Raw genomic sequence first — 144,179 nt, 5'->3', positions numbered from 1 at the left:
TAGAATCAAGGGGCTGTACATCTCATTAAAAAATAAATAGGGTGATAAAAATATATACGAATGAGCAGATGAGCTCAGTGCTGATGGGAGGGGAAGGGAGAGGGGGAGGAGCAGAGGGAAAGCAGGGAAAAGGGGGGCTTAACTGAGGGGAGCTGAAGGGGGGGAAGAGGGAGGGAGCAGAGAGGGAGCAGAAGGAAAAGGGGAAGCTCAGTCTGGGAAGGCCTCTTGGAGGAGGTGAGCTCTGAGTTCTAGTCCCAGCTCCCCTAAACATCTTGTGTGACCGTGGGCAAGTCACTTGTAGACTGTGAGCTTGCTGTGGGCAGGTAATGTCACCGTTTATTGTTGTATTGTATATTTTGCCACTTGTCTGCTGTGTGACCTTGGGGAAGTCATTTCACTACTCCGGGCCTCATTACCTCATCTGTAAAATGGGGGTTGAGACTGTGAGCCCCATGTGGGACAGGGACTGTGTCCAACCTGATCTGACTGTATCCGACCCAGGGTTCAGTACAGTGCCTGGCACATAGTTAAGCACTTAACAAATACCATAATTATTATTTCCCAAGTGCTTAGTACAGTGCTCCGCATACAGTAAGTGCTTAATAAATTCAACTGAAAGAAGTTCACTTCTCTGGGCCTCATTTACCTCAGTGTAAAATGGGGATTAAGACTGCGAGCCCCATGGGGGACAGGGACTGTGTCCAAACTGATTAGCTTGTATCAACCCCGGTGCTTAGAACAGTGCTTGACACATAGGAAGCGCTTAACAAATACCATAGTTATTATCATTACTGGCCCCACTGTACTCTCCTACTACAGTACAGTGCTCAGCACACAGTGGACACTCAATGAATATTCCCGATTGATTGACTGAACCACTGCCGCAGCCCCACGGCCTGAAGGAGATAAGAGGAATCTGGTAAGTGAATATTAAGGGAGAATTCTGGTATTTTTTTAAGCTCTTGCTGGATGTCAACCGCTGTACCAAGAGCTGGGAGAGATGACGGGGACAATGGCTCCCACAGTATTTTTGAGCTGGACTCCCATATACACGCTGAGAAGCAGCGTGGCTCAGTGGAAAGAGCACGGGCTTTGGAGTCAGAGGTCCTGAGTTCGAATCCCAGCTCTGCCACTTGTCAGCTGTGTGACTGTGGGCAAGTCACTTCACTTCTCTGGGCCTCAGTTACCTCATCTGTAAAATGGGGATTAAGACTGTGAGCCCCATGTGGGACAACCTGATTCCCCTATGTCCACCCCATCGCTTAGAACAGTGCTCTGCACATAGTAAGCGCTTAACAAATGCCAACATTATTATATTTGCTCATCCCAGGTCTCTGACAGGACCTGAGAGCTGCCAATCAGGGTTGAAAAGACCCAAAATGGTGCCCTTGTAGCCTCTTAGCTCTTTGAAGACTGTGGTCTACCAGTCTTCATCCCTCCGAAAATTCCTGTGCCATTTCCACCCCACACTCAAAATGCCCCCCAGACTGTAAGCTCACTGTGGGTAGGGAATGTTATATGGTAGTACAGTCTCTGCCTACTGTAAGCGCTCCATAAATACGACTGGATGAATGAAAGAATGATTGAAAGGTATCAGGTAGATATCAGGGTCCCTAGCCCACATGGGGTTCAAATTCTAAGGCGGAGAGAACCAGGTTTTAGACAGGTTTGGAAAACGAGGCACAGAGAAATGAAGTGAGTACGTAAGGTCACACAGCCGGCAAAAGGCCGAGCCGGGCTCAGAACCCAGATCCCCTGATTCCCAGTGCTGTGCTCTTGGACGTAGGTCAGGCTGCTTCCTCTCTGCAGATTCCCAAATGATGACGATGATAATAATGACGGCATTTGTTAAGCGCTTACTATGTGTCAAGCAGCGTTCGAAGCGTTGGGGTAGATAGAAGCCAAACAGGTTGGACATAGCCTCTTGAGGATTACAATCTTAATCCCCATTTTAAAGATGAGGGAATTGAACGACAGAGAAGTGAAGGCACTTACCCAAGGTCACGCAGCAGACAAGTGGAGGATCAGGATTAGAACCCATGTCCTCTTGGCTTCCATGCTCTATCCACTGAGCCATGCTGATTTTTGCAAGGCTCCCAGCAAAGAGCGAAGCATCAGGCCAACGAATCCAATCCCAATCCCTCTTTGGCTCTATAGCGTGGGGTAGGTTCAGCTACGACTGCCCATTGTGCCTCAGCATCTAAGAGGGTACCCGCCCACCTACAGAAGCCGGGAGGGGTTGCCCAAGAGCTTTTTCAGAAGCCTACTGGCAAGGGTGGGCAGGGAATGTGTCCACCATCTCTGTTATATCGTACTCTCTCGCAAAGGCTGAGGACAGTGTTCTGCAGCCAGTAAGCGTTCAATAAATACGATTAATTGATTCCAATGGAATGTATTTCATCACATGGTCTGCACAGTATCACACGTTATGTAATGCCGATTAATCCAACATGTTGTTTGGATCTGTTCATTTTATAATGCTGTAAAAAAGAAAAATCAATGATTTTCTGGCAGGGATAACTCCTCATAGGTTCATGAACACGGTTCCTCATAGTTTATGGCGAACAGCGCCCGTGATTGCCTTAAAATGTTGCTTTAAATGGTCCCTTACTAGACTAAAAACTTGTCTTGAACAGGGAATGCTTCTATCAACTCTGTTGTGCTGCACTCTCCGAAGTGCTTAGTACGGTAAGCACTCAATAAAGATGATTGATTGACTGACCTAAAGAAAAAAAAAGGAAAAGAGAAAGTCAATCAGCTTATGAGCAGATAAATTGATTTGTTTTTTATGACTTCTACCCTAAGTCAATACTTTGGCATATCCAAAGTGATATTGGTATAAAATATCATCACAATGCAGTATAAATACTTGGACAAAGAAATTTTTGTTTGACAGAAATGTTAACAAATTGAAATGATGTTGTCATGTTAGTGAATCAACATTCTAGTCTAATCAGTTTAATGCATAATGGAAGTATTAGGAAAAGTAGTTTTAAGTACACAATGGATGTAAGTCTGCAGATATGACACAAGCCACAAATTGTTACAGTTACAGTCAGGGTAGGAAAAAGCAGTTCTGCGCTTGCATAATAATAAAACTAATAATCATGATATTTATTAAGTGCTTACTATGGGCCAGGCACTGTACTAAGCCCTGGGGTAGATACAAGAAAATTGGATTGGACAAAATCCCTGTCCCACGTGGGACTCACAGCCCATCTCCATTTTATAGATGAGGTGACCGAGGCTGAGAGAAGTGAAGTGACTTGTCCAAGGTAACACAGCTGACACGTGGCAGAGTCAGGATTAGAACCCAATACCTTCTGACTCCCAACCCCGTGCTCTAACCACTCCACCGTGACACTCATGGCATAGGTTAGAGATTCCCGATACTCTGCTGTGCCACATACAATCCTCTGCATAGTTTGATAAATGTGCCACTTAGTTAACTTGATGAAGTAAAATATTAATGAATGACAAGGATGAAAGTATTCGGCCAAGGGCAGGCTTGATACCAAATAGTTTTTTTTTATCAAAAAATGTCAGTGGTGGTATCTTGGCATCACCTACCTCCTAACACAGAACCTACCATTAATGATTTTAACTAATATTTTCATGACTGAATGGAAGTTTATTGTATTGCAGGAAGTAGAGACAAGTGATTAAAGGCAAAAGAGCTAACATCACCAGGTGCTGAAAACATTAAACATAACAATACAAGAAGCGGGATTTTTGTGGGTGCAATGAGACCAGGACTATGGCTCCTGCATTGGCTTTTACCAGCCACGCAGGTATTAATGATGAATTTTACGATCAGTGGTGTCTCTGATACTAAGACAATCACATGTATATCTAATATATACATATAAAATATTAGTAAAGCAACATCTCAGCAATAGCTTCTACTAGAATATAGTTACCATATTAGAGCAGAAATATACAAGTGATGATTACAAACCTTTGGTGAATTTATACCGACTGCACTACCAGAACGATTGCAGATGGAGGGGGGGTGTTGCGGGAAATATGTGTCAATGTGGGTAACAGACGACCAGATCGCATAAGGTCATACAACAGACAAGTGCAGAGCCAAGATTAGCACCGTATTAAAGGTTGGCTGAGTACTATACAATAGAATTACTAGACAAAGTTGCAGCCCTCGACAAGATGACAGTTTGTAGCGGAGACCAAAGAAATTACAGATAGGAAAAATGACAGAATTTAAGGATTTGTACACAAGTGCTGCGGCGCTGGGGGTGGGCTGAGTAGCAAAATCCTTAAGGGCACAGACCCAAGAAGGTGAATGATCGGGGGGAGAATAGACAGAGAGGGCCTGACGGAAGAGACATAGGTGCATAGTAAGCGCTTAACAAATACCTTTATCATTATTATTATTAGCTATGACTTCATTACGGTTTGGAGGTGGGGAGAGTGGTAATTTTTCAGGTACGAAGAAGGAACGAGTTCCCTCATAAAACATTTTGTTTTTTCAAACCTGTGTCAATCCCAGGAATAAAGCATTCAGAAAGTGCAATTTGAGATGTCTTTCCCTCTTTGCTACTGTCCCAAGACAAGTTTATATTTGGGGTCTGCATCCTTCAATCATGTTTCAAGTATTCCCAGGAAGAACAACTTTGCCTCTTTCCTTCCCGAAAGACAGTGATGGTTCCCAAGCTTTATTTTGGGAAGATGTGCACTGGGGATAGATTACATTATTATCAGGGAGAACCACACATGAAGCTACTTTCTAGCAATCACTACTAATGTGATTTTATATTGTAACACTGCTAAATTATTTTATGCCATCCTGGTAATTAACAACACCCATAAAACATGAAGATATTCAAACAAATTAATTTGATTAAATATTTTGATAAAGGCATTCATTCAGGCCCGTTCTCTGCACCGACCATAATTTATTCCCATTACCAATTTCATCAGTTGATTTTTTTTTTCTAAAGCTTAGTTGTTTCTGCTTAGGGATTTATGAAGCCATTTTCTTTAAAATACCATGTCAAACCAACTATCTTAATAAAGCCGAAACCTTCCTTATTTTATGTCACGAAATATCTAATTCTAGAAACTTAAACTTAAATTTGGGGTTATTAAAATAAATTTATATCTAGGTTTCTGATGAACTGAAATTCAGACAGCAGATAAAAGATTTTTTTTTTCCCCAATCCCCATTCCCCGTGAGATACAGATTGTGTCTGACCTGATTATCTTGTATCTACCCTAGTCCTTAGTGCTGGGCTTTACACATGCTAAGTGCTCCATGAATACCACTGATGATGATTATAATACAATGTAATTACAATATATCATTATCATTGTTATAATATCATCATTATTAACCATATATTAACTGTAAGAAGTGGAATTAGATTGTAGGTACCCTTTCAGGATGGCAGCCGGAGAGTTTCCAGTACTCTATCAATCTCGGCTAAAAGAGGGAGAGTCAAGCAGAGGCCTGTCCATTCTATTCCTAGCTTGGCCAATGGCTAGTGAGTCGCAGGCCATCGGCTACAAATCAAAACTCCCCCATGCTGGGCAGCAGGTACACAGGTGAGAATCGACGGCAGAGACTCAAGTTGACTGCGCAGACGGAGACAACGATCAACCACTTATGGATTTTGACCAAGGAAACTCTCGGATCCACTGCCAGAACGATGGCAGACAGAGGTGGGGCGTTCTGGGAGAGATGTGTCTATGGAGTCATGAGGGTTGGTAATGACTCGGCAACGTAAGACAAGACAGTGGGCTCCGATCACCATTTTTGAACCATTATCTGTGTCAGTTTTACGATTTTGTAGCCATCCAAATTGTGTTTCCTTTCCATTTAAGCAGAAAAAAAACCCCAGAAATTGTAGATTTGAGGCTATATGAATTAGTACCTGCTAGACCACTTATTTGGGGGGTGATTATTGTGCTTCCCATTGTTATTGTAATAACCCTTTTCTCTGACAAACTCATTCCCACCATTCATTCGTTCAACAGTATTTATTGAGCGCTTACTATGTGCAGAGCACCGTACTAAGCGCTTGGAATGGACAAATCGGTAACAGATAGAGACAGTCCCTGCCTTTGATGGGCTTACAGGTTATTCGAGGGAGACAGGCAGACAAGAACAATGGCAATAAATAGAATCAAGGGGAAGAACATCTCATTAAAACAATAGCAAATAAATAGAATCAAGGTGATGTACATCTCATTAATAAAATAAATAGGGTGATGAAGATATATACAGTTGAGCGGACGAGTACAGTGCTGAGGGGATGGGAATCATATCCTAGATGTTTCCTCCACTGTTCGAGGAAAGTTCTTCCTCATTTGTCATTAAAATTCGGTGCTAGAAATCTTTTGCTCATAACTACAGACAGATCTTCGTGATAATAATAATAATAATAATGATAACAACTATGGTATTTAAGCTCTTACTATGTGCCAGCCACCATTCTAAGTGCTGGGGTAGATACGAGATAATTGAATTGGACACAGTCCCTGTCCCACGTGGGGCTCACAGTCTTAATCCCCATTTTACAGATGAGGGAATTGAGGCAAAGAGAAGTTAAATTGACTTGCCCAAGGTTACACAGCAAAGTGGCAGAGGCAGGATTAGAACTCATGGCCAAACAGTGGTGTTTACTGAGCGCTTACTATTTGCAGACTAAACTAAACTATTCTAAACACTAGAAAACTACAATATCAGACATACCTCTTGAGCACTTGCACCTTCCTAGAGATGACCTGGTACTAAAAGGGAGACAAAACTAAGTTTTCCTTTATATCTCTCTGGGAAGGAAGAATCTTGCCCTCCTTCAAGAATCTGGTCCTCCTTCCCCTTTGAACCAGAAAAGGGGAATCAAGATGGTGGCTCCATTCTTTTGTCTACATTGCAAATTTACTGAGGACAGGGATTAACAGTGCGGGATTGGATTAGAGAAGCAGCATGGCCTAGGGGATAGAGCACGGGCCTTGGAGTCAGAAGGCTCTAATCCCGGCTCCGCCCCTCGTCTGCTGTGTGACCTGGGGTGAGTCACTTTACTTCTCTGGGCCTCAGTTATCTCATCCGTAAAATGGAGATTTAGACTCTGAGCCCATGTGGGACAGGGACTGTGTTCAACCCAGTTTGCTTGTATCTACCCCAGCTCTTAGTACAGCACCTGGCACATTGTAACGTCTAACAAATGCCAGAGTTGTCACAATTTTGATTGGCAGGTATGAGCTGTATGCTGGCCAAGAGGCACAACAGCCCATAGACTGGGTACCAGGCTCCCTACACTCAATGGGGAGAGCCACTCTCAACCTGAGTATAACCCAATGGCGGCGATGGCAATAATTTATACCGATTAAAACAACCGGTTGTGCTAGGGAATCATATTGATTTTTTTTTTGAAGTCGGGTTGTTCACAAATTTATTGCTGGTTATTAGTATCAGTACCAAGGAAAAAAATTATTCTGCTGAAGTATTTCCTTTACCACGGAAGTCAATTTTGTTTTTGTTTTGCGCTTACCATGTGAGAAGCATGGTAGAGAAGCAGCATGGCTCAGTGGAAAGAACACGGGCTGGGGAGTCCGAGATCATGGGTTCAAATCCCGGCTCTGTTGCTTGTCAGCTGTGTGACTAAGTCACTTAACTTCTGTGTGCCTCAGTTCCCTCATCCGTAAAATGGGCATTAAGACTGTGAGCCCCACGTGGGACAACCTGATGACCTTGTATCCTCCCCAGCGCTTAGAACAGTGCTTTGCACATAGTAAGTGCTTCAAGAATGCCATCGTTAGCATTATTATTATGTGCCAGACACTGTTCTAAGAGCTGGGGTAGATACAGAGTAATCCGGTTGGACACAGTCCCTGTCCCACAGTGGGCTCACTGTCTTAATCCCCATTTTACAGATGAGGTCACCGAGGCGCAGAGAAGTTAAGTGACTTGCCCAAGGTCATTCAACAGACAAGTGGCAGAGCCAGGATTAGAATAATAATGTTGGTATTTGTTAACCGCTTACTATGTACAGAGCACTGTTCTAAGCGCTGGGGTAGATACAGGCTAATCAGGTTGTCCCACGTGAGGCTCACAGTCTTAATCCTCATTTTCCAGATGAGGGAACTGAGGCACCGAGAAGTTAAGTGACTTGCCCACAGTCACACAGCTGACACGTGGCAGAGTGGGGATTCGAACCCATGACCTCTGACTCCCAAGTCCGTGCTCTCTCCACTACGCCATGCCGCTTCTCATGCGGTTTCCTCCTGCGACCCTACATATCCACCTGTCTTCTGCAAACCCCACCCAGTTCTCCCTATCCACCTGTCTATTCCTCATAATAGGTTGGCCACAGTTCCTATCCCACATGAGGCTCACAGTCTCAATCCCCATTTTACTGTGAGGGAACTGAGGCTCAGAGAAGTAAAGAGATTTGCCCAAGGTCACACAGCAGACAAGTGGAAAACCCATGACTTTCTGAATCTCAGGCCCGTGCTCTATCCAGTACTAATAATAATAATGATGGCATTTGTTAAGCACTTACTACGTGCGAAGCACTGTTCTAAGCGCTGGGGAGGATACAAAGGTGATCGGGTGTCCCACAGACTTTGAGGCTCACGGTCTTAATCCCCATTTTACAGTCGAGGTAACTGAGGCAGAGAGAAGTTAAATGACTTGCCCGAAGTCACACAGCCGACAAGCAGCAGAGCTGGGATTTGAACCCATGACCTCTGACTCCCCAGCCCGCGTTCTTTCCACTGAGCCACGCTGTTTTTCAGAACCACCCTCCCTCACCTCCCCTTAGCTTCCCCGTCCTCCCTCCATCAGCTCTCCCTGGCCCAGCCCAGCCCCTGCCATCTGCCCTCCCACTGTTTTGCTTTTCTGTCCTTCCTCGTTTAAAAAAAATTGAATTCAACCACAGCCTCCACTGCTGGCAGCCCCTTTCCTTCGGGCTCATCCTTCACGTCACCCCATTCGCTCCACTAGGCCACGCTGCTTCTCTGAATTCTGTTTCCTAGACGGGACACCGGCCAAAAACGCAGCGATAGACGAGGATGAATCAAGATCAAATCACGTCATCTGGCAGAGTGGCCGACGGTGGGGTGGCAGAAAGGTATTTGACTTGAGAACAGACCGAAGGTCTAGAGAACTGTTCCATCTCTGCTGAAGCTTTGAGACCCAGCTCTTCCAGGTGTTGCGTCCAACACGCTGATCGGCTCTTGCTGTGACGCTTACGAGCTATAATCAGCCTCGCGAGGCAAGAGAGGATCACAAAGTCAGTCCGTCTCCTAACACAGAACCTGTTCTCATTCCTACACAGCTACTCTGGGTGGGACACATGAAGAAAATGAATGACTTTAGGACATTTGAACTGCCCTTTCTGGGGGAACTGTCAGATAATAATAATAATAAAGATGGCATTCGTTAAGCACTCACTCTGTGCCAGACACTGTACTGAAGACTGGGGTGGATACAAGTAAATAATAATAATAACGTTGGTATTTGTTAAGCGCTTACTAGGTGCCGAGCACTGTTCTAAGCGCCGGGGGAGAGGTTAGACATAGTCTCTGTCCCATGGGGGGGCTCACAGTCTCGATCCCAATTTTACAAATGAGGTAACTGAAGCCCAAAGAAGTGAAGTGACTCGCCCAAGGTCACACAACAGACAAGTGGAGGAGCCCGGTGTGACCTTCTGACTCCCAGGCCCGTCTCAATCCACTAGGCCATGCTGCTTCCCCAGCCAACCAAGCAAAAGCAAGAAAAAATTTAAATCAATCAATGGTATTTGTTGAGCACTTACTGCGCTCAGAGCACTGTACTAAGAGGTAGGGAGGAGTACAGTATAACAGAGTTGGTAGATCAAGTGGAAGGAAAATGGGATTTTTTAAGCACTTACTATGTGTCAAACACTGGTCTAAGCACTAGGGTAGATATAAACTAATAAAGTTGGACACAGTCCCTGTCCCATATGGGGTTCACAGTCTTAATCCCCATTTCATAGATGAGGTATAGATGAGGCCCAGAGAAGTGAAGTGACTTGCCTAAGGTCACACAGCAGATAAGCGGTGTAGCTGGGATTAGAACCCACGTCCTTCTGACTCCCAAATCCATGCTCTATCCACTAGGCCACGCTGCTTCTCCAAGAAAGGAAAGATCTTAAGAATGCAGAAAAATAAGTCATTAGATAATAATGCTGGTATTTGTTAAGCGCTTACTATGTGCAAAGCACCGTTCTAAGCGCTGGGGGGGTACAGGTTGTTCCACGTGGAGCGCACAGTCTTAATCCCCATTTTACAGATGAGGGAACTGAGGCCCAGAGAAGTTAAGTGACCTGCCCAAAGTCACACAGCTGACAAGCGGCAGAGCCGGGATTCGAACCCATGACCTCTGACTCCCAAGCCCGGGCTCTTTCCACTGAGCCACACAGGGCATAGCTGGGTGACAATCTGGGGAGACAAACCAGGTGGACCTATAAATTGGGAACCGGGGTAGGGTAGCTGTAATCAAGAAGGATTCTGCTTTTGGAGCAGAAGTTTCAGAAGGCCTGGGAGACAAGGAAGTGAAGAGAAAATAATGGAAGACCCTGAAATCAACACATCCGCTAAGCCCAGGAAGGTCACCCTATCCGGATGATATGCTTGAGTCTGTATGTCCAACCTAGATCCCTTCAGCCCCACAAGAAATAAGTCAATTTCACTGTCCAGAAGGATGTACATACATATTTTTTCTATTGCATCATGCAGGGAAAATTCCACCTCTGCTTACTAGAGTTAAAAAGATATTCAATGATAATGACAATAATAATTTAAGCAATGCTAAGCATTGGGGTAAATGCAAGATCACCAGGTCCCACATGAAGCTTACATTGTCAGGAGGAGGGAGAAACAGGTTTGGAATAGCTATTTTACAGCTGGGGGAGCCGAGGCCCGGATAAGTTAAATGACTTTCCCAAGGTCACATAGCAGGCTCGTGGCAGAGTCAGGATTAGAACTCGGGTCCTCTGACTCTCAGGCTTGTGCTCTTTCCACTAGGCCACGCTGCTTCTGAACTAGGGAAATTTATTCACTCTTGTTGCAAGAAACAGGGCTGTCTAGCACACTTCGGTGCCTCTACTGATTTTCAACTGACATTACTAAGAGTTACTTTTGTGCCATCAGGGAGAATAGATTCCTTAATTATCAACCACTGAAGTGTGGCTGCATTCTGAATACTGGGCTGGCGCTTGTTTCAGTGTGAATAATCAATGATCTGAAAACATTTCAAATAAACTGAAGTCTAAAGGGAAATGTGTTTACTCAAGTAATGTCAAATTTCATGACGTACAAGTTCACTTGCTGAAATTATTATAATTAATATTTTCATTATTGAATCATGATTACAAGTGCATATTTGATTTATATAAGGGAGGGACATCTATCTATCTGCATATTAATGAACGTAGCCCAATAAAACGTTGCAGGGCTTCCTACCCTGGCTTATTAAATTTGCTTGCCAACCTTTGATTTTTCCACAGATTTATTAGATATTTTAAAGAGGTAGTATTGATAGCTTAGATAGATAGATAACATCTCTTTACTGCACAAAACTTGTTGGAAAAATTGAAATTAAAGCTAATCACTTAAAAATATGAATATACAGCATGGGAGTTCTTTCTCAAAACCTATCCCCAGTGGCTAACAGTTCCTGAAATGAACCCCCTTCAAGACAGAGGGGCCAAAAGAATCGTTATCATCATCATCGATGGTATTTATTGAGCGCTTACTGTGTGCAGAGCACTGAACTAAGAGCTCTGGAGAGTGCAATGCAAAAGAGTTGAAAAACACCTTCCCTGCCCACAATAAGATTACAAACTAGAGAAGGAAACAGACATTAATATGAATAAATAATAATAATGATAATAATAATGGTATTTGTCAAGGGCTTACTATGTGTCAAGCACTATTTTAATGGTTGGGGTAGTTATTAGTTAATCAGATTGGACACTGTTCCTGTCCCACGAGGGGTTCACAGTCTTAATCCCCATTTTACAGCTGAGGGAACTGAGGCACAAAGAAATGAAGGGACTTGCCCAAAGTCACATAGGGGGGGGGAGCCAGGATTAGAATCCAGGTCCTTCTGACTCCCAGGCCCTTACTCTCTACACTAGATCATGCTGCTTCCCATATTAAATATATTAAAGAATTTTTACTGTATCATTTTTAGATTTGTACATAAGTGTTGTGGGAACTGAGGCCGGGTGGGGAAGGATGATCTATATTGCTACACTCTCCCTTTTACTTCACTGCACCCCAAAGGAAGCCTCTCCATCAGTTAATCCATTTCAAAGTCTTATTAGTAATGATGATGATAATAATATTGGCATTTGTTAAGCGCTTACTATGTGCAGAGCATCGTTCTAAGCGCTTGGGTAGATACAGGGTCATCAGGTTGCCCCACGTGAGGCTCACAGTCTTAATCCCCATTTTATAGATGAGGGAACCGAGGCATAGAGAAGTGAAGTGACTTGCCCACAGTCACACAGATGACAAGTGACAGAGCAGGGATTCGAACCCATGACCTATTAAAGGCCCAACTCCTCCAAGGGGCCTTCCCTGACTAAGCCCTCCTTTCCTTATCTCCCACTCCCTTCTGCATCGCCCTGACTTGCTCCCTTTATTCATTCCCCAATCCCAGCCCCATAGCATTTAAGTACATATTGTAATTTATTTATTTACATTAATTTCTGTCTCCCCTTCTAGATTGTTAGCTCGCTGTGGGCAAGAAATGTGCCTGTTGATAGTGATACTGTACTCTCTAGAGCGCTTAGTACCGTGCTCTGCACAGAGTAACCATTCGGTAAATATGATTAAATAATAATGTTGGTATTTGTTAAGCGCTTACTATACAGAATCATTCAGTCCACGATTCCCTACTCCTCAAGAACTCTAATGGTTACCCATCCACCTCCACATAGCAATAATAATAACGTTGGCATTTGTTAAGCGCTTACTATGTGCAGAGCACTGTTCTAAGCGCTGGGGTAGATACAGAGTCATCAGGTTGTCCCACGAGAGGCTCACAATCTTAATCCCCATTTTACAGATGAGGTAACGGAGGCCCAGAGAAGCGAAGTGACTTGCCCACAGTCACCCAGCTGACGAGTGGCAGAGCCGGGATTCGAACCCATGACTTCTGACTCCCAAGCCCGGGCTCTTTCCATTGAGCCATGCTCCTTCTCTGAGCTGCGCTGCTTCTCTTTGAATGAACGAATGAAAGTGATCAGACTCTATACAAGTAACCTGACTCTTATCTGTAGCTTTGAAATATCACAATTAGACTTCAGGCAGTGTGGTCTAATGAGAAGAGTCCAGAACTAGGAGCTGTGTGATGTTGGGCAACTCACTTAACTTCTCTGTGCCTCAGTTACGTCATCTGTAAAATGAGGATCTCATTAATTAAATCATTCATTCAGTCGCATTTACTGAGCGCTCACTGTGTGCCGAAAACTGTACTAAGCGCTTGGAAAGTACAATACAGCAGTAGAGACAACCCCTGCCCACACCAGGCTTACAGTCTAAAGGTGGGGAGACAGACATCAAAACAAGTAAACAGTCATCAACATAAATAAATAGAATTATGGATACATACATATACACATAAGTGCTGTGGGATGGGGGGGAAGAGTAGCGGGAGCAAGTCGAAAGGACGCAGAAGGGAGAGGGAGCTGAGGAAAAGGAGGAGGCTTAGTATGGGAAGGCCTCTTGGAGGAGGTGTGCAAACTTCAGTAAGGCTTTGAAGCAGGGGAAGAGTGATTGTTTGGCAGATTTGAGGAGGGAGGGCGTTCCAGGCCAGAGGTAGGACGTGGGCCAGGGGTCAGCGGTGAGATAGGCGAGATGGAAACCCAGAAGTTAGCACCCGAGGTGCGGATTGTGAGGGCTGAGAAGTAGAAGGAGAGAAGGGAGGTGAGGTAGGAGGGGGCAAGGGGATGGACAGCTTTAAAGTCAATAGTGAGGAGTTTTTGCTCGATATGGAGGTTGATAGGCGACCACTGGAGATTTTTGAGGAGGAGGGTGACATACCCTGAACGTGTCTGTAGAAAGATAATCCCAGCAGCAGAGTGAAGTATGGACTGAAGTGGGGAGAGGCAGGAGGTTGGGAAGTAGGAAAGGAGGCCGATACAGTCATCCAGTCAGGATAGGATGAGTGATTGTACTACTGTAGTAGAGGTTTGGATGGAGAGGAAAAGGCAGATCTGTGAGCCCCATATGGGACAGGGGCGGTGTCCAACCTGATTACCTTGAATCTACCCCAGCACATAGAACAGTGCTTGGCACATAGAGCTTAACAGATGCCGTAATTAATTAATCAATTAAGAGTCAGATAATGAATCGTCTCGTCTTATACCGTCTAGTCGATTCCGACCCATAACGAGACCACGGACCCACCTCTCCCAGAACGTCCCGCTCTCCATCTTGCCGTCGTTCCGGTAGTGGATCCAAGATTTTCTTGGTAAAAACGCGGAAGTGGTCGACCGTTGCCTCCTTCCACGCAGTGAACTCGAGTCTCGGCCCTCGACTCTCTCCCGTGCTGCTGCTGCCCAGCACGGGGGAGTGTTGACTTGTAGCAGATTGACTGCCACTCGCTAGCCACTGGCCAAGCTACGAATGGAATTGGTAGAACTCTGCCTGACTCTCCCTCCGATAGGCAAGACTTGGTAGAGTACCGGAAACTCTCCAGGTGTGACCCTGAGAGGAAAATTAATTAATTAGGACTCAGATTAATTAAGAGTCAGATGCTACTTCAAGTTCCACCACTGGTCTGGTGTGTGACCTCGGGCAAGTTGCTTAAATAAATCATTCGTATTAATTGATCGCTTACAGTGCACAGGGCATTGTACTAAATGCTTGGGAGAGATCAACACAAATTCATGGGACCTCAGCTTACCTGTCTATAAAATGGGAGTGGGGTACCTGCTTGCTCTCCCTACGTAATAGATTATGAGCTCTATACTGGGCAAGGATTGAGTCCGCTTTGATGATCTTGTTTTCACCCCAGTTTTTAGTTATATTGTTTTGGAACACGGTAAGTGCTTTATAAGTGTCATCATTTAATCATAGGACAGCTCAATATAATATATTATATATGTAATATGTAATACATCCAATTGGTAGACGTTTTAGAATTTTATTATAAATATTCAATAACTGCATCTTAATTACAGTAATGTGAACTTTAGTCATCTGAAAATGTTTGTGTAAACATTTACCTGGTCTTAGAACACAATTCCGGTTTTGTATGGGATTTGTTCAGTGCTACGTGCTGGGCACTGTACTAAACACTAGGGTAGATACAAGATGATCAGGTTGGACACAGCCCCACATGGGGCTCATAGTCCAGGTAGGAGGGAGGAGGACTTAACCCCCATTTTACAGAGGAGGTAACTGAGTCCCAGAGAAGGCAAGTGATTTGCCCAAGGTCACACGGCAGGCAAGTGGCTGACCCAAGACTAGAACCCAAGTCCTCTGACTTCCAGATCAGTGTTCCTTCCACTAGGCCATGCTGCTTCCTAGTTAACTTTTGTTATTAATGGTAATGGAAGTTAAACATAGCAGATATGATCCAGAGATTACCCCCAATTCATTTTAGGCAATTCATAAAATTCACGGTTACCATTTCTGAGACTCTCCTGAAACCCATTCCGAGGAATATTAAAATCGGGGTTGCCGTAAGTGTAATCATATTGAGGATGAAGACCAGTCGTCCTGTATTTAGAACTACTAAAAGAAGATAGGGAATTAGGTACCCCAATCAGAATCCAATCAATATTTCTATGGTGACTCCAGTGACCACAGCTGAACCAAACTTCCAAACCAAAGTCAGCCTTCAATTAGTGACACAAATGGGAAAAGATCACAACAAAAAATACTCCAGTCAAGGTTAATAAAAACAATAATAATATTGGTATTTGTTAAGCGCTTACTATGTGCAGAGCACTGTTCTAAGCGCTGGGGGAGACACAGGGCAATCAGGTCGTCCCACATAAAGCTCACAGTTAATCGCCATTTTACAGATGACGTAACTGAGGCACAGACAAGTGAAGTGACTTGCCCACAGTCACACAGCTGACAAGTGGCAGAGCCGGGAGTCGAACCCTTGACCTCTGACTCCCAAGCCCAGGCTCTTTCCACTGAGCCACGCTGCTTCCCTACGTGGTTTACGTGGTAATATTTAAAGGCACCATGGTTTAAGACTATCAGGTCCCAGATGAAGATTAGATTAACAGAAGTCACGTAGCTAAGGTAGGTCCCTGCCTAAAAGCTTTGTTTGGGAAAAAAGATTGAGAAACAAATCTAAAGAAATCCACAAATTAAAATAAAACTAGGTCCCAGGTATAGTCTAGGGAGAGAGAACTGCATTTACTCCGATGATTTTTCTCCTGGCCGTATCTCAGGGAAGCAGGCACACATTGCTTCTCAGCTAACTGGAGAAGCAGTGTGGCATAGTGGAGAGAGCGCAGGCCTGGGAATCAGAAAGACCTGGGTTCAAATCCTGGATCCACCACCTGTCAGCTGGGTGAGCTTGGGCAATCACTTTACTTCTCTTCATCTCAGTCATCTCATTGGTAAAATGGGGATCAGTAGCATGGCGTAGTGGCTAGAGCATGGGCCTAGGAGTCAGAAGGACATGGGTTCTAATCCTAGCTCTGTCCCTTGTCTGCTCTGTGACCTTGGGTAAGTCACTTCACTTGTCTCCTCAGTTACCTCAACTACAAAATGGAAATTGAGACTTTGAGCCCCATGTGGGACAGGGATTGCGTCTAACCTGATTTGCGGGTATCCACCCCCGCGCTTACTACACTGCCTGGCACATAGTAAGCGCTTAATAAATACCGTAATGATTAAGGGTTCACTATGCACCAAGCACTGTGCTAAGAAAGGTGTAAGGCAATTATATTGAATGTTGTACCTGCCCCACAGAGGGCTCACAGTCTAAAGAGGGAAAACAGTTAGTTTATCCCATTTCCCAGGTGAGGAAACGGATGGCGAGAAAGATGGAGTGCAGAAAACAGATTAAATTCAATTTGGTTCATTTTCCAACTTAATAGAAACTCTAGTTTTGTTTTGTTTTTTAATTTTCTTACCCCTGTAGTACAGAGCGTTGAAACTGTTAGATGAATGGGTTTTAAAACTAACTATGGACTTCAAGTGTTGATGTTAATTCTGTTGCAGACTACCTCAGGTTTTGAGGCTGGGAGTCAGAAACCTAGGTTCTAATCCCAGCTGCTCCGCCAGCCTGCTGTGTAACCTCACACAAATCACTTAAATTCTTTCTGTCTCCGTTTCTTAAATCTGTAAAAGTGGGGAGAAGATCTCTCTTGCCCCTTTCACCTTTGACTATGAACCCCATCAAGCATTACATTTATTGTGTTTTACTGTGTGCAGAGCAGAAGCAGTGTGGCCTAGTGGACAAAGCACAGACCCGGGAGTCAGAAGGACCTGGGTTCTAGTTTTAGCTCCCTCAGTGTCTGCTGTGTGACCTTGGGTAAGTCACTTCACTTATCTGTTAGCTCATCTATAAAATGGGGATTAAGACTGTGAACTCCATGTGAGACAGGAACTGTGTTCAACTCAATTTGCTCGTAGCCACGCCAACATTTATTATTATTATTATAACAAAATAACAGAGTTGGTAGATTTGTTTCCTCCCACAAGGAGCTTTCAGTCTAGAAGACTCCAAGTGGGAAAGGGCTGTCTCTAATCTGATTGTCTTGTAAATGCCACGGTGCACTTTTTTATGGTATTTGTTAAGCACTTACCATGTCTCAGCAACTATACTAAGTGCAGCAAGTTAATCAGGTTGTACACAGTCCATGCTTCACAAGGGGCTTGCAGCTTTAATCCCCATTTTACAGATGAGGTAACTGAGGCACAGGGAAGTGAATGGCCTGGGTCACCCAGCAGATAAATGGTGGAATTGGGATTAGAACCCAGGTCCTCTGACTCCCAAGTCCGTGCCCTTTCCATTAGACCACACTACTTCAGTGCTCATAATAAGTCCTCAACAAATACAACAATCATTATTATTACCATTATTATTACTGAGAACAGATTAGCTTCACCTTCCACTCTCTAGCATAGGGGTGGGTGGACAAGCAAGAACCCAGGATCTGGATGTCATCAGTCAGTCGGTCAGTCGTATTTATTGAGCACTTACCGTGTGCAGATCCCTGTACTAAGCGCCTGGTAGAGTACAGTGTAACAATAAACAGACACATTCCCTTCCCATAGCGACCTTACAGTCTGGAGGCGGAGACAGACATTAGTAAAAATAAATAAATTGCAGATATGGACGTGTACTGTGGGGTTGGGTGAGGGGGCTGAATAAAGGGAGCAAGTCAGGGTGCCTTCGATAACGCTTCGGTGGGGAATTGTCTGTCGGATACGGGGAGGGAGGGCGCTCCAGGCCAGAGACGGGACTTGGGTGAGAGGTCGACAGTGAGCTAGATGAGATCAAGTCACTTGGGAGGCTCAAACTCTGCGAGAAACGCTTCCCTCCACAGTCTCGTGGGACCTGAGCCACTGTGGGTACACTTGGCAATCAATCATTCAAGTGCTAATATAGGGCTCAGCACACGGTAAGCGCTCAGTAAACAGAACAGATTAAGGGACCTACTACTGTGTGCAGAGGCCTGTAATAAGCACTTGGGAAAGTACAATAGAAAGTCAGCCTGATCCTTGCCTTCCAAAAGCTTACAATCTAGCAGGTAAGGCAGACAATAAAATAAATTCCACGTGGAAGGAAGCCCTCCGTCAGTCGACCAGTATTTGTGTGGCTACTACACACAGAGCCCTGTATTAAGCCCTTGGGAGAGTCTAGTAGGATTACTAGATGTTATCCTCACCCTCAAGAAATTTACAATCTTCAGGTGAGACTGACAATAAAATGTATTACAGATAGGAGGATTATTAAGACATGTATGTAATTGCTATGTGGGGGGTCGGTACCCAAGTGTTTCGATTGCCAACATGATTCCAAGCACTTAGTACAGTGCTCTGCACATAGTAAGCGCTCAATAAATACTACTGATGACACGAATGATGACACGAAGTCTATTCAATTAATTCTGTCATTCCTTCGGTCATTCAATCGTATTTCTTGAGCACTTACTGTGTGCAGAGCACTGTACTAAATGCTTGGAAGAATACAATATACCAATACACGGACACATTCCCTGCCCACAACAAGCTTAGAATCTAGAGAGGGAGACAGGCAGGCTCTGCCACTTGTCAGCTGTGTGACCTGGGGCAAGTCACCTCGTTTCTCTTTGCCTCAGTTACCTCATCTGTAAAATGGGGGGTAAGACCATAAGCCCCTTGTGGGACAACCTGACTACCTTGTATTATTATTATTAATAATATTTTTATTATTATATTATATATAATATATTATATATCATTTTTATTATTAATATAAATAAATTAATTACAGGTAATAATAATAACGTTGGCATTTGTTAAGCACTGACTCTCTGCCAAGCACTGTTCTAAGTGCTGGAGTAGATGCAAGGTAATCAGGTTGTCCCACAAAGGGATCACAGTCTGAGTCCCCATTTTACAGATGAGGTAACTGAGGCACAGAAAAGTGAAATGACTTGCCCAAGGTCACACAGCTGACAAGTGGCAGAGGCGGGATTAGAACCCACATCCTCAGACTCCCAAGCCACTACCCTTTCCACCAAACCACGCTGCTTCTCCATTATGTGCATAAGTGCTATCAGTGCTATCAGTCAATCAAAGAAGTGCTGAAATGGCAATTGGCAGAAGAAGGGAAGAGAAGCAGTGTGATCTAGTGGACAGAGCAGGGGCTGGGAATCAGAAGGACCTGGGTTCTAATCTTGCGCTGCCACTTGTCTGCTGTGTGACCTTGGGCAAGTCATTTCACTTTTCTGTGCCTCAGTTCCCTCATCTGTAAAATGGGGACTCAGACTGTGATCCCTTTGTGGGACAGGGGCTGCGTCCGAACTGATTAGCTTGTCCCTACCCCAGTGCTCAGTACAGTGCCTGGCATATAGTGAGCCCTTAACAAATGTCACAAGTATTATTATTATTGTGCTGGAGAGAGATTGCTCAGGGAAGGCTTCCTGGAGGTGAGTAATTGCCCCCCTCTTGCTTCAACCACCAGCACTGTTTCACCAGAGCTGTTACAAGAAACCAAATTGATTGCTCTGACTTTTACCTCCTTTCCTTCATCTGTTAATGAACTCTGAAATGACCAAAAGGCAGGCAACTGCAAGAAGAGAGAGCCAAGGGCCTGGATAGTCCATCAGCTGGATAATTGGCCTCTGAAAATCTCACACATTCACAATATCAGTTTTGAAATGCAAGCTAAGAAGCTGTCAAGAAAGAAACAGTCCCCAAATTATTTTCAGAATCTGTTTACTGAATAAAACACAAGCCTTCCATATATTTTTTTCCCTAATGAATGAAGTATACTCAGGAAAAACGGCACGGCCCAGTGGAAAGAGCACGGGCCTGAGAGACAGAGGATGAGGCTCTAATCCCAGGTCCTCCGCTCATCTGCTGTGTGAACTTGGGCAAGTCACTTAACTTCTATGAGACTCAGTTCCCTCATCTGCAAAAGGGAGATTCAAATACCTGTTCTCCCTCTAACTTACTCTGTGAGCCCTATGTGGGACCAGGTTATCCTGTACCTACCCCAGGGCTTAGTACAATACTAGGCCCAGAATATGTGCTTAACAAATGTCACAGTTATTACCATTATCCTAATTTGAAGGCTATTGGAATAGAGCACCTAAATACAGGTCTTGTCTTATGCCGTCGAGTCATCTCCGGCCCATAGCGACACCACAGACACATCTCTCCCAAAAAGTCCCACCTCCATCTGCAATCGTTCCGAGAAGGGGATGCAGAGAGTTTTCCTGGTAAAAATCCAGAAGTAATTGACCATTGCTCTTTCTGCTCTGTCAACCTGAATCTCCGCCCTCGACTGTCTCCCGTGTCACTGCAGACCAGCACAGGTGAGTTCTGGGACCTACAGCTTCTTTTAAAAAAAAGATTCCAACTCCACAAACCCAAACTAATTTGGACATCAAAATGAGGAAGGTAACCTTTCAGAATTTAGGTCCTTGTGAATTGTTCTAGTTCACTGCTAGGCAAGTTTAATTAAAATACCATTTTCAACCAATCAGGGTCCAGTGATCGAATGCATGAAACTGGCAATGGCACCATGCCTAGTACTTTCTATTAGGTTATACTGCCCACTGGGTTTAACAAGAAAAAAAACGATGTTTTCAGAAACGATCAACAGTGTGGATAAGCACCAAGTCGGAATATTCCATCCGACACTCAGGAGTTGCCATCAAATATAATGAAGAAAAGATCCTTCATCGTTTACATTGCGGTAATCGAGAACGGACTTGAACTTTCAGAGGAAAAGGAGGGTTTTAATATCTGAACGGTAACCAAACCCCAGAGCTTTCCAATCACCGGAGTTTATCATGTCCATTCACTACATTTGCCCATATTTGCATAGGGTTATGTAAGGATTTCTACAATTTTCAATTACGGGTTATGCAATATCATCTTATCTGGCTATTAAAACAAATACGCATTTAGTTTTACGATAAATCTCAGAGTAGGAGTAAGAGTATAGGAAACTAAAGAGAGAGAGTAAAATACCTTCTGTTTCCTGCTTCAAGCATTGTCTCTGTTTTTGGTTTTTTGTTTGTTGTTTTTTTGAAGTGAATAACCAGGCACTGTATTTCATAATTTATGTTTTGTTAAAAGTTGGAAGAAGAGATGTCCCAGGCTCCCTTGACCCTCTCCCTCCTCCCCACTGATGAAGGACTGGAGGTGGGGAGGATTTCAGAGTTGCTCTCCGAGCTCCTGCCCCCGTCCTTGCCTTCTTTCCCTGGCCCTCTCTGAGGGCCGAGGGCAACGCTTGAAAGAGTCAGGCTGCAGAGAGAGCTGGGCCCAAGCTCCCGGAATGTCACCTTTCAGAATTTAGGTCCTCGATTTAGTTCATGGCTAGGCAAGTTCAATCAAAGCTCCATTTTCAACGAACCAGGGTCAAGTCGTTGAATCCTTGAAACTGGCGATAGTACCTTGCAGGATACTCTCGAGCAGGTGATACTTCCCACTGCATTTATCCAGAGAAAGGAAAAGTGGCCTGGAGGAGGTAAGGGAGGGAGGGGGCAGCCAGGAGCAGACGCCCGCCAGGGAGGGGACAGGCAGGGACAGACCCCCGGATGGACAGACTGACGGACAAAGACAGGTGGACAGACCTGGAGATCCACGGCGAACAGAGGGAGCGCCCTGACCCCCAACCCCTGACCCTTGACCCCCCCCCCCCCCCCCCGGGGCCTGGGACTGCTGCTGAACATGCTGCTGGGAAAAGGAGGGGAAGGAAGGAGGAGGAGGAGGAGGGGAAGGAAGGAGAGAAGGAAGGGGAAAAGTAGGGAAAGGAAGGAGGGGAAGAAAGAGAGGAAAAAAGGAGGAGAAGGAAGGAGGGAGAGAAGGAGGAGAAGAAGAAGGGGAAGAAGGAGCGGAAAAGGAGGAGAAGGAAGGAGGGAAAGAAGGAGGGGAAGGAAGGAGGAGGAGGAGGGGAAGAAGGAGGAGAAGAAAGAGGAGGGGAAGAAGGAGGGGAAGAAAGAGGAGAAGAAAGAGGAGGGGAAGAAGGAGGGGAAGGAAGGAGGAGAAGGAGGGGAAGAAGGAGGAGAAGAAAGAGGAGGGGAAGAAGGAGGAGGGGAAGAAGGAGGGAAAGAGGAAGGGAGGGAGGAGAAGAACGAGGAGGGGAAGGAGAGAAAGGAAGGAGGGAAAGAAGGAGGGGGGAAAGGAGGAGAAGGAAGGAGGGGAAGAAGGAGGGGAAGGAAGGAGGAGAGGAGGGTCCTCACTCTGCCGCTTGGCGCTGCTATTGGGTGCTCAGGCGGGAGCCGGCCGCTGCCCACAGAATCAGAGCAAGAAAACAAGGAGCGTCCGTCGGTTGTTGCCGGCCCCCCGCTCCCTCCGGGCCCCCGCTCGCTCCCTCCGGGCCCCCGGCGCTCTCTCCCCTGCTCCCGTAAGCGCTGCGGGATCCAACTAGCTCTACCCAACCTCTAGGCGCCTCTCACCTCGCTCGCTTTATCTCCCTCTTGGTCTCTCCATCCTCCTCGCACTTTCTCTCTGCCTCTTTCCATCCCTTCTCATATCATCTCTGCCTCTCTCCATCTCCTCACTTTATCTCTGCCGCTCTCCATCTCCTTACTTTATCTCTGCCTCTCTCCATCTCCTCACTTTATCTCTGCCGCTCTCCATCTCCTTACTTTATCTCTGCCTCTCTCCATCTCCCTTCACTTTTTCTCTGCCCCTCTCCATCCCTCTCACTTTATCTCCGCCTCTCTCCATCTCCTCACTTTATCTCCGCCTCTCTCCATCTCCTCACTTTTTCTCCGCCTCTCTCCATCTCCTCACTTTTTCTCTGCCTCCCTCCGTCTCCTCACTTTATCTCTGCCTCTCTCCATCCTCCCTCACTTTCTCTCTCTCTCTCCATCATCCCTCACTTTATCTCTGCTTCTCTCCATCATCCCTCACTTTATCTCTGCTTCTCTCCATCCACCCACTTTATCTGTGTCTCTCTCCATCCTCCCTCACTTGATCTCTGCTTCTCTCCATCCACCCACTTTATCTCTGCCTCTCTCCATCCTCCCTCACTTTATCTCTATCTCTCTCCATCACCCCTCACTTTATCTCTGCTTCTCTGTATCCACCCACTTTATCTCTGCCTCTCTCCATCTCCTCACTTTATCTCTGCCTCTCTCCATCCTCCCTCACTTTATCTCCGCCTCCCTCCATCTCCTCACTTCATCTCTGCCTCTCTCCATCCTCCCTCACTTCATCTCTGCCCCTCTCCATCCCCCCCCCCACCTTATCTCTGCCCCTCTCCATCCCCCCCTCACCTTATCTCTGCCTCTCTCCATCTCCTTCCTATCTCATTCCTCCCTCTTTCCCCATCTCCTCTCTCCTTCTCTCTCTTTCCCCTTCCCTGTCTCTCTCTCTCTCTCTCTCTCTCTCTCTCTCCCTCTTCGCCCCCCTCCTCGCTCCTGCCATGGGGATGACTCTGGATCAGTGAGAGTTATTTCTCCCGGGAGCGCTCCAGGAGAGCCAAACCACCCCTGTTGCAGGCAATGGCTTAGGGGAGCTGGAGGAGGAAGGCGGCCAGACGGGAAGGGTGAGAGAGGCCGGAGGAGGAGGAGGAGAAGGAAAAGAGGAGGAGGAAGAGAAGGAAAAGAGGAGGAGAGAGGCCGGTGGCTCCAGTTTCCAAAGGATGAGTTTCCAGCAGGAAGACGGGGTGAACAGCCTGTGTCAGAAGGCTCTGCACATCGTCACGGAGCTGTGTTTCGCCGGCCAGGTGGAGTGGGAGAAATGTTCCGGGATCTTTCCCCGGGACAGAGGCAACCAGGGCGGAGGCAACACAGGTAACCGACCGGGACGGGGCGGCGCCTGGGGGGGGGGGGGGGGGTCCTGGGTTCTAATCCCGCCCCCGCCACTTCTCTGCCGCGGGACCTCGGACCGGTCGTTTCGCGTCTCTGGGCTTCAGGGGACTCATCTGGAAAACGGGGATGGAGACTGGGAGCCCCCCCCCCCCCCGGGGGACGGGGACGGTGGCCGACCCCATTTGCTTGCCTCCGCCCCGGCGTTTAGTACAGCGCCCGGAGCGTGGTAAGCGCTCAACACGAACCGTCTCTTTCCCCTCCCCACTCTCTCCCCGGCCACTTCATTCATTCGGTCGGATTCACCGAGCTCTTACCGTGTGCGGAGCGCTGTACTGAGCGCTTGGGACAGCACACCGACGAACGGGGACATTCCCTCTCCCCGCATCGCCTGACTGTGAGGTCGTCGTGGGCAGGGATCGTCTCTCTTTATTGCCGTTCTGTAATAATAATAACAGTAATCGTGATATTCGTTAAGCGCCTCCTCTGTGCCAGGCACTGTACTGAGCGCCGGGGTGGATGAGGCAAATCGAGTTGGGCGCAGTCCCTGTCCCACAGGGGGCTCTCGATCTCCATCCCCATTTTACAGATGCGGTAGCTGAGGCCCAGAGAAGTGAAGTGGCTTGTCCAAGGATACGCAGCAAAGGGGCAGAGCCGGGATTAGAACCCACGACCTGATGACTGTCAGACCCGTGCTGTACTTCCCCAAGCGCTTAGTCCAGTGCTCCGCACACAGTAAGCGCTCCATAAATACGACTGAAGGAAGGAAGGAAGGAAGGAATTCCCTTACCCACAAAGTGGTCTGAGGTCCTGGGCTGCTCTCCCCCGGCGGGGAGGGGTCTCCCCCAGCCTCCTCCTCCTCCCCGACCCCTCGCCAAAGTCCCTCCCGCCCCCCGGTCACTTCTTCCTTCGACTTCCCGGCCCTCTCCATCTGCCCGTGGTCTCCTGCCAACTCTCCCTCCTCCTTCATCGTAAATAATGCTGGGATCTATCAAGGGCTGACTCTGTGCCAGGCACTGTACTAAGCGCTGGGGTGGCCCCAAGCCAATCAGGTGGCCCACCAGTCCCTGTCCCCCGTGGGGCTCCCATCCTCCATCTCTGTTTGACAGAGGAGGGGGCTGAGGCCCAGGGAAGGGAAGTGACTCGCCCAGGGTCACACGGCAGAGAAGGGACGGAGGTAGGACTAGAACGCAGCTCCTGCGGATCTTCCGCTCCAGGTCTGGCGGCGGCCTGTGCTCTCCCTCCAGGATCGGTTTGCAAAGTTAGAGCTCTTGCTTTTTTGGCTTCTGGGATGAGGGGGGCTGGGGAAGGGGGATGGGCCCTGCTATCTCCCCAAGCCCGCCTCTGCAGCTGCAAACAGCCTCTCATCCCCCTCCCTGCTTCCCCCACCCCAGGAGGGCTGGATCTGCCCAGAACCCGGAGGGCGGCTCGGGCAATCGTATTTATCAATAATAATCCTGGTATTCGTTAAGCGCTTACTGTGTGCCAGGCACTGTACTAAGCCCTGGGGTGTCTACAAGCAAATCAGGTCGGACGCATCCCCATTTTCCAGATGAGGAAAAAGAGGCACGGAGAAGTGAAGTGACTTGTCCAAGGGCACAGGGCAGGCCAGTGGGGGAGCCGGGATAGGAACACACAGTCTTCTGATTTAAGCACTTACTCTGTGCAAGGGAAGGTACAGCATAACAATAAACAGGGGCAATCCCTGCCCACAACAGGCGCTCACAGTCTGGAGTGAGCGGGGAGGCAGATATCAATATAAACAAATAAAATGACAGCTATATATGTAAGAGCGATGGGGCTGGGGGCGGGAGGTGGTGGGGAGCAAAAGGAGCGAGTCAGGGTGACAGAGAAGGGAGTGGGAGATGAGAAAAAGTGGGGCTTAGGGAAGGCTTCTTGGAGGAAATGGGTTTTCAATAAGGCTCTGAAGGGGGGAGAGTTCAGTCGTATTTATTGAGCACTTAAACTGTGTGCAGAACATTGGACTAAGTGCTCGGGACAATACAACAGAGTAGCAGTGTGCCTTAGTGGATAGAGCACAAGCAGTCAGATCTGGCAGTCAGAAGGTCATGGTTTCCAATCCCAGCTCCACCACTTGTCTGCTGTGTGACCTTGGGAAAGACACTTTACTTCTCTGGACCTCAGTCTCCTCATCTGTAAAATGGGAATTGAGACTGAGAGCCCCACATGGGACAGGGACTGAGTCCAACCTGTTTGCTTGCATCCACTCCAGTGCCAAGTACAGTGCCTGGCACCTAGGAAGCGCTTAACAAATACCATTATTATTATCATTATCATTACAACAATATACAGGCACCTTTTCTGCGCACAACGGATGGACCCCCCCAAAGGCAGGCAGAGAACTTACCCTTGGCCCCCTTCTCTTCCCATCCTTCTGCACAGACACATTCTCCGAGATACTCCCGCTGTCAGCTTGTCCCCTAAACAGCCATGGTACAGTGCTTAAGCGCTTAGTACAGTGCTTTGCAGGTAGTAAATGCTCAATAAATACAATTGAATGAATCAATAAGTGAATGGGCCGGGCCCCAGTTGGCCAAGGGAGAGAAGGAGAGCAAGGAGAGGGAAGGAAAAAAGCTATTTTCCATTTCCAAGAAGCTGTGACTTTGGTTACTTTGGGTAAAACGAAATGGAAGTTGCCATTTTTTAAGTGTCACCCAAACTTGGGATCATGAAGACCATGGGGAGAAAGTACAATAAGCAAATCCTTTCCACAGACTTAGAGGCTCAGTTGGTTATTTTTATAATTGTGGCATTTGTTAAGCCCAGCACTAAGAACTGGGGTAGATACAAAATAATCAGGTTGGACACCATCCCTGGCCCACATGGCGTTCATCATCTAATGAACAGGTATTTAATCCCTGTTTTGCAAATGAAAAAAAAGAGACCCAAAGAAGTTGTGATACATCCAAGTTCACAAATAGGAGGCAGGATTAGAACCCAGGGCCTCTGACTTCCAAGACCACGTTCTAACCTGATTTGTTTATATGCATTCGATCGTATTTATTGAGGGCTTACTTTGTGCAGAGCACTGTCCACTCCAGTGCTTAGTACGGTGCACGGCGCATAGTAATCGCTTAACAAATACCACAATTTCCTCCTACCCTCTTCTGCATCACCCTGACTTGTTCCCTTTGCTCTTCCCCCCACCCAGCCCCAGGACACTTATATATACATCTGTCATTTTCTTTATTTGCACTGATGTCAGTTTCCCCCACTCTAGACTGAAAGCTCACTGTGGGCAGGGAATGTGTCCGATTATTGTGGCATCGTACTCTCCCAAGCACTTAGTCCGGTGCTCTGCACACAGTAAGCGCTCAACAACTGTGCTTGAATGAATGAGTGAATGCTGCTCAATCACACTGAATGATGTCCATTTGCTGCGGTCAGATGCTTACCAAATTGAAGGTACTTTATGAATGGTTATATTGAAATCAAACTCTGCTTATACTTCCTTCACTTCGCCCCAAAGGGTTGCACTGAATACACAAAGAATGGTGGGCATACGCAGTAGGTGAATAATCAACTAGTAATAAATGGCCCTACAGACGTGTTTGTGGTAGATTCTAAAGTTACTATAAACGATGTACTGCTTTCTCCGCTCTTGTCGGACCATTACCCTCCCCACCCTCTAAGAACTTTTAAAATCACATCTCCCCCGAGATGCTTTCTACTAAACCCTCATTTCCCCTACTCCCTCTCCCTTCTGCATCGCCTGTGCAATGGATCTGTACCCTTTAAGGACTTGATATTCCCCCCGCCCTCAGCTCTGCAATACTTCTGTACATTTTTTTTTAATCATTCATTTTCATGTCTCTCTCCCCCTCTTGACTGTTAGCTTCTGGTAGGGCATGTCTACCAACTCTGTTGTAATGTTGGTATTTGTTAAGCGCTTACTATGTGCCGAGCACTGTTCTAAGCGCTGGGGTAGACATAGGGGAATCAGGTTGTCCCACGTGGGGCTCACAGTCTTAATCCCCATTTTACAGATGAGGGAACTGAGGCACAGAGAAGTTAAGTGACTTGCCCACAGTCACACAGCCGACAAGTGGCAGAGCTGGGATTCGAACTCATGAGCCCTGACTCGAAAGCCCATGCTCTTTCCACTGAGCCACGCTGCTTCTCTAAATATTGTTGTATTGTACTCTGTATTGTATCTCTGTTGTATTGTACTCTTTGGTGCTGTGCACACAGTAAGCACTCGATAAATATCATCGAATCGTCTCCCCATCCTATTCCCCCTCCTACTGCCATTTCGTGACTTTCCCATCACCTAATGACTTGGGTCGTCAAACCTACCTCCATCACCTCTAGCGCTTACAGGACCCATCTTTAGAGTCTTTGGCTTCTCCCTATTTGTAATTTGTTTTAGTGCCTATCTCTTTTGCTCTAATGTAAGCTTCTTGAGTGCAAGGGCTGTGGGTCTATTAACTATATCGCACTCTCCTAAGTTCTTACTTTAATAATAATAATGTTGGTATTTGTTAAGCGCTTACTATGTGCAGAGCACTGTTCTAAGTGCTGGGGTAGATACAGGGTAATCAGGTTGCCCCACGTGAGGCTCACAGTTAAACCCCATTTTACAGATGAGAGAACTGAGGCCCAGAGAAGTGAAGTGACTTGCCCACAGTCACACAGCTGACAAGTGGCAGAGCTGGGATTCGAACCCATGAATTCTGACTCCCAAGCCCGGACTCTTTCCACTGAGCCACGCTGTACTTTAGTGCTTTACGTGGAATAAGTGGTCAATAAACGCTATTGATTGATTACTTGACAAATGTTAGAACTTACCCCCACTAGAATGAAGATTGTAGGTGGCAAAAATGAGTCGCCGAGAGCTTCTATTATTCCATGCTGAGGAATGACAACCTATTTTCAGAATTCCTTTTTTTGAACCGGTCAGAATTTGGGCAAAGCTAAGTATGAGTTCCTTGCAATCAGATTTTCCTTCTTGAATGGAAAGGTTTGTAAAATTGGATCCAAGATGGGGACAGTTCTTCATAAGATTATAACATCACATCCCAAATTCACAACTTCATTCAGTGAACCTGACAGCCCATTTGCAAAACAGTAGAATTTCTTCCCTCTATTCTTTTCCGTCTCTTAAAACTTCCTTACATTACCCAGAGACTCTTAGTCGATCAATCAATAAATGATATTTTGGAGTAGTTGGTGCTGAGCACTGCAGTGAGTCTAATTCATTGATAAAAGACTTATAGCATCCTAATGGCCTCATTTAGGATACAGCAAACATTGAAATTCTACTTCCGGAAAATGAAATAAAACCATCTTTTCCTTTTTTTTTTTTTTTACTGAAGAGAAGAATTAAATTACTTCATATACAGACAAAAAGGTCTGTTTCTCAGTGGGCAGACACAGTGCATCTGGTTTTCATTCGTGGTGAATTTCCCTCCTCAGTAGCAAACCTTTGAAAATAGAAGGGTCTTTCAAGGCAGTAGAGGACTGGTCAGATCCTTTTACATCAGTGAGAACTCTTGTGGGTGCTTTCGTATTGGAGGGTTAGGTTATTCACATAAACGACGTACCCAGTTTTTGTGTAATAGCTGTCTTGCGATTTCTGGCTGGACATCACTGTTTTTAAGAATTTGTGATCAATTTATTGTTTGGACCGTTTGGACTGTTGAGTGAGAATCTGTTCTTGCTAGGACAGTAGTGTTTCAGAGCTAATAAAGGAGAGGGGGCTTCAAAAGTTTTCAATAGGTTAATAAGGGTTGGTGAGACAGGACCACTTTTGAAAAAGCCCTGTTGAAAACCGAGGATGTAGAAAATTGAAAACCAAATTAAATTCGTATACCACAAATTCAGTAGTACATGAGTGCTAAAAATTAGTGAAGTTACAATAAATCAATCAATTAAATTTATGTGAATGTTCGTTCAGTCAGTCATTTATTGAGCACTTACTGAGTGCACAGCACTGTACTAAGCACTTGGGAGAGTACAATAAAATAGAGTTGGTGATTATGACCCCGCCCACAAGGACAAGAAAGGTTTAATGTTAAAAAGGACATTATATCCTCTGTCATATCACTTTCTAGAATAGCAGTTGTTAATCAATTCATAATGTAATAGCCCAAATGACTAAGGGTATCAGAATTTGATTATTTACAATATCCTTCTTAGTCAACAATTTTGGCTATTACCTTTTGAAATAACCAATTGTAAACAGAATTAGAGCTTTTATTAATAACGATTATGATAATAATAATGATTGTATTTGTTAAGGACTTACTATGTGCCAAGCACTGTTCTAAGCGCTGGGGTAGACACAAGGTAATCAGGTTGTCCCGCTCTGGGCTCACTGTCTTAATCCCCATTTTACAGATGAGGTCACTGAGGCTCAGAGAAGTGACGTGACTTGCCCAAAGTCGCACAGCTGACAAATGGTGGAGCTGGGATTAGAACCCATGACCTCTGACCCCCAAGCCAGTGCTCTTTCCACTGAGCCACGCTGCTTCTCTGGTTCATGCTGGTTCTCTGCCATGCTGGTTCATGACAGTCCAAGAAGGAAAACAAAAAATTATGTTTTAAAGTCATATGCCAGCTTCTGGAACTGATTTTTCACTACTTGTAAATGATTTCAAATTCCACTTCTTGGAAGTTAGGTAAGTAGTTAAATATTAATTCTTTCATTACACTAAATGGCTAATACAATTACAGTGAACTGAAAGGGTTTGTTGGTGGCCAAATGGCCATTAACACTTTAAGTACATTAGACCGTCAGTAGATTATGCTGCTTCAAAATTCCCTGCCTCCCTCCTGGGGGAATCACTTCCATACTGAGAACATCCAGCCCCACATTAGTTAAATAGGTTGAAGTGTAGGTCTATCGGGCCTCCGATCCCTCTCCCACATCCTGTCTCTAGCCTGGAATTCTCTTCCCCTGCATTTCAGACCGACCACCACTCTTCCCACCTTCAAAGCCGTATTAAAATTACATCTCCTCCAAGAGGCCTTCCACAACTAAGTACTCATTTATTTCCGCCTCTCCCTCTCCCTTCTGAGTCATTTTGCACTTGGATTTTTACCCTTTATTCACCCCACCCTCAGCCCCACAGGCCTTATGTCCATATCTGTAATGTATTTATTAATGTCGGTCTCCCCTTCTAGATTATAAACTCTTTGTGGGCAAGGAACACATCTACTGATATTGTCATATTGTACGCTCCAAAATGCTTAGTTCAGTGATCCGCACAGAGTAAACACTTGGTAAATGCCATCAGTTTTTTTCTTAGAGTATTTGTTAAACACTTATTATGTACCAGGCACCGTTTTAAGGGCTGGGGTAGATATAAGAGAATCAGATCGGACGCAGTCCTCGTCCCACATGGGGCTCACAGTCTTTATCCCCATTTTCCAGAGGAAACTGAGGCACAGAGAAGCGAAGTGACCCACCCAAGGTTACACAGCAGACAAATGGTGGAACCGGGCCCAGAACGCAGATCCTTCTGATGCCCTGTCCCCCACTCCACCCACCGGGCCATTGATTGACTGATAGATTGGAGCTTCAGTTCAACTACACATTTTAATTAGGAAATTCTGTTGAAATGTGATTCTTTCCAGGTCACACAGTAAGACCTAAGTTTAAAGTTCTCTGTAGCTGCTCGAGACTGTGATGGGAGGCCCCGCTTAGATGCTGAAGGTTAGTCTCATAGAGAGGTGTTAATAGCAATTAAGATATTTGTTAAGCACTTATTATGTAGTATGTGCCATAATAACAATTAGGGCATTGGTTAAGCACTTAACCAATGTATTATGTGCCTAGCACTGTACTCAGCGTTGAGGTGGATACAAGCAAATCGGGTTGGTTGCAGACCCTGTCCCACGTGGGGCTCACAGTCTCAATCTCCATTTTACAGATGAGGTGACTGAGGCATAGAGAAGTGAAGTGACTTGCTCAAGGTCACACAGCAGACATGTGGCGGAGCCAGGATCAGAACCCATTACCTCTTGGCTCCCAGGCATGTGCTCTATCCACTACGTGATGTTAACAGTGGGCACAGCACAGAAAAGATATATGATCCTCTGCCAGACACTCATGACGGACAGCACCTGCTCACCCCCCAGCCATTAAAGATGCTGGCCATCGTTCAGTCAGTCATATTTATTGAGCGCTTACTGTGTGCAGGACACTGTATTAAGCACTTGGAAGAGTGCAATATAACAATATAAAAGACACATTCCCCACCCAAGGCGAGCTTACAGTTTAGGGGGGAGATAGACATTAATATAATTAAATAAATTACACGAATGTACAGAGCTACAGACTTATTTGAATCTGTCAGACAGCTGTGTGAGAGAAATGAAATCCACAAGCTGCTATCCCGGTCGCTGACTGAAATCTGTCTCAGAGCTCCATCTTTCTCCTCCAAGAGGCCTGACCTATGCCCCTCCTTTCCTCTTCTCCCACTCTCTTTTGCATCACCCTGACTTGCTCCTTTTGCTCTTCCCCCGTCCCAGCTTCACAGCACTTATGTACATTATCCGTCATTCTTTTTTTTTCTATTGTTGCCTGTCTCCCAGCCTCTAGACCGTAAGCACGTTGGAGGCAGGGAATGTGCCTGTTTATCGTTGCGTCGTACACTTCCTATCATTTAGTATTCATTCATTTATTCAGTCGTATTTATTGAACACTTACTGTGTGCAGAGCACTGATGATGATGATGATGATGATGTTGGTATTTGTTAAGCGCTTACTATGTGCCGAGCACTGTTCTAAGCGCTGGGGTGGACACAGGGGAATCAGGTCGTCCCATGTGGGGCTCACAGTCTTCATCCCCATTTTACAGATGAGGTAACTGAGGCACCGAGAAGTGAAGTGACCTGCCCAAAGTCACCCAGCTGACAAGTGGCCGAGCCGGGATTCGAACCCATGACCTCTGACTCCAAAGCCCGTGCTCTTTCCACTGAGCCACACTGCTTCTCTAGCACTGTTCTAAGCACTTGGAAACTACCATTCAGCAATAAAGAGAAACAATCCCTGCCCACACTGGGTTTATAGTCTGGAAGAGGGGAGACAGACATCAAAACAAGTAAACAGGCGTCAATATAAATACATAGATTTATAGATATGTACACATTTATTACACAAGTGCTCTCAGGAGAGGAGAGGGAAGTAGAGCAAAGGGAGAAAGTTGGAGTGGTGCGGAGGGGTGGGGGAGCTGAGGAGAAGAGGGGATTAGTCTGGGAAGGCCTCTTGGAGGAGGTGAGCCTTCTTGAAAGGGGGAAGAGAGATAGTTTGGCAGATGTAAGGAGGGAGGGCATTCCAGGTCAGAGGTAGGACGTGGGCCAGGGGTCTACGGCGGGACAGGCGAGAACGAGGCCCAGTGAGGAGGTTAACGGTGGTAGAGGAGCGGAGTGTGCGGGTTGCGCTGGAGGAGGAGAGAAGGGAGGTGAGGTAGGAGGGGGCAAGGCGATGGACAACTTTGAAGCCGAGTGAGGGGTTTTTGTTTGATACGAAGATTGATTGGCAACCACTGGAGATTTTTGAGGAGGGGGGTGACATGCCCAGAACATTTCTGTAGAGAGAGAATCCGGACAGCAGAGTGAAATATAGACTGAAGTGGGGAGAGACAGGAGGTTGAAAGGTCAGAAAGGCGGCTGATGCAGTAATGCAGCTGGGGTAGGATGAGTGACTGTACAGTGCTCTGCACACACTAAGCGCTCAATAAATATGACTGAGTGCCACTGTTTTTATGAGATGTTCTTCCCCTTGACTCTATTTATCGCCATTGTTCTCGTCTGTCCGTCTCCCCCGATTAGACCGTGAGCCCGTCAAAGGGCAGGGACTGTCTCTATCTGTTGCCGATTTGTACATTCCAAGCGCTTAGTACAGTGCTCTACACAGAGTAAGCGCTCAATAAATACTATTGAATGAATGAATGAATGAGTGAATGAATAAATGAATCTCTCTTGGTATTCTATCAAGAGGATCCGTAGGTGGACCTGCCTGTAGGTGGACCTTTCGCTGAAAGGCCACTGAACAATCAATCGATCATATTTATTGAGCGTTTACCGTGTGCCGATCCCAGTACTAAGCATTTGGGAGAGTTCAATATAACAGAGTTGGTAGACATTCCTAGCCCACAGCGAGCTTACAGTCTAGCGTGGCTTAGTTTAAAAAGCAAAGATCTGTTAGTCGGGGGACCTGGGATCGAACCCCAGCTCATTCACTTCCCTGCTGTGTGACCTTGGGCAAATCACTTAACTTCTCTGTGCCTCGGGTGCCTCATCTGCAAAATGAAGAATAAGAGCCTGTTCTCTCCCTCTTAACTGTGAGTTCCATTTGGGACAGAGACTGTGTCCCAACCTGATCATCTTATATATACCCCAGTGCTTAGCACAGTGCTTGGCTCGTAGTAAAGTGCTAACGAGTACCATTAAAATAAATAAAACTCAAAGAACAGCTCCCTTTGTCTTGCCCTTAAGGTCTTACCAGGAAATCAAGTTCCCTCAATTTTCTAAACTCCCCAAATCCTCACCAGGCCAAACTTGAACACTCTGTCATGCCCCTCTCGCCCTCCTGCTTGTAGGGGACCCAAAGACAGGAAAAAAGTTTCCCATTCAAGAGAGTTTTTTCTCTCTCATTCCGCCAGACCAGTGAGCTATGGTGAGTTCGCAGCAGCCCAGGGAGTGAAAGTCTCAAGGGGAATCTTATTCCGTAACCTCTGTGGCTTAGTGGAAAGAGCACGGACCTGGGAGTCAGAGGATGTGGGTTCTAATCCCGGCTCCGCCACTTGTCTGCTATGTGACCTTGGGCAAGCCACTTAACCTCTCTGCGCCTCAGTTACCTCATCTGTAAAAATGGGGAGTAAGCCTGTGAGTCCCATGTGGGACAACCTGATTACCTTGTAATTACCCCCGTGCTTAACACATAATGAGTGTGTAACAGATACCATAATAACAATTATTATCTTCCTAAAAAAACCTCCCACTTATCCCTCCTTTCCTTCCCCAACCCTGTTCTATTAATTAGCCCACCTGGGAAAAGTGAACCATAGCCTCGGGAGAACAACCTAATACTCATGGTCTTCAACCTTAGTCTGCTTTGGTTCCAATCAATCTATTAATAGTGTTTAATGGTATTTATCGAGTGCATATCATATGCAGAGAACTGTAGTAAGAGCTCAGGAAGCAGCATGGCGCAGTGGAAAGAGCACGGGCTTTGGAGTCAGGGCTCATGAGTTCCAATCCCAGCTCTGCCACTTGTCAGCTGTGTGACTGTGGGCAAGTCACTTAACTTTTCTGTGCCTCAGTTCCCTCATCTGTAAAATGGGGATTAAGACTGTGCGCCCCACGTGGGACAACCTGATTCCCCTGTGTCTACCCCAGCGCTTAGAACAGTGCTCCGCACACAGTAAGCGCTTAACAAATACCAACATTATTATCATTATCAGGAAAATGCCATATAACAGAGTTGGTAGAAACGATCCCTGTCGGTCAATTGCATTTATTGAGTGCTTACTGTGTCCCGAGCACTGTTCTAAGCACTTGGGAAAGTACGATGTAACAATTTAAGAGACATTTTCCCTACCCACAGAGAGGGGGGAGATAAGCATTAAGATAAATAAATAAATGACAGAAATGTACATGAGTGCTGTGAGGCTAGGAGTGGGAATGAATAAAGGGAGCAAGTCAGAGCGATGCAGAAGGGAATGAGAGAAGAGGAAAGGGGGGGCTTAGTCAGGGAAGGCCTCGTGGAGGAGATGGGCCTTCAGAAGAGCTTTGAAGAGGGGGAGAGGAATTGCCCGTCGGATATGAAGAGGAAGAGCATTCCAGGCCAGAGGCAGGACCTCGGCAAGAGTTCGGTGCTGAGATGGACAGGATCGAGGTACATCGAGAAGGTTATCGTTAGAGAGGCAGAGTGTGCGGGCTGGGTTGCGGTAGAAGAGTAGTGAGGTGAGAGATGGGAGGGGACACGGTGGCTGAGCGCTTTAAAGCCGACGGTAAGGAGTTTCTCTTTGTTGTGGAGGTGGGTGGACAGCCATTGGAGGTTCTTGAGGAGAGGGGATCATTATTATTATTTTATGTACTAGAAATCCTTCTGTGAAAGATGCATTTGAATATGTTATCCAGTGATGGGATGTGAAAGAGGCAAAGGGGAGTCAGGTTCTAATGCCGCCTCCACCACTTGTCTGCTGTGTGGTCCTGGGCTAGTCGCTTCACTTCTCTGGGCCTCATTTATCACCTCTCTGAAACGGGGATTAAATCCTCCCTTCTATCGAGACTGGGAGTCAGGAGGACCTGGGTTTTAATGCCAGGTCTGCCTCTTGTCCGCTGTGAGACGTCGGGCAAGTCACTTCGCTTCTCTGTGCCTCAGTTATCTCATCTCTAAAATGGGGACTACATCCTCCCTCCTATTTAGACTGGGAGTCATAAGGACCTGGGTTCTAATTCCGGCTCCATCGCTTGCATTCTGGATGACCTTGGACAAGTCACTTTACTTCTCTGGGCCTCAGTTCCCTCATCTGTAAAATGGGAATTAAAACGGTAAGGCCAATGTGGTACAATGAGAAGCAGCATGGCTCAGCAAAAAGAGCACGGGCTTGGGAGTCAGAGGTCATGGGTTCGAATCCCGGCTCTGCCACTTGGCAGCTGTGTGACTGTGGGCAAGTCACTTAACTTCTCTGTGCCTCAGTCACCCCATCTGTAAAATGGGGATTAAGACTGTGAGCCTCACGTGGGACAACCTGATTACCCTGTACCCTGTACCCTATAGCCCCGCACTTAAAACAGTGCTCTGCACAGAATAAGCACTCAACAAATACCAACATTATTATCATCATTACAGGGACTATGTCCAACCTGATTATCTTGTTTCTACCCCAGCGTATAGTGCAATGTCTGGCATATAGTAAATGCTTAACAAATACCCTAAAAACACACAATAAAAAACCACCAAATTCCCAAGACGTATTTCCCTCCCCTACACTACAGAAGCCATACCAAATTTGAAAATAAAGTAGGGAAAGAGACAGGGTCCAAGCAATCAGTCGGGAGAAAAGGAAGCATAAAGTAAGGGATACAAACACCCAATAAGACCAGAGGATGAAGCATTGAAAGAGAGGATGGAAACTGAGTCATCTCCTCAAAACAATTTTGTCATGGTATGATTGTCAACCACCGGGAGACATAAATTATGAAATTAATTCCACCTATCGATGGGCTAGATTCTACCAATATGGAGGGGACACCCTGCTTACACACTTGCACAGCGGACCCTTGAGGAATTGCCAGAGGATCTCCGTGGCTCAGTGGAAAGAGCACGGGCTTTGGAGTCAGAGGTCATGGGTTCGAATCCCTGCTCTGCCACTTGTCAGCTGTGTGACTGTGGGCAAGTCACTTCACTTCTCTGTGCCTCCGTTACCTCATCTGTAAAATGGGGATGAAGACTGTGAGCCCCACGTGGGACGACCCGATTCCCCTGTGTCTACCCCAGCGCTTAGAACAGTGCTCTGCACATAGTAAGCGCTTAACAAATACCAACATTATTATTATCTTCAAGAAAGGTGAAATATTAGGTTGTGTCAATGAGGGAGGTATTTCAGGACTCTCCACTGCTGGTAAGATCCTACCTAGATACTCCAGATCAGATCAACTCCTGAATAATATTGATATCCGGTTGTTCCCAGAATTCCAATGGGACTTCAAACCACAGCATTGTAGAGTGGCCATGGTCTTTTCAGCGTGGCTTAGTGGAAGGAGCCCGGGCTTGGGAGTCAGAGGTAGTGGGTTCTAATTCCGGCTCCGCCGCTTGTCAGCTGGATGACTTGGGGCAAATCGCTTCACTTCTCTGGGCCTCAGTTCCCTCATCTGTAAAATGGGGATTAAGACTGTGAGCCCCACATGGGACAACCCGATGACCTTGTGTCTCCCCCAGCACTTAGAACAGTGCTTGGCACATAGTAAGTGCTTAACAAATACCACGACCTCCGCTCCAAACAAAAACTCCTCACTCTAGGCTTCGAGGCTCTCCATCACCTTGCCCCTTCCTACCTCTCCTCCCTTCTCTCTTTCTACCGCCCACCCCGCACGCTCCGCTCCTCCGCCGCCCACCTCCTCGACGTCCCTCGGTCTCGCCCGTCCCGCCGTCGACCCCCGGGTCACGTCCTCCCGCGGTCCCGGAACGCCCTCCCTCCTCACCTCCGCCAAACTGATTCTCTTCCCCTCTTCAAAACCCTACTTAAAAATCACCTCCTCCAAGAGGCGTTCCCAGACTGAGCTCCTCTTCCCCCTCTACTCCCTCTGCCATCCCCCCTTTACCTCTCCGCAGCTTAAGCCTCATTTTCCCCTTTTCCCTCTGCTCCTCCACCTCTCCCTTCCCATCCCCACAGCACCGTACTCGTCCGCTCGACTGTATATATTTTCGTTACCCTATTTATTTTGTTAATGAATTGTACATCGCCTCGATTCTATTTAGTTGCCATCGGTTTTTACGAGATGTTCTTCCCCTCGACACTGTTTATTGCCATTGTTCTCGTCTGTCCGTCTCCCCCGATTAGACTGTGAGCCCGTCAAACGGCAGAGACCGTCTCTATCTGTTGCCGACTTGTTCATCCCAAGCGCTTAGTACAGTGCTCTGCACATAGTAAGCGCTCAATAAATACTATTGAATGAATGAATGAATTATTATTTTGTGGCTTAGATATAGAAGGGCAGAGTAGAGCACCAAGGCCTCTATGCATTTTTTGGAAACCTTAACTGAAACATTTAATGCTATCAGTAGATTTGAGTTCTGGAAGCAAACATGGCTGCTTTGAAATGTCGAGCGAATCAATCAGTCTATCATTTGTATTTATTGAGGCCTTACTGTGTGCAGAACACTACACTAAGCACATAGTAATGATAATAATAAACAATTATGATACTTAAGCACTTACTAATAATAATGTTGGTATTTGTTAAGCACTTACTATGTGCAGAGCACTGTTCTCAGCGCTGGGGTAGATACAGGGTAATCAAGTTGTCCCACGTGAGGCTCACAGTTAATCCCCATTTTACAGATGAGGGAACTGCGGCCCAGAGAAGTTAAGTGACTTGCCCACAGTCACACAGCTGACAAGTGGCAGAGACGGGATTCAAACCCATGACCTCTGACTCCCAAGCCCGGGCTCTTTCCACTGAGCCACGCCTACTATGTTTGAAGCACTGTTCTAAGCCCTGGGGTAGATACAGATTAATTAGGTTAGGCACAGCCCCTGTTCCACATGAAGCACACAGTTTAAGGAGGAGGGAGTAGGATTTAATCTCTGTTATACAAGTGGGATAACTGAGACACAGAGAAGTTTAGTGATTTGCCCAAAGTCACACAGCAGACGTGTGACAAAGCCAGGATTAGAACCCAGGCCCTCTGACTCCCAGCCTGTGCTCTTCCTGTAGGCCATGCTGCTTCACTTTTCATTCATTCAATAGTATTTATTGAGCGCTTACTATTTGTAGAGCACTGTACTAAGCGCTTGGGATGAACAAGTCGGCAACAGATAGAGACAGTCCCTGCCGTTTGACGGGCTTACGGTCTAATCGGGGGAGACGGACAGACGAGAACAATGGCAATAAATAGAGTCGAGGGGAAGAACATCTCGTAGAAACAATGGCAACTAAATAGAATCAAGGCGATGTACAGTTCATTAACAAAATAAATAGGGTAACGGAAATATATACAGTCGAGCGGACGAGTACGGTGCTGTGGGGATGGGAAGGGAGAGGTGGAGGAGCAGAGGGAAAAGGGGAAAAGAGGGTTTAGCTGCGGAGAGGTAAAGGGGGGGTGGCAGAGGGAATAGAGGGAGAAGAGGAGCTCAGTCTGGGAAGGCCTCTTGGAGGAGGTGAGTTTTAAGTAGGGTTTTGAAGAGGGGAAGAGAATCAGTTTGGCGGAGGTGAGGAGGGAGGGCGTTCCGGGACCGCGGGAGGACGCGGCCCGGGGGCCGACGGTGGGACGGGCGAGACCGAGGGACGGCGAGGAGGTGGGCGGTGGAGGAGCGGAGCGTGCGGGGTGGGCGGTAGAAAGAGAGAAGGGAGGAGAGGTAGGAAGGGGCGAGGTGATGGAGAGCCTCGAAGCCTAGAGTGAGGAGTTTTTGTTTGGAGCGGAGGTCGATGGGCAACCACTGGAGTTGTTTAAGAAGGGGAGTGACAGGCCCAGATCGTTTCTGCAGGAAGATGAGCCGGGCGGCGGAGTGAAGAATAGACCGGAGCGGGGCGAGAGAGGAGGAAGGGAGGTCAGAGAGAAGGCTGACACAGTAGTCTAGCCGGGATATAACGAGAGCCCGTAGCGGTAAGGTAGCCGTCTGGGTGGAGAGGAAAGGGCGGATCTCGGCGATATCGTAGAGGTGAAACCGGCAGGTCTCGGTAACGGATCGGATGTGTGGGGTGAACGAGAGAGACGAGTCAAGGATGACACCGAGATCGCGGGCCCGAGAGACGGGAAGGATGGTCGTGCCATCCACGGTGATAGAGAAGTCTGGGAGAGGACTGGGTTCGGGAGGGAAGATGAGGAGCTCAGTCTCGCTCGTGTTGAGTTTTAGGTGGCGGGCCGACATCCAGGTGGAGACGTCCCGGAGGCGGGAGGAGATGCGAGCCCGAAGGGAGGGGGAGAGGACGGGGGCGGAGATGTAGATCTGCGTATCATCTGCGTAGAGATGGTAGTCAGAGCCGTGAGAGCGGATGAGTTCACCGAGGGAGTGAGTGTAAATGGAGAACGGAAGAGGGCCGAGAACTGACCCTTGAGGAACTCCAACAGTTAAAGGATGGGAGGGGGAGGAGGCTCCAGCGAAGGAGACCGAGAATGACCGGCCAGAGAGGTACGAGGAGAACCGGGAGAGGACATAGTCCGTGAAGCCGAGGTGAAATAAAGTATGGAGGAGGAGGGGACGGTCGACAGTGTCAAAGGCAGCGGAGAGGTCGAGGAGGATCAGAATGGAGTAGGAGCCATTGGATTTGGCAAGAAGGAGGTCACGGGTGACCTTAGAGAGAGCAGTCTCGGTAGAGTGGAGGGGACGGAAGCCAGATTGGAGGGGGTCTAGGAGAGAATGGGAGAGTTCACATTTGGGAGAGTACAATAGAACAGAGTGGGTAGAAACGTTCCCTGTCCCCAAGGAGCTTACCCTCTAGAGTGGGAGGCAGACATTAATATAAATGAAAAAATGGCAAATACAGACATTAATATAAATGAAAAAATGGCAAATACATGCATAAAGGCCATGAGATTCTGAGACTTCTTCCCATCTGGATTATTGCATCGGCCCTTTTGCTGACCTCCCACCTTCCTGTCTCTCCCTACTCCATACTTCACTCTACTGCCCAGATCATTTTTCCACAAAAACATTCAGGGCATGAGCCCCCACTCCTCAAAAAATTCCATCCTCCTCCACGTCAAACAAAAACTCCTCACCGTTGCCTTTAAAGCAGTCAATCATCTTGCCCCATCCTATCTCACCTCGCTACTTTCCTACTACAACCCAGCCCTCACACCAATCTGGTGCACTGCTATTAAGGAAGCAGCGTGGCTCAGTGGAAAGAGCCCGGGCTTTGGAGTCAGAGGTCATGGGTTCGAATCCCTGCTCTGCCACTTGTCAGCTGTGTGACTGTGGGCAAGTCACTTAAATTCTCTGTGCCTCAGTTCCCTCATCTGTAAAATGGGGATGAAGACTGTGAGCCTCACGTGGGACAACCTGATTCCCCTGTATCTACCCCAGCGCTTAGAACAGTGCTCGGCACATAGTAAGCGCTTAACAAATACCAACATTATTAGAGAAGCAGCGTGGCTCAGTGGAAACAGCACGGGCTTCGAAGTCAGAGGTCATGGGTTCGAATCCCTGGTCTGCCACTTGTCAGCTGCGTGACCGTGGGCAAGTCACTTAACTTCTCTGTGCCTCAGTGACCTCATCTGTAAAATGGGGATTAAGACTGTGAGCCTCACGTAGGACAACCTGATGACCCTCTATCTCCCCCAGCGCTTAAAACAGTGCTCTGCACATAGTAAGCACTTAACAAATACCAACATTATTATTATTATTATCAAGACAGAAGTGACTCTTTTTGAGAAAAAACCCATAATAAATGAGAGAAAAGGCGGCAAAATAGATTACGGCTCCAGGCATTAAAAGTATCAAAAGTGACAACGCAACAAGAGATGGCCTTTTTGCGCGTCCAATGGGAAGAGGTCTGAGGGAGGGGACACTGTCTTTTTTCACCCGCATACAGGTGAATGTCACCAAGAGTGGCACCTTCTTCTAATTATGAATGACATCTATAGATAACGGTCCGCAAAGATCATTCATTCGGTCATTCCATCATATTTATTGATCACTTAATGTGTGCAGTCCACTGTGATAAGCTCTTGGAAACTAAAATGCAGCAATAAAGAGAGACAATCCCTGCCCACAAAGGGCTCACAGCCTAGATAGGGAGAACACCAGTACTGGCCAAGTCTTATCTTCTTACATTCAGAAACTGACAGATGCAAAATTACCGGCTAACCTCTCAATTAAAAATTGGCATTTCGATGTGTGACCCTGGGCAAGTCGCTTAACTTCTCTGTGCCTAAATTTCATCGACTGCAAAATGAGGATTAAATATCTGTCTCCCTCCTATTTAGACTGTGAGTCCTGTGTGGGTCGGGAACTGTGTCCAACCCGATTGATTTGTATCTACCCCAGTTCTTAGAACAATCCTTGATACATAGTAAGCTCTTAACAAACACCGCAACTATCATCTTTCATTTAGAAGTCAGTTACTTCTATGATAATAATGATATCTGTTACGCGTTTACCATCAGCCAAGCACTGTACTTTGCACTGGGGTGGACACCAGCAAATCGGGTTGGATACAGTCCCTGTCCCATGTGGGGTTCACAGTCTCAGTCCCCATTTTACAGAAGAGGTAACTAAGGCACAGCAAAGTAAAGTGACTTACCCAAGGTCACACAACAGACAAGTGATGGCCCCAGGATTAAAACCCAGGTCCTGCTGACTTCCAGGCCTGTGCTCTACCCACTTGGCCACACAGCTTCTCACCTGATGTCAACCCCTTGCTCACCCCTTCCCTCTTGCCCAGGCCTCCATCCCCCTACATACTGTGGTATTTGTTAAGCACTTACTATGTGCCAGGCACCGTACTAAGTACTGGGGTGGATACAAGCAAATCAGGTTGGATGCAGTCCCTGTCCCACAAGGGGCTCACAGTCTCAATCCCCATTTTACAGATGAGGTAACTGAGGCACAGAGAAGTAAAGTGGCTTGCCCAAGGCCACCCAGCAGACAGGTGGCAGAGCTGGAACTGGACCTTCCGACTCCCAGGCCTCTGCTCTATCCACTCAGCCATGCTACTACCCAATGATCCTTCTGCAGAATATCTCTTCATCTCCAAAACCTCCCCTCCCGCAAACCCCCAGGAAAGGCCTTCCACCCCCTCGGCTTCTGCCTCAGCTTTCTTCCCCCCTTCTCCATCTCACTTCCTCCTGTAATTGTCCAGGTCCTGCTGGGGGAGAGGTGGAGAAAGCGGTTGATCTCCAGAAGAGGTGAAGGAGTCTCTTGCAGAATCTCCCTACTCCTCTCTTTCCTGGACTGAAGCAGTAATAATAATAATAATAATAATAATAATAATAATGTTGGTATTGGTACAGATCGGCTGAGCCACCTTAGGCAAGTTGCGTTGGACAATTACCCCTCTAGACTGTAAGCTCGTTATGGGCAGGGAATGTGTCTGCTGATTGTGTTGGATTGTATTCTCCCAAGTATTTCGTAGACTGCTGTGCACATATGTGCCCAATAAATATCAGTGATTAATCCCAGCTCTGCCACTTGTCAGCTGTGTGACTGTGGGCAAGTCACTTAACTTCTCTGTGCTTCAGTTCCCTCATCTGTAAAATGGGGATTAAGACTGTGAGCCTCATGCGGGACAACCTGATTACCTCGAATACCCCAGCGCTTAGAACAGTGCTCTGCACATAGTAAGCGCTTAACAAATACCAACATTATTATTATTAACTTCTCTTTGCCTCAGTTTCCTCATCTGGAAAAAGGGGATTCAATACCTGTTCACCTTCCCTCTTAGACTGTGAGTCCCATGTCGGACAGGGGATGGATCTGACCTAATTATTTTGAAGCTCACTGTGGTCAGGGAATGTGTCTGCTTATTGCTATATTGTATTCTCCCGAGTGCTTAGTACAGTGCTCTGTACACAGTAAATGCTCAGTAAAGAATGAGCAAATGAATAAATGAATCTAACTCAGGGCTTAGTCAGTGCTTGGGACAGAGTACGTACCTCTCCGCAGCTTAACCCTCTTTTCCCCCCATTTCCCTCTGCTCCTCCCCGTCTCCCTTCCCATCAGCACTGTACTCGTCCGTTAAACTGTATATATTTTCATCACCCTATTTATTTTGCTAATGAAATGTACATCGCCTCGATTCTATTTAGTTGCCATTGTTTTTACGAGATGTTCTTCCCCTCGACTCTATTCATCGCCATCGTTCTCGTCTGTCCGTCTCCCCCGATCAGACCGTGAGCCCGTCAAACGGCAGGGACCGTCTCTATCCGTTGCCGACTTGTTCATTCCAAGCGCTTAGTACAGTGCTCTGCACATAGTAAGCGCTCAGTAAATACTATTGAATGAATGAATTAATACATACCACAATTATCATTATTATTTTCACTGGATAGATTCTGGAATTACCTGACATACAACCTTAACATTTCTCAATGTATTAAATTTGAATTATAAGAATTAAAGTGGTTTATAATGTTGGCTTGTAAACTGTCCAGGAGAGAAAAATGAAATGGATTCATCTTCATATATGAAGTAGATTATTAACCTGATCGATTTTGAAATGGCTTCTCGAAGTATTGCATGGTCATAATCCACTTGAAGGAAGGATTGTGTCAGCCCTTCAAGGAATGACGGTGTCAAATACGAATACAACCTCTTTCATTCAGGTGAATGCTGAAATGTTTTAGAAATCACATTCTGTGTATCCTAAACTCAGTCCTTGAGTATTGCTCAGTAGTTTGGTTCATTCTAGCAGTGTGGCCTCGTGTAAAGAGTACAGGCCAGTGTGTCAGGGGACCTGGGTTCTAATCCCGGCTCCACCATTTACCTATTGTGTGACCTTGGGCAAGTCACTTAACTTCTCTGTGCCTCAGTTCCCTCATCTGTAAAAATGGGGATTCAATATCCACATCGGACCTGATTTTCTTCCCTCTAGACTGTAGCTCAATGTGGGTAGGGAACATGTCTACCAACTCTGTTTTATTGTACTCTCCCAAGTGCCTAGTATAGTGCCCTGCCCACAGGTAACACTCAGTAAGTATGACTGACTATTAAAGTCGATGAAAAACATTTCTATGTTTTCAGAAACTTCAATTCTTCCACACCTTGGAATTACTCAAATTTAGGCAGGGTAGACATCATAACTTCTTTTGTCTGCATTTGTTGCCTTGTCTGGTGGTCAAAAGGTGCCAACTTATAGTTATCAGTAATTCAAAATACTTGATGACTTGCCCAAGGTCACCCAGCAGGCAAGAGATAGAACCAGGATTAGAACTCAGGTCCTCTGATTCACAGATCTGTCTTTTCGGTAGCCCAGGCTACAGTTCCATGGGATATTTAAATAAATAGGATTGCTATTTACAATATAAATCCATGGCTGGCACTAAATTACTCCTTTAAAAAGATTGATCATAAAATTCTGGCTGATTTTGGTAACAGCAGGATGTCCAGTATTGGGTGAGAAACCAATTCTCCATTTACAGCTTTATTCATATGTAAAAATTAGTTCTGATTTACATTCTGACTTAAGATACAGTTTTCAGGAATCAATTAGGTAATAAATCTGAGGACTGCTGGTAAACAAATAGAAAACAGGAAGTAATACAATGTTCGTATATTTAATTATACTAACATTTAATCTATTTATCACTGTAGCACGCACCATGCGATTTACAAGAAAGAAGCAACCAAAATACGGTATAATTCCCATTTCTCCTGAATTTCGCTTAGGCTCAAAGGTGGATTTTTAGTCGAACCATTTCTGCCTAACCAAAAATCTGAATTGCAACAGCTGCTATCATTAACCTACAATTTCAAACAATGCCTTAACTTCATCTTATGATTTCATGATACCTAGCACAACTTCTGCTCGGATTCTGGAGCCAAACATTTTTGAAAATGAAGTAGGTTATTTTTAACTGCCTCATTTAAGTAGCATCGAGCCTCAGGCAGTAGGTGAAAAATCTTTGCTTTAGCACTGGCTAAATTCTCTTGGAACAATGAGAAGCAGTAGCGTTTAGTAGAGGGGTATAAAGCACTCCCTCTATCAATCAATCTGTCAATCAATTGCATTGATTGAGTGCTTACTGGGTGCAGAGCGCTTGGGAGAGTACAGTAGATCAAAGTCAGTACCATGTATGGCATATCCGGGCTCTAAGCGTGGCTCAGTGGAATGAGCCCGGGCTTGGGAGTCAGAGGTCACGAATTCGAATCCCGGCTCCGCCACTTGTCAGCTGTGTGACTGTGGGCAAGTCACTTCACTTCTCTGTGCCTCAGTTCCCTCATCTGTAAAATGGGGATGAAGACTGTGAGCCTCATATGGGACAACCTGATTACCCTGTATCTACCCCAGCGCTTAGAAGAGTGCTCTGCACATAGTAAGCGCTTAACAAATACCAACATTATTAATCTGTGGTTGAGGAGCTCACCTCCTCCAGGAGGCCTTCCCAGACTGAGCCCCCCTTTCCTTCTGCTCCTCCTCCCCTCCCCATTCACCCCCTCTCGCCCTCTGCTCTTCCCCCTCCCCTCAGCACTGTGCATATTTGCATTTGCTATTTATTTCCCTATTTATTTTGTTAATGAGGTGTATATCTCTATGATTCTGTTTTCTTGATGATGTTGCCTTGTTTTGTTCTCCTTTGCTTTGCTGTCTGTCTCCCCCATTTAGACTGTGAGCGCATCACTGAGCAGGGGTTGTCTCTATCAGTTGCCGAATTGTCCATTCCGAGCACTTAGTAGCTCGAAGCGGCGTGGCTCAGTAGAAAGAGCCCAGGTTTGTGAGTCAGAGGTCATGGGTTCTAATCTCTGCTCTGCCACTTGTCAGCTGAGTGACGGTGAGCAAGTCACAACTTCTCTGGGCCTCAGTTACCTCATCTGTAAAATGGGGATTAACTGTGAGCCTCAAGTGGGACAACCTGATTACCCCGTATCTACCCCAGCACTTAGAACAGCGCTCTGCACATAGTAAGCGCTTAACAAATACCAACATTATTATTAGTAGTAGTACGGTGCTCTGCACATAGTAAGTGCTCAATAAATACTATTGAATGAATGAATGAATGGCTGTGGTGTGGGAAATAATAATGGTATCTGTTAAGCACTTACTATGTGCCAAGCACTGTACTAAGCACTGGGGTGGATATAAACAAGTCAGGATGGACATAGTCCCTGTCCCAAAGGGGACTCACAGTCTCAATCCCCACCTTACAGATGAGGTTAATGAGGCACCGATAAGCGAAATGACTTGATCAAGGTCACCCAGCAGATAAGTGGCAGAGCCGGGATCAGAACCCATGACCTTCTGACACCCAGGCCCATGATCTATCTGCTTCACGATGTTGCTTCTCTGGGGGAACACAGAGTCGCCACAACCGTCTACATATATTACTCTATCATTAAGCAGATGTGACTATACTACTGAGTGGTCACCACACACTAATAATAATTATAATGTATTTGTTGAGCATTTACTATGTTCCTATTACTGTATTAAGCCCTGGGGTAGATACCAGAAAATCAGGTTGGACCCAGCCCCTGTCCCACACAGGACTCATACTTAGAGGGTGAGAAAACAGACATCGAATCCCCATTTGACAGATGAGGAAACCGAGGCCCAGAGGAGTTAAGTGACTTGCCCAAGGCCACACAGCATGCAAGCGGCAACGTGGCTTAGTGGAAAGAGCACGGGCATGGGAGTCAGGATGTGGGTTCTAATCCCGGCTCTATTACTTGTCTGTTGTGTGACCTTGGGCAAGCCACTTCTCTGTGCCTCAGTTACCTTATCTGTAAAATGGGGATTAAGACTGTGAGCCCCACGTGGGCCAACCCGATGAATTTATTCTAAGTGACCCCAGTGCTTAGAACAGTGCTTGACATATAGTAAGCATTTAACAAATACCATAATAATTATTATTATTATTAAGTGGCAGGGCTGGGATTAGGAACCTGGTCTTCTGACACCAGGCCCAAGCTCTTTCCACTAGGCCACACTGCTTCTCACTGGAGGCCCAGAATTTAATAATGCTGGCCCTGCCTGGTTGCTGGGGAAAGCTTGGGAGGTGCTGAATATATCAGGCACCGTGGAGACGTGGGCCCAGTGTGAACATTTCTATACCTGGGAGAAGAGTTCAGGGAGGCTGAACAGGCCCATCTTCCAGAGATCCTTCAGAACTATCCCACCCCCTGAGACAAGGGCAAATCTAGGCTGGATCTGAGCTTCCCCCAATTCACCAAGGCCCCCTGAGCATCTGAAGAGCACATATACTGGACACATAAAGGGATTTCTGCGATAGAACTCCTTGGGTAGCAGAATCACCATCACCCCCTCCCCATGGTGCTGTCTGAACATGCCATTCACGGGGATGATGTGTAAATCATCCCTTTTTCCAATGTGGAGAATGGTTTATATCTCTTTTGAACTGCATCCTTTGCTATGAGCAGAAGAATCATCTTTAGATCAAAGGCGAGGCAGATAGCAGCCTTCCCTGCTGTTAGGAGATTACAATGTTCATTAACTCCAGGCATTTTATTGCCATTGTTCTCGTCTGTCTGTCTCCCTCATTAGACTGTAAGCCCGTCAAACGGCAGGGACTGTCTCTATCTGTTGCCGACTTGTTCATTCCAAGCGCTTAGTACAGTGCTCTGCACATAGTAAGCCCTCAATAAATACTATTGAATGAATGAATAAATCCTGCACTCGAGAGGATTTTCACCTTCCCCCTAAATCGATCAATCAATTGTATTTATTGAGCGCTTAGTGTGCGCAGAGCACCGTATTGAACGCTTGGGAAAGTAACCGAGTGGATGGATGTTCCCTGCCCACAAGGAGCTGACAGTCTAGAGGAAGTTCTCAGACCCGCATTAAAAAGCTGAGACCTGTTGAGAGTAACTCCTAAAGGGTCTACACGCTTCTCAATCACTCAATCCTATTTATTGAGCGTTTACCTTGTATCTATCCCAGTGCTTAGAACAGTGCTTGGCACATAGTAAGTGGGTAAGTCACTTAACTTCTCGGTGCCTCAGTTACCTCATCTGTAAAATGGAGATTAAATGTGAGCCTCACGTGGGACAACCCGATTACCCTGTATCTACCGCAGTGCTTAGAATAGTGCTCTGCACATAATAAGCGCTTAACAAATACCAACATCATTAACAAATACCATAATAATTATTATTATCATTACTCTGTGAAGAGCGCTGTACTAAGCGCTTGGGAGAGTACTGTCTAAAAATAAACAGACACATTCCACCATCCACAAAGAATTTAGAGGGGCAGGATAGGGTCCTTTCCCTTTTCTCTTTTGATTTCCATTTTGAAGACCAATATTTTAATCCAATTAACATGTTCTATCAGAAATCTCAATGACGACTGTGAAGAGTAATGACACTCACTTCTAATCGGATTTTCAAATATCTCCCTAAAGATCTTTAGCCGTCTGATGAAAATCCAGCTCTCATTTCAATTAAGAATCCTTTCAAGTGAAAAGCTGCTTGATCCGCTTGGTTAAAAGGCCGTTAGGGGATGAATCGTGGTCTGATGACGCTTCGTAAAGGAATGTAAACATGCAGAAGCCTCAAAAATGGCCTACGTTGCCCAAATAGGCTAGCAACAGCATCCCTTTTCCAATGTGGAGAGTGGTTTATATCTCTTTTGAACTGCATCCTCTGCGATGAGCAGAAGAATCATCTTTAGATCAAAGGCGAGGCAGATAGCAGCCTTCCCTGCTGTTAGGAGATTACAATGTTCATTAAACTCCAGGCAACCTGCCAAATGCTATTTGGCCCAAAATTGTACCTCCTTTGTTGCATGTGCACAAGCAAAAAAAAAAAAAAAAAAGTTTTCTGTGACTGAAGTTTAGCAAAAAATATTCATCTGTGCTATTTGCTAAGCGTTGACTGTGTGCGGAGCACTTTACTAAGGGCTGGGGAGAGTACGGTCAAGTAAGTAGACACAATCTCTGTCTGGAAGGATTTACAATCTGGGGGGGAAGCAGACATTGAAACAAATTAGAGGGAAGGGAAGCAACAAATTATTAGGATTTGTGCATAAGTGAAGAAGTGCGGCTTGGTGGAAAGAGCATGGGTTTAGGAGTCAGAGGACGTGGGTTCTAATCCACGTTCCGCCACTTCATTCATTCATTCAATAGTATTTATTGAGCACTTACTATGTGCAGAGCACTGTACTAAGCGCTTGGAATGGACAAATCGGCAACAGATAGAGACAGTCCCTGCCCTTTGACGGGCTTGCAGTCTAATGGGGGGAGACGGACAGACGAGAACAATGGCAATGAATAGAGTCAAGGGGAAGAACATCTCATAAAAACAATGGCAAATAAATAGAATCAGGGTGATGTACATCTCATTAAACAAAATAAATAGGGTGATGAAGATATATACAGTCGAGCGGACGAGGACAGTGCTGAGGGGTGGGATGAGAGAAGGGGAGGAGGAGAGGGAAAGGGGGGAGAAGAAGGTTTAGCTGCGGAGAGGTGAAGGGGGTGGGTAGAGGGAGCAGAAGAAACAAGGGGGGAGCTCAATCTGGGAAGGCCTCTTGGAGGAGGTGAGCTCTAAGTAGGGATTTGAAGAGGGGAAGAGAATTAGATTGTCAGAGGTGAGGAGGGAGGGCGTTCCGGGACTGCGGGAGGACGTGACCCAGGGGTCGACGGCGGGATAGGCGAGACCGGGGGACGGTGAGGAGGTGGGCGGCGGAGGAGCGGAGCGTGCGGGGTGGGAGGTAGAAAGGGAGAAGGGAGGAGAGGTAGGAGGGGACAAGGGGATGGAGAGCCTTGAAGCCTAGACTGAGGAGTTTTTGTTTGGAGTGGAGGTTGATAGGCAACCACTGGAGGTTTTTAAGAAGGGGAGTGACAGGCCCAGAGCGTTGCCTCTGTGTGACCTTGAGCAAGCCACTAAACTTCTCTATCTCTGTTACCTCATCTGTAAAATGAGGATTAAGACTGTGAGCCCCACGTGGGACAATCTGATTACCTTATATCTACTCCAGCGCTTAGAACAGTGCTTGGCACATAGTAAGTGCTTAACAAATACCATAATTATTATATTAAGTGCTATAGGGGTGGGCCGAGTATCACGTATGAACATTCCAGAAAGAGCAAAGGGTTTACGACTTTAACTTCTATGTTCACAGTACGTTTCCCTAGCTCGTAGGACAGTGTGCTGCACACAGTAGGTGCACGGCAAATCTATCAATCCATTGGCTTAGTGGAAAGAGCCCGGGTTTGGGAGTCAGAGGTAGTGGGTTCTAATCCCGGCTCCGCCAGTTGTCAGCTGTGGGACTTCGAGCAAGTCATTTCACTTCTCTGTGTCTCCTCATCTGTAAAATGGGGATTAAGACATTAATCTTAATGGACTGTGAGCCCCAAGTGGGACAACCTGACTACCTTGTATCTACCTCAGCCCTTAGAACAGCGCTTGACACATAGTAAGCACTTAACAAATACCATCGGTGTTATTATTACAGCGCTTAGAACAGTGCTTAGCTCTTAAAACGGTGCTTGGAACATAGTAAACACTTAAATACCATCATTATTAGTAGTAGTAGTATTGTTATTAATAATAATAATGATAGTAATGATAATTGTGGTATTTGTTAAGCACTTCCTGTGCCAGGCATTGTGCTAAGCACTGGGGTAGATATAAGCTGATCAGGTTGGACACAGTCCCACATGGGGCTCAGAGACTTAATTTCCATTTTACAGAATAGGAAATTGAGGCACAGAAAAGTGAAATGACCTGCCCAGGTCATACAGCAGAAAAGTGGCAGAACCAGGATGAGAATCCAGGTCTCTCTGACTCCCTGGCGCTTGCTTCTTCTACTAGGGCATGCTGAGCACTTACTATATGCAGAGCACTGTACTAAGCGCTTGGGGGAGCAAAATACAACTGAGTCAGCAGAACCGGTCCCTGACCATAACAATCCTATAGTCTAGAGGGGGAGACTATAGACTCCCCCTCTATAATATGACATTCATATGAATAAATATTAGTATTAATTATTTATTGAGCACGTGTGTGCAGAGCACCGTATTAAACGCTTAGGAGAATAACAGAGTGGATCGACGTTCCCTGCCCACAAGGAGCTGACAGTCTAGAGTAAGTTCTCAAACGCACATTAAAAAGCTGAGACCTGCTGAGAGTAACTCCTAAGGGTCTACGCACTTCTCCATCACTCAATCCTATTCATTGAGCGCTTATGACATTAATATGAATAAATAATTTATACTGCATAATTTAAAGGTAAGTGCTGTGGGGTTGGGGGCGGGGAGAATATCAAATGTCCAAAGGTCACAGATCGAAACACGTAGACCACAAAGAATGGAGAGCGAACTGGGGAAAAGAGGGCTTAAGCAGGGAAGGCTTCTTGGAGGAGGCATGAAATTGGAAATGCTCTGAAGCTTGGGAGAAATGTTTACTTGATTTGATGTCTGTTCCCCCCTTCTGACTGTGAGCCCATTGTTGGGTAGGGATTATCTCTATTTGTTGCTGAATTGTACTTTCCAAGCGCTTAGTATAGTGCTCGGCACACAGTGTGAGCTCAGTAAATACGACTGAATGAATGATATGTGTTAGGCATTTACTACGTGCCAGGCACTGTAGTAAGCGCTGGATCAAACAGAGGGCAGCCAGGAGAGTGGTACACAGAAGGGGCAAGGTATATGGTTGATGATGATAATAAAAGCAATCCCTGCACTTTACCATCTCCTACGAACAATTAGAACACATCTCTTTGGACCTAGAAAGGAGTGAAAACATTCCCAATGACTTGGAAACGATATTATTGCAAAGGCTTTCCGCTCTGCACTCCGAGCTTCCTCCTCCCATTTCTACGAGTGAATTTTTGTCCCCGTTGTGGTTATTTGCAGACATCTCAGTCAGTCTGCTAGCGGTGGTCGTCAGCTTTTGTGGGCTGGCCCTGCTGGTGGTCTCGCTGTTCGTCTTCTGGAAGCTGTGCTGGCCATGCTGGAGAAGCAAGCCCCTGGCCTCCATCGGCGGAGCCTTCCCACAGACCACCTCTGGCGCGCCCACGGAAGTCTTCGAGGCCGACGAGAAGAAGGAGGTGAAAGAGAACGGGAAGCCCCCTCCGAAAGCCGTCGAGGCCGCGATGAAAATTAGCCACACTTCCCCGGATATCCCGGCGGAAGTCCAGACGGCTTTGAAGGAACACCTGATTAAACACGCCCGTGTGCAAAGACAGACCACTGAGCCAACGTCTTCATCACGGTAAGGAAAATTCGAATACAGAGCTTCTCTTTTTCTCAGAATCCTGTGGGAAATGCTTAGTAGGATGGTAAAAATCTACTTGTCCTGTAGGACAAATTATTCTAGAATTAATCAACAGAACCAGTTGACTATTCATAATAATGATAAAAATAATGATGGGATTTGTTAAACGCTTACTTTGTGTCAAGCACTTTTCTAAGCACTGGGGTGAATACATGCTAATCAGGTTGGACACAGTCCCTGTCCCACATGGGGCTCACAGTCTTAATCCCCATTTTACAGAAGAGGTAACTGAGGCCCAGGAAAGTTAGGTGCCTTGGCCAAGGTCAAACAGCAGGCAAGTGGAGGAGCCAGGATTAGAACCTAGGTCCTTCTTACCCCCAAGCCCGTGCTCTATCCACTAGGTCATGACTCATCCCCTCTGTGTGCAGAGCATTTGTTCTAAATACTTATGAGAATATAATAAATGTAGCAAACAAAATCCTTGCACCTTAAAAACTAAGAATCCAGCAGTGGAGACAGTCACTAAAATAAATAACCAGTAGGAGGAAGCAAACTAACTTAAATATATGTACATGCTAAGCTTGTTGTGAGCAGGAGTATCCCAAGAGCTTAGTACAGTCCTCTGCACTCAGTAAGCACTCAACAAATACGACTGATTGATTGACTGACTGATCGATATGGGTGTGGAAAGTGAGTACCACCTGAGTACAATCACTCATCCTATCCTGACTGGATTACTGCTTCAGCCTCCTTTCTGATCTCCCAACCTCCTGCTTCTCCCCACTTCATTCCATACTTCACTCCACTGCCTGGATTATTTTTCTACCGAAACGTTCTGGGCATGTCACTCCCCTCCTCAAACATCTCCAGTGGCTGCCTATCAACCTCCATATCAAAAACAAAAACTCATCCCTGTTGGCTTTAAAGCTGTCCATCACCTTGTCCCCTCCTACCTCACCTCCCTTCTCTCCTACTCCCCAGCCCGCACACTCCGCTTCTCTGCCGCTAACCTTCTCACTGGGCCTCCGTCTCTCCTGTCTCATCATTGACCCCTGGCCCACGTCCCACCTCTGTCCTGGAACACCCTCTCTCCTTAAATCCACCAAACGATCACTCCTCCCCCCCTTCAAAGCCCTACAGATGCACACCTCCTCCAAGAGGTCTTCCCAGACTAAGCCCCCTTTTCCTCAGCACCCCCTCCCTTTTGCGTCACCACGACTCCCTCCCTTTGCTCTTCCCCCTCCCTCCCCGCCCAGAGAACTTATGTATATATCTATAATTCAATTTATTTATATTGATGCCTGTTTACTTGTTTTGATGTCCGCCAGACTGTAAGCTTGTTGTGGGCAGGGGTTGTTTCTCTTTATTGCTGTATTGCACTTTACAAGCGCTTAGTACAGTGCTCTGCACACAGTAAACGCTCAATGAATATGACTGAATGAAGTAAGAATCCAAGTACTGGGTGATGTGATGCCAAAATCCCAAATCCTGCAGTGGCCATAGGAATGATGAAGGTTGGGCAGATGAGAGATTAATTAGGGAAGGTCTCCTGGAGAAAATGTGATTTGAGAAGAACTTGGAAGATGGGGAAAGCAGTGTTCTCTTGGATATGAAGAGGGAGGGAGTTATAGGCAGAAAGAAGAGTGTCAACAAGGTGTCAGGCAGTTCACTCAGTCAGTTAATCACATTTATTGAGCGCTTAACTGTCTGAAGAGCACTGTACTAAGTGCTTGGGAGAGTACAGTACCACAGATTTGGTAGACACTTTCCTTGCTCACCAGGAGCTTACAGAGTTTTGGAATATAAGAAAACTAGTCAATCCTTGATGGTTCCATAGAAGATTTCCCATTTTGTAGGCTAGAAGCTGTAGATTTCCAAGTTCCCATGAGTGGCAAACTTGTTTTTCCTCTAGCCTGGTTGTAACTGCAGCCACAGTCCTGATCAATGGCTCTTTCTAATAATAATAATCATGGTATTTGTTAAGCGCTATGTTCCAGGGTTGGACACAGACCCTGCCCCACATGGGGCTCACAGTCCCAATCCCCATTTTACAGATGGGGGAACTGAGACCCAGAGGAGCGAAGTAACTTGCCCAGTATAACACAGCAGACAAGTGGCATGGTTGGGATTAGAACACCTCCAGTGGTTGCCTATCAACCTCCGCTCCAAACAAAACCTCCTCACTCTGGGCTTCAAGGCTCTCCATCACCTTGCCCCTTCCTACCTCTCCTCCCTTCTTTCTTTCCACTGCCCACCCCGCACGCTCCGCTCTTCTGCCACCCACCTCCTCACCGTCCCTCGGTCTCGCCTATCCCGCCGTCGACCCCTGGGGCCACGTCCTCCCGGAGTCCCAGAATGCCCTCCCTCCTCACCTCCGACAATCTAATTCTCTTCCCCTCTTCAAATCCCTACTTAAAAAGCTCACCTCCTCCAAGAGGCCTTCCCAGACTGAGCTCCCCCCTTTTTTCCCTCTGCTCCCTCTACCCCCCCTTCACCTCTCCACAGCTAAACCCTCTTTTCCCCCCCATTTCCCTCTCCTCCTCCACTTCTCCCGTTCCACCCCCTCGGCACCGTACTCTTCCGCTCAACTGTATATATCTTCATCACCCTATTTATTTTGTTTATTTTGTTTAATGAGATGTACATCACCCTGATTCTATTTAGTTGCCATTGTTTTTATGAGATGTTCTTCCCCTTGACTCTATTTATTGCCATTGTTCTTGTCTGCCCATCTCCCCCGATTAGACTGTAAGCCCGTCGAAGGGCAGGGACTGTCTATCTGTTGCCAACTTGTACATTCCAAGCGCTTGGTACAGTTCTCTGCACATAGTAAGCGCTCAATAAATACTAATGAATGAATGAACTCATGACCTTCTGACTCCCAGGCCCGTGCTCTATCCACTATCAATCAGTAGTATTTCTTGAGCATTTACTTGGTGTAGAGCAATGTACTAAGCACTTGGGAGAATACGATACAAAATCATTAATTAAAACTATATCTGCCCTCAAGGAGCGTACAGTCTGGGGGGGACGACAGATCTTAAAATGAATTACAAAGAGAGGAAACAGCAGAGTATAAGCATATTAATTGTGGTATTTAATCATGACATTTGTTAAGCACTTATTACGTGTCCATCGGTGTACTAGATGCTCGGGTAGATACAAGGTAATCAGGTCGCTCACTGCGCTCGCATGGGAGAGAGAACAGATATTTGAATCCCAGTCTTGTAGATGAGAGGACAAGCGCAGAGAAGCTATGTGACTTGCTTAAGATCCCAAGGCAGGTAAGTCTTAAGGCAGGTTTAGAACACAGGGCCTCTGAATCCCAGCCCCAGAAGTGTCATGGGACTGGGGTAGGGTTGGTATCCAAGGGCTTAAGGGTTCATTCATTCATTCAATCTGTTTACCGAACACTTACTGTGTGCAAAACAGTGTACTAAGCACTTGGGAGAGTACAATAGAACAAAAAAAGACATATTCCGCACCCGTGATGATCTTACAGTTAAGAGGATGAAGCGGGGTGGGGAAATAATCTAAATGCTAATTTTGATTTCAGTAAGGGGAAATGGGGAGAGAGAAGCAGTGTGGTTTAGTGGAAAGAGCATGGGCTTGGGATTCGGGGGTTGTGTGTTCTAATCCTGACTCTACCACTTTTCAGCTGTGTGATTTTGGACAAGTCACAACTTCTCTATGTCTAAATTACCTCATCTGCAAATGGGGATTAAGACTATAGACTCTATATATACTTGAGTCTATTTATTGCTATTGTTCTTGTCCGTCTCCCCCGATTAGACTGTAAACCCGTCATAGGGCAGGGACTGTCTCTATCTGTTACCGATTTGTTCATTCCAAGCACTTGGTACAGTGCTCTGCACATAGTAAGCGCTCAATAAATACTATTGAATGAATGAAGACTGTGACCTCATGAGGGAACTGTGACCCCATGAGGGACAACCTGATCACCTTGTAAATACCCCAGAGCTTAGAACAGTGCTTGGCACATAGTAAGCGCTTAACAAACACCATCATCATTATTATTATTATTATCTGAACAGGGAGGGAGTTCCAGGCCAGAGGGAGGACATAGGGAAGAGTTCTGAGGCGAGATCAAGCTACTGTGAGCAGATTGGTGTTAGAGGAGCAAAGTGTGTGGGCTGGGTTGTAATAGGAGAGTAGCAAGGTGAGGTAGGAGAGGGCAAGCTGATTGAGTGCCTTAAAGCATGGTTTAGTGCATAAAGCATGGACTTGGGAGTCAGAAGGTCATGGATTCTAATCCTGCCTCCTGTCTGCTGTGTGACCTTGGGCAAGCCACTTCACTTCTCTGGGCCTCAGTTACCTCATCTGTAAAATGGAGATTGAGAATGGGAGCCCCACATGGGACAGGGATTGGTCCAACCCGATTTTCTTGGCTCCACACCAACACTTAGTACAGTATCTGGCACGCAGTAAGCGCTTAACAAATACCTCAATTATCGTTATTAGCATTAAAGCCGACAGTGAGGAGTTTCTGACTGATGCGGAGGTGAAAGGGCAGCCGCTACATGTTCTCAAGGAGTGGGGAAACATGATCAGTGCAATCACCTATCAAGGCTTACAAATATATCCCATGTTGCCCTGTACCATTCCTGTAACATTTGTTGTTTGAGGATTTCTCGGCCACTGTTTCCTTCCTGGTGGTGGCCCGAAGACCGCCAGAACTGATTGTACCTTGCTATGGGAGCCTTAAATCCATCCTGAAAACAATCAATCATACTTACTGAGCACTTACTATATTCAGAGCACTGTAGTCAGCACTTGGGAGAGCACAATATAACAGAGTTAGTAGGCAAGATTTCTGCCTACAAGGAACTTTATACATGCCAACTCCAAGAGGGCACTAGGAACGATAACCCCTATTAATTTTTTTTTAAACAAAGATATTTGTTAAGCACTTATTATGTACCGCTCAATCCTTCAGTTGTATTTATTGAGCACTTACTGTGAGCAAACATTGACCTAAGCATTTGGGAGAGTATAATATAACATTAAACAGACACATTCCCTGCCCACAATAAGCTTACAATCTAGAGGACTTTCTGTTCTAAGCCCTAGGCTAGGTACTAGGTAATGAGGTTGGACACTGCCCATGTTCCACATGGGGCTCACAGTCTTAATCCCTATTTTACAGATGAGGTAACTGAGGCTCAGAGACGTTGAGTGACTTTCCTAGTGTCACAAAGCAGACATGTGGTAATGCAGGGATAAGAACTCAGGTCCTTCTAACTCCCAGACCTGTGTTCTATCCCTAAGATCGTGCTGGATCTCACTTGTCAGCTGGGTGACTTTGGGCGAGTCACTTAACTTCTCTGTGCCTCAGTTATCTCATCTGTAAAATGGGGATTAAAACTGTGAGCCCCAAGTGGGACAACCTGATCATCCTGTATCTCCCCCAGCACTTAGAACAGTGCTCTGCACATAGTAAGCACTTAACAAATACCAACATTATTATTAGCTCACTTATCCTGAGAGTTACCATTAGGTTTGAAAGGCCCCAAGATGGTGACTCTGTAGGCCCTGTAGGCTGTAGGTTTGTTGTGGGCAGGGAACGTGCCTGTTCATTGTTACATTGTACCCCCCAAGTACTTAGTACAGTGCTCTGCACACAGTAAGCGCTCAATAAATACGATTGAGTTAATGAATGGCCCATTAGCCCTTTGGATCTTTTCTCATCTCCAAGTACCTACCTAAAATCTTGGTTCTCCCTTAGCTCTAGAAAGAAAAAATTGGCATCTATGCCTCAAAATCATTCAATCAGTCAATGATATTTATTGAGCACTGTGTGCAGAGCACTGTACTATGTCCTTGGGAGTGATATCTTATTATGCATAAGCAAAACCTGGCAAAGCTCATGTGTTTTCAGTGAACAACAACCACAAGATTTTTAAGCATAGATTAGGCTACTGTATCCTAACTTCTTCCATCTGTTCGTCTTTCTATTTAGCTGTCAGCTGGACTAGCTAGATATTCTAGAAATGTGTATTCGTGCCTCTTGGTATTACATTACACTGTAAAACCATCTATGAGTTGAGTGGTTGTATATCCTGAAGCAGATATTGTCAATAAATGCAATTTCAAAGCAAATTCATGCCCCTACTTTGTCATACGAAGACCTAGTATGAAGAGGATGGGGACCAGGGTCCCAATCCCACCTCCAGCACTTGCTGATTTGTGACTTTGGGCAAACCGCTTAACTTCTCTGTGCCTCAGTTTCCTCATATGTAAAATGGGGATTCAATTCCTGTTCTCCCATGCACTTAGATTGGGAGCCCTAGGTGGGACAGGGACTGTGTCTGACCTGATTATTTTGTATCAACCCTGTGCTTAGTACAGTGCTTGGCATATAAGCACTTAATGCCACAATTATTGCTATATTTTGATTCATATTAGGCATACAGTTTTAAATGCCCTGGAAACACTCTTAGAGGAGAGAATTCTTATTTACAAGGAGCTCATTATCATTATTATTATTATTATGATTATTATTATTATGGTATTTGTTAAGTGCTTACTTTGTGTTCTTTTATTGTTGGGTATTATTTGGACCTAGAGTGCATCAAAAAATTATCCTTCATTCTTCCAATAAAAATGATTTTTCATTCCACTATGTATTCCTCAAATTAATATCAATTAATCCTTACTATTGACATCAAGGCTCTCCATCAACTCTCTCCTATTCACATTTTTGCTTTCACACATTCTCTCTAACTGACATTCTACATTACTCCCAATTAAACCTTCTAATTTTACTTTGTGCTTGATTCCCACTTCCAAACTCTCCTTCACAATGAGAAGCACAGCCTGAAACTCCCTCCCTTTCGAAGTCTGCATGGTGCCAGTTCTCCACATCCTTAAATCCTTCCTAACATTTCATAGTCTCCTAAAAGGCTTCCCTAGTAAATTCCCAAACCTCAAATTGGTCAATCACACCTACCAATCAGTCAATGGTATTTGCTCAGTGCTTACGCACTGTGCGCAGAACACTCTACTAAACAAGCTCTTTGGTAAACAGAATCCCTGCCCTCAAGGAGCTTAGTTTCCTATCTAAAAACATTTCAACAGGGGAGAAAGCAACAGAAATATTTATAATTGACTACAATTAGAGTAGTCAGCCACCTCTCAGGGTCACACTTGGGGGAGTTTCCAGTCCTCTACAAGTCTCGACTACTCGAGGGAGAGTCACGCAGAGGCCTGTCCATTCCATTCCTAGCTTGGCCAGTGGCTAGTGAGTGGAAGGCCACCTGCTACAAGTCTCCCAAGCAACAGCGGCACGGGAGAGAGGCAAGGGCGGAGACTCAAGTTGACCGCGTGGAAAAAGGCAATGGTAAACCACTTCTGTATTTTGACCAAGACAACTCTATGGATCCACTACCAGAACCATTGCAGATGGAGGTGGGGTGTTCTGGGAGAGATGTGTCCATGTGCTCGCTATGGGCCAGAGACGACTCGACAGCATAAAACAAGACTAGAGTGATCAACATAAATAGTTGATTGTAGAAGTAATAATAATAATAATTATGTTGGTATTTGTTACACGCTTACTATGTGCAGAGCACTGTTCTAAGCGCTGGGGTAGACACAGGGGAATCAGGTTGTCCCACGTGGGGCTCACAGTCTTAATCCCCATTTTACAGATGAGGTAACTGAGGCCCAGAGAAGTTAAGTGACTTGCCCACAGTCACACAGCTGACAAGTGGCAGAGCCAGGATTCGAGCCCATGACCTCTGACTCCAAAGCCCATGCTCTTTCCACTGAGCCATGAACATACATTCAAAATTGCGGAGAATGGGCACACGTAAGTTCATAAGGGCTACAGTTGGCTTTATACATCTTGGGGAAGTAGAAAATTGATCAGGGAAGGCTTTTGGAGGAAGTATGATTTTAGAAGGGCTTTGAATTTGGGGATAGTTAATAATGTTGGTATTAAGCGCTTACTATATGCAGAGCACTGTTCTAAGTGCCGGGGTGGATATAGGGTAATCAGGTTGTCCCACGTGGGGCTCACAGTCTTAATCCCCATTTTACAGATGAGCTAACTGAGGCACAGAGAAGTTAAGTGACTTGCCCCCAGTCACACAGCTGACAAGCAGGGGAGCCGGAATTTCAACCCTTAACCTCTGACTCCCAAGCCCAGGCTCTTTCCACCAAGCCACACACTGCTTCTCTAATATTATCACAGCAGTGGCAGTTTAGATGGAATGGAAGGGGCAGATCTGAGAGAGGACATATTGGAAAACCAGCAGGATTTGGGAGTTGAAATGCGTGCAGGAGTTGAAGATGACTCGGGAGTTGTGGGGTAGGCACAACCAGAGTTTAAGATTCAAGGCAAATCGCCCGAAGGGTAGAAAGAAGATTAACTTATTCATTCAGTCTTATTTATTGAGTGCTTACTGTGTTCAGAGCACTGTACTAAGCACTTGGGGAGTACATCAGTGACAGGTATGGGTAAGAGATGGATCTTATAAAGATAGGGAGACATTTGCATTTTGGAAAGTGGTAAGGAGCCGTCGGAGAGTGAGAGGCTGAAAATAGCAGTGAGGAAAATGAATAATAGGAGCAAGTGGCTTTAAAGAGGCGAGAGGGATGGGGTCAGAGGAGCAGGTAGAGGAAGTAGAATTATAGAGCAAGGGCAGATCTCATCTGAAGAAACAAAAAGAGTGCAGGGACTCTGCCTTACCCCTAAGTACTTTTCCAAGTGCTCAGTAGACAGTAAAAAACATTTCTTTATCGACTGATTGATTGACTGACTATCCTAAGGAGAGAGGCTTGGGTACCAAGGTCCAAATAATAACAATAATAATAATAGTATTTTAAGCACTTACTATGTGCCAGGCACTGTACTAAGTGTGGTTTAGTGGATTGAATATGGTCTTGGGAGTCAGAAGGACCTAGGTTCTAGGTTCAACTCTGCAACATGCTCCTCTGTGTGACATTGGACAAGTCATTTACTTTTCTGTGCCTCAGTTACCTCATCTGTAAAAAATGGGGATTAAGACTGTGAGCCCAGTATGGGACAGCGACTGTGTCCAACCTGATTAACTTGTATCTTTCTCAGTGCTTAGAACAGTGTTTGTCATAGAGTAAACACTTAGCAAGTACCATCAATATAATGATTATTATTATTATACAAGCTAATAAGGTTGGAAACCATCCCTGTCCCACATGGGGCTCAGAGTCTTAATCCGCATGTTACATAGGAGGTCACTGTGGCATAGAGAAGTTAAGTGACTGACCCAAGGTCACACACAGAGCAGACAAGTGGCAGAGTCAGGATTAGAACCCAGGTCCTTCTGACTCCCAGGCCTCAGCTTTATCCACAAGGCTACCCTGCTCCTTGCAAAAGAGGCAAGAAACAATGTTTTCTTTAAGTTTTCTAACGTCCTTTTCCTTTTTTTGATGGTACTTGTGAAGCACTTACTATGTGTCAGACACGGTACTAAGTGCTTGGGTAGATACAAACTAATCAGGTTATACACAGCCCATGTCCCACATGGGATTCAGTCATTTTTCAGATGAGGTAACTGAGGCACAGAGAAGTTAAGTGAATTGCCTGAGGTCACAAGTAAACGAGCTGGGATTAGAACCCAGGTCCTTCTGACTCCGTGAACGTTAAGTGCTCCATAAGGGCCCTGCCTGTAAAGTCAGTGTTCAGTGGGTGCTAATTGAGGATGGTGGTGATTATCGAATCAATTTAAGCGAGGAAATTACCTTAGTTACAGAAGCATTTGGCCTCAAATATCAATTTGCAGTATTTACTGACCATTTATTGGGCAATACCTGTTCACTAATTCAGTCATATTTACTGAGCGCTTACTGTGTGCAGAGCATTGTACTAAGCACTCGGGAGAGTGAAATACAACAATAAACAGACACAGTCCCTGTCCACAATGAGCTGAGCCCCATGAGGGGTCTGATGATCCTGCATCTATCCCAGCGCTTAGTACAGTGCTTGGCACATAGTAAGTACTTAAATGCCACAATTATTATTAATAGAATTTACTGTGTACTGAGCACTAAACTAAGTGCTAGGGAGAGTAATACAACAGACTTGGTAGACACATTCCCTGCCCATTACAAGCTTACAGTTTAGTCACTTAACTTCTCTGGGCCTCAGTTACCTCATCTGAAAATTGGGAATTAAAAGTGTGAGCCCCATGTCGGACAACCTGATTACCCTGTATCTACCCCAGTGCTTAGACCAGTACTTGGCACATAGTAAGTGCTTAACAAATACCATTATTAGTATTAATAATTAGGCATTAATAGCGTTAATAATCATTAAAGATTCTCTAGACTGTAAACTCATTATGGACAGAGATCATGTCTACCTACTCTGTTAGGTTACACTCTCCCAAGCACTTTTCATTCATTCATTCAATAGTATTTATTGAGCGCTTACTATGTGCAGAGCACTGTACTAAGCGCTTGGAATGTACAAATCGGCAACAGATAGAGACGGTCCCTGCCCATTGACGGGGTTACAGTCTAATCGGGGGAGACAGATGGACAAAAACAATAGCAATGAATAGAATCAAGGGGATGTACATCTCATTAAAACAATAGCAATAAATAGAATCAAGGTGATGGAACTTGCAAATATGAATAATGTCAATAATCAATCAATCATGATATTAATGGATGCTTACTATGTGAACTGTACTAGGTGCTTGGGAGAGTTCAATAGCCTGAGAAGACACAGTCCCTGTCCTCAAGGAGCTCATCATCTAGGCAGTGGAGACAGACAGTAAAATAAATTACACATTAGAGAAGCTACTCAGTAATAATCATAATGTTGGTATTTGTCAAGTGCTTACTATGTGCAGAGCACTGTTCTAAGCGCTGGGGTAGATACAGGGTCATCAGGTTGTCCCACGGGGGGCTCACAGTCTTAATCCCCATTTTACGGATGAGGTAATTGAGGCACAGAGAAGTGAAGTGACTTGCTCACAGCCACAGAGCTGACAAGTGGCAGATCCGGGATTCGAACCCATGACCTCTGACACCCTAGCCCACGCTCTTTCCACTGAGCCACGCTGCTTCTCTCATAATCAGTATAAAGTTTATACTCAGTATAAAGTTATGTACATAAGTGCTGGGGTAGTGGAGTGAGAATATAAATGCTTAGTGGGTAGGATTAAGATCCTTATCTCTTTTTTCAGATATGCTGTAGATCTTGGTATAGATATGCTGTAGATTCATTTATTCATTTCTTTAGATTAATGTCTCCCCTCGCCTCTCTAGATCGTGGGAAGCGGACATGCCTACCGACTATTGTACTGTTCTCTCCCAGAGAGACTCACTGTGGACAAAGAATGTGTCTGCTATATTGTTGTGTGTACTAAATGCTTGGGAGGGTACCATAATAATAATAATAATAATGTTGGTATTCAAGTGCTTACTGTATGCCGAGCACTGTTCTGTGCGCTGAGGTAGATACAGAGTAAATCAGGTTGTTCCAGGCTCATAGTCTTAATCCCCATTTTAAAGATGAGATAACTGAGGAAGTTGAGTGATTTTCCCATTATTGTACCCTCCCAAGCATTTAATACAGTGTTCTGCCCGCAGTAAGCACTCAATAAATATGAAGACTGTAAGCCCGTCGTTGGGTAGGAATAGTCTCTATCTATTGCCAAATTGTACTTTCCAAGCGCTTAGTACAGTGCTCTGCACCCAGTAAGCGCTCAATAAATACAATTGAATGAATGAATGAATGGACTGACTGATTTAGTTCATTCATTCATTCAATCGTCTTTATTGAGCGCTTAATATGTGCAGAGCACTGTACTAAGCACTTAGAATGAACAAGTCGGCAACAGATAGAGACAGTCCCTGCCATTTGATGGGCTCACGGTCTAATCGGGGGAGATGGGCAGACGAGAACGATGGCAATAAATAGAGTCGAGGGGAAGAACATCTCGTAAAAACAATGGCAACTAAACAGAATCAAGGCGATGTACATTTCATTAACAAAATAAATAGGGTGACGAAAATATATACAGTTGAGCGGACGAGTAGAGTGTCGAGGGGATGGGAAGGGAGAGGGGGAGGAGCAGAGAGAAATGGGGGGAAAAGAGGGTTAAGTTGCGGAGAGGTGAAGGTAGAGGGAGTAGAGGGAGAAGGGGAGCTCAGTCTGGGAAGGCCTCTCGGAGGAGGTGAGTTTTAAGTAGGGTTTTGAAGAGGGAAAGAAAATCGGTCTGGCGGAGGTGAGGAGGGAGGGCGTTCCGGGACCGCGGGAGGACGTGACCCGGGGGTCGACGGCGGGACGGGCGAGACCGAGGGACGGCGAGGAGGTGGGCGGCGGAGAAGCGGAGCGTGCGGGGTGGGCGGTAGAAAGAGAGAAGGGAGGAGAGGTACGGAGGGGCAAGGGGATGGAGAGCCTCGAAGCCTAGAGTGAGGAGTTTTTGTTTGGAGCTGAGGTCGATAGGCAACCACTGGAGGTGTTTAAGAAGGGGAGTGACATGCCCAGATCGTTTCTGCAGGAAGATGAGCCGGGCGGCGGAGTGAAGAATAGACCGGAGCGGGGCGAGAGAGGACGAAGGGAGATCGGATAGAAGGCCGACACAGTAGTCTAGCTGGGATATAACGAGAGCCCATAGCGGTAAGGTAGCCTTTGAGTGGGGAGGAAAGGGCGGATCTTGGCGATATTGTAAAGGTGAAACCGGCAGGTCTTGGTGACAGATGGATGTGTGGGGTGAACGAGAGAGACGAGTCAAAGATGACACCGAGATCGCGGGCCCGAGAGACGGGAAGGACGGTCGTGCCGTCCACGGTGATAGGGAAGTCTGGGAGAGGACCGGGCTCGGGAGGGAAGATGAGGAGCTCGGTCTTGCTCATGTTGAGTTTTAGGTGGCGGGCCGACATCCAGGTGGAGACGTCCCGGAGGCGGGAAGAGATGCGAGTCCGAAGGGAGGGGGAGAAGACAGGGGCAGAGATGTAGATCTGCGTGTCATCTGCGTAGAGATGTTAGTCAAAGCCGTGAGAGCGAATGAGTTCACCGAGGGAGTGAGTGTAGATGGAGAACAGAAGAGGGCCGAGAACTGACCCTTGAGGAACTCCTACAGTTAGAGGATGGGAGGGGGAGGAGGAGCCCGCGAAGGAGACCGAGAATGACCGGCCAGAGAGATGAAAGGAGAACCGGGAGAGGACGGAGTCCGTGAAGCAGAGGTGAGATAAGGTGTGGAGGAGGAGGGGATGGTCGACGGTGTCAAAGGCAGCAGAGAGGTCGAGGAGGATCAGGATGGAGTAGGAGCCATTGGATTTGGCAAGAAGGAGGTCACGGGTGACCTTAGAGAGAGCAGTCTCGGTAGAGTGGAGGGGACGGAAGCCAGATCGGAGGTGGTCTGGGAGAGAATGGAGTTAAGGAATTCTAAGCAGCGATTGTAGTACAGTGCCCTGCAGACAGAAAGATCTAGATAGGATTGATCCTGTAAAATCTACAAGTTATTTTCTAGATTTAATGCAATCCGTTCTAAATTCAAGAGATTAGTGTCCAGAATTTTTATCTGTGGCATGTACACAACCACAAGGTAGAAGTCAGAAGAGGCAAACAAAAGCGAGTGGGAAGAAGTTGGTCCACGTGTATTTCCAGAAATGAGTACAATGACCAGTTTTCAATATTTCCATTAAATGGGTAAAAATAAATGGAGCAGTAAGATTGCAGAAATATTAAGCCAGCCAAATTTAAAGCAAATTATGTGGACCTAATGAAAGTAGGTAATTGAGAGCTATGACAGATCCTGTTTCATATTACTCTTGTTGAAAAGCATAAATGCCTGTTTATCTAAACTTTATTGGCCAAAGACAGAATTCCCAACTATAGCGGTTCAAAAAACAAGTGTTCAACCTACTTAAGCACTTTAAGTGCTTAAAACTGAGGCGGCCTCTACATTTACCGGCTATGAGAGTGTGAAGAATGTATTTCAAATATTTTCAAATGATGCGTCTGATGTAATGACAGGCTGGGCCATTAAATGGAGACAAATCTGGGAAGAAAAGTCATTTTTCCTTGTTCCCTGAACTCTGAGTCCCAAGGAACCTGAAATTTTGCTCCTTTAGCCACAGCCCCCTACCGATTTGGTTTTTATTTTTTCTGTATTTTTTTTTCATCATTCCTGATGTGTCTGTCTCCGGCCCTTTCTCTCCAGCTATATACTCTTAGATTGTGAAACCCCTAAGGGGGAGGGACCATGTCTAATTCCCACCTGCATGTTTTCTCCCAATGCTTAACGCAGTGCTCTGAACACAGTAAGCACTTAATAAATTATATCCATACTATGACTACTAGTATTCATTCATTCAATCATATTTCTTGAGCACTTACTGTTTGCAGAGCACTGTACTAAGCACTCGGGAGAGTACAATATAACGATAAACAGACACATTCGCCGCCCGCAATGAGCCTACAGCCAAGAGGGGGAGACAGACATTAATATAAATAAATGAACGACAGATATGTACGCAAGTGCTGTAGGGCTGGGAGGGGAAGATGATAATAATGATAGTATTTGTTAAGCGCTTACTATGTGCCAAGCACTGTTCTAAGCGCTGGACACTGTTCTGAGAAGATCATATTACTACCATCGCTACATTTGCCCATTCTGCAGCTCGATGAAACGGTATTCTAGGCAGCCACGTTAACTCTGGGAATAGGGATTAAGAATTTTTAGGGAAATAGCAAGCATGGGTGTCAATTAATCATTATTTATTGAGCACTGTGTGCAGAGCACTATCATAAGCGTTTGGGAGAGTACAACAAAGTTGGTAGACGTGTTCCCTGCCCACAACGAGCTACAGTCTAGAGGGGGAGACTGACATGAACATATATAAATTGCAGATCTATACATAACGGCCGTGGGGGTGATGAGGGGTGAGAGCAAGTCAGCGGGGAGATTTTGGTTCTAAAATAAAGCTGCCAAAATATCCAATAACTGGGAAACTTCCTTCCCTTTGGTTGATATTGTTACATGAGAGAGTAATAGCCATTTACCCTCATCCTCCCGAAAAAAAAGAAATATGTTGTCATGGCAACAGTAAAGCATTGTAATAATTAAAGTCTCAAATGACTTGCTAAACTATGTCTTGGAATATGCATTAGGCACACTCTGTAATTAGGACACTGACTTACCAGAACAGAATTGCCTCTGTGCTTTCATTCCTATCAGAAAATATCTTACAGCTGTGTGATTATTTCTCAAATCAATGATCGATTTTCCATTGGAAGGTATCAGCTGTTTTATTACACTGACATTTATACTGAAGGGTATGTTCCAAAATCAACTATGATGTGAGCTGAGCTCTTAGAAGGTTATTCATGCTTAGATGGAAATGTTGGCCCACAACTTAATTCCTAATATCTACATTCTAACAGAGACTATTTGGGCTGTATGTGAGAAGCAGCCTGGTCTAGTGGAGATAAGCACAGGTTTGGGAGTCAGAGGGATCTGGGTTCTAATGCTGGCTCTGGCTCTTGTCTATTGTGAGAGCTGGAGCAAGTCACTTGACTGCTCCGGGCCTCAGTTACCTCATCTGTAAAATGGGGATTAAGACTTTGAGCCCCATGTGGGGCATGGACTTTATTCAACCTGATTAGTCTGTGCCTATCCCAGTTCTTAGAACAGTGCTGGACACATAGCGAGTGCTTAACAAATACCATTATTATTATTACTATATGGTTAACTGCTAGAAACTATTCAAAATATGCATGGTGAGTGAAAGTAAAAGAGGTGCTTCTGGGTTTTGTCTACACCGTGACTCGTTCCACCTTCCATCTTTCATCCCCAGTCCATCTTATTGAGTCAATTTGGATATTAAGACACACCTGAGGAATTAAGCTTGCCTATTAATTTTACAGTGCCTGGAGGAATTAAATACTAATTCTATTGCACTTTCCCAAGTGCTCTGTGCAGTGTTCTGCACAAAGTACGTACTCAGTAATAATAATAACGTTGGTATTTGTTAAGTGTTACTATGTGCCGAGCACTGTTCCAAGTACTGGGGTAGATATAGGATTATCAGGTTGTCCCATGTGAGGCTCACAGTCTTAATCCCCATTTGACAGATGACGTAACTGAGGCACTGAGAAGTCAAGTGAGTTACCCAAAGTCACACAACTGACAGGTGGCAGAGCCGGGATTAGAACCCATGACCTCTGACTCCTAAGCCCGTGCTCTTTCCACTGAGCCACATTGCTTCTCTAGTGAATATGATTGATTGAGGGACTGATAAACCATCCAGATGAAAACTGTCCAGGAGGTGGAAGGAAATACAGAGCAGGTATGTTGCCGCGCCTGGAGATATCGATTTGGAAGTCATCCACTTGACAGAGCTGAAACTATTTAAAAGGGTGACCTCCCTGAGATAGGTTGGGTAAAACAGAGGACCCAGAAGAGGCAGTGAAGTATGAAGCAGTATGGCATAGTGGATAGAGCACGGGCTTGGAAGTCACAAGGTCATGGGTTCTAATCCCGGCTCCACCACTTGTCTGCTGTGTGACCTAGGACAAGTCACTTCACTTCTCTGTGCCTCAGTTACCTCATCTGGAAAATGGAGATTAAGACGGCGAGCCCCACGTGGGACAGGGACTGTGTCCAACTCGATCTGCTTGTATCCACCCCAGCGCTTAGTATAGTGCCTGGCACCTAGAAAGCTCTCAACAAATACCATCATTATTGTTATTAAGAATGAATTGAAGAGTTCAGAAACAGGAGGCAGGGAGGTCTGCAAGGAGCCTGATGCAGTAACTAAAGTGGGATAAGACAAGTCCGTAAGATTAACACGGTAGCAGTTTGAATGGAAAGGACAGGGTGGAATTCAGTGATATTGTGACGGCTGAACCAAAAGGATTTGGTAACAGATTGAATTTGTGGTTCGAATGGGTTCTCATTCAACTCTCTAGTGCCGGTCATTTTTCTGCTCGTTCTGATCATTTTAGTCGCACATTTCCTCCTGCCTTCAAGACATCTCTACTCGGTTGTCCCTCTGACACCTCAAACCTAACATGTCGAGAACAGACCTCCTCATTTTTCCCCACCCAAAGCTTGTCCTCCCCATGACTTTTCCCTCATTTTAGACGGCACAACTATCCTCCCTGTCTCACTAGTCCATAACCTTGGTCTTCTTCGACTCGCCTCTCTCATTCAACCCACATATTCAATCTCTCACCAAATCCTGTAGATTTAACCTTCACATCACTAAATTCTGAGCTTTCCTCTCCATCAGAACCACTACCACGTTGATCCAAACATTGATTACCGCATCAGCCTCCTTGCTGACCTCCCTGCCTCCTGTCTCTCCCTACTCCAGTCCATGCTTCATTCCGCTGTCCGGATCATTTTTCTAGAAAACAGTTCAGTCCATATTTCCCCACTTCTCAAGAACCTTTGGTGGTTGTCCATTCACCTCCATATCAAATGGAAACTCCTATAAAGTACTCAATCACCTTCCCCTCTCCGACCTTTCCTCACTGCTTTCCTATTACAAGCCAGCCTGCACACGTTGCTCCTCTAATGCCTACCTACTCACTGTACTTGGATCTCACTTACCTCACCACCACCGTCTCATCCATTAGACCGTAAGCCCGTCAAAGGGCAGGGACCGTCTCTATCTGTTGCCGATTTGTGCATTACAAGCACTTAGTACAGTGCTCTGCACATAGTAAGCGCTCAATAAATACTATTGAATGAATGAATGAATCCACATCCTGCCTCTGGCCTGGAACGCCCTCCTTCACAACCGACAGCCAATCACTCTCTGCACTTTAATAATGTTGGTATTTGTTAAGCGCTTACTATGTGCCGAGCACTGTTCTAAGCGCTGGGTTAGACACAGGGGAATCAGGTTGTCCCACGTGGGGCTCACAGTCTTAATCCCCATTTTACAGATGAGGTAACTGAGGCACAGAGAAGTTAAGTGACTTGCCCAAAGTCACACAGCTGACAAGTGGCCGAGCCGGGATTCGAACCCATAACCTCTGACTCCAAAGCCCAGACTCTTTCCACTGAGCCACGCTGCTTCTCTTCTCTTCACTTTCAAAGCCATATTAAAAGAACGTCTCCTCCAAGAGTCCCTCCCTGACTAAACCCTTATTTCCTCATCTCCCACTCCCTTCTGTATTGTCCTTGCACTTGAATTTGCTCCCTTATTCACCCCTCTCTCACTTAGGTATGTATCCGTAATTTATTTATCCATAATAATGTTTGTCTCCCCTTCTAGACAGTAAGTTCACTGTGAGCAGGGAACATTTCCACCAACTCTGTTATATCATACTCTCCCAAGCACTTAGTAATAATAATAATGTTGGCATTTGTTAAGCGCTTCCTATGTGCAGAGCACTGTTCTATGCACTGGGATAGACACAGGGGAATCAGGATGTCCCACGTGGGGCTCACAGTCTTCATCCCCATTTTACAGATGAGGGAACTGAGGCCCAGAGAAGTGAAGTGACTTGCCCACAGTCACCCAGCTGACAAGTGACAGAGCTGGGATTCGAACTCATGATCCCTGACTCCAAAGCCCGGGCTCTGTCCACTGAGCCACGAGCGGGGATAAAATGCTCTTCACAGAATGAGTGCTCAATAAATACAACTGTTCATTCCATGTTTCCCCATTCCTCAAGAACCTCCAGTGGTCGCCCATCCACCTATGCATCAAACAGAAACTCCTTACCAACGGCTTTAAACCAATCACCTTGCCCGCTCCTACATCACCTCTCTACTCTCCTACTATCACCCTGCCCGCACACTTCACTCCTCAAATGCCAACCCACTCACTGTACCTCAATCTCATCGGTCTTGCTGCTGGCACCTCGCCCGCTTCCTGACTTGGGCCTGGAACTCCCTCCTGCTTCATAACAGGCCATCACTCCTCCCATCTTCAAAGGCTTATTAAAATTACATCTCCTCCAAGAGGGTTTCCACCACTAAGTAATAATAATAATAATAATGTTGGTATTTGTTAAGCGCTTACTATGTGCCGAGCACTGTTCTAAGCGCTGGGGGAGACACGGGGGAATCAGGTTGTCCCACGTGGGGCTCACAGTCTCAATCCCCATTTTACAGATGAGGTAACTGAGGCACCGAGAAGTGAAGTGACTTGCCCAAAGTCACACGGCTGACAAGTGGCCGAGCCGGGATTCGAACCCATGACCGCTGACTCCAAAGCCCGTGCTCTTTCCCCTGAGCCACGCTGCTTCTCTACTCATTTCCCCTACTCCCTCTCCTTTAGGAGTCACTTTTGCCCTTGGATTTTTATCCTTTATTCACCCCACCCTCGCAGCAATTATGTACCTATCCATAATTCATTTTAGTGTCTTTCTCCCTCTCTAGACTGCAAGCTCCTTGTGGGCAGAGAACATGTCTACTAAGTCTGTTTTCTTGTACTCTGCTTAGTAAACTGTGCTTAGTACAGTGTTCCGCACAGAGTAAGCACTGAATAAATACAAATGATTTATTTTGAACTTTTTTGTTCCTATTGTGTATAGATAGTATCTTCATCTGCCTGCCTCCACTGTTAGATTATAAATTCCTTGAAGTCAGGGACCGAGTCCTCTTGTTTTATTGTACCAATAATGATAATAATGATGATTTTGGTACTTGTTAAATGCTTACTGTGTGCCGAGCCCTGTTCGAAGTGCTGGGGTTTATCAGGTAGGACATAGTCCTTGTCCCATATGGGGCTCACAGTCTAAGTAGGAGGGAGTATGATTAATCCCCATTTTAGAGATGAGGAAACTGAGGCACAGAAAAGTAAAGAGATTTGCCCAACATCACACAGCAGAGTTGTGACAGAACCAGGATTAAAACCCAGCTCCTCTGACTTCCAGGTCCGTGCTCTTTCCACTAGGCCACTTTGCTTCTCTGCATGTTGCTCTCAAGTGCCAAGTAACAGTGCTCTTTACAAAATAGTTGCAATTAATTACCTACTATGTGCTGAACCCTGTAATAATAATAATGTTGATATTTCTTAAGCACTTACTAGGTGCCAAGCACTGTTCTAAGCACTGGGGGTAAATACAGGGTAATCAGGTTGTCCCACGTGAGGCTCACAGTCTTAATCCCCATTTTACAGATGAGGGAACTGAGGCACCGAGAAGTGAAGTGACTTGCCCAAAGTCACACAGCTGACAGGTGGCGGAGCCGAGATTAGAACCCATGACCTCTGACTCCTAAGCCTGTGCTCTTTCCACTTAGCCAGGCAGCTTCACTTCAGTACTAGGAGGGTTTATAGTAATGGTAAAAGTTGCATGGTGTAAGTGGATAGAGCCCGGGCCTGGGAGTCAGAAGGTCAAGGGTTCTTATCCTGGCTCCACCACTTGTCTGCCGTATGACTTTGGGCAAGTCACTTCACTTCTCTGGGCCTCAGTTCCCTCATCGGTAAAATGGGGATGGAGACTGAGAGCCCCTCAGGGGACAGGTACTGTGTCCAATCCAATGTGCTTGCCTCCACCCCGGCACTTAATTCATAGCCCGGCACATAGTAAGTGCTTAACAAATACCATGTTTATTATTATCATTACTGTTATATATTGAGCATCCACTTGGTGCTGTTCTCTGTAGTGTGTGGGAAGTACAGAATAATGAAATGACCTATTTCCTGCCCAAAGGGAACTTTCACTTTTCATATGAGTACAATAGAATTAAAAGATACAATCCCTGCTCTCAAGGAACTCTCAAGAAAACTCTCAAGCTCTCAAGAAACTGCCCTCTCAAAGGTCACCAGTGACCTCCTTCTTGCCAAATCCAATGGCTTCTACTCTATCCTGATACTCCTCGACCTCTCAGCTGCCTTTTACACTGTCAACCATCCTCTTCTCAACAAGTTTTCCAACCTTGGCTTCACGGACTCTGTCCTCTCCTGGTTCTCCTCTTATCTCTCTGGCCGTTCATTCTCAGTCTCCTTCGTGGGCTCCACCTCCCCCTCCTCCCCTAACTGTAGGGGTTCCTGAAGGATCAGTTTTTGGCCCACTTCTGTTCTCCATTTCCACTCAGTCCCTTGGTGAACTCATTCGCTCCAACAGCTTCAACTCTCATCTCTACGCGGATGACACCCAAATCTACATCTCCGCCTCTGTTCTCTCCCCCTCCCTTCAGGCTCGTATCTCCTCCTGCCTCCGGGACATCTCTACCTGGATGTCCGCCCGCCACCTAAAACTCAACATGTCCAAAACTGAGCTCCTTATCTTCCCTCCCAAGCCCCGTCCTCTTCCTGACTTCCCTATCACTCTGGACGGTACGACCATCCTTCCCGTCTCCAAGCCCGCAACCTTGGTGTCATCCTTGACTCGGCTCTCTCATTCACCCACACATCCAATCCGTCACCGAGGCCTGCCAGTCTCACCTTTATAATATTGCCAAGATCCGCCCTTTCCTCTCCACTCAAACCGCTACCTTGTTGGTACAATCTCTCATCGTATCCCGACTGGATTACTGCATCAGCCTCCTTTCTGATCTCCCAACCTCCTGTCTCTCCCCGCTTCAGTCTATATTTCACTCTGCTGCCTGGATTATATTTCTACAGAAATGCTCTGGGCATGTCACCCCCCCTCCTCCAAAATATCCAGTAGTGGCCTATCAACCTCCGTATCAAACAAAAACTCCTCACTGTTGGCTTCAAAGCTCTTCATCCCCTTCCCCCCTCCTACCTCACCTCTCTTTTCTCCTTCTCCAGCCCAACCCGCACACTCCACTCCTCTGGTGCTGCTAATCTCCTCACTGTGGCGCATTCTCGCCTGCCCCGCCGCCGACCCCTGGCCCACATCCTAACTCTAGCCTGGAACGCTCTCCCTCCTCAAATCCACCAAACTAGCTCTCTTCCCCCCTTCAAAGCCCTCCTGAGAGCTCACCTCCTCCAGGAGGCTTTCCCAGACTGAGCCCCCCTTTTCCTCTGCTCCTCCTCCCCATCTCCCCTACTCCCTCCCTCTGCTTCACCCCCTTCCCCACCCCACAGCACTTGTGCATATTTGTATGTATTTATTCTATTTCTTTTATTAGTGTATATATCTATAATTCTATTTATTCTGATGCTATTGATGCCTGTCTACTTCTTCTGTTTTGTTGTCTGTCTCCCCCTTCTAGACTGTGAGCCCACTGTTGGGTTAGGATTGTCTATCTGTTGCTGAATTGTATTTTCCAAGCGCTTAATACAATGCCCTGCACACAGTAAGTGCTCAATAAATATGACAATGAATGAAAGGAACTTACCATCCAATAGGTTCTGATTATGACCCTTCATGATCAATCCATCAGTAGTACCTTGTTGTGGGCAGGGAATGTGTCCACCAGTGACTCTATATTGTGTACTCTCCCAAGTGCCTAGTTTAGTATAATAATAATTCTGGTATTTGTTAAGTGCTTACTATGTGCCGGGCACTGTATTATACACTGGGGTGGATACAGGAAATTGGGTAGGACGCAGTCGCCGTTCCACATGCCCATTTACCTGATGAGATAACTGAGGCACAGAGAAGTGCAGTGACTTGTCCAAGGCCACGGAGCAGACAAGTGACAGAACCGGGATGAGAACCCATGACCTACCCTAGCCAGTACTTTAGCCGCTGTGCCATGCTGCTTCCCATGTATTCCTAAATATTCCTTAATATATCCCTCTAGTGCCCTCACATCTCTCCTCATTTCAGGATCGTTAGGATGGTAGCCAGAAGGATGGCTATCTCAGACTAGATTGGAAGCTCCTTGTGGGCCGGGATCCGGTCTACCAATTCTACTGTACTGTATTACCTCAAGTGCTCCTCTTGACTGTGAGCTTGCTTTGGGCAGGGAATGTGTCTGTGGTATTGTGAGAGAAGCAGCGTGGCTCAGTGGAAAGAGCACGGGCTTTGGAGTCAGAGGTCATGAGTTCGAATCCCAGCTCTGCCACTTGTCAGCTGGGTGACTGTGGGCAAGTCACTTCACTTCTCTGTGCCTCAGTTACCTCATCTGTAAAATGGGGATGAAAACTGTGAGCCCCACGTGGGACATCCTGATTCCCCTGCGTCTACCCCAGCGCTTAGAACAGTGCTCTGCACATAGTAAGCGCTTAACAAATACCAACATTATCATTATTATTACACTGTACTCTCCCAAGCACTTATTAGCGGGTTCATCACACAGCGCTCAATAAATGCAATCGACTACATGCTTAGTACAGCGTTCCGCATAGAGTAAGCACTCAATAAACACTATAGATTGATTATGGTAGGCCAGCCGTAATTCTCTACATCAGAAGCGAGTCCTGGAAGGATGTCCTGGGTTTAATTCCTGAAGATGCTAGGACACATGGCTACATATGTCAGTTTGTCCCCCCACCCAAGTTGCTGGGATTACAACTCCCAGAATCTCATCTGGAAAAGTTACTTGTGGGTGGACCCCCACCCCCGTTCTTGATCTGAGCTCTCTTTGAAAGCTTTGACCCAGGGATGCTCTAATTAGGTCAGAGTTTACTGGTTCACACAGGGCTGTCTGTCCCAGGATCATTTTGCCTTTTTCAAGAACAGCATGACATCTCTGCTACATTCAGCTTCGGTTCCCTGTGGCCAGTTTTGCCATTTTCTGCTTTATGTGTATTTGTTCAGTTTTTTTTTTTCCCTCTTCTGATATTTAGGGTTTGGGTTTTTGGGGGGATTTGCTTTTTTTTGTTCTTAAGCCCATTACCTTGTACTTTTCCCTCTTAGGCCATGCCTCAAATTTATCAAGATCATTTCTGTTTTATTCCTGTCATGTGAAAGGAGTTAGCATCCCCAAATTTCATTATGACTCCAAATTTAATGAAAAGAAGCTCAATTCCTTCGAACCGGACATTGATAAAAATCAATGAATCAGTTTGTTGAGAATTACATGCATGAGAAGCAGCATGGCACAGTGGATAGAGCACAGGCCTGGGAGTCAGAAGAACCTGGGTTCTAATCCTGGGTCCACCACTTGTCTGTTGTGTGACCTTGGGTAAGTCACTTCACGTCTCTGGGCCTCTCAGTTCCCTCATCTCTAAAATGGGGCACTTGAGCACTTACTGTGTGCAGAGCACTGTATTAAGCACAATTCAGCAACAAAGAGAGACAATCTTCTTTGGGTACCAATATATTAACTTTTCCTCATCACTCTAGTTTTTTTCCTAAGCATGAAGTTCCCATTGATCTTCCCAAATTCTAAATTTGGGTATTAATTAACTTCCCTGTGAGCAAGGTAGGAAGTGAACCTATTAAGTAAATAACTAAGAATCCTAATAGCCTCATCACTTAACACTGCCTTATCATCCCCATTTGGCACATGAGGGAATCAAGGCCGAGAGAGAGCGTGGCTAAGTATCCAGATGTCTCAGTATAAGTAACTTGACAAAAATTAAGTCACTACAGGCCCTACATTTGAACATCATCAAGATAGTAACTACCAATATCTCTCTCAAGACTTAACGGAGGGAAAGAAAAGGGCAGGATAAGAACAAGAGGGTGAATTTGGAGTTAAAGAATATTCCCTAGGGGCCTAGAGTATCCTGCCTGAGTTGGAATGGAGAAGAAATGGGGAAAAGAGCAAAGAGTAGAACAAGGACAGGAGGCTTATATGTTCTTCCAGGAAGGTAGAAAATTCCTGACAATATTAAAAGGGCACAGGGGGGTGGGGTGAAAGGGAATAGAGGAAAGAATTAATGACATTATTGCATCGGCCTCCTCACTCATTCCCCTGTCTCTCCCCACTCTAGTCTATATTTTACTCTGATGCCTGGATCATTTTCCTAAAAAAAAAGTTCGTTTCACATCTCACCACTCCTCAGGAACCTCGAGCAGTTGCCCATCCACCTCCACATGGAACAGAAACTCCTTACCACAGACTTTAAAGCACTCATTCAACTTTCCTCCTCCTTCCTTACCGCACTGCTTTCCTACAACCACCCAGTTCTGCATATTTTTGCTCCTCTAACATCAACTTACTCACTGTATCCCGATCACGTCTGTCTCACCGCTGTCTCCTGGCACACGTCCTCCCTCTGACCTGGAACTCTCTCTCCCTCTCTGTATGACAGACCACACACTCTCCACCTTCAAAGACTTATTAAAAGTCCATCTCCTCCAAGAGGCCTTCCCCCACTAAGCCCTCTTTTGCCTTACTCCATCTCCCTTCTGTGCCGCCTACGCATTTGGATCTCTACCATTTAGGCACTTGATATTCACCCCACCCTCAGCCCCGCAGCACTTACGTACATATCCATAAATTATTTATTCATATCAGTGACTAGACTGTAAGATCCTTGTGAGCAGGGAACCTGTCTACCAACTTTGTTGTATTGTACTCTCCCAAGTGTTTAGTACAGTGCTCTGCACAGAGTAAGTGCTCCATAAATACATTGATTGACTCAATGATCGATCTCTCCACCAACCTCTAGCTCACGTCTTGCCTCTGATCTGGAACGCACTCCCTCTTCATCTCTGACAGAGGATCACTCTCTCCACCTTAGAAGTCATATTAAAAGCACAACTCCTTCAAGAGGCCCTCCCTGACTAATCCCTCATTTCCTCTTCTCCCACTCCCTTCTACGTTGCCCTTGCTCTTGGATTTATACCATTTATTCACCCCTCCCTCAGCCCCACAACATTAATGTAGGTATCTGTAATTTATTTACATTAAAGTCTGTCTCCTCCTCTAGACTGTAAACTCACTGTATGAAGAGATCACTGTACTTGGCTCTTGGAAGAGTACATACAAGAGGTGGTAAATACGTTCTCTACCCTCAACAAGCATGACATCTAGAGAGTAAATTGATTGAATATCATTGATTAAATACCATTGATTGACATTGTCAGCACTACTATGAAGAAATCAGATACAGCCTATCTTTGGAACACTTTCACATTAGCACAGTAATAATTCTACTAAGGCTAGGTTTGATATCTGTTAAGAATTTACGCTGTGATACGCACTGAACTGAACACCGGGGGAGATATGACACCATCAGATCCGACATGATCCCTGCCCCCCATGGCCTTCACTGTCTTCACTTCCCTCTACCATCCCACCCACACATTCCTCTCCTCTAACCCCCACGTACTCGCTGTACGACAATCTCATCTATCCCACCACTGACTCCTCATCCACATCTTCACCCGACTCTTCACCTACATCGTCTTTTGAGTTGAGAACTTCCTCCACTCTTCCCCCATTCAAAACCCTCCTAAACTCACACCTTTATCTCTAAATCCTCATTTCCCTCACCTGCCCCTCCCAAAGCATTCTAAGTGGTACCCTTCAAGCAATCACCCTACCCTAATTACCTCAGTGCTTAATCTACATATTCTTATTCTCTCCTAGCTATAATTTATCTTAATATCTGTCTCCCCTCTAGAATGTAAGCTCCCTGTGAATTAGGGATTGAACCTAGAATTAGAGAAGTAGGTTAGAGAAGCAGTATAGTGAAAAGAGCACGGGCTTGGGAGTCAGAGGTCGGGGGTTCTAATCCCTGCTCAGCCACTTATCAGCTGTTTGACTTTGGGCAAGTCACTTGACTTCTCTGTACCTCAGTTACCTCATCTGTGAAATGGGGATTAAGACTGTGAACCCCAAGTGGGACAACCCGATTACCCTCTATCTTCCCCAGCGCTTAGAACAGTAAGCACATAGTAAGCGCTTAACAAATGCCATCATCATTTTTATTATTATTACCCACCAACACCATTATATTGCACTCCCCAGGTTTTTAATAGAGCACTCTGCATATTGAAAATGCTCAACATATTTCATTCATTTATTCAATAGTATTTATTGAGCGCTTATTATGTGTAGAGCACTGTACTAAGTGCTTGGAATTTACAATTTGGCACTGATCTACTGATTTCCTATTCAATTTAGTTTAAATAGGCCTGAATGAAAAGACAAACTTCAGGTGAAACAACATATTAGGTCATAGCCTTTTCAACGTTTTCTAGTTTTTCCCAGACACTTCTTACATTTCCAATTAGGCAAATCAATCAATCAGTGGCATTTATTTAGCACTTACAGTGTGCTGGTTTTATTTCCCATTTTGCTCTATACTGTTGGCAGCTGTTTCAAAGAGGTTGCCCTTTTCTTGGTGGTTGAAGTGAATCAAATATATTTTGGGTCATGTAGGGACTTTTGGAATAAATCATTTTGTTCGTGGCTTTAATTTGTTAGGAATAGTTTCCCATGAAGTGGCTCTGCTTAGAAATTCTCCCTTGCTTTTTCATTAGTCAGAAGAGGAATAGAAAATTGGAAGGGGAAGGTAGAAGAAAATGGATTTTTTTATAGGTCACAGCCACAGGTGATAGGCAGATGACTGTGAAGAAAAATCATGTTTGTTATAGCCTAGTCTGATTTCTCAGATCCAGAAGGGACAGCAATCATCAAAACCTGAGAAGCAGCATAGCCTAGTGGGAAAAACCCAGGCCTAGGAGCCAGAGGACCTGGGTTCTAATCCCAGATCCACCACTTTGCCTGCTATGTGACCTTGGGCAAGGCACTTAACTTCTATGTACCTCGGGTTCCACAATTGTAAAATGGGAATACCTGTTCTCCCTCCTACTCGACTGTGAACCCCATATGGGGCAGCCCTATATCTGGCCTGATTAACTGGAAATAATAATGATAGTATTTAAGCCCTTACTATGTGCCAAGCGTATCTACTCCAGCGTTCAGAAGTTCAGAACCGTGCTTGTCACATAGTAAGTGCTTAACAAATTCTATTAAATAAAAAAATCAAAGGAAAGATCCTCATGCCAGTCAAGCACCCAAATAATATGATCATACTGAGAGGGGAGGCAGCATAGTCCAAGGAGAATAAGGGTGGACTGGGAACTAAGAGACCTAGGTTCAAGGGCTAATTCTAACACTAGCATCATCATAATAATAATAATAATGATATTTGTTAAGCACTTACTTTGTGCCAGGCACTGTACTAAGTGCTGGAATAGATACAAGCAAATCAGGTTGGATATAATCCCTGTCCCACATAGGGCTCACAGTCTTATTCCCCATTTCACAGATGAGGTAAGTGAGGAACGGAGAAGTTGAGTGAGTTACGGAAGGCCGCACGGCAGACACGTGGTGGAGTCGGCATTAGTACCCAGGACTTTCTGATTCCCAGGCCCGTACTCTATCCATTATGCCATGAGCATACAGTGTGACCTTGGGAAATATCCTTAATTTCCCCAGGCCTCACATTTCTTTTCTTTAAAATGGAGCTAAGAACTACATCCAATCTCATAACCTTGTATATTCTAGCTTAGAGAGTAAGGGCACAGGTGTTTTACAGGTTTTTCGAGGCCAGACCACCATCCTGACCACTTCCACCATCACCATCCCCATCACTACATCTACTCCACCACCATCACCATCTCCATCTCCAGCCCTGATCTCTCACCCTCTCTGCACTCTCACACTTCCTTCTGCCTTCAAGCCACCGCTACTTGGATGTCCTCCCATCTAAACATGTCTAAAAGAGAACGCCTTATCTTCCCACCAAACCCTGTCCTCCCCCTGACTTTCTTATCACTGTAGACAGCATCACCACCCTTCCTGTCTCACAAGCCCGTAACCTCGACTGTAAGCCCGTCAAGCGGCAGGGACCGTCTCTATCTGTTGCCGACTTGTTCATTCCAAGCGCTTAGTACAGTGCTCTGCACATAGTAAGCGCTCAATAAATACTATTGAATGAATCCTTTACTCCTCTCTTTCATTCAACCCACATATTCAATCCAACTCCAATTCCTTTAGGTTCCACCTTCACAACATCACTAAAATCTGCCCCTTCCTCTCCATGCCAACTGCTATATTAATCCCAGCACTTATCCTATCCTTCCTTGATTACTATATCAGACTCCTTGCTGACCTCCCTGCCTCCTGTCTCTCCCCACTCTGGTCCATAGTTCACTCGGGATCCTTTCCTGCAAAAATGTTTAGACCATGTGTCCCTACTCCTCAGAGAACTCCACATCAAACAAAAATTCCTCACCATTGACTTTAAAGCAATCACCTTGCCCCCTCCTACCCCACCGCACTACTCTCCTACAATAACCATACCCTCACACTTCATGCTCTGTTGCTAAACTTCTCGCTGTACCTTCAGCTCGTCTATCTCGCCACCGACCTTCCGCCCACATCCTGCCTCTGTCCTGGAATACCCTCCCTCCTCATATCCAAGAGACAATTGCTCTCTCCCCTTCAAAGCCTTACTGAAGGCCCATCTCCTCCAAGAGACTTCCCTAACTAAACCCTCTTCTCCTCTTCTCCCTCTCCCTTCCGTGTCACCCTGACTTGCTCCCTTTATTCATTCCCTCTCACAGTCCGACAGCACCCGTGTACATATTTGTAATTGACTTATTTATATATATGTCTGTCTCCCCCTCTAGACTGTAAGCTCACTGAGGTCTGGAAATGTGTCTGTTATAGTGTACTTTCCCATTTGATTAATATAGTGCTTTGCACACAGTAAGCACTAAATAAATAAGATTGAATGAACAAACACTAATAATAATAATAATTATGGTTTTGTTAAGCTCTAGCTATGTGCCTGACACTATGCTGAGCACTGAGATAGATACAAAGAAATCAGTTTGGACACAGTACATGTCCCACATGGGGCTCAAAGTCGCAATCCCCATTTTACAGATGAGGTAACTGAGGCACAGAGAAGTGAAGTGGCTTGCCCAAGGTCACGCAGCAGACAAGTGGCAGAGCCGGGACTAAATCCCAGGTTCTTCTGACTTCCAGGCCGGTGCTCTATCCACTAGCCCACACTGCTCCTGAATCGACTCCCAGTTTTCAAGCGGAATGCATCATTGTCTGAAGTTTTGGTTTACTCTAGACTGTCAGTTCATTGGGCGGCAGAAATATTCCAAGCGCTCAGTACAGTGCTCTGCACACAGTGAGCACTGGATAAATTAGACTGATTGACGCCCTTCCTTAGAACTAGATTATAAACTCATCCACTCAAGTGTAAAATCCTTGAGGGCAAAGGTATAGTGTCTACATAGTATCTCATACTGTTCCAAATGTTTTGTACAGGGTTCTGCACATAGTACGTGCTCAAAACATACCACTGATTATTTGATTTCTTCTTCCTCCCTGCTGTTGGTTTTCAAATGGTAATAATGTTGGTATTTGTTCAGCGCTTACTATGTGCAGAGCACTGTTCTAAGCGCTGGGGTAGATACAGGGTAATCAGGTTGTCCCACGTGAGGCTCACAGTTAATCCCCATTTTACAGAAGAGGTAACTGAAGCACAGAGAAGTGAAGTGACTTGCCCACAGTCACACAGCTGAAGTGGCAGAGCCAAGAGTCGAACCCATGATCTCTGACTCCGAAGCCCAGGCTCTTTCCACTGAGCCACGCTGCAGGTGTTTGGATATCCTGCTTCATCCGTTCTCATCACGTGCCCCACCCGGCATAACAGTGTTGAGATGAGCAAAGATTCTGGGCTAGGAAACTGATTCAGTGTCAGAACTTGTAATCCTGTCTTGCCACATGCCACAGGATTAGAACCCATTACCTTCTGTTTCCCAAGCCTATGCTCTATCCACTACACCATGCTGCTTCTCTACCAGGGTCATCGGGAATATTCTCCGAGGGGAGTGGCTTCTCACTTTGGAAATGGAACTGAGCTCTCCTGGGAGCAAAATGAAGGAAAATGACTCCATTGGAAATAGCAACTAACTAGGATACAGCTCCTCTCATGAGATTTACCTTAAAGTATTCCATGTAGGAATGGATTTCTCTCTACCCATGCCACTCCTGGAGTAAAAAAAAGAAAGTTGGTGGGAGTTAATTTGACTCTTAGCTAATTCTGTGGATGATGTTAGCCCGAACCCCTTTTCTCAGCTTTTTCCTCCAGCAGCACTCCAGACGACACATGGACTAATAATAATAATAATAATGTTGGTATTTGGTAAGCGCTTACTATGTGCAGGGCACTCTTCTAAGTGCTGGGGGAGATACAGGGGAATCAGGTCGTCCCACGTGAGGCTCACAGTTAATCCCCATTTTACAGATGAGGGAACTGAGGCACAGAGAAGTGAAGTGACTTGCCCACAGTCACACAGCTGACAAGTGGCAGAGCCGGGAGTCGAAATCATGACCTCTGACTCCGAAGCCCGGGCTCTTTCCACTGAGCCACGCTGCTTCCCCAACTAACCACCGGGCCTAGTAAGGAGACCTCCAGCTTGGCCCCATCGAATTATGTTTCAGCCTTCGGTACAGTGCTCAGGACACAGTAATCGCTCACTAAATGTTGCTGATCGATTGAGTGGATCCATTACCTTGCACCCCTTGTGTGCTTTTTGTTCTGTGGCATGTGTAAAGTCCTTCCTATGTGCCAGACACTACTAAGCCATGGAGTGATCACAAGTAAATTAAATTGGACACAGTCCCTGTCCCCCGTGGGGCTCCCAGTCAACAGGAGAGGGATCAAAGCAATTGAATCCCCATTTAACAGATGAGGAAAACTGAGGCACAGAGATTTGGAGTGACTTGCCCAAGGTCCTGGCCGAGCCAGGATTAACAACCAGATCCACTGACTCCCAGGCCTATCCATGAGGCCACTTGAGATTTACTGGAATTATTTAGCATATGTATGGGCACATTCTACATAAAATATACAATCCTCTTATCCTATCTCATATATTTAGTCCTAATTTCTAAATCTTGTTTTATTTTTGGTTGTTGGTGTGTGTGTGTGTGTGTGTATTTGTTTGTATACAGGCACAATTCGTTCAGAAGGCATCTGCCGAGACAGATGCAAGTATCCAGTGTTGATTTCAGCATGGGAACAGAACCAGTGTTACAGAGAGGCGAGACGACCACCAGCATTGGGAGAATAAAACCAGAGCTCTACAAACAAAAGTCAGTCGACTCTGAGGGAAACAGGAAAGAAGACATCAAAACTTGCGGGAAACTGAACTTCACTCTCCAATACGACTACGAAAATGAACTCCTTGTGGTTAACATTGTCAAAGCCTTAGATCTCCCCGCTAAAGACTTCACAGGGACATCAGATCCCTACGTGAAGATATATCTTCTTCCAGACAGGAAAAAGAAGTTTCAGACTCGTGTGCACAGAAAGACCCTAAACCCTCTCTTCGAAGAAACCTTTCAGTTTCCTGTACCCTACGATCAATTAAGCAACAGAAAACTGCATTTCAGTGTATATGATTTTGACAGATTTTCTAGACATGACATGATTGGGGAAGTTATTCTTGATAACTTTTTTGAAGTCTCCGATCTCTCCAGGGAAGCCGCAGTGTGGAAAGATATCCACTGTGCCACCACAGTAAGTAATAATGGTACCCCAATATCTGTGTTGCCATTTTATTTTCCTTTTTTCCAGTTTAGAGACCAGTTCCCTGTCCATGCAAACTGTTAATCTGGTCTCTTAGATCCTTCTGCATTTGATTTATTTTGTTTGGGAACTCACAAAATAACTGAAATACCGATTTTCTAAAGGTACGTACCGTGTCAAATCACAAGGCTCAGATGATCCTTGCGTGCATCAAGACTGGCCTTGGGAATTGAAAGCTTTTGAGATTTAGGGATGTTTAGCCCGGAGGTTAAGAAATCTCAGGAAGAAGTTTCACACCTGTATCAGATTTCCCATTTTCCTTTTCCCTGTTCATGGGAGAAGTTGACCTCTTAGACCTCAGCTTATTCAGAAGCGCTCAGGTTAATTGCCCAGTCCCGAGCCCACGCTGCCAAACAACCCTATTTCTTGGCCTAAGTGCCTGCAGAGTCCTTGAGCTGGGCTCGTACAAGTCCAGAGATCTTGCCTAGTGGAAAAAGCCTGGGCCTGCGAGTCAGAGGACCTGAGTTCTAATCTGCGTTCGGCTACCTGCCTGCTGTGTGCCCTTGGGCAAGTCACAGAATTTCTCTGTGCTTCCATTTCCTCATCTGTAAAAGAGGGATTAAAGGCCTGCTCTCCCTCCCTCATAGATTGTAAATTTCATGCAGGAAAAGGACTGTATCTAACCTGATTATCTGGTATTTACCCTAGTGCTTAGTACATATAATAATACCAATGTTGGTATTTAATAAGCGCTTACTAAGTGCAGAGCACTGTTCTAAGCGCTGGGGTAGATACAGGGTAATCAGTTGTCCCACATGAGGCTCACAGTCTTAATCCCCATTTTTACAGATGAGGTAACTGAGGCACAGAGAAGTGAAGTGACTTGCATTTTATCTGGAGTAGCAGCGTGGCTCAGTGAAAAGAGCATGGGCTTTGGAGTCAGAGGTCATGGGTTCACATCCCAGCTCTGTCACCTGTCAGCTGTGTGACTGTGGACAAGTCAGTTCACTTCTCTGTGCCTCAGTTACCTCATCTGTAAAATGGGGATGAAGACTGTGAGCCTCATGTGGGACAACTTGATTCCCCTGGGTCTACCCCAGTGCATAGAACGGTGCTCGGCACATAGTAAGCGCTTAACAAATACCAACATCACCGTTATTATTATTACAGAGTAAAGGTTTAACAAATGCCATGATTATAATGATTAGGCAATAGTGTTCACAAGCTCCCCCTCCTTAGATTGGCCTTCAACTTTTCAGCCCAAGACACCCCTTTCTCCCTGCTTTATCTCTTCTTCCCTGGAAAAGGGAGGGGCCCTTTTCTCCCAGCTGTTAATCTGTCATAGAAGCCACTGTATTTCTCCTCCTTCCCCTCAGAGCAGCTCCTGAATTCCAATTTCATTCTCTGCTTGTCTCCCATCCACCACACACCCAGAGACTAGAAACTTGTGACCAATGACTGTTTTCAATTAATACCTTCTTTATATATCTGTTGTGTATTCACTTATATTAATGTCTGTCTCTCCCTCTAGACTGTAAACTCGCTGTGGGCAGGAAATGTGTCTACCGCCTCTGTTATATTGTATAGAGAAGCAGCATGGCTTAGTAGAAAGAGCCCAGGCTTGGGAGTCAGGGGTTGTGGGTTCTAATTCCGCCTCTGCCACTTGTCAGCTGTGTGATTTGGGGCAAATCACTTAACTTCTCTGTGCTTCAGTTATCTCGTCTGTAAAATGCGGATGATGCCTGTGAGCCCCTCGCGGGACAACCTTATTACCTTCTATCTACACCAGCGCTTGGCATATAGAAAGTGCTTAACAGATACCGTCATTATTATATGAAGCAGTGTGGCTTAGTATGAAGCAGCGTGGCTTAGTGGCAAGAGCACAGGCTTCAGAGGATGTGGGTTCTAATCCCGGATCGGGCACTTGTCTTCTGTGTGACCTTGGGCAAGTCACTTCACTTCTCTGTGCCTCAGTTACTTCATCTATAAAATGGGGATTAAAAGTGTAAGCCTCACGTGGGACAACCTGATTACACTGTATCTACCCCAGTGCTTAGAACATTGCTTAGCACATAGTAAGCGCTTAACAAAGACCATCATCGTTATTATTATCACTCTCCCAAGTGTTTAGTATAGTGCTCTGCGTAAGAAAAGTGCTCAATAAACACAGTTGATTGATACACCTACGCTCCTAGCTCTTTTTACGTGCATAGTAGGTACTCGGTAAATAGTAGCAGAGAAGCAATGTGGGCTAATGGAAAAACAACAGTACTGGGATTCAGGAATCATGAGTTTTATTTATTCATTCATTCAGTCATACTTGTTGAGCATATACTGTGTGCAGAGTGCTGTTCTAGGCGCTTGGGAGAGTACAGTAAATAGCACAGCAAAAAAGGATTATTTCTGCTCTTGGAGATAAGAGGGAGCCCTTCCCTCCCTGGCTTCTTCCTGCTTCTTGGTCAGTGATACCACAGGTTGAGAGATGGAGAGAATGAGATGTGAGGACAAAATCAAGCTCAATTAAATTTCGCATCTACCCAAGTTCAGGATTTTATTTGTGGTGCCAGTTGACATTAGCCAAATTAACCAGTTTAGGGCTCTAAAACACAGGCAAGTTAGTCCCTAGATTGGGGGTGGTGGAATGCAGTCTGAATAGCTGTTCATCTCACTAAGTTCTCTACTGTTGGCCCATATATAGGAAAGGAATATTCCACTCAGCAATGAGCAAAGTTGAAGCAGGACACACTTATATTCCCATCACAACACTGGTGATGTGAAAGTGGACAGAGTGGGAATCTTGTATGCTAATGCTGTTATACTCTTCCAAGTGGTTAGTACACCGTTCTGTACTAAGTATGTTCTCAGTCTAGTGGATAGAGCATGGGCCTGGGAGTCAGAGGACCTGGGTTTTAATCACAGCTCTGCCACCTGTCTGCTGTGTGACCTTCTGTGAAGTCATTTAACTTCCCTGGGCCTCAGTTACCTCAGCTATAAAATAGGATTAAGACGGTGAGCCCCAAGTGGGAGATGGACTGGGTCCAACCTGATTACCTTGTATCTACTCCAGTTCTTAGTAAAGTGCCTGGCACATAATAAACACTTGACAAGTACCATAAAACAAACAAAAAAAGTTATATATATATATATATATATATACCCACCACATCTAGATATATATATATATACATATATATATAATTGATTGATTAAATCAAGATAGTTTCTTAGCCAGTCTCTAAGAAAATGTTCCTCAAGAAATGTAAAAATTAAAACATAATATGCCTCACTTCAAAAAGTTCTTAAAAATATAAAAATAGTTATAAATGGTAAATTCATTTTAAATTCTTATGAAGAAGTCCATTCAACCAGCTCTCCCCTACGAACCTCACCTCACTGATCTCCTACTACAGTTCTATCTGCAAACATTGCTCCTCAAACACCAGTTTACTCACCGGTCCTCGATTTTGTTTGTCTTGCTGCTGGTCCCATGCCCATGTCCTCTTTCTGGCCTGTAACTCCCTCCGCCTTCACATCCAAGATGCCTCCACTCTCTCCACTTCAAAAGCCTCCAAAAGTCACATCTCCTCTAAGAGTCTTTCCCACACTAAGCCTTCATTTCCCCTATTTCCCCTCCCACCGGCATCACCTCTGCATTTGAATCTGTACCCTGTCCCCAGTCCCACAGCATTTACCAATACTTTCCTATGAGAAGCAGTGTGGCTCAGTGGAAAGAGCCCGGGCTTGGGAGTCAGGGGTCATGGGCTCGAATCCCAGTTCTGCCACTTGTCAGTTGGGTGACTGTGGGCAAATCACTTAACTTCTCTGTGTCTCAGTTCCCTCATCTGTAAAATGGGGATTAAGACTGTGAGCCTCATGTGGGACAACCTGATTACCCTGTATACCCCAGCGCTTAGAACAGTGCTCTGCACAGAGTAAGCACTTAACAAATACCAACATTATTATTATTATTACAGTATAACAATTTACAGACACATTCCCTGCCACAAGGAGCTTAGTCCCAACACCACCACTTACCTGCTGTGGAAAGTTGGCAAGTCACTTAGTTTATCTGTGCCTCAATTTCCTCATCTGTAAAATGGAGATGAAATACCTGTTCTCTCACCTCCTTAGACTGCAAGCACCCCTTGTGGAATAGCATCTGTGTCCAATCTGATTATCTTGTATCTATTCCCCTGTTCAGCACACTCCTTGGCAAATAGCAAGCCCTTAAATGCCATCATTATTTGTTATAGTAATAATGTCAATTAATTATAAAAATAAAAATAATCACCCACCAAAATGACTGGGCACTCCCTGTAGGGAGCTCCCAGACAAAAGTCCTCATTTGGCTCCTGAGAGAGGTAGGAATTCTTCCTCCAAGGTCCTCCTTTGGAAAGCAGCATGGCTTAGTGGATAGAGCACAGGTGTAGAGCACTGAGAAACAGCGTGGCTCAGTGGAAAGAGCACGGGCTTTGGAGTCAGAGGTCACGGGTTCAAATCCTGGCTCGGCCATTTGTCAGCTGTGTGACTTTGGGCAAGTCACTTAACTTCTCGGTGCCTGAGTTACCTCATCTGTAAAATGGGGATGAAGACTGTGAGCCCCACGTGGGACAACCTGATTCCCCTGTGTCTACCCCAGCGCTTAGAACAGTGCTCGGCACATAGTAAGCGCTTAACAAATACCAACATTATTATTATTATTATTGGAAGTCAGAAGATCATGGGTTCTAATCCCAGCTCTGTCACTTGTCTGCTGTGTGGCCTTGGGCAAATCACTTCAATTCTCTGGGCCTCAGTTACCTCAACTATAAAACAGAGATTAAGACTGTGAGCCCTATGCGGGTCAGAGACTGTGTCCAATCTGATTTGCTTGTATCCACCCCAGTGCTTAGTATTATTATTACTGTATCCTAAAAGCTATAGATGTTGGATTTTAATTTACCAAGTGCTTAGAGAAAAAGCACAGGCCTGGTAGTCTGAGGAGGTGGGCTCTAATTCCAGCTCCATCACTTACCTGCTATATGATCTGGAGGAAGGCATTTAACTTCTCTGTGTCTCAGTTCCCTTATCTGCAAAATAGAGATTCCATACCTGTTCTCCTTCCTACTTGGACTCTGAGCCCCATATGGGACTGGATTATCTTTTATCTCCCCCGGAACTTAATACAGAACTAGGCACAGAGTAAAGTGCTTAAAAAAATACCACAATTACTATGATTATTACAGTGCGCTGCATACAGTTAGCATTCAGTGAATACCATTGATCCTCCAAGGCTCTCATCTCTATGGTTGTTGACCTCACTGATGCCTTCCTATTCTTCTGCCTTCTTCCCCATAGGAGTAGCCTCCCGGCTCTTTTTCCCTACTTAGACTGCCAAGTCCAAGTGGGAATAGAACTATGTTTGATCTGATTGTCTTGGATCTACCCTCGAGCTTAGTACAATGCCTAAAACATAGTTTTAAACATAAACCTAAAACATTAATGCTTAAATATCATTGTTAATTTTATTTTTCCCCTCATTCCAGCCCTCCAGAGTCCTTGTGAGAGCCTCCAACTTGATAGGAAAAGAGACTGTATTGCACATAGGTACATGGGGAATATTAGAGAATTCTTAACATCCTTGTGAGAAGGAGAGGGTTGGGACTAGCCTTGATAAGGATTCACAAACCTTCCTGAAGGTTAACAGCTGGAGCATGTCACAGGTTGATCTCACAAGAGAAGCAGCATGGTCTAATGGAAAGAACACGGTCCTGGGAGTCAGGGCACCTGGCTTCTAATCCCAGCTATGCCACTTGCCTGCTGGGTGACCTAAAGCCAGTTATTTAACTTATTTCTGCCTCAGTTTTCTAACCTGTAGAATGAGCATTAAATGTCTGTTCTACTTCGACTGTGAGCCCTATGGGTCTGAGCTGATTATCTTGTATCTACCCCAGGACTCAGTACAAGTGCCACAGTTTTATTTATTACAAACTCGCAGAGGGCTCTGATGCTATATGAGTTCTTTTACAGAGGGTTCTGATGCTATATGAGTTCTTTCCAACCCAGTACCAATCAGGTGTAAGGCTCAGAATGGTTTAAGGGATTTGATGAAGTAGATAATAATAACAATAATGATAATGGTATATGTTAAGCACTTACTCTGTGTCAAGCACTGTTCAAGGTATTCAGATTGTCCCAAATGGGGCTCAGTCTTAATCCCCATTTTACAGAGGAGGTAACTGAAGCACAGAGAAGTTGAGTGACTTGCCCAAAGTCACACAGCAGACAAGTGGTGGAGCCGGGATTAGAGCCCACGTCCTCTGACTCCCAAATCCATGATCTTTCCACTAATCTACGCTGCTTCTCTGTCTATGGAGTTCCTAGATCCAACTGAGGCCTATATATTTCAATGCATTTGGGGTTTTGTGGGATCAGGGTGCAGAGGGAGAGGGGTGGCAGATTGTAGTGGCAGAGAGAATCAAGGTACTGGTAGATTTGGAGGATGGCAAGAGAGCCCATAACTGAATCCTGGAGATGTCAATAGATGGAGCAGTAGCGGAGAGAAAGTCCATCTGGACTTGGGTCATCCAGGCTAAAAGGATCGCTGCAGCCTTTAATCAACCAGTGGTACTTAGTGAGCACTTGCTGTGTGCAGAGCACTGTACTAAACACTTGGGAAAGTACAACACAACAGAATTGGTAGACAGGTTCCTTGCCCACAGCAGTTATGGAGTCTAGAGGGGAGAGACAGATATATAAATAATTTGGAGAAGTTGCCTTGCCTAGTGGAAAGAACATAGGCCTGGGAATCAGAGGACCTAGGTTCTGATCCCAGCTCTGCCAAGTCCTTGCAGTATGACCTTGGACAAGTCACTAAACTCTGGATGCCTCAGTTCCCTCATCTGTAGAATGGGGATTCAATACTTATTCTCCCTCCTATTAAGACTATGAGTCCCATTAGAGACATGGATTGTGTCTCACCTAAATAACTTGCACCTATCCCAGAGCTTACAACAGTTTGAACACATAGGAAGGGCTTAAATACTATATAAAATGGTGTGGGGCTGAAGCTGAGGTGGATACCAGATGTGCAAAGAATTCCGATACAGCTGTGCAGACAACACAGAAGGGAGAGGGAATCAGGGAAAAGAGGGCTCAATCAGGGAAGGGCTCTTGAAGGAGACATGACCTCCAGGATATAAAATATCCTCCATAGTCTTCTCCAGGGTTATCCAGCTAAACTGCCTTCCCGGACGATTTATCTTTTAAGCAGATCTCGTTCCAGAGGACAAGCAGGTCAATTACAATCTCCCAGGAGCTCAACCCAGGACACAGGTCTTGGGTTAGTGGAGATTAATCAAGGTTGATTTATCAACTTGATTTATCAGATCCCAGCAGAACCTCCCTTGCTCAGCTCATAGCCCGGCCAGATGAGACTGGTGAGAGGGGAAGATACAACCAAAAAAATTCACAAGTTGGAAGTAATCATTTCCACAAAAGGGAAGGGAAGCTTCCCATCTTCAACTAAAGTTGAAGGGCTCGAAAGGAGAACAACCATCCATCATCCCTCACCAATTAGGCCACCTCTCTCATCTGATCTCAACCTCCTGGCTAAGCACCTTCATCTTTATGATGTACTGCAACTGGTTGTCAGAGGACACACGCGACAAATCCCAAACACCTGAGACAAAGCAGGAAATTGAATCTGTTATAGTCTGAGGTAAAAGCCCCTCTAAATCACCAACCACTCTTTAGTGGAACAACAAGGTAGGATTTTGATTCTCCTTTTTTTCCCCAGAAAAGTCGGGAGATTATTTATGACTGCTTCAGAGCTCCTGTGTGACTAAAGGGAAAATCCGACTTGTAGTCCTCAGGAAGAACTTTCCCCGATAAAGAGGGGTGGAACTGCTGATATACACTGGACTTAGAAGAAGACACGTAGCTTCGTTATGAAATTCACCTGACACATGAACTGTATTAAGGGTGCAAAGTGGGAGTAAAACACATACAATATGACATTTCCTTTTGACCTCTATTCAGAATTGAGGACATGCACATACCACTGAATCTCAATATTCCTTTGGTGGTCTGTGATCCACTTATTCCCATCTCTGACAAATATTATTATTATTATATTTGTTAAGTGCTTACTATGTGTCGGGTACTGGGCTGGACATAGGTTGATCAGGTGGGCCACAGTTCTCTCCCACTTGGGGCTCACAGTCTAAGTATGAGGTAGAATAAGCATTTAGTACAATGCTCTGCACTCAAATACAATTGATTGAATAAGCTAATTGAATACTCATTTTACAGAGGAGGAAAATGAGAGACAGAGAAGTTACTAATAATAATAATAATAGAGAAGCAGCGTGGCGTGGCCCGTGGAAAGAGCACGCGCTTGGGAGACAGAGGTTGTGGGTTGAAATTCTGGCTCCACCACTTATCAGCTGTGTGACTTTGGACAAGTCTCCTGACTTTCTTGTGCCTCAATTACCTCATCTCTAAAATGGAGAATGAGATTATGAGCCCCACGTGGGGCAACCTGATTACCTTGTATCTACCCCAGTACTTAGAACAGTGTTCGGCACATAGTAAGTGTTTAACAAATGCCATCATTATTTATTATTATCATGTTACTTATTAAGGCCTTACTATGTGCCCGGCACTGTACTAATCGCCAGGGTGGGTACAAGGAAATCATGTTGGACACAGTCCCTGTCCGGCATAGGGCTACAGTCTTAACCCCCATTTTATGGATGATGTAACTGAGACACAGAAAAGTGAAGTGACTTGCCCAGGGCCACACAGTAGACAAGTGTCAGAGTCGGAATTAGAAGCCATGACCTTCTGGCTCCCAAGCCCGTGCTCTATCCATTACGCCATGCAGCTTCTCCTAGTGAATGGCCCTAAATCGCACAGTGTGCAACTATCAAAACTGGGATTAGAACCCAGGTTCTGTGACTCCCAAACTCCTGCTCTTTCCACTAGGCCATGATATTCCTCTCAGATGGGTCAACTCCTTTAAGTGAGCCCAGATTCCTTAAAGGCCATAGGGCATATATTGGAGCTAAAGCTCAAACCTTCCCATGTCCCATCTATTTAATATCCCAGTCAAGAGTTCAACGAAAAGTTTATAGGCTTGATCCAAAAAAAGCTTTCCATTCCCTCTCCTGAGTTAGTGAAGACGTTCTTTAGGAAAGGTGACCGAAAGATTGAATAAAAATCGGGTAAGATGTTGAGCCCGGAAGTCAGAGGACCTGGGATTAGCCAATTGCCTGTTGTATAACCTTGGGCAAGTCAGTCTATGCCTCCATTACCTCAGCTGTAAATTGGGGATTAAATTCTCCTCCCTCCTACTTAGACTGTGAGCCCCATGTGGGACCAGACCTGCGTTTGCTCTGATTATCTTGGATCTACCCCAACACAGGACAGTGACTGGAATATAGTAAGTTCTTAACAAGTACCATTTTTACAAATTGAGAGATCACAGTTCAGAAACTACTTTGCTAGATTCCATGCCAACTGTAGCATGGCTCAGTGGAAAGAGCACGGGCTTGGGAGTTCGAATCCCGGCTCAGCCACTTGTCAGCTGTGTGACCGTGGGCAAGTCACTTAACTTCTCTGTGCCTCAGTTACCGCATCTGAAAAATGAGGATTAAGACTGTGAGCCTCACGTGGGACAACCTTATTACCCTATATCTACCCCAGCGCTTAGAACAGTGCTCTGCATATAGTAGGCACTTAACAAATACCAACATTATTATTATTATTATTTCCGTCCTTGTGATTGTAAATACAATACTTTCAAACAATCCTTTCTTTACCAATGGGAACCTATTTTGAGTTTGAAATCTCAGGTACACATGAACAACCCATTAGTTGTAAGCCCACGGAGGGCAGGAAGTGTGTCTTGTTCTTCATACTCTCCTAAACCCTTAGCACAATTCATCACACTCAGTATGTGCTCAATTAAACTCTTACTACTAGTTTGTAGTTCTGTCAATATTTGTTAAGTGTTTAATATGTGCCAGGCCGTGTATTAAGCTCTGGGGTGGATACAAAGAAATAGGGTTGGACACAGTCTCTGTCTCCGTCTCACAGGGGGCTCACAGTCTTAATCCCCATTTTACAGATGAGGGAACTGAGGTACAGAGAAGTTAAGTGATTTGGCCAAGGCCATGCAGCAGACAAGTGGGGGATCCAGAATTAGAACCCAGGTCCTTCGGACTTCCAGGACCGCGCTCTAGCCATGAGGCCTTGCTGCTTCTAACCTATGTGCCAAGACCAAGGGTCTGGTCAAGAAAGGCATCTCGATTCTATATCAACAATCTCAAACTGAATGCGGTACAGTGAACTCAGCGTGGCTCAGTGGAAAGAGCCCGGGCTTGGGAGTCAGAGTTCATGGGTTCGAATCCCGGCTCTGCCACTTGTCAGCTGGGTGACTGTGGGCAAGTCACTTAACTTCTTTGTGCCTCAGTTCCCTCATCCGTAAAATGGGGATTAACTGCGAGCCCCGTGTGGGACAACCTGATTACCCTGTATCTACCCCAGCTCTTAGAACAGTGCTCTGCACATAGTAAGTGCTTAACAAATACCAACATTATTAGATTAGACTGTAAGCCCATCAGAGGGCAGGGACTGTCTCTGTCTGTTGCTGATTTGTACATTCCAAGCGCTTAGTACAGTGCTCTGCACATAGTAAGCGCTCAATGAATACTATTGAATGAATGAATGAATGAACTCTGAAAAAGCTCATAAAAAATCTGTCACACCCAAACAAATCCTGGTGCAAACAGGCAGGGCACACGGACCGCTTGTAAACAACCACTGAGACGTGCTTAGTGAACCTGTGTATAACCACATGTGGACTATGGGAAGTTACTTCATGGTCAGGAAAGTGAACAATGGTAGCCAGCATAATGCTTCAGAAAATAAGACCCGTCTTTTAATAGCACTCAATTCCCAGATACCCTAATTCGATCAATCAATCAGTGATATTTATTGAGTGCTTACTCTGTGCAGAGTTGTCCTAAGCGCTTGGGAGAAGACAATAGAACAGAATTGGTAGACAGGTTCCCTACCCACAGTAATGGTAATTCATTAATTTTTATTGATGACTGTCACCCCCTCCAGACTGTAAGCTTGCTGTGTGCAGGGAATGTGTCCATTTATTGCTGAATTGTACTTTCCCAAGCATTCAGCAGCGCTCAACACAGGAAGCTCTTCACTCTCATTATAGGAAGCGCATTCAGCCGAAGAGACTGTGCTCCGGGTGTCTCTCTAATCCCACTTATTTTACTCCCCGTTGCATATCAACTAATCCATCATATTTATGTGAGCCCCTATTATGTGCAGAGCTATCAAAAGGCTTGGAAGAGTCCAACTGAGGATAAAGACAGTATCCAACGTATGAAGAGGGAGGGAGGTCCAGTCTCATAGGGCGTAGGGAAGCACTGGGGATAGAGGCAAAGGAGCATGGGAAGGTCCCTTGGGAGGAGAACAGAGTGTGAAAAATGGCAAGTTTAGAAGGGACAAAGCCTGAAAAATCCTGACCATCGTAGAGGACGGGGGTTGGGTGGTTTTCGGGATCAGGGGGTGGCACCCTTGACCTACACTGAGCCTCTTTCATTTCACTTAGCTCCGAGGTCCCGGGCTTGTGAGCCCAGTGCCTTCTTTAGTGGCCTTGCTGGCTACCTGGCTGGCAGACCACATTGGAAGAGGACCAGGAAGACTGTGTAGAAACCACACTCTAAAATCCAGCAACAGACTGAGAAGCTATTCTCCACCCCAGACCTTCCCATAATGGCCTCTCTCACCTTCATCACTCCCCATCCTCCAGAAAGTTGTTTTCCTTTCAGTGCTATCCAAGGAGGAAAAAGACCAGTGGCGCTATCTCCTCTATGCAGTCAGGTTAGACTAACTATACTAAGAATGATATTTGTTAAGTGCCTATTCTGTGCAAACAGCCAGAGTCGTTAAAGTACGATAAATCGACATGGTTCCTGCCCCACATAGGGCCCACGGTCAAAGAGGAGGAAGAACAGGAATTGAAGTGCCATTTTCAAATGAGGAAACTGAGGCTCTGAGAAGCTGAGCGAATTGCCCACAATCACAAAGAATCCAAGAGGCAGAGCAGACTTGAGAACCGAGATCTCCTAATTAAACAGGCCTGAGCTCATTCTACCGAGCCACGGTGTTTCCCCAAAGGCTACAATATATCTCAGAAGCTTTGCAAACACAATACCTTTTTATGTTCTTAAGAAAGAAAAAAAGAATGATTTTAAGGTCTTGGGTTTCTTATTTTGAGTTTGGAGAAGCTGTGGGATTTTGTGCCTAATATAGTAATTTGCTTAATATAAACCTCACTGGAACAAAATATGAAATTCTAGTTCTGTTAGAATCTCCTTAATGAGGCTCATATTCGCTCCCAATCTCAAAGCTATGAGTAAGAACTTTAAAATGGTGGCAACGTTGAGAAAAAAACCAGAGAAAAAGGGAAGCCTTTTTTCATTATTTGTCATAAAGAAGTTCCTTTCTCGAGATATTTTTGTTCTTTTCTAATTGTGCTCCTAATTATAATGAACAGTTGGTGCTGTAATAGCTTCAATGTGAGCAGTGTAGATTAATTCATGTCAACACATTTACAGTTTATGGTCTTGCAGTTGAGAAATTCTATCATAATATTTTTTATTTCCATAGTGAAGTTTATTGAAAAATGAGTTATGGAACTAGCTCGTACTTCCATAGAGACACTCCATGAATTTTACAATTGGTAACAGTACAGTTTTTACATTCAAGTAGCAGGAAAAAAGAAGGATGCATTAGGTTTAAATTTCTTTTTTGTATATTTTTCTAGATTTGTTCCGATGGGAGTGCTAAATAGTTTCATAAGGAACAGATTACCTTTCCCCTTCACTTTGCAAATTTCTTCTTGCACAGAATCTACCTGCTCTAGACTTAGATAATGATAGTAAGGACTACGGAGGAGAAACATCATCCTATCGTCCATGTGCTGTATTCGAAAAAACCTTGGAAAGAGTGGTAGTTTTACTAAGGGGTTATTTTTCAGGAGTTCAATGGTTTTGAATTGTTGGCTATATGAGTGAGAGTGATTTTAAGAAGGATATTGGGCTTACAGCATTTTATTAAGGAAGACATTAATAATAATAAAGTAATATTGGTATTTGTTAAGCGCTTACTACATGCAGAGCACTGTTCTAAGCGCTGGGGTAGATATGGGGGAATGAGGTTGTCCCACGTGAGGCTCACAGTCTTCATCCCCATTTTACAGATGAGGGAACTGAGGCACAGAGAAGTGAAGTGACTTGCCCACAGTCACACAGCTGACAAGGGGCAGAGTCGGGATTCGAACCCATGACCTCCGACTCCCAAGCCCGGGCTCTTTCCACTGAGCCACATTGGGAGCAAAGAGAAGCAGCTTAGCCTAGTGAAAAGAGCACTGGCCTGGGAGTCAGAGGACATGAGTTCTAATTCCGGCTCTGTAATTTTCCTACCGTGTGACCTTGGTGAAATCACTTTGCTTCTCTGTGCCTCAGTTTTCTCATATGTAAAATGGGCATTCACTAACTTTACTCCCTTCTATTTAGATTGTGAGCCCCGTGTGGGACAAAAGCTATATCTGATCGGATTATCCCTCTAGTCTATGAGCTCACTGTGGGCAGAGAATGTGTCTACCAACTCTGTTATATTGTAATAATAATAATAATGTTGGTATTTGTTGAGCGCTTACTATGTGCCGAGCGCCGTTCTAAGCGCTGGGGGAGATACAGGGGAATCAGGTTGTCCCATGTGAGGCTCACAGTTAATCCCCATTTTACAGATGAGGGAACTGAGGCCCAGAGAAGTTAAGTGACTCGCCCACAGTCACACAGCTGACAAGTGGCAGAGCCGGGAGTCGAACTCATGACCTCTGACTCCGAAGCCCAGGCTCTTTTCCACTAAGCCACGCTGCTTCCCCCAAGGGCTTAGTACAATGCTCTGCACAAAACAGGCACACAATAAATGTGACTGATTGATATCTCTTGGCCAAGTGGAAAGAGCACGGGCCCGGAAGTCAAAGGATCTGGATTCTAATCCAGGCTCGGTCACTTGTCTACTGTGTGGCCGTAGGAAAGTCACTTTGCTTTTCTGTGCCTCAGTTACCTCATCTGTAAAATGAGGATTAAGACTGGTGAGCCCTGTGTGGGACGAAGGGACTATGTCCAACCTAATTATCCTGTATCTACCACAGCACTTAGCACAGTGCCTGGCACATAGTACATGCTTAACAAATACTATTTTAAAAAAATTTAAGCCATCAATGGTATCGATTTAGTGCGTACTCTGTGCAGAACATTGTACTAAGCATTTGGATGAGTGATGATTCAACAGAATCTGTAGACACATTCCCTGACCACAACTAAGTTTTCAGTGTAGAAAGGAAGACACGTATTCATATAAATAAATAAATTACAGATATAAAAATAAGTGCTGTGGGGCTGAGGGTGGGGTGAATGCCAAGTGCTCAAAGGGTACTGATCCAAGAGCATAGATAGAGAAGGAGCGTGGCTTAGTGGAAAGAGCACGGGTTTGGGAGTCAGAGGTCGTGGGTTCTAATCCCGGCTCCGCCACTTGTCTGCTGTGTGACCTAAGGCAAGTCACTTAACTTCTCTGTGCCTCAGTTACCTCATCTGTAAAATGAGGATTAAAAAATGTGAGCCCCACGTGGGACAATCTGATTACCCTGTATCTACCCCAGCGCTTAGAACAGTACTCAGCACATAGTAAGCACTTAACAAATACCATAATAATAATAATACGGAAGGAAGAGGAAGCTGGCGAAAAGAAGGCTTAATTGGGGAAGGCCTCCGCAGACCTTAATAAGGCTTTGAAGGTGGAGAGAGTGGTGATCTGATGTATATGCAGAGGGAGGGAGTTCCAAGCCAGAGGGAGGATGGGGGAAAGGGGTCAGTGGTGAGATAGACGAGATCGAGGCACAGTATGCAAGCTGGTGTTAGAGGAGTGATCTGTGAAGGCTGGGCTGTAGTAGGAGATCAGTAAGGAAAGGTAGGAGGGGGTAAGCTGATTGAGTGCTTTAAAGTCGACGGTAAGGAGTCTCTTTTAGATGTGGAGGTGGACGGGCAACCGTTTGAGGTTCTTGAGGAGTGGAGAGATGTGAATTGAAATTTTTTAGAAAAACAATCCGTACAGCAGGATGAAATATAGCCCGAAGTCGGGAGAGACCCAAGGCGGGGAGTAATCAAGGGGGGATAGGATAAGCGCTTGAATCAGCATGGTAGCAATTCGGATGGAATGGGAAGGGTGGAATTGAGTGTTGTCGTGAGAGAGAACCAACAGGATTCGAGACGGAATGAATGTCTGAGCTGGATGAGAGAGAGATGTACGTCACGGACAAGGTTACGGGCTTGAGAGGCAGAGGGGATAGTGATATTGTCTATTGTGATGGGAAAAAAAGGGGGAAGACAGGGTTTGGGTGGGAAGATAAGGAGTTGTCTTTTGGACATGTTTAATTGGAGATGTCGGCAGCACCTGTTCTCCCTTAGATTGCGCATCTCATATGGAACAGAAACCGGGTCAGACCTGATTATTTTGTATCTACCCCAGCCCTTACCCAGTGATAACTGTGGTATTTGTTAAGTGTTTACCCTGTGCCAGGCACTGTACTAAGCACCGGGGTGGATACGTGCAAATCGGGTTGGACGTGGTCCCTGTCCCACATAGGGTTCTACAGATGAGGTAACTGAAGCGCAGAGAAGTCAGGTGACTTGCCCAAGGTCACACAGCAGACAAGTGGCAGAGGGGATTAAAACCCACAGCCTTCTGACTCCCAGTCCCGTGCTCTATCCGTTACACAATGCTGCTTCCTTAGTATAGCTCCTGGCACACAGTAAGTACATAATAAGTGTCATTCTTCACAAATTCCAATTATTATTATTTACTGTCTAGTACAGCTTTGGACACACAGTGTGTGTGTTTTCAAATACCACAGTTATTATTAGGAAAAGGAAGGAGAGGAGACAGAGCAGTTCTTTTTCTCACATTGCAGACATTCTGGGATCATCCAACTTAAGGTCTGTGAAGATAGTCAAGCTGATGTTCCAGACACAAATATACCATTACAATTAGCTATTTTTACAGTGGCATGGAAGGATGTTACATTCATTTTAATAAATGGGACTCTCACTAATTCAAAATAGATTTTGAATATCCTAGGCACGCAGGGCTCATTCATTCATTCAGAAATCAGGCTCTTCTTCTAATAGTGGCATACTGATATGAAGGTTGGATTCTTTAATTGCCTTCTTTTCAGGGTTTGTTTTTCAAATTCTATCGCCAGTGAAAATGGAGATGGACCCGCTGTCCTTACAATTGAATTTCTAAGATCTCCCTATCAAAGGGTTTCTACTCACATGGATAAATAGAAAAAGAGGATATATATTAGGATTTTCTTTTGAATATAATCAAGTAAGGCTGTTCCTGAACAACTAACCCACTTAAAATGTGTTAGACTTTAAAGGGAAGAAAGAACTTCCAGAAAGAGCTTCCAGAAGGATGCCTTTCTTCAAGACCTGTAAGTTTCAAAAGTGAAAAGTGTTTGGCCAGATAGCCATAGCACAGAATATGGCCATATAGTAATTCCCATGCACTTTATAATTAGAATTATAATATAATTATAATTGGAGAAGCAGCATGGCTCAGTGGAAGGAGCACGGGCTTAGGAGTCAGAGGTCATGGGTTCGAATCCCCTCTCAGCCACTTGTCAGCTGTGGACTGTGGGCAAGTCACATAACTTCTCTGGGCCTCAGTTACTTTATATGTAAAATGGGGATTAACAGTGAGCCTCACGTGGGACAACCTGATTACCCTGTATCCACCCCAGCGCTTAGAACAGTGCTCTGCACATAGTAAGCGCTTAACAGATACCAACATTATTATATAATTACACCTGCCCCAGTTTGCTAAAGTCCACATAGTTCTAGCTATCTAAAGAAAGAGATGACAGGCAGGGTCTTTAAGGTAACCAAAATACAAACTCCTTGGTGTATTGAGGATGAGCAACATCAAAGCAGTCTTTTGTTTTACTGTTGTTGGGTTTTTTTCTTTCCAAAAACCATCATGATTAGCTTGGGTGGCGACTTTTCTCTACCTTCCTTCACTCTACTGCTTTTAAAGCATGTGAAAACCAATCTCAGCTGTGGGGATTTCAAGAGCATGAACGTATTATTTCTCTTCACATTCTGTGAGAAGAGAGGTTTTGACTGTGTATACAAAGAGCTAATTGTGGGGGTACTATATATCTCAGTGGATTAAACAATCACAAATGTACACATTTTCACTTAGAGGAAGAAAAACTCAAATAATAATAATTTTCTGCATTTGTTTAGACTTTCTCATTCAGATTTAAATCACTACATGTCCAATCAGGCTGTTTTGTGGAACAAACTGAACCAAAAATGGGAATGGACAACTTAAGTTAAAAATAAATCTGCCTATTTGGAGTAATGTGGACAAATAGAGTAAAGAGAAAACACAATTCACAAGTGAACTGAGATGTTGGACTTAAATCACATCTAGGATGATTGAACACAAAATATAAGCACTTGTGAAAAGTACATTTATTCTTCTTCTTTCCAAAACAAAAACATGAATTTTATTGGAGTTAACAAACTATTTGGATTAGTGAAATAATGTTTTAAATTATGTCAAGCCCAAAGAAAGAAATGTCTTAGTAATTATCTTCCAAAAGCACTGTCACCTTATTTTTATCCTATCTTTGCCCTCACGATGACCATGTGAAGTAGGTAGAAAAGCATTCATTCATTCGTTCGTTCAGTCGTATTTATTGAGCACTCACTGTGTGCAGAGCACACAGCAGCATGAGAAGCAGCGTGGCTCAGTGGAAAGAGCCCGGGCTTGGGAGTCAGAGGTCACGGGTTCTAATCCCGGCTCCGCCGCTTGCCAGCTGTGTGAATTTGGGCAAGTGACTTTACGTCTCTGTGCCTCAGTTACCTCATCTGTAAAATGGGGATTAAAACTGTGAGCCTCACATGGCACAACCTGATCACCTTGTATCCCCACAGTGCTTGCACATAGTAAGTGCTTAACAAATACCAACATTATTATCATCATTATTATTAGAGCACTGTACTAAACGCTTGGGATGTACAATTCGGCAACAGATAGAGACAATCCCTGCCCAACAACAAGCTCACAGTCTAAAAGCAGGTATCACTAACCCCATTTAGCAGGTATGAGGAAACTGAGGTGCAGAGAGATGAAATGACTTGGCCAAGGTCACACAGCAGATTGGTGGCAGAGTTCGGATTCAACCCCGGGACGTTTAGTTTCCAGACCCACAGTGTTCCACTATGCTGTGCCACCTCCCCTTGGAGAACAGCTAGTTTCACTGAGATTCCTATTGTCGACTTCATATTAATCCTCCTCGGCCTCTCGGCTTCCTTTGACACAGCGGACCACCTCTTTCTTCTGGAAACATTATAACAACGATAATAATAATGATGTATTTGTTAAGGACTTACTATATAATAATAATAATGATAATGATAATAATGTTGGTATTTGTAAAGTGCTTACTGTGTGCAGAGCACTGTTCTAAGCGCTGGGGTAGACACAGGGGAATCAGGTGGTCCCACGTGGGGCTCACAGACTTAATCCCCATTTTACAGATGAGGGAACTGAGGTACAGAGAAGTGAAGTGACTTGCCCACAGTCCCACAGCTGACAGGTGGCAGAGCAGGGATTCGAACCCATGACCTCTGACTCCAAAGCCCATGCTTTTTCCACTGAGCCACGCTGCTTCTCATTTTATAAGCGCTTACCATGTGCAGAGAACTGTTCTAAGCGCTGGGGTAGATACAGGGTAATCAGGTTGTCCCACGTGAGGCTCACAGACTTAATCCCCATTTGACAGATGAGGTAACTGAGGCACAGAGAAGTGAAGTGACTTGCCCACAGTCACACAGCTGACAAGTGGCAGAGCCGGGATTCGAACTCATGACCTCTGACTCCCAAGCCCGGGCTCTTTCCACTGAGCCACGCTGCTTCACTAGGCTCTGCGGTAGATACAAGCAAATCAGGTTGGACACAGTCCCGGTCCCACACAGGGCTCACAGTTTTACTCTCCATCTTACAGATGAGGTAACTGAGGCTCAGAGAAGTAGAATGACTTGCCCAAGCCGACGCAGCAGACAAGTGGCAGAGGAGGGATTAAAACCCAAGTCCTCTAGACTCCCAGGCCCATGCTCTATTCACTAAGCCTCGCTGCTCCTCCTTAGTTTATCCAACCTTTGCTTTAAATTTGGTATTTTTTTCAGCGCTTACTCTGGGCAGAGCAGTGTTCTAAGCGCTGGGGGAGATACAGGGTAGTCAGGTTGTCCCTCATGAGGCTCACAGTCTTCATGCCCATTTTACAGATGAGGTAAGCTTTACTATGTCCTCTCCGGGTTCTTCTCCTATCTATCTGGCCACTCATTCTCAGTCTCTTCTTTAGGCTCCTCCACTATCTCCGACCCTCTAACTTTGGGAATCCCTCGGTGCTTAGCATTGGATCCCCTTCTCTTCTCCATCTCCACCCCCTCCCTTGGAGAACTCGTTTGCTCCCACGGCTTCAACTACCATCTCGATGCGGATGATTCACAAATCCATATCTCCAGCCCTGATCTTTCTCTTTCTCCGCATCATTGTATTTCCTCCTGCCTTGTGAACACCTCTACTTGCCCCACTGACACCTCAACATGGCTCAGTGGAAACAGCCCCAGCTGGGGAGCCAGAGGTCATGGGTTCGTATCCCACTCTGCTCCCTGTCAGCTGTGTGACTGTGGGCAAGTCGCTTTACTTCTCTGTGCCTCAGTGACCTCATCTGTAAAATGGGGATTAAGACTGTGAGCCTCACGTGGGACAACTTGATGACCCTGTATCTCCCCCAGCACTTAGAACAGTGCTCTGCACATAGTAAGCGCTTAACAAATACCAACATTATTATTATTATTATTCACATCTCCAAAACAAAACTCCTCATCTTTCTACCCAAATCCTTCCGTCCCCTTGACTTTCCCATCACTGTAGACAGCAGCCCCATCTTTCCTGTCTCACAAGCCCAGAACCTGTGAGAATCAGTGTGGCTTAGTGGAAAGAGCCCGGGCTTGGGAGTCAGGGGTCATGGGTTTTCATCCCAGCTTTGCCACTTGTCAGCTGTGTGACTTTGGGCAAATCACTTCACTTCTCTGTGCCTCGGTTCCCTCATCTGTAAAATGGGGATTGAGACTGTGAGCCCCACGTGGGACAACCTGATTACCTTGTATCTACCTTAGCGCTTAGAACAGTGCCTGGCACATAATAAGAGCTTAACAATACCATCAAAATTGTTATCCTTGACTCATCTCTCTCATTCAACCTACATATTCAATCTAGCACGAAATTCTGCCAGTCTGACCTTCACGATATCGCTAAAATTGCCCTTTCTTCCTTCCAAACTGCTACCAAATTAATCCAAGTAATTAAGCTATCCCATTTTGATCACTGTATCAGCCTTCTTGCAGACCGCCTTGCCTCTTGTCTTTTCCCACTCCAGGCTATACCTCACTGTGCTGCCCAGATCGTTTTTCTAAAAAAACACTTGGACCATGTTTCGCCACTCCTTAAGGACCACCCGGTGGTTGCCAATCCTCCTCTTCATACAACAGAAACTCCTTACCATCGGCTTTAAAGCACTTAATCATCTTGCCCCCTCCTATCTCACCCTGAGGATTTCCTACTACAACCCAACATTCTCATTTCACTTCTCTAACGACAACCTACTCACCGTACCTTGATCTTGACTACGTAGCCACTGACCCTGCACCCCATCGCCTCCCTCCCCCTTCCTAGCTGATAATCATTCTGCCCTCTTTCAAAGCTTTATTATAATAATATCTCCTCCAAGAGGCCTTCCCCGACTAAGCTCTCATTTTCCTTACTCTCTCTCCCTTCTGCATCCCCTTTGCACTTGAATTTCTATCCTTTATTTACCCAGCCCTCAGCGTCTCAGAACTTAAGTACATATCCATAATTGAATTTAATATGTATCTCCCCTCTAGACTTTGAGATCCTTGTGGGCAGAGAATGTGTCTGCCAGTTCTCAGAACTTAAGTACATATCCATAATTGAATTTAATATGTATCTCCCCTCTAGACTTTGAGATCCTTGTGGGCAGAGAATGTGTCTGCCAGTTCTGTTGTAGTGTATTCTACTCTACCAAGCACTTAGGACTGAATGCAATATATTCTAGATTGATTGATTTGATAGTTTCTCGAGCTGTAACAAAGATATTTATTGAGGGTAGAGGAATTGACATCAACTCTAGTTTAGGACCATGGGGAATTAGGTTTGCTATAATTAGACCATTTGGAATCAACCATATGTTACCGATTTTACTTTCCAAGCGCTTAGTACAGTGCTCTGCACATAGTAAGCGCTCAATAAATACCACTGAATGAATGAATGAATGTCAAGTATTTGCATGGGTTTCATTCCATTCTTATCGGATGAAGTTTTATGAAAAACAAAATCATTCAGGAAGGATGAACTTTTTTCCTCCTCTGAGGTTGAGACAGCATGTTTGACTGAGGATTGAAATGTACTGATGGCAATTAAAGACTGAAAAGTACGGATGACAATACGGGAAAAAACGATCACCATTTACTGAGGATAAATAGATTTTAGAGTCACAGACGCCCCGCAAATAAATTGCATGTGGATTGAAAGGACTTTCTCAACATTTTAATTACAGGTTTAGGAGATTTCAGTCAACCCATGGTTTATTGCCTAAAAACAATTATTATAGGGCAAAACCATATGGAAAGAGCACATTGTCCCCGTAATATTATATGAGAATTATCTTATGTAGGGAAGGATGAACATAATAGAAACACTGACCCAGTTTATAGCTATTAAGTTATTTTATGTCTATTCTCCATTAACTAGGAATCTGTCAAGGAGGTTTTGAAAGACTAGGCCTTGACAAGACGAATTACAAAGGAACTGTTAGATCATTTGGTTACGAGGTAATTGTTATATCATTTGGCTACAAAGGAATTGTTAAATCATTATGCCAATGATTTACAGTACTGAATGTACTATGAGGAGCTTTGCTTTGAGTTCATGTGGCTCAGACACCAGTTTAAATAATGCAAAATTCAAAACCACAGTCCTCATTGTAGTGTTTTTCTCAGCCTTGGGTGTGTTTTTGTGGGTTTTTTCTTTGCAAACCCTTCTTCTCATTGTCTGACATTCTACTTTTTTATGGTATTTGTTTAAGCATTTACAGTCTGCCAGGTACTGTACTAAACTCTGGGATAAATACAAGGTAGTCAGGTTGGACACAGTCTCTGTCTCACATGGGCTCACAGTCTTTATCCCCATTTGACAGATGAAGTAACTGAGGCACAGAGAATTAAGTGGCTTGCCCAGGTCACACAGCAGTTTAGTGGCAGAGTGGGATTAGAACCCAAATCCTTCTGACTCCCAGGCCTGCACTCTATCCATTGGGCCATGCTGCGCCTCTACTTCTATCATTCCTTTGGGCTTTGTATTTTTTTTTATAAGATGACTCTCCTTTTACTGTCTCTCTTTAAATCCTGTTAAAGATCAGTGAGAAATCTTAATCTGAAAGATCAGGTTTACTTGTTCTCCAAGAGGAAAGGGAAACATTGATATAGCATCAGTTTAAAATGAGAAATAGGAAAAGAAGCAACCTTCCTGGGAAAAAGGTTCAAATCGGTCAATCAATCAGTGGTATTTATTGAGAAGTTACTGTGTGGAGAGCTCTATACTAAGCACTTGTACTCTCCCAAGTGTACTCTCTATACTAAGCACTTTCGAGAGTACAATATTCTAGAATTGGTAAATATAACAATAATAATAATAATGATGGTATTTGTTAAGCACTTACTACGTGCAAAGCACTGTTCTAAGCACCAGGTGAGGGGGGGATACAAGGTGCTCAGCTTGTCCCAAGTGGTGCTCACAGTCTTAATCCCCATATTACAGATGGGGGAACTGAGGCACCGAGAAGTTAAGTGACTTGCCCAAAGTCACACAGCTGACAAGTGGTGGATCTGGGATTAGAACCCGTGACCTCTGACTCCCAAGCCCAGGCTCTATCCATGAGCCACGGTGCTTCTCAAGGAGCTTTCACACTAGTGAAGGATCTTACAATCTAGTGAAGGAGCTTACAAACATTAGTGAAGGGAGCATAAAATGTAGAGGGGGAGTGGAGATCTCACCGAGAAAATTTTGCTTTGTTTTGTTTTTCAAAAAAATTAAATTTGCTTCTAAGGGAGCTTTCCTCTGTAAAAATGATTTTCCCTGGGGAAAGGTTTCCTGTGCCCTGGATAATTACTAGTGCAAAATAGAAAAAGGACTGCATACTTCTATAAAAAAAATCCATATACTATCCACATCATATATTTTGGCATAGAGATATGTGAGAGAAGTACAGTTAATAATAATGTTGGTATTTTTTAAGCGCTTACTATGTACAGTTAAGGGCTACTATGTGCAGAGAACTGTTCTAAGCACTGGGGGAGATACAGGGTCATCAGTTTGTCCCACGTGAGGCTCACAGTCTTCATCCCCATTTTACAGTTTGAGGGAACTGAGGCCCAGAGAAGTGAAGTGACTTGCCCACAGTCACACAGCTGACGAGTGGCAGAGCCGGGAATCGAACCCATGACCTCTGACTCCCAAGCCCGGGCTCTTTCCACTGAGCCACGCTGCTTCTCTAAGACAGTCTGAGGAAGACAAGCAGTCAGGCGCGCGCACCCGCGCGTGCGTGTGTGTGTGTGTGTGTGTGTGTGTGTGTGTTTTCACTGGCAGTCACTCTGACCCACAATTTCACAGATATATTTACAATAAGTGCTTAGTACAGTGCTCTGAACACAGTAAGCGCTCATACATCCAGAACACTGAGTCAAAGCGGGAGACAAGAAGGGGAATAATTGATCTCATATGAGTTTTGCCTTTAAATTGTTCACTTTTTATAAGAATTTGCCACGTTTCAGTTGCAGTTGGAATATTGCAGGGGTCTTGGCTTGCTGCAGAAGGATGAAGTAGAGCTGGAGAAGGTAACCTCCTCGAGGGCAGGTGCATTCTCCACCTACTTTATTGGATTCTCCCGAATGCTTACCACAGTGCTCTGCACAAAGTAAGTGCCCAATAATACCCATTGGTGGACTGTGAGATTTAGAATTTTGAAAACCGATAACCATCTCGCTAGATGATACAGGAAGACCACTGGACTAGGCTTCCCGCTCCTCTCAATGCAGTACCCCATGTCATAGCATCGTGGCTCAGTGAAAAGAGCCCGGGCTTGGGAAGCGGAGGTCATGGGTTCGAATCCCGGCTCCGCCGCTTGTCAGCTGTGTGACTGTGGGCGTCAACTTCTCGGTGCCTCAGTTTCCTCATCTGTAAAATGGGGATTAACTGTGAGCCTCACGTGGGACAACCGGATTACCCTGTATCTACCCCAGCGCTTAGAACAGTGCTCTGCACATAGGTAAGCGCTTAACAAATACCAACGTTATTATTATTATTATATGATCCTGGATATCTGTGAAACCGAATTCTCTAAACCAATATCACCCACTGTTGGCAGCCAGCCTCTTAGGTTAGCCTTATCAAGAATACACAGAGGGAATTGAATAATACAGGTATTCCAAAACAGAAGACCCAATAACAGAATTCAAAACTGGTTTGCACCAGCGTTACCTTGATTTCAGTCATTTTCGGATGCTTCTTTTCTTCTTTGAGCACCGAGTTCAAGTCTCAAATTAGTGTAACGCTATTTTGGTTTCTTTATGACAGTCACACTGAACTGTTTTGCTTTTAAACATGCTACAGCGTGGTCACTGTCGAGCTTCTCTGGACTGTGCGGTGTAACCGGGGTTAGTAATTAATCGATGACATTTACCGAGGAGTTACTGTGCGCAGAATGAGGGACTACGTGCTTAGGAGAACATGATACGATAGAACTGATAGACGCACTGCCAGACAAATCATGGACTGCTGTGTTTCTAACTCCTGAGAACCATACGAATAGTAGAGGTGGGTCAGCCCCTTGATAATAATATTAGTAATTATTATTAGCGTATTTAACTGCTTACTATATACCAAGCACTGAGCTAAGTGCTGAGGTAGGTGCAAGACAATCAATTTAGTTACAAACCCTGTCCCACACGGGGCTCACAGTCTAGTAGAGAAGCAGCGTGGCTTAGTGGAAAGAGCCTGGGCTTGGGAGTCAGAGGTCATGGGTTCGAATCCAGGCTCTGCCACTTGTCAGCCGTGTGACTGTGGGCAAGTCACTTCACTTCTCTGTGCCTCAGTTCCCTCATCTGTAAAATGGGGATTAACTGTGAGCCTCACGTGGGACAACCTGCTGACCCTGTATCTACCCCAGCGCTTAGAACAGTGCTCTGCACATAGTAAGCGCTTAACAAATACCAACAGTAACATTAACATTACCCCAGCGCTAAGAACAGTGCTCGGCACATAGTGAGCGCTTAACAGACACCAACATCGTTAGTAGGAAGAAGATCAGAGAGTGAATCCCCATTTTACAAATGTGAAAACTGAGGCACAGATTATATGAAATGACTTGCCCAAGGTAACACAGCAGGGAAGTGGCAGAGCTTGGATTAGACTCCAGGTCCTCTGACTCCCAGGCCCGTGCTCTTTCCACCAGACCACGCTGCTTCCACACTGATGACTGTACTCACGAGAAATGTAGCTGTGTGACTTTGGGCAAATCTCTTCACTTCTCTGTGCCTCAGTGACCTCATCTGTAAAATGGGGATTAAAACCTAGCCCCACGTGGGACAACCTGATCACCCCCAGCACTTAGAACCGTGTTTTGTGCATAGTAAGCGCTTAACAAATACCAACATTATTAAATGTAGCAAAGGTGATCGTGGATTACTTTGCAAGTATCAGCCAGCACTATGGACGGACAGTAGACCTGAAGAAATGCAAAACTCTGTACCAACCTGAACCAGCAAAATTATGCCCAACGAAGGCTTTTCACCCTGAAATATGAATCCTATTCCTGAATTCTGCTACCTAGACAGCACACTGTTTAACACCCAGCTAGACAAAGCATTAGTAGAAACCTGGCTCAGGAAGGTCAGAATGAAAGACGGCAGCCTTTGACCACAATTTGATATCCAGTGTAATTCCAAAACAACGAATAAAAGATGCCAGCTTTCTATGCTGCTATGTGACCTGCATCTATTACGGGTGGGACGTTCAGATTCTTGAGCGATTTCATCAGCATTCCCTAGAAGGCATATTGAATGTAAAGATCGCCACTGCTGAGCTCAATCAATCAATCGTTAGAGAATCATTAGAATTATTAGAGAAGCAACATGGCGCAGTGGATAGAGCATGGGCCTGGGAGTCAGGAGGTCCTGGGTTCTAATCCCAGTTCCAGCACTTGTCTTCTGTGTGACCTCAGACAAGTCACTTAAGTTCTCTGTGCCTCATTTACCTCATCTGTAAAATTCGTGTATTTAAATCGTGTTTATTGGGAGTTTACTGTGTGCAGAGCACTGTACTAAGCACTTGGAAAGTACAATTCAGCAGTAAAGAGAGACAATCCCTGCCCACACTGGGCTTACAGTCTAGAAGGGGGAGACGGACATCAAAACAAGTAAATAAATCAATATAAATGAATACAATTACAGATATAGATATATGTACCTCAAAACAAGGGGAAGCAGCGTGGCCCAGTGGAAAGAGCCTGGGCTTCGGAATCAGAGGTCATGAGTTCGACTCCCGGCTCTGCCATTTGTCAGCTGTGTGACTGTGGGCAAGTCACTTGACTTCTCTGTGCCGCAGCTACCTCATCTGTAAAATGGGGATTAACCGTGAGCCTCATGTGGGACGACCCGATTACCCTGTATCTACCCCAGAGTTTAAAACAGTGCTCTGCACATAGTAAGCGCTTAACAAATACCAACATTATTATTATTATTAAAACAGGTAAGCAGACATTAATATAAATGAATTGAATTATAGACATATGCACAGGTGCTGTGGGGAGGGGAGGGGAGGGGAGAAAAGGGAGCAACTCGGGGTGACGGGGAGGGGGAGTTGAGGAAAAGGGGGGGCTTCATCTGGGGATTGGACTGTGAGCCCCGTGTGGGGTAGGGACTGTGTCCAACCCAATTTGCTTGTATTCACCCCAGCGCTTAGTAAAGAACCTGGCACAAAGTAAGTGCTTAATAACTACCACAATTATCATTATTGTTAGTAATAATAACATTGAGCGCTTCTCGTGTGCAGAGCATCGTACGAAGCGGTTGGGAGAGTACAATATAACAGAGTTGGTAGACGTGTTCCTGCCTACGGTGAGTCAGTGCCCTAAAAATGAAGCAAAGGTTATCGCCATAGAGTTTAGACGAGCAAGATACAGGAGTAGAATGAAAGATTCCAGGATCCTCTAGGCTGTGAACCTCTCCCTCTAGACTGCAAGCTTCTCTTGCTGCATTGCAGAAGTGAAAAGAATGGGTTGGTCTGTAGTATGCAGTTTTTAGTATGAAATCAGTAGATAAGGTAGGAGGGGAGAGCTGATCGAATGCCTCAAAGCCGACGGGAAGGAGTTTCTATCTGATGGGGAGGTGGATGGGCAACCAGTGGAGGTTTCCGAAGAGAGGGGAGACACTGACCGAGCGGTTCTTTAGCAAGTGATCCTTATGGCAGCTGAATGAAGAATGAACTGGAGAGGGGAGAGACGCGAAGCAGGGCGGTGGGTTAAGGGGTTGACGGTGTTGTCGAGGCTCGGATCGGCATAGGAGCGGTGTGGATAGTGACGAAGGGGTGGATTCTAGAGGTGTTGTGAAGATAGAATGACAGCATTTGGTGACCAACTGAATCGGCAGATTGAATGAGACTGATGAGGCGCAGATAATGTTTCGTGAGACAAGGAGGGTGGTGGTGTTATGCTCAGTGATGAGAAAGAATCTATGGGAAGATGTGTTCTGTCTTGGTGTGGGATTTGAGGTGTCAGCAGGATATTTAAGTAGAGATGACCTGAAGAAAGGAAGAAATGTAAGACTGTGGAGTAGGAGAGTGATCGGGGCTGGAGAGGTAGATGAGTGAATGATCACATAAAGATGGTAGTTGAAGTAACGAGAGGGAATGGGTTCCCCAAGGGAGTGGGTGTAGATGGAGAGGAGGAGACCCAGAACTGCAACTTTTTTTTTTTTACTAGTATTTGTTAATGTTTACTATATGCCAGGCACTGTTCTAAGCACTGGTGTAGGCAGAGAAGCAGCGTGGCTCAGTGGAAAGAGCCCGGTCATGGGTTCGAATCCCCACTCTGCCACTTGTCAGCTGTGTGACCTTGGACAAGTCACTCAACTTCTCTGGGTCTCAATTCCCTCATCTGCAAAATGGGGATTAAGACTGTGAGCCTCACGTGGGACAACCTCATGACCCTGTATCTACCGCGGCGCTTAGAACAGTGCTCGGCACATAGTAAGCGCTTAACAAATACCGACATTATTATTATAACAAGGGAATCGGGTTGGACACAATTCGCGTCCCACATGGGGCTCACAGTCTTAATCCCCATTTGGCAGAGGAGGTAACTGAAGCACAGAGAAGTTGAGTGACTTGTCCAAGGTCACACAGTAGACAATGGGTGGATTCAGAGAACTCAGGCCCTTCTGACACCCAGACCCCTGCTCTACCCACCAGGTGACACCGCATTTTGAGGGCAGACGAGGAGCCCGTGAAAGAGGCCGAGCTCCACAGCACTTATAAACATATCTGTAATTTTATTTATTTGTATTGATGTCTCCCTCCCTCCCTCTAGACTGTAAGCTCGTTAGGGGCAGCGAATGTGCCTGTTTATTGTTTTATACTCTCTCAAGTGCTTAATACAGTGCTCTGCACGCAGGAAGCTCTCAATAAATATGATTGAATGAATAAATGAATAATAATAACATTGGTATTACATTACATTGTTGGTATTACAGTGTTGGAATACAAGGTAATTGGGTTGGACACAGTCCTTGTCCCACATAGGGCTCACAGAATTAATCCCCATTTTCCAGAGGAGGTAACTGAGGCACAGAGAACTGAAGTGACTTGCCCTAAGTCACATATCAGAAGCTCATTGTGGGCAGGGAATTTGTCTGTTTATTGTTATATTGTACTCTCCCAATCACTTAGAACAGTGTTCTGCACACAGTAAGCATTCAGTAACTCTGACTGCATGAATGCATGAAAGTGTAAGAGCCAGGATTAGAAGCCAGGTCATCTGCCTCCCAAGCCCGTGCTCTATCCACTAAGCCATGCTGCTTCTCAGCTTCTCAGCAGATAGACTAGTCCGATGTGCAGCAATCGGAAAAAAGGTTTCCTCCCCATGTCTAGGGACTTTGGGAAGTTCAGAATACCCAAAGGCAGTGTCAAAAACGATGGCAAGCCCTGCATCAGCTCAGCAAAGAAATGCTTCTTTGCACACAGTGCAGAATGGGGTGGATTATTTTTTTTTTCTAAAAATATTTATGAAGCACTTACTATGTGCCAAGAACTACGCAATGCACTGGGTTAGAGCCAAGAAATCTGACAGGACACAGACCTAGTCCCCCATGGGGTTCATGTTCTAAGAAGGAGGAAGAATGGTTATTTTATCTTCATTTTACAGATGAGAAAACTGAGACATAGCGAGGTTAAGTGACTTGCCCAAGGTTACCCGGGGATAAGTAGCAGGGCCGGAACTAGGAAATATTTTCCTGATTCCCAAGCCAGGGGTCTGTCAATTTGACCATGTTTTCAGTTATCTCCACACACGTGGGCACACCATAAATGTCAGCAGCATCATTTTCAGAAATGAAGGACAGATGATGGGGTTGCCCATCAGAAATAATGTTATTAACCTTGGTCTTGAGTCCTCAGGACTTGAAAACCTGCCCAGAGGAACTGATTATAAAGCTAATGTCTTGGGCAGGACCACTCACATTCTCAAATGGTGGTATTTGTTAAACGCTTACTATGCGCAAAGCACTGTTCTAAGCGCTGGGTGATACAAGGTAATCCGGTTGTCCCACGTGGGGCTCACAGTTTTAATCCCCGTTTTCCAGATGAGGTAACTGAGGCACAGAGAAGTTAGGTGAGTTGCCCGAAGTCACACAGCTGGCAAGTGGCGGAGCCGGGATTCGAACCCATGAACTCTGACTCCCAAGCCCGCTCTCTTTCCACTGTACCACGCTGCTTCTCTGTCAGTCAGTCAATCTGATTAATTGAACACTTACTGTGTGCAGAGCACTGTACTAAGCACTTGGGAGAGTACAGTCTAACAGTAGAACAGACACATTCTCTGTCCACATAGGGCTTAGAGCCCAGAGTCGCGGAAGGACATTAATATAAATAAATTACAGATAGGTACATAAGTACTATGGGGCATATAAGTGCTGTGAGGTACATCAATCAACCAATGGTATTTATTGAGCACTTACTATGTGCAGAGCACTGTACTGAGCTCTTGGGAGAGTAGAGAAGCAGCGTGGCTCAGTGGAAAGAGCCCGGGCTTGGGAGTCAGAGGTCATGGGTTCAAATCCCAGCTCCACCGCTTGTCAGCTGTGTGACTGTAGGCAAGTCACTTAATAATAATAATGATAACGTTGGTATTTGTTAAGCGCTTGCTATGTGCCGAGCACTGTTCTAAGCGCTGGGGTAGACACAGGGGAATCAGGTTGTCCCACGTGGGGCTCACAGTCTTAATCCCCATTTTACAGATGAGGGAACTGAGGGACCGAGAAGTTAAGTGACTTGCCCAAAGTCACACAGCCGACAAGTGGCCGAGCCGGGATTCGAACCCATGACCTCTGACTCCAAAGCCCATGCTCTTGCCACTGAGCCATGCTGCTTCTCTGTGCCTCATTTACCTCATCTGTAAAATGGGGATTAAAACTGTGAGCCTCATGTGGGACAACCTGATTAACCTGTATATACCCCAGCGCTTAGAAGAGTGCTCTGCACATAGTAAGCGCTTAACAAATACCAACATTATTATTCCGATGCAACAGATTTAGCAGACATGTGGTAGACTCTTGAGGAATTCCCATCCCTAAAAGAGGAGGGACTGGTCGACTGTAAAACTGTAAGTTTCTCATGGTCAGGGATCACGTTTCCCAACTCTAGAAAAGCTAGCAGCGTGACTTAGTTGATAGATCACAGCCCTGGGAGTCAAAAGGACCTGAGTTCTAATCCTGTCATTTATTCATCCAATAGTATTTATTGAGCGCTTACTATGTGCAGAGCACTCTACTAAGCGCTTGGAATGTACAGTTCGGCCACAGATTGAGACCATCCCTGCCCAGTGACGGGCTCACCGTCTAATCGGGGGAGACGGACGGCAGAGCAAAACAGAACGAAACAGAAACAGAAGCAACACAACTTTATCATGATAAATAGAATCAAGAGGTGTTAATGAGAAACACCTCATTAACAAAATAAATAGGGTAATAAATAATATATACAAATGAGCACAGTGCTGAGGGGAAGGGAAGGGAGAGGAGGAGGAGCAGAGGGAAAGGGGGCTCAGCTGCTTCTCGTGTTCCCAAGTGCTTAGGCCAGTGCTCTGCGGACAGTAGACATTCAATAAGTAACAGTGATCGGTCAACTGAGTGTGGGTTGATGGGAAGGGATTGAATCTGAAAGGTCCTAAAGTAGTTCAGAGAAAAGGAGGGAGAAAGAACTAGGAAGAATGGAGCAAATATTCAACAATAGCAATACCGTGAACTGTCTCTGTGTCCCTGTCACCTTTCAGGTTCAGTCCTTCTACCAAAGCAAATGCTCTCTTCCATCTTTAATTCTCCTTCCATCTGAAAGAGTCTTCCTATTTACTCAGTGGAGAGTTTTAGAGCTTTCTTGGAACTTGATTGGCCATTATTCAATCAATCAGTATTATTTATTGGGCACTTGGTTCAAAGAACTGAACTAAAAACTCGCAGACTACATTAGAATTGTTTTAAAACACATGCTTATGTACCCTGTCTCCATTTTCCTTAGGCAGGGAAGATAGTGGTCATGGATCCAGACAGCTTCAGGGAAATATCATTAGACAGCTGTTTTGCAGGCACGACCTAGAGCGTCTTTCTGGATGCCGAGGTGCGGAAAGGGTCATTTCCTGAATCACAAAGTAATGAAATGGAGCTGGCAAAATCTGCAGCCTGTGCTCTGAGTCTAAATTTACCTTGGGAAATGTCTTTTGATTCTAAGAAATTTCCAATTTGTACAAGTTCTTCCAGAACAGAGCTTGATGATCTCCTGATCTGATGCAAGGCATTATTTTGGAATTGGTTCATCCTAATTGTGTTTTCCTGGTTTCATCTAGTTATGCATAGCCTGATCCTTTCAGTATGCAAATTGACTTCCTTGGACTAAATTAGCCACTAATCTCTTCAAACCACAAGGGAACTGACCCAGAATGGTTTAAACAATAAATTCAGCTCTGTCCCGATGCGTCTGAAAGAGCTCATTCTTCTCCAGAAATGCTGAACTTACTACCAGCACGTAAACTCTGACACTGGGAGAGTTAGTCTCAGTGTGCGGTTTCATAAATTCACGTAAAGTTTGGTGGGTTGCAAATACAACCACTTGAAGTCACTTTTGAGAGCAAATCCATAAGTTGACGGGAAGTGTGACAAAACATTCACTTCTTCATTTCCTCTTCAGGCTGGTTCATTTAAACAAAGCTTTTGTAATCTTTTACGCATTGGTTTTAAGTAACGGGGAATGTTCTGCAAAAATGATTTTGCACTCAACTCAGATTTAGAATTGTGTTATTCAATATTTATTTTTCTGAATCACTACCATAACAGACTAAATTCTAACCATGTTTTCCTTTGTAGGAAAGCATAGATCTGGGTGAAATCATGTTCTCCCTTTGTTACTTACCTACTGCTGGGCGTATGACATTAACAGTCATCAAGTGTAGAAACCTCAAGGCCATGGACATTACGGGCTCTTCAGGTGTGTATGGACCCTTCCAGTGGATCATGAAGTACAACAGCAAACGATAAGATGCTTTTCTTACTTTATATGTTGTTCTTTTAAAATGGTATTCATTAAGTGCTTACTATGGGCCAGGTACTGTTCTAAGTGCTGGGGTAGATCCAAGCTGATCGTGTTGGACGCAGTCCCTGCCCCAGATGGGACTCACAGTCTAAATCCCCATTTTACAGATGAGGTAGCTGAGGCACAGAGAAGTGAAATGACTTTCCCAAGGGCATACGGCAGACAAGTGGTGGATCCGGGATTAGAACCCAAGTCCTTCTGACTCTCGGGCCCGGGCTCCATCCACTAGGCCATGGCTCCCTCTCCTTGCCCATCTTAAAAAGCGTCATCGTATTGCCCGTTACAACTGTTGTGGAGAGGAAATCTTGTTGGTTTCGGGAAACTCTGAGGAAAAATTGTTCTGTGGTGCCGATTACTGGAGGCTCCTGTTCATTCTGTCTCTTTTATGGTCCCCAAAAGATCACATGGAAGACAAGTAAACAACAATGCAATTGTAGTGCAGTGTAAGACTATTTTGCATTTATATAATATCTTTCACAGAAGGCACTCAGAATGCTTTAGGGGCACTGCCTCATTAATCCTTACATTGTGCCAGGAAATCAGCTAATCAGATACTAAATTATCCCCATGTCACAAACAGAGGGGTTCAAGTGGTGTACAGGGGACAGTCACTGAATTATGTCACAGTCTGGAGGGCATATGGGCCTCCCCAAATCCTGTTACTGATCCCTAAATTTGTTTTGGTTTTGCAAGATGAGAAGGAGGGCACTGTAGAACAGAGAACAATCATTCCCTTTTGTGCACTCTGACAAGCAGCATTGCCTACTGGACAGAGCACGGGCCTGAGAGTCAGAAGGAACTGGGTTCTAATCCAGGCTTTGCCACACATCTACTGTGTGGCCTTGGGCAAGTCGCTTAACTTCTCTGTGCCTGTTACCTCATCTGGAAAAGTGACGATTAAGACCGAGAGCCCTTTGTGGGAAGGGACTGTGTCCAACCCAATTGCCTTGTATCTATCCCAGAGCTTAGTACAGGCCTGGGACATAGTAAGTACTTAACAAATACTATTATTATTGTTATTATTACCTGAGCTTCATCAGAAGTGCCTGGAGCTTCAAGAAGTGGGGAAGCCACCCAGCTTGGGTTGGGTTAGGAGTGAAAAGAAACAACCAGGAGTGAGTTTGCAGTGGGAGAGTTGCTTGTGGCCATGGTAATCAATCAATCAATCAATTATTGAGCACTTGCTGGGGGCAGAGCCCTGTATTAAGCTATTGGGGGAGGACAACACAGTTGGTAGACACATTTCTTGCCCACAAGGAGCTTACAGTCTCCAGGGAGAAAATATGGTAGATGGGTTGGGGAGAGGATGAAGATGCAAAGGTAGGTGACACGAGAGGAATCAGCCTGGAAGGAAGCCATGATACTCCAGAGAAGGAGGGATGAGGCTGACCTCAGGGAAACCATCCAGACCCTGTTGGGTGATAATAATAATGATCATTATTATTATTGTGGTATCTATTAAATGCTTACTGTGTGCCAGCCACTGTACTAAGTAAGCACTTGGGTGGATTCGAACAGATCAGGTTGGACGCAGTCCCTGTCCCAGGTGGGGCTCACGCTCTCAATCCCCATTTTACGGATGAGGTAACTGAGGCACAGAGAAGTCAAGAAATCTGCCCAAAATCGCACGGCAGACAAGTAGTGGAGCCTGGACCAAGACCATCTGACTCCCAGGCCTGTGCTCTAACCACTATGCCATGCTGTGAGGGGCCCATAAAATAATCTCAGTGTTTCCAGGAAGTTTGTGGCATTGAAACCTCACTCCTCAAGAGCCCAAAACAACAACAAGCACACTAAGTTGTATAATAAAACTTGAATGTCCTAGGATGCTTAAATTACCTGGAGAGTTCCCTCTACCAGTCTCGACTACCGGAGGGAGAGTCAGGCAGAGGCATATCCATTCCATTCCAAGCTTGGGCAGTGGATCATGAGTGGCAGGCAATCTGCTACAGGTCAAAACTCACCTGTGCTGGGCACCAGTGGCATGGGAGAGAGTCGAGGGTGAAGACTTGAGTTTACTGCGCGGACGGCTGCCATGGTAAACCACTTCCATATTTTTACCAAGAAAACTCTGTGGATCCACTACCAGAACCATTGCAGATGGAGTTGGGCCGTTCTGGGAGAGATGTGTCCCTGTGGGGTCGAAGATGACTCGACAGCATAAGACAAGACAATTAACTGCACGTTTGGTGGTTTCCGTACCACGTTGCCTTTCTGGGGGCCCTCTTAATTGATGTTCTTTTTTCTGGTGTGGAGGTATCTAGAGTTGGTTTTGACTCAACATATTGAAAAATTTTACACAATCTTGCAAAGTTCAAAACCTCTCTCCATCCTCTTTGTGACACAAAACAAGAGCGGTGTGGCCTAATGGAAAGAGGACGTGCCCGGGAGTCAAAGGACCTGAATTCTAATTATGGCTCCGCCATCTGTCTGCTGTGTGACCCTGGGCAAGTCACTTCACTTCTCTCTGCCTCAGTTACCTCATCTGTAAAATGAAGATTAGACTGTGAGCCCCATGTGGGACATGGACTGTGTCCAACCTGATTATCTTATATCTATACCGGGGCTTAGCACGATACCTGGCATATTGTAAGCACTTAATAAATACCATTAGAAAATAACAATAATTTGCTGCAAATATGTTATCACGGAAACTGTAATACAGAGAGGAAAGGACTACATTTCTCCAAATAGAGGGGTAGCACATGGAAAAAGCAAATCCTTTCTTCGTATCAATTCTAATCAATGCAAATCGATTCAAAGTAACAGCAGCGAACAGAATCAAATTTATTACTCCTAACCACTGTCACAGATTGTTCTTACTTGCCATCAGCTGGTAAGAAAACCAGCAAGAGCCATCCATCTATATTTCAAAAAAAAAATGATAATGTAGATGGTTTTAGGAAAAAATAATCATTGAGTATTCAGACTACAAATCCAACTCCAATACTCATGTTGCATGTGCGTTACTAAAACCCACTTCCTATTTTTCAGATCCCTATGTCAAAGTGTCTCTGATGTGTGAGGGTCGGAGGTTGAAAAAACGAAAAACAACCACAAAGAAAAACACTCTGAATCCCATCTATAATGAGGCTATCATTTTTGACATTCCTCCTGAGAATGTGGACCAGGTCAGCCTTTCCATCGCTGTGATGGATTACGATCGGTACGTACTCGTGGCTGCAAAAATGCCCATTGGACCACGTTTGGTTGCCATCGGTGGAACTGCATCAGGCACCTTCGGTCTGTTTAGGAACTTTGATGCTCTTTATACTATCAATTTCTGATAATGAGCCCCCAACTTTTGATTAATTTGATGGATGAGGGACAAGGCTAGAAATTGACAGTTCCATTTTTTCCAATTCTATCTTTCTTAGTCTAGAGAAACAGAAATATTTTCAAAGGGAATTTACTTAGAGAATATGATTGAGCTGAGTATAATCAAAATGCATTTAGAGAGTTCAAACCCTGGGATTTATTCTCTTAAGTGCCAAATTGGTTAGAAATCTAAACTTTGTTTTTAGAAGTTATTTATAGAAGTCTAGCGGAAAGAACATTATATGAAGAAACAGAAGACTTAGTTCAGACATAAACCCTGCCATCATCATCACTGAGCACTTAATGTGTGCAAAGCACTGTACTAAGCCATTGGGAGAGTACACTACAAAAGTTGGTAGAAACATTCCCCTGTCCCACAACAAGCTTGCAGTCTAGCTACTGAACCTTTGGTAAGTTGCTTACTCTTTGGGTGGGAAAAAAAACCTCCCTCCCCGACCTTACAACTCAAACAAGAGAATAAAATAAAATTAGGCTTGAGTTCTTAGAAAAAGAAAGTCACCATACGAAACCAAGACATTGTTATTTTCATCTAAGAAATCTACCTGTATAAATATTCAAACAAAAGTCAATAGATTTCAGCCCTGAGCTTGAAAACCATGTGGTCAGCTTTAGTTATGCACAGAAAATGTACTGAGATTATAGGTACAAAACTGACTATATTTTTCTTATGAGTCATTGAAAAACATTTGAAAAACATTTTGGAAGATTCAATAAAAGAAATGTAGAACATTGCTGCTAGATATCTAGGTTACTAAACTATCTCATTCATTCATTCATTCATTCAATAGTATTTATTGAGCGCTTACTATGTGCAGAGCACTGTACTAAGCGCTTGGGATGAACAAGTCGGCAACAGATAGAGACAGTCCCTGCCGTTTGACGGGCTTACAGTCTAATCGGGGGAGACGGACAGACGAGAACAATGGCACTAAACAGCGTCAAGGGGAAGAACATCTCGTAAAAACAATGGCAACTAAATAGAATCAAGGCGATGTACAATTCATTAACAAAATAAATAGGGTAACGAAAATATATACAGTTGCAATCTCGAGATGCAACATGACCTAGTGGATAGAGCTTGGACCTGGGTGTAAAAAGGACCTTGGTTCTAATCCCAGCTCCACCACTTATCTGCTGTGTAACCTTGGGTGAGTCACTCAACTTCTCTGTGCCTCAGTTACCTCATCTGTAAAATAGGGATTAAGACAGTGAACCTCATGTGGAACAGGGCCAGTGTCCAACCCAATTATCTTGTGTCTACCCCAGAATTTAGAAGATTGCCTGGTACATAGTAAGTGCTCAACAAATACCCCAATTATTATTAGTAGTAGTAGTATCTTTGTGCTTTTTGAGGATATTTTAGAACGCTGTTTGCCTTCGATAATGTAATCAAAAACTTTTATTTCCTCTCTCCTCAGGGTGGGACACAATGAAGTGATAGGGGTATGCAGGACAGGACTTGATGCTGAAGGCCTTGGGCGAGACCACTGGAACGAAATGCTAGCCTACCACCGAAAGCCGATAACCCATTGGCACCCTTTGGTAGAGGTAACTTCGCATTTCATACAGTCTTGTGCCTTCGTCTCATATTCTTTTCCTTCACTTTTCATTTTCCTTCAATTGATATTAAAATTCCCACTTTTAATGCTATTTGTTAAGCACTTACTACGTGCCAGGCACCGTACTAAGCACTGAGGTAGGGACAGTTCAATCAGTCTGGACACAATCCATGTCCCACATGGGGCTCTCAGTCTCAGTCTTTATCCCCATCTTACAGATGAGGTGACTGAGACATAAGGAAGTGAAGTGACTTGCCCAAGGTCACACGGAGGACAAGCAGCAGAGGGGGAATTAGAAACCAGTGTCCTTCTGACTCCCAGGCCTATGTTCTGTCCATTAGGCTGCACCGCTCTCAGATTGCATGCGTCTATCTGTTGCCGAATTGTACATTCCAAGCGTTGAGTAAAGTGTTCTGCACATAGTAAGCTCTCAATAAATACTATTGAATGAATGAATGAATGAATTCAAAATAGGGCATGATATCGCACAATATTTTGCTTTTCATCCACTGCTCCAAATGACCAAATTAATCCAATCGCTATCTCATTTAATAAAACTGAGGGCGTGTCAAAGTGAGGCAAGCATTCTCTCCGTGTCCTATTATTTCTGCTCCCCCCTCTAGACTGTAAGCTCGTTGTGGGCAGGAAACGTGTCCGTTTATTGTTCTATTGTACTCTCCCGAACGCTTAGTATAGTACTCTACACACAGTAAGGGTTCAATAAATGCGACTGAATGAATGGATGACTTTGACCTAACTCTCTGGCCTACATTCAATCAATCATTGGTATGTATAATACACTAGAGTTGGTAGACGTGATCCCTAAGGAGCCCGCAGTCTAGAGGGGGAGACAGACATTATAATAAATTGCGTATAGATATGTACATAAGTATTTTGGGAATGGGATGAAAATCACAGGGTTTGAGAGGTAATAATAATAATGATAATAATGATATTTGTTAAGTGCTTACTGTGTGCCGGGCACTGTATTGGGGATGGACAGAAGCAAATCGGGTAGGCACGGTCCCTGTCCCACATGGGGCTCACAGTCTCAATCTCCATTTTACAGATGATGTAACTGAGGCCCAGAGAAGTGAAGTGACTTGCCCCGGGTGACCCAGCAGACAAGTGGCAGAGCCGGGATTAGAACTCATGACCTTCTGACTCCCAAGCCCATGCTCTAGCCAACAGGCTGTGCTGCTTGGGTACAGAAAAACATGCACGGGGGATGCAGAAGAGAGGACCAGTAGCAGAACGAAGGGCTAACTTTTCTTTTATCTAAAGGAGCAGATAATGCTCCAGTGCTCCGATGTCAGGAAAGGGAACATTGTCTTAACTTGCAGATAAATTTGAAAAGGCTGGTGAAGAGAGAGGTACTTTGGATTAGCTCTGAGTTAAATTCCTTGGCTGGAAACTTCCTTCAATATTCCAATTGGGCATTTTTCAGGACAGCTAACCCAAGTTAGAGAAGCAGTGCGGCCAATTGGAAAGAGCATAGACCTCGACATCAGAGGAACTGGATTCTAAATCCCTGCTTGGCTACTCATCTGCAGTGTGGGACCTTGGGCCAGTCACTTCCCTTCTCCATGTCTCAGGTGCCTCATCTGTAAAATGGGGATTGAGACTGTGAACTCCATATGGGACAGAGACTGTATCTAGCCTGATTATCTTGTATGTCCTCCAGCACTTAACATGGTACCCAGCACATAATAACCACCTAATAAATAACATTTAAAAAAATAGCATCAGGAAATTAACAGCTGTCTCCAAGTTTCATCCACATACATCCCTTTCCAATATTTTTTTTTTTTAACCATCATGAACACACATTGGCTGTGTCAAGCCATCTAAACTCCCAAAGGACAAAAGGTTCCTCTAGTATAACGATGACTCTATTCAAGGATCTTAAAAAAAATTGATTGATTGTATTTATTGAGTGCTAACTCTGTATGGAGCACTGTACTAAGCGCTTGGGAGAGTAAAATAGGAGAGAATTGGTATTTGCCAACAAATATCTCAGTCTTTAGGATTTTCATTTCTTTTTTTTTTATTTTGGTGCTTCAGTGTGTTGAAGCTAAATGCAGATCAGACAGAAATGGATAAAAGGAATAACAGTCAATCAATTAACAGTATTTATTGAGTACTTACGGTACCAAGCACTTGGAAGAGTATAATACAGTTGGTAGAAACAATCCAAGCACACAAAGAATTTATAAGCTACTGTGAGAGACAAATATATATATCCAATAATTTATTTATCCTACTGTCTGACTCCCCGTCTAGACTGTAAACTCCTTATGGGCAGGGAATGTATCTACCAACTCTATTATCCTATAATCCCCCAAGCATTTAGTGTGACCTAATGGATAATTCTATTCATCTATTTTGATGCTATTGATGCCTGTCTACTTGTTTTGTTTTATTGTCTGTCTCCCCCTTCTAGGCTGTGAGTCCATTGTTGCGTAGGGAATGTCTCTATCTGTTGTCTTATTTTACTTTCCAAGCACTTAGTATAAATACAATAGATTGGATGAATGAATGAAAGAGCACAGGCCTGGGAATTAGAAGGACCAGGGTTCTAATCCTGTCTCCGCCACTAGTCTGCTGTTTATCCCTGGGCAAATCATTTCACTTCTCTGTGTCTCAGTTCCCTCATCTGTACAATGGGGATTAAGATTAAGACTGGGAATTAAGGTTGGACAGTTATAGTGCACTCTCCCAAACGCTTAGTACGCAGCGTGGCTCAGTGGAAAGAGCACAGGCTTTGGAGTCAGAGGTCATGGGTTCGAATCCCGGCTCGGCCACTTGTCAGCGGTGTGACTTTGGGCAAGTCACTTCACTTCTCAATGCCTCAGTTCCCTCATCTGTAAAATGGGGATTAAGACTGTGAGCCCCACGTGGGACAACCTGATTCCCCTGTGTCTACGCCAGCGCTTAGAACAGTGCTCTGCACATAGTAAGCGCTTAACAAATACCAGTGTTATTATTAGTACAGTGCTCTGCACCCAGTAATCACTCAATAAATAGGATTGAATGAATAAATGAAAATCAAAATCATCTGCCAGAACTAGTTCATAGGAAGAAGGCCAAATGCCTTTCTTTGTGTGCTTTATTGATTCTTCCAAAGCATCTGTTTCCTCTTTTTCATTATTATTAGTGCTCTCAAGAAACACAGAGTATAAAGATATATACAAGATGGGGTAAGTATCAAAGTGTTTAGGGGTATCAGACACAAATACATAGGTATCGTAAAAAGGAGTAGCAGGTAGATTAAAGAAGTAGATTAATTCACCTTTATCCCACCATAGAAGAAGTCGTGTGACCTATTGGAAAGAGCATGGGCCTGCGAGTCAGAGGACCTGAGTTCTAATCCCAGCTCTGTAACTTGCCTCCTGTGAGACCTTGGACAAGTCACTTAACTTCTCTGTGCCTCATTTCTCTCATCTACAGAATGGGGATTCAATACCTGTTCTCCTTCCTATTTAGACTGTGACCCTCATGTGGGACCTGTCTACCCCACTACTTACGCAATGCTTGGCACATTGTAAACGCTTAACAAATATTATTTTATTATTATTATTATTATCAGCAGCATTGTTATTATTCGTGGAATAGACATTTTCTCTTTTCTTTCTCCTTTTCTTACTTTCCTTTGGCCTTTCCCGATCAACCTCTCCTGTCTTGATGCTATGCTACTCCCCACACACTCTGAGGCGGTACCTTCCCCCAAACAGCTCATTTTGCCTCAGGAATCACAACATCACAATTTGGATTTGAGAAATAATTTCTCTCCCAGGTTGTATTGATGGGTGTCATAACATAAGTTTTGAGAATCAGGATTTGGAAATGGGAGGTAACAGATTCTTATCTGGGCAGAACCTGCCATTTTTCTTGTCTGCAGAACCTGATCAAAAAAAGAGTTTCCAGGCTAAATAGAGAGTTTTTAGGGAATTAGCTGCGGACACTGCACAAATCCGAATTACCACGGCAAAAAAAAAGGAAAAAGAGAGAGGGGAGAATGGTATGTATGCTTACCAATGCCCCTCGCATGGTCACTGACACAGAAGAAAAATATGAACAGCTTTGTCTCACCAGAAATAGACCTGCTAAAGGCAGCTAAAGGTCATTATGATGAGAATTTTTTAATTAATTTTGGTACTTATTAAGTATCTACTGCATGTTAAGCACTGCAACCAAGCATTGGGGTAGATATGAGATAATCAGGTAGGAAACAGTCCCTGTTCCACATGGGGCTCAAAGTCTAAGTAGAAAGGAGAATAGATGAGGAAAACGAGGCACAGAAAGGCTAACGTTTCTTGCCCAAGTTCTCACAGTGTTATAGCCAGAATCAGAACCCAGATTCTCTAATTCCCAGACCTGTAGTAATAATGAAGATGAAGAACGTCATCCGTCCATCATGCCGTTTCCATACCAAGTATTTCCTGAGTACTTGCAGTGCACACAATACTGAATCGGGTGCTTGGAAGAGTACACTAGAAATTGTAGACATGATCCCTGACCTCAAACAGTTTACCTTCTAGCAGGATCAGGGTCAGTGCCAGTGAAGCCGAGTTTGGATAATGTTTTCAGGAGAAGGAAATGGTCAAAACTGTCAAAGGAGTCATACAGAGTCTAAAGTAATGTACATGTAGGAAGAAAAAGAAAAAAGGGGATATTCAGTATCATTAAAACAATTTATTGAGGGCATACTCTATGCAGAGCACTGTAGTAAATATTTGGGAGAGTACAATATAACCATATAGCAGATTCCCTGCCCATGAGGAGCTTACATATCAGAAGGAGAGGCAAAAATTAATATAAATAAATAAATTACCCATATGTATGTAAACGCTTTGGGGCTGAAGATGGGGGGGGGTGGTGAATAAAGGGAGCACATCAGGGTGATGCAGAAGGGAATGGGAGAATAGGAAATAAGGGTTTAGTCAGGAAAGGCCTCTTGGAGGAGATATGCCTTCAATAAGGCTTTGAAGAGGGGAAGAGTGATGTGTAGGTGGATGGGCAACCGCTGGAGGTTCTTGAGGAGTGGGGAAACATGGACTGAATGTTTCTGTAGAAAAATGATCAAGGCAGCAGAATGAAGTATGGCCTGGAGTGAGGAGAGACAGGAGACAGGGAGGTCAGCAAGGAGGCTGTTACAGTAATCAAGGCCAGATACGCTAAGTGTTTAGATTAACATGGTAGGGGTTTGGATGGAGAGGAAAGGACGGATTTTAGTGATGTTGCGAAGGCTGAACCGACAAGAATCATTGATAGAATGAATATGTGGTTGAAGGAGAAAGAAGATCTACAGGTAACGCCAAGGGGCTTGTAAGATAAGAAAGATGGCGGTGTTGTCTACAGTGATGGAATAGTCAGAGGGAGGACAGGGTTAGGGTGCAGAGATAAGCAGTTCTCTTTCAAGCGTGTTTAATTTAAGGTAATGGCAGGACATCCAAATGGAGATGTCTTGAAGGCAGGAAGAAATGTGAGTCTGTGGAGAGGGAGAGAGATCTGGACTGGAGATGAAGATTTGGGAATCATTCACCTAGAGGTGGTGGTTGAAGCCATGGAAAAGGATGAGTTCTCTAACCGTGTGGGTGTAGATGGGGAATTAAAGGGGACCCAGAACTGAACCTTGAGGGAGTCCCACAGGTAGGGGGTGGGAGGTAGATGAGGAGCCCATGAAAGAGACTGCAAATGAGCGGCCAGTGAGAAAGGAGGAGAACCAGAAGAGGATGGTGCCAGTGAAGCCGAGTTTGGATATTGTTTTCAGGAGAGGAAATGGTCAAAAGTGTCAAATGAAGCCGAGAGGTCGAGGGGGATTAGGATGGAATAGAGGTTATTGGATTTTCCAAGAAGAAGTTGACTCGTGACCTTTGAGAAGGCAGTTTTTATGGAGTGAAGGTGATGGAAGCCAGATTGAGGGGGTCGAAGAGAGAATTGTAAGCAAGTACTTGAACAACAGAGCACGTAAGATATAAACAGAAGTGCTATAAGAGGGCATGAATTCACAAATAATTCAATAAATGGTGTTTTTTAAGTGTTTACTTTGTATAGCACATTGCACTAAGAACTTGGGAAGAAGTGCATTTCCTCCTGCCTTCAAGACATCTCTACTTGGTTGTCCTGCTGACGTCTCAAATGTCACATGTCCAAAACAGAACTCGTCTTCCCACCCAAACCCTTCCTTTCCCCTGACTTTTGCATCACTGTAGACAGCACCACTCTCCTTTCTGTCTCACAAGCCTGTAACCCTGGCATTACCCTCAAGTCATCTCTCTCCTTCAACCCGCATATTCAATCCGTCACCAACTCCTGTTGGTCCTACCTTCACAGAATGACTAAAATCCACTCTTTCCTTTCCATCCAAACTGCTACCATGTTGATTCAAACACTTATCCTATCCCACCTTGATTACTGCATCACTCTCACCCTCTCCACTCCTGAAGCCCAAAAAATAGCCTTCTTTAATAATCCCTCTCTTTCAAACCCAATACTCAATCTATTGCCAAATCCTGTTCTTTGTTTTTTTGGCTTTTTCCTCCACAGCATTTCAAGAATCTGCCCCTTCTCCAAGCTGCATCAGCCTCTTCACTGACCTCTCTGCCTCCTCTCTTTCCCCACCCCAGCCCATACCATCTGCTGCCTGGATCATTTTTCCCAAAAAACATCATAGAATCAACATCTGCCCACTCCTTAAGAACCTCCAGTAGTTGCCCCTCCACCTCTGCATCAAACCAAAACTCCTTACCATGGGTTTTAAACCATTCGATCACCTCACCCCCTCCTGTTTTACCTCACTGAGTTCATACTACAACCCAGCCTGCTCACTTGGCTCCTCTTACACCAACTTTGATCTCATCTAGCTCACCTCTGACCTTCTGCCCACAATCATTCATTCATTCAATCATATTAATTGAGTGCTTGCTGTGTGCTGAACACTGTACTAAAGTCTTGGGAGAGTACAGTATAACAATAAACATATTGATTGATTCATTCATTCAATAGTATTTATTGAGCGCTTACTATGTGCAGAGCACTGTACTAAGCGCTTGGAATGTACAAATCGGTAACAGACAGAGGCAGTCCCTGCCCTTTGACGGGCTTACAGTCTAATCGGGGGAGAAAGGCAGACAAGAACAATGGCAATAAATAGAATCGAGGGGAAGAACATCTCATTAAAACAATAGCAAATAAAGAGAATCAAGGTGATGTACATGTCATTAACAAAATAAATAGGGTAATGAAGATATATACAGTTGAGCGGACGAGTACAGTGCTGAGGGGGTGGGACGGGAGAGGGGGAGGAGCAGAGGGAAAGGGGGGAGAAGAGGGTTTAGCTGCGGAGAGGTGAAGGGGGCGGGGTAGAGGGAGCAGAGGGAAAAGGGGTGCTCAGTCTGGGAAGGCCTCTTGGAGGAGGTGAGCTTTAAGATATTGATCTCATCTATCTCACCTCTGAACCTTAGCCCACATTCATTCATTCATTCAATCATACATTTATTGAGTGCTTGCTGAGTGCTGAGCACTGAACTAAACTCTTGGGAGAGTACAGTATAACAGTAAACTTTTCTATATCAGGACTGGAAGAGTGTTAGGAGTAGAGCGTAAGGCCAAGGTTTTGGACTTCAGGAGTGGAGAGGATGGTAGTGTTTTTTTTCATTTTTCTTTGTATGATATTTGTTAAGCGCGTACTATGTGCTACCCACTGTACTAAGAACTTGGGTAGACACAAGCTAATCAGGTTGGACACTGACAGGATGTGGACTGTAATCAGAAAGCATGGAGGAGGAGATGTAAAGCTGTCCTGGAGACAACACGAACTGTGGGATTGAAGAGGAGAGAGGTCAGGGATGCTGAAATAGACTAGAGTACTTGAGGCCATAGTAACAGATGAGCTGCTCAAGGGAATGAGTGCAAAATGTGGAGAGAAGAGGACCCGGAAAAGAGAGCCTATGGGACACCCAGATTTAGTAGGGTTGGATGAGCTCGATGTGGACAGGGAACATGTCAAACAACTCTGTTGTATTGTACTCTCCCATGTGCTTAGTACATTTCTCTGCACACAGGAAGCGCTCAATAAGCAGGATTTATGGAAGGGGGAAAGCTGATGAAAGAGACCAAGGAAGAACAACTGGAGAACTAAGAAGAGAACCGCATTTGAAACTCTCCCCCGTACAAACCCTTGCTCCTATCTACAGTCCAGTTTGTTCACTTCATTCCTCTAAATATCAAATTGTCCTTCCCTCTCACTTTTCCCACCATCAGCTTCTTGCTTATGTTCTCCCTCAATTACTGATCATTTACTTTTGCCCTGAGTAATGTACAAAGTGCTTGGGAGAGTACAATAAAATTGATAGGCATGATTCTTGCCTTCAAAGAAGACTTCAAAGAACTTACGATGTAGTGGAAGTGATATGTACTTCTTATTTCATCCATAAAATGAGGATTAAGACTGTGAGCCCTATATAGGACCGGGACTGTGTCCAATCTGAATTGTTTGTATCTACTCCAGCGCTTAGAAGAGTGCCTGGAACTTAGTAAACTCTTAACAAATAATATTAGCATTATTATTACTAATAATAAGCAAGAACTTTCCTCTTGAGAGGTTTGTACACTTCCTCCTTCTCTCTAATTTACCTAATGTGCAGATCTATAATTTATTTATATTAATGACTGTCTCCCACTAGACAATGTAAGCTCCTTACGGTCAGGGACGTATCTACCAATTCTGTTGTATTGTCCTCTCTCAAGCGATCTGCATGCATTAAATGTTCAATAAACACCAATGATTGAATGATTTACCCCAGAGCGTAGTGAAATTAAGGGAAAAGATATGTGAATAGCACTCAATAAATCCAAGATACAATTATTTTTTTAATCCATGGTGTACATTGAATTGATGAGAGGATTTTTCTAGGAATTGGCTTGGGTTTGGTTACTGAAAGACATCTTAATTCACGAGTGGATTCTCACCAGTGATTTCCCTTTCCTCCCATCCCTAATCTCTGCCAGTTCCTCATATCCCATATCATTCAGTCAGTTATTCAAATTTATCGAGCGCTTACTGCATGCAAAGCACTGTACTAAGCACTTAGGAGAATACACTAGAATAATAGAACAGACATATTCCCTGCCACAATCACTCACTCCATTGTCCTAACATACCTGGGGTTTGCCTAGGGTCTAAGTAGCTAGACTAAAATAGAAGTAAGAAGTCACAGCCAGCGTAAATAAATGAATCACGTGTCATTTGTGCCAGCTCTGTCTGTTAAATGTTCTGCCTGTGAGCCACGTGGGCCTCATTGCCTCAAAACATCAAATTCCTAGCGGGCAGCTGGCATACACAGCCTGTAAGGCCTTGAGCACAATGTGGAATGACAAAATCACCACTAAGGAATAAAAGGAGCAAGTTGAAATTGCGGCTCACTTAGCAGTGTTTCATCAATGTATCGTGCTTACTCCAACTATTTTCTTCCAGTTACCTGGCCGGGCAACCAGTTTTGATAGTCAAGGATCCTGCTCGTCTCCCAAGCCACCTTCCACGCCCTAAGATCCTTCAGACGGCCTCTCCCCTGTCACCCCACGATCACGGCCTCATCGCATCCGTGGGAGGTGGGGGAGGGGGTCCGTCATCCAAGGGCGGGCCGCGTCCGTATTCAAATGAGTGATGTTTCTCCTAATCGTTTCGTCTTATACCAATATAATACTTCTCAACTTCTGGATCATTTCACCTGAGCCAAAATATTCCTTCTGTCCACAGAAGCACTCATTTGTCTGTTGGGCATTGCCTATTCTTCGACGGAGCATTTTTGATGTTGTAAATTCTTTGTAAGGCAATCAGAAGAAAACATTAAATCCACACTTGAAAATGAACACAGCTTATGCTGCTATTACTAAGGTAGCACAATTGTCATATATGTATAGTCTTTGTTTCGTACCCCGTTTGTACGGTATCGATTTTGCACTAAATTCCATATGGCGGTCGATGGAACCTTTTAGAGTTTGATGTGAAAACCCATACGAACGCATCATTTCATCAGCGATCATCTCAGTGCAGCTGTTGCGGTGGCTTGCTAAACCGTTCATTCATCTTAAAGCCAGTTTCCTTCATAAGGGTTGTTACCGTCACCATCCTAACAGCCCCTCAAGTCTGTGCTGTGGTGGGAATGAGGACGATTCTGTGCCCTGCAATCTGGGGAGCGTGAGCTGTCTTAAATCCTTCATGAAGGAGCATCAGATGGGTTTGGCAGGGTAGGGAAAATGGAGGAACGTGACGGGGTCCCATCCTACCACATGAACAGGGGGATCTGTCTCCATGCCGGTTGAGACCAGAGCAGAGAAGGACAGGGTTGCTTGAGATGCACCTGGAGGTGAGGAGGGTTGGTGATTATCATTTCAGGCAAGCCAGTCATTAGCACAACTGTCATTTCAGCTTCCCTTGAGAATAAAGAACTGCCTGGGGAGCGTGGCATTGGAGACAACTGTTGCGTAGGGACTGATTCTCCAACTGAGGCGGGCACGTTCCCACTCTGAGCGACAAGCAAAGGAGGGGATAGATGGAAGACTGCTTGGCCTCATGCTCTTCCTGAGGATACACAGTTGTATCCTGAGGGAGTTCCAGGCACGAGAGTCAGGGTCAGGAATAACCATATCAATCACACCTCTTTTCCACCCCTTCATCCCAACCTCACATATTTACATCCTTTAAAATTGGGAGATTCGAACTGAACAATAGTGGATCGATTTCAAAGCTGCTTTGAAAGGAAATTAAGGCATAATGTTCAGTAGCTAAGAAACGGAGTTTTGCGCCATTGTAGCTATCTTTTTCGTATTGTCCTCCGTAACATGAGATACATATTTGTTGCACTATATTGGACCTGATATTTAAGAAGTTTAATGATTTCACAAATAGATGTAGCATTCTCATTCCGCAACAAACAGAATCAGAGTTTGGGTTTTTCTTTTTTGTACAACTGCAAGATAATCTAGTAGTGTGATGTCATGTGTGTTTTGAAATGATGTATTGTGTATTTTCTTGGTTAGAAAATACTATCAAACACCAAAGGAATAATGGTATTACAATGTGTGCCCTTTACCTTAAAGGTAGATAAATAATGGTGATGTTGACTTCCTCATTAGGAACTAAAACTTACAAACGCATTTCTTCTTAAAAAAAGACAGTGTTGCTCATCCATATATTATAGAAACACAACGTGAACAATGCCCCTGCAATATGCAGGAAAAAGAAACTGATTAATAGACAGGCTCAACCCTACAGTCCTTGCCCATGATCAAACCAGGAATGAGAAAAGCTATGCAAATTTTTTGTAAAGAGACTGAATTCTCCTTAGAAATTAGGTCTACTTGTCACCAACTAATCTCTGGACCGTAGAAACAAGTGTCTAGGTTTAGGGACTTTACATTTCAATTTTCAGGTGAGCATTATGGATTTCCAAATTGCATATTTCGTACTCCTCCAAATACTGGCTTTCCATCGATAAAGGGGACTGAAAAAAAGCAAAACTAAGTGTGAAAGTAAAGCCGTGCTGAGAACGAGCAGTTGAACCCCCAGGTTGTAGATGAGGAGTGAATCCTGTCCACGATTTATGGCAAAGCCTGCATTTTGAAAAATGTTGAATCTTTAACTAGAAAAAAAACAAACCTTGAAATTGTACCGAATGTAACCTTTTTAGGTTTTCTTAGGTTATGCCTATAGACCACATCTCTAGTGGGTAGAAAGACTGAGGAAAATGCAAATATTTTAAAATACGAACAAGCACTTTCAACGGCAGGAATATTTTATTAAGAAGTGATTTTGAAAGTACGAAGTCCTAACTTTCCCTTTTGTAGAAACAATTTCCACTAGGCGGGAGTTTCCCTGTTAAAAGTGATAGGTTGGATACTTTGTAGAGTGTCTGGATAACCTAATACCTCTTAAAGCAAATGCTTATTTGAGTCACAGTGATTGAAGCCAAGCCTTCTGTTTTGGAAATATTTGTTAATGAAGTCGGCATTTTCAACTTTGAAAAGTCATGTTTATACTGTTGAGAAGTGCCAAAGTAGAATGTTTGTTTACAGAAACAAATGATTTACTGACAAGGCTCTGCCCCTGGCAGATACGGCCTAAAAGTAAATCAGTGGTGAACTTCAATAATGTGTGTCTTATCATGGAATCATTAGAAACATGTATTTGTGGAGACTTTTTCTTCAATTTAAAAGTTCCCATGAGGAGAAGGGAAGGGAGAGAAGATAGGAGAAGTGAAGAGAATGGTTTGTGAGTTTCCTCTGGGGTAGAGGAAGCTCTAGAGAATCTCAGCAGGATAAAGCATCTGCCATAACAGTACTGAATGATATTAATTGAGCACCCATTAAATGCAATACAGATACTGAACAGTTAAAGCGTATGACAGATATCCCGGGCACAGTCAATAGCATTTACTAGACATACTGTGTGCCGAGCACTGTACTTAGTACTTTAGCGAGTACGATAGAATTAATAGATGAGGTTCCTGCCCCCAGAGATCTTACACTCTAATGGGAGAAACAGAGAAAAATTGCAGAATGCAGACACTATCAGGGCTTAAAGTTTCTCCTGTCCTCATGGTGAGGCCTGCGGTGAGGATTCAAAATGAAACGTGTCCAACTTTTGGTTACAAGTGCCTGGGATCGATCAGGAGAAAGAGGTTTTTGAACCAGAGGAACTGTTCAGAACTGCAGTGGCCTCTTGGCTACTGGATGGAGGTTTGGTTCTGCCATGTATTCAGGAGTGATGTTCAGGTTTGTTAGTTATTGGATTCTTTTCATGAAAACGATATCATCTGGGGTATGTGGAGGGTTCAAAGCTAAGCATTAGCCTTTTCAAAGGAAAATACAAATGATTTTTGTTTTATAGTGATAAACTTTAGATTTAGCCAGAAGAAGAGGGTAATTATCTCTCTAGTGGGCAGAACCAGTATGGAATCCTTGAATGATCATAAAACCCGGGGAAAGTTTTTTTGGTTTCCTTTTTTTAAGTGACTAAGGCAAGATACCCTGTTTCTGGAGACAAACTCAAAAGCAAGAGGGCAGATGTTTAAGGTCACAGGACACTGGTGTCCTTTCTTTAGCAACTGAGTCATTAATAGTCAGAGAAGATAGGGTGATAAAGGAATTGAGACCAAAAAGAGCCTTGACTTTGTTTTTATCTTGTCAGAGAGTCAACAGCAGGGAAAAAATAAAGATTAAGAAAGGGTCAATGTGTTGAGTCACAAAGTAGTCACACATTGCCACGGTTACATAAATAGTTCATACACTTATACTGAGCATAAAAATGATTCCTTTGGGCTTCCTAAGAATCCCTAAAAGATGACTTTCCATGTTATCTCAGCTACCAAGTTCTTAGTTTTTCGCATTTCCTTTAAAGATAAATAATTCAATTGTCCCACATGTTGGAGGGTGTCTAAGTGCAGTTATAAAGGAATGATGGGCCAAAAGTGTTATAAACTAGAATATTGATAGCTTTTTAAATTGTACACCTTTGATCCATGCAATCCTGCAGAGTTAAATTTACACCCTTCAAGACAGAGGAGTATTGAATGGTATTAATTAATTCACACTAGTATGACTCTTATGAACAAGTGCCGCAGAAATGCAAAGCTAGATAATCAACTAGGAGACTTGCTACTGCAGGGAGATCACAAATGATCACTTCTGAACTCAGGTTTTTGAAGAAAGAGAACTTATTTTTAATCTACTTCATTTTCACATTTAGTTGCAATTTCCAGCCCCCGATTCGAACCCCTAAGGATCTTATTTTGAAAAAGGAATTTCTGTGTAATCATTTTCTCCCTTTGCATGTTTATAGACCCGAAAGATTTTCACTAGGGCTGGTGGTATCTGACGATAAATAAAGCTAATAAAGGTTCAGCATTGTTTTCTTGAAGGTGATTTCCCAGCATGGCCCAGTCCTCACCCCTAAAAATCGAGCCCTGATTCTGTGGGGTCCGTATGCCCAAGGGCCTTATTTAAATGTGGAATAGTCTACACCTAAAGTCGGAAGAGAAATCACAACAATCACCTAATGAAACCTTTTCCACAGAACCCACTTTTATCTCCCTTTCTATCCACCTCACCCGATTGTGAGGACCACATCAAAAAGTGTGCAGATCTCCAACTTTTTCCTAAAGAGCTTCTTTTTTGTAATTGCTAAATGAATATTTAAAGTTGCACGGTCAATCATCCTAACCTTTGGACGAAACTAAGAAATATGCAAAGGCCCGTAGCATTCGTCCCAGATTCAACTTGTGACAGCTCTAACACTGTTATAAGGGGACATAATCTCTGAGATGACAATTTATTACGGAGCCAAGGAAGAGTGATTCTAATGCAATGAAGGTTGAATAATATTAAGCAAAAATGCACAAAATGAAAGAGCTTTTTAGCAGAGATATTTAATCTTCGGAAAATAAAGATATTGAAGTGCAAGTAAAATAGGCTGAATACAGTACTTTGAAAGTCTTCTCTGTAATTAAATTCTTGGAGGAATATGCATCCCTTTTGTGTGACAAGAACTATCAAAACCTATGTGGAGCTTAATAGTTCTCTAAACGGCATAACACCGAATGGGATTCATCTGAGATCCCTAAAAAGAACGCTGGTATTTGAATGAAAATAATGATTTTATGTTTTACATGGGTAAGTGGAGCTAATTAAACTAGATGATATCTCTGAATTTTCAATGTTTCCTACATTTATTCAATCCTGTATTAATTAAAATGAGTTGGTAATATAATAGGTTGGTGGTAATTACTTGTCATCTGCCATTAATGATTAACCAGCATAACGTATGTTTGACCAATGACAGATAATTGTAACCTTTTTTGAAAATATTTTGATTTTCCTTTTAAATGCTGTCACTTTGTGGTGTTCTGTCCTCTAGGTAAAATAACAAGGAACACTGCAATACTGTAAACACAGCCAGACTATTTAGAAAGACCAGGGCAAGGAAAAGCAAATGATTCCTGAAATGTCCTCCGATGAACCTACCCTCAGGAAGAACGATTAAACTTGGCAGAGTAATTAGTTACAAGAATATGTGAGAGAGACAGAGACAGAGAGAGGGAGAGAAAGAAAGCTTACAAATTTTCTTTCACTTGAAGATTTATAAAAATAGGATAGTCACAGATACTTTTCTCTGAGATGGTTTAACTGGAGTTTCTTGCCCGACATTCCAGAACCCGGTGGTCTTGATCTTTTCCAGTCTTGCCGATTGAATCCTATCAGTTCGGAATCAATAATGAAGGTATCTCTAGCTATAAGCAATTTTCTTCTTAGCTCTGATGAATTAAGTAGTAGCCATAAATTTCTGATCAAGCAAAGGAAATACGTTTGGTCTCCGCAGTATGATATAGAAGTCAGAATTTTTTATGGGTTTCGAACCTGCTCACATTTCATTTCTGTGCTGGGCATCAGCTCAACCACTTTATCGCAGTTTCGAAAGAATTGCAATTTTGAATACCCCTCTGTGTTACATAGGTGAGTGAGAGACTTCAAGGTTAAACTCATCAGGTCTTTAAGAAATTATGCTTAAGTCAGGCCTCTGGGCACTAAACCGGACTCCCTTTCATTTGCTATGAAATCAAAAGCCCCCTCTAGGCAGGGAACGCGTCTGTTTATTGTGATTTTGTATCTCCCAAGTGCTTAGTACAGTGATCTGCACACAGTAAGCGCTCAGTAAATACGACTGAATGAATAAATGAATGAATGAAAATCAAAATCCTCTGCCAGAACTAATTCCGAAGAAGAAGAAAAAAGGCCTTTATTTTATGTGCTTTATTCATTCTTCCAAAACTTCTGTTTCCTTGTGTCACAACTAAACAAATGTGTTTTGGATAAGGTACCAGTCAACCTCAAGACACAGGCTGTGCCTAGAGAGATGGAATCCCAGAAGTCCATTGGGCACCAACACACAGGGTGTTTTCTACATTGGCCCCCAAAACCTCTACTTAGAAAGAGTGAATGATATAGCCGGAGACCAATTTCCAGAAGGATTGACTGGTTTATAAAAGCAACTAATCCTCCAGGGCTACTATTTTACAGAAAGGGGCTAATCCCACCCCCTACTTGCCCGTTCTTTTGAACTTGGAAAAGAGACACAGGCATTCAAGTGAATTTCAACCAATCAATCAATTGGGACCAAAGGGGAGAGGCATATGACATTGAGCCCTGCAAACTAAATAGTCTGTGAGCATAATAATGAGACTTCCTTTACAGAATGACAACCCACTGGGGCCTAAATCCGGATGAACTGCACATACCATTAAGATAATCATGATAATTAGACCTCAGTCTTTACTCATTGTATGGAGATGGTGCGGAATCACAAAAGTTCTTTCCAACATACCATTCTCCTAGCTATGTGACATCGACTAATTTGGATTCGAAGTAAAATTTTGACCTTTTTGGTTCCCTTTAGTCAGTGTTCATGATGTGACTTTTTCGATGCAGTTTGTGGTTTGATACTTAACCATTGTTCAAGTCAATATCTTAGGCTTCCGTATTATAGAAAAGAGGTGACAAAAAAATCTTTTGGAATTCGTGTTTCTGGCTTTTTGTATGTGCTAACCAGCCATTTGTGAGACTTGACAGCATATAATTGTATTACTTAGAGTAAATGTTTTTGCACTCACCTTTAAGAGATGTTACACATTTCAGTATTTTTACAATGTCTCCTCTAGAACGTGTGAAAATATTTGTCAGGTTCATATGAATTATGTAACAAGAAACCTCAAAGATATGTTATGAAGTGTACAGTTTGTGATAACTTTTGTAAAACAGAAAAGGAAAGCACTTGAAATATAATTTTATTCTATTTGTTTCATATGTATTTTGAACAAGAATTAAAGTGATTATAAATTGATTATTTTGTCATTCTTGGGAAAAATAGTTTAGGGCTAATAAAACTTGGGGTTTTTTTTGCTTTTCATGCCATTACATTCTTCTCTCAATCTCTTTTTTTAGTGGACCCTGAAAATGTGATCATAATACTTGGGAAGTACTATTCTAAATGTTTGGTGAATTTGGCCATTAGGAGCTTCTTCGGTTCTGGTCCAAAAATAAAATTTGACAGGAAGGGATGAGACGTGCAAGAGGCTCTGCAGGATAATAATAATAATAATAATGGTACTTGTTAAGCATTTACTATGTGCCAAGCACTGTTCCGAGTGCTGGGTTAGTTGCAAGATAATCAGATTGGACACAGTCCCTGTCCCACATGGGGCTCACAGTCTCAATCCTCATTTTACAGATGAGGGAACTGAGGCACAGACAAGCGAAGTGACTTGTCCAAGACAGCAGACAAGTGGTGGAGCTGGAATTAGAACTCATGACCTCTTGACTCAAATCACTCTCCCCCTAATCAATCCTCCCCTGCAGGCCCTCTGTCCTCAAGTCTCAGGACTAAGGCTGGTCTGTCAGCCCCGCTGGAGAGATCTATCAGCGATCAATCATGCATCAATTGTTTTTACTGAGTTCTTACTTTGCACAGAGCGCTGTACTAAGCACAGTATATGAGTCGGTAGATACGATCCATGTCCACAAGGAGCTTACAGTCTAGAGGGGGAGACAGACATTAAAATACAATACAGAAAGGAGAAATAGGAAAGTATAACGATATATAGGGTCAGGGGTGGGATGAATATCAAGGGCTTAAAGGGTACAGATCTCACTGATAGGCAACACAAAAGGGAGGTCAAGTAGGAGAAATAAGGACTTAGTCAGGGAAGGCCTCTTGGAAGTGATGTGATTTAGTAAGGTTTTAAAGATGAGGAGAGTTGTGGTTTTGTAGGATATGAAAGAGGAGGGAGTTCCAGTCCAGAGGGAGGTCACGGGTAAGGCGTCGGCAGCAAAACGGATGATATCGCCGTGGAGGGTGTACGTTGGTGTTAAAGAGAAGTATGCAGGTTGGGTTGTAGTAGGAGATCGGCGAGACAATTTAGGAGGGGGAGAGGTGATTGAGAGCCTTAAAACCAATAATGAAAGAATGTCTCATCACATTATAGGAACATAGATCGCCAATAACTGAACCAATCCACTTCAAAATTCTCAAATGGGCTCATTGAGGTCCTTTGGTAGGGAGTCATCTGCTCCAACAGCATCACTTATTGATAGAAACAGCATGGCCTAGTGGATGGAGCACGGACCTGGGAGTCAGGAGGTCCTGGGTTCTAATCAGAGTTCCACCACTTGTCCGATGCGGGATTTTAGGGAAGTCACTTCACCTTCTGTACCTTAGTTACCTCATTCTGTAAAATGGGGATTTAGACTTGAACGTCATGTGAGACAGGGACTGTGTCCAACCAGATTAGCTTGTATCTGCCCCAGTGTTTAGAACAGTGCTTGACACAGAGTAAGCGCTTAACAAATACCATCATCATTATTATTATTATTACAACATACAGTAAGCCAAGCTGCAGTCACTGAAAGAAAATAGTCACAGAAAAAGTGCCACTGACAGAAAATAGTCCCGGCTCAAAAGATGATTGATGATTGGTACTTCCGTTACGGTAACTCCGAGCTTCCACTGGCCTGGTGGAAAGAGCAAGGACCTAGGAGTCAAAGAACCTCATTTCCAAACCCGGCTCTTCCTCTGCGTGGCTCAGTGGAAAGAGCCTGGGCTTCGGAGTCAGAGGTCATGGGTTCGACTCCCGGCTCTGCCACTTGCCAGCTGTGTGACCTTGGGCAAGTCACTTCACTACTCTGGGCCTCAGTTACCTCATCTGGAAAATGGGGATTAGCTGTGAGCCTCACGTGGGACGACCTCATTCCCCTGTATCTCCCCCAGCGCTTAGAACAGTGCTCGGCATGTAGTAAGCGCTTAACAAATGCCAGCATTATGGAAGCAGCGTGGTACGGTGGAAAGAGCGCGGGTTTGGGAGTCAGAGTTCATGGGTTCGAATCCCGGCTCCACCACTTGCCAGCTGTGTGACTTTGGGCAAGTCACTTAACTTCTCTGTGCCTCCATTTACCTCATCTGTGAAATGGGGATTCAAACTGTGAGCCCCACGTGGGACAACCTGATTACCTTGTATCCCCCAGCGCTTAGAACAGTGCTTTGCACATAGTAAGCGCTTAACAAATACCACCATTCATTTATTTTTTATTCTTGTCTGCTGTGTGACCTTGGACAAGTCACTTAACTTCTTTGTGCTTCACTTTTGTAAAACAGGGGTTCAATACTTGCTTTCCCTCCTACTCAGGCTGTGAGTCCCAGAAGAGACAGGGACTGTGTCTGACCTGATGATCTTGCATCTACCCCAGTGCTCAGTACAGTACTTGGCAGATAGTAAGCCCTTAAAACGACCCCAATTATAGATCCCTCCACTGGCCCTCTTCTCCGGCCATTTCTCTTTCTGCACTAGCCCCCCTCTACGACAGTCTTCCCACTGCCTAACTGTGCTTGCGAGGTCCAAGTCCAAAGCCGCAGTGACAAGATCGCGCCTCGGTTTAGATTGTGAGCCTCACGTGGGACAACCTGATGACCCTGTATCTACCCCAGCGCCTAGAACAGTGCTCTGCACATAGTAAGCGCTTAACAAATATCAACATTTTTGTTATGTGCAGAGCACTGTTCTAAGTGCTGGGGTAGATACAGGGTCATCGGGTTGTCCCACGTGAGGCTCACAGTCTTAATCCCCATTTTACAGATGAGGTAACTGAGGCACAGAGAAGTGAAGTGACTTGCCCACAGTCACACAGCTGAGAAGAGGCAGAACCGGAATTCAAACCCATGACCTCTGACTCCCAAGCCTGTGCTCTTTCCACTGAGCCACGCTGCTTCTCTATAATAATAATGTTGGTATTTGTTAAGCGCTTACTATGTG

The 144,179-nt window shown here is 44.7% G+C and overlaps 1 protein-coding gene across 1 annotated transcript; it reads left to right on the top strand.

The window, feature by feature from the left end:
* The first annotated feature begins 24,031 nt into the window (after positions 1–24,031).
* SYT10 (synaptotagmin 10) lies at positions 24,032–141,197 on the top strand. The gene is made up of 7 exons (XM_029058791.2): positions 24,032–24,434; positions 53,623–53,980; positions 85,708–86,275; positions 119,197–119,317; positions 122,417–122,588; positions 124,180–124,309; positions 133,799–141,197. Exons 1-7 carry the CDS (start codon positions 24,284–24,286, stop codon positions 133,868–133,870), a joined length of 1,572 nt encoding a protein of 523 aa, XP_028914624.1. The 5' UTR covers positions 24,032–24,283; the 3' UTR covers positions 133,871–141,197.
* The last annotated feature ends 2,982 nt before the right edge of the window (positions 141,198–144,179 follow it).

Source organism: Ornithorhynchus anatinus, chromosome 2 (genome assembly GCF_004115215.2).
Source record: "Ornithorhynchus anatinus isolate Pmale09 chromosome 2, mOrnAna1.pri.v4, whole genome shotgun sequence".
Classification (NCBI taxonomy): domain Eukaryota; kingdom Metazoa; phylum Chordata; class Mammalia; order Monotremata; family Ornithorhynchidae; genus Ornithorhynchus; species Ornithorhynchus anatinus.
This window is presented reverse-complemented; position numbering and strand designations above follow the sequence as displayed.

Bases quoted from the DNA above. Each gene is read 5' to 3' on its own strand.
- SYT10 (XM_029058791.2), top strand. From the start codon at position 24,284: ATGAGTTTCCAGCAGGAAGACGGGGTGAACAGCCTGTGTCAGAAGGCT. The intron at 119,318-122,416 runs GTGTGTATGGAC...CCTATTTTTCAG, and splicing joins GGACATTACGGGCTCTTCAG to ATCCCTATGTCAAAGTGTCT. The intron at 124,310-133,798 runs GTAACTTCGCAT...ATTTTCTTCCAG, and splicing joins ATTGGCACCCTTTGGTAGAG to TTACCTGGCCGGGCAACCAG.